At 38.3% G+C, this 143,821-nt stretch overlaps 12 protein-coding genes and 1 long non-coding RNA gene across 27 annotated transcripts in view; 2 read left to right on the plus strand and 11 right to left on the minus strand.

Moving 5' to 3' along the window:
• Positions 1-1,457: 1,457 nt before the first annotated feature.
• On the minus strand, positions 1,458-26,918 carry gosr1 (golgi SNAP receptor complex member 1). Of its 3 annotated transcripts, none has more exons than XM_027147978.2 (9): positions 26,762-26,918; positions 23,820-23,931; positions 23,630-23,717; positions 22,729-22,836; positions 21,092-21,183; positions 16,676-16,750; positions 6,315-6,344; positions 3,258-3,340; positions 1,458-2,071 (listed from the first exon to the last, which is right to left on the minus strand). In XM_027147978.2, exons 1-9 carry the CDS (start codon positions 26,790-26,792, stop codon positions 1,947-1,949), a joined length of 744 nt encoding a protein of 247 aa, XP_027003779.1. In that variant the 5' UTR covers positions 26,793-26,918; the 3' UTR covers positions 1,458-1,946. The 3 variants fall into 3 exon arrangements, with proteins under 3 accessions (XP_027003779.1, XP_047676858.1, XP_047676857.1); XM_047820902.1 differs by lacking the exon at positions 26,762-26,918 and adding an exon at positions 26,726-26,760; XM_047820901.1 differs by lacking the exon at positions 6,315-6,344 and having other exon boundaries at positions 26,762-26,905.
• Positions 26,919-28,672: 1,754 nt separating this feature from the next.
• Positions 28,673-47,431, minus strand: cpda (carboxypeptidase D, a). The gene is made up of 21 exons (XM_027147977.2): positions 46,663-47,431; positions 45,497-45,744; positions 40,602-40,744; positions 40,325-40,494; positions 39,204-39,613; positions 38,925-39,116; positions 38,572-38,739; positions 38,371-38,480; positions 38,187-38,295; positions 37,435-37,577; positions 36,802-36,971; positions 35,720-36,007; positions 34,745-34,940; positions 34,293-34,428; positions 33,391-33,537; positions 33,200-33,298; positions 32,938-33,002; positions 32,264-32,395; positions 31,904-32,089; positions 30,936-31,038; positions 28,673-30,853 (listed from the first exon to the last, which is right to left on the minus strand). Exons 1-21 carry the CDS (start codon positions 47,292-47,294, stop codon positions 30,627-30,629), a joined length of 4,074 nt encoding a protein of 1,357 aa, XP_027003778.2. The 5' UTR covers positions 47,295-47,431; the 3' UTR covers positions 28,673-30,626.
• Positions 47,432-49,017: 1,586 nt separating this feature from the next.
• Positions 49,018-55,632, minus strand: ywhae1 (tyrosine 3-monooxygenase/tryptophan 5-monooxygenase activation protein, epsilon polypeptide 1). 2 transcript variants are annotated; one of them, XM_047820700.1, is made up of 7 exons: positions 55,413-55,632; positions 53,454-53,653; positions 53,260-53,366; positions 52,826-53,032; positions 52,374-52,510; positions 51,613-51,654; positions 49,018-50,129 (listed from the first exon to the last, which is right to left on the minus strand). In XM_047820700.1, exons 1-6 carry the CDS (start codon positions 55,474-55,476, stop codon positions 51,647-51,649), a joined length of 723 nt encoding a protein of 240 aa, XP_047676656.1. In that variant the 5' UTR covers positions 55,477-55,632; the 3' UTR covers positions 49,018-50,129; positions 51,613-51,646. The 2 variants fall into 2 exon arrangements, with proteins under 2 accessions (XP_047676656.1, XP_027003707.1); XM_027147906.2 differs by lacking the exon at positions 51,613-51,654 and having other exon boundaries at positions 55,413-55,628.
• A 1,679-nt stretch (positions 55,633-57,311) lies between these two features.
• On the minus strand, positions 57,312-61,435 carry crk (v-crk avian sarcoma virus CT10 oncogene homolog). The gene is made up of 3 exons (XM_027147782.2): positions 60,967-61,435; positions 59,560-60,131; positions 57,312-59,481 (listed from the first exon to the last, which is right to left on the minus strand). Exons 1-3 carry the CDS (start codon positions 61,184-61,186, stop codon positions 59,344-59,346), a joined length of 930 nt encoding a protein of 309 aa, XP_027003583.1. The 5' UTR covers positions 61,187-61,435; the 3' UTR covers positions 57,312-59,343.
• A 2,026-nt stretch (positions 61,436-63,461) lies between these two features.
• lrrc75a (leucine rich repeat containing 75A) lies at positions 63,462-82,475 on the minus strand. Its single transcript, XM_027147781.2, has 4 exons — positions 81,029-82,475; positions 77,054-77,182; positions 74,478-74,590; positions 63,462-65,017 (listed from the first exon to the last, which is right to left on the minus strand). Exons 1-4 carry the CDS (start codon positions 81,281-81,283, stop codon positions 64,183-64,185), a joined length of 1,332 nt encoding a protein of 443 aa, XP_027003582.1. The 5' UTR covers positions 81,284-82,475; the 3' UTR covers positions 63,462-64,182.
• Positions 82,476-85,218: 2,743 nt separating this feature from the next.
• On the plus strand, positions 85,219-87,211 carry tmem199 (transmembrane protein 199). 4 transcript variants are annotated; one of them, XM_027147911.2, is made up of 8 exons: positions 85,219-85,367; positions 85,465-85,533; positions 85,623-85,820; positions 85,980-86,053; positions 86,135-86,224; positions 86,321-86,430; positions 86,853-86,965; positions 87,098-87,211. In XM_027147911.2, the coding sequence occupies exons 3-7, from the start codon at positions 85,640-85,642 to the stop codon at positions 86,935-86,937; spliced, it is 540 nt and encodes a 179-aa protein (XP_027003712.1). In that variant the 5' UTR covers positions 85,219-85,367; positions 85,465-85,533; positions 85,623-85,639; the 3' UTR covers positions 86,938-86,965; positions 87,098-87,211. The 4 variants fall into 4 exon arrangements, with proteins under 4 accessions (XP_027003712.1, XP_027003709.1, XP_027003710.1 ...); XM_027147908.2 differs by having other exon boundaries at positions 85,226-85,367; positions 86,321-86,363; XM_027147909.2 differs by having other exon boundaries at positions 85,281-85,371; positions 86,321-86,363.
• A 733-nt stretch (positions 87,212-87,944) lies between these two features.
• Positions 87,945-105,784, minus strand: smtnl (smoothelin, like). The gene is made up of 10 exons (XM_027147907.2): positions 105,624-105,784; positions 104,832-105,452; positions 94,597-94,678; positions 94,255-94,509; positions 94,100-94,162; positions 93,731-93,809; positions 93,445-93,585; positions 93,229-93,352; positions 90,294-90,445; positions 87,945-88,933 (listed from the first exon to the last, which is right to left on the minus strand). Exons 2-10 carry the CDS (start codon positions 105,294-105,296, stop codon positions 88,807-88,809), a joined length of 1,488 nt encoding a protein of 495 aa, XP_027003708.2. The 5' UTR covers positions 105,297-105,452; positions 105,624-105,784; the 3' UTR covers positions 87,945-88,806.
• A 5,509-nt stretch (positions 105,785-111,293) lies between these two features.
• On the minus strand, positions 111,294-114,220 carry LOC113643642. Its single transcript, XR_007144314.1, has 3 exons — positions 113,070-114,220; positions 112,518-112,569; positions 111,294-111,862 (listed from the first exon to the last, which is right to left on the minus strand). It is a non-coding gene; the product is annotated as an uncharacterized LOC113643642 (long non-coding RNA).
• A 6,170-nt stretch (positions 114,221-120,390) lies between these two features.
• Positions 120,391-127,180, minus strand: dhrs13b.2 (dehydrogenase/reductase (SDR family) member 13b.2). The gene is made up of 8 exons (XM_027147319.2): positions 126,899-127,180; positions 125,724-125,909; positions 125,370-125,624; positions 124,927-125,256; positions 123,497-123,826; positions 123,191-123,283; positions 122,038-122,054; positions 120,391-121,428 (listed from the first exon to the last, which is right to left on the minus strand). Exons 1-8 carry the CDS (start codon positions 127,023-127,025, stop codon positions 121,420-121,422), a joined length of 1,347 nt encoding a protein of 448 aa, XP_027003120.2. The 5' UTR covers positions 127,026-127,180; the 3' UTR covers positions 120,391-121,419.
• Positions 127,181-127,282: 102 nt separating this feature from the next.
• gemin4 (gem (nuclear organelle) associated protein 4) lies at positions 127,283-131,559 on the plus strand. Its single transcript, XM_027147301.2, has 2 exons — positions 127,283-127,448; positions 128,282-131,559. The coding sequence occupies exons 1-2, from the start codon at positions 127,439-127,441 to the stop codon at positions 131,464-131,466; spliced, it is 3,195 nt and encodes a 1,064-aa protein (XP_027003102.2). The 5' UTR covers positions 127,283-127,438; the 3' UTR covers positions 131,467-131,559.
• Positions 131,560-134,226: 2,667 nt separating this feature from the next.
• LOC113643218 (dehydrogenase/reductase SDR family member 13-like) lies at positions 134,227-137,978 on the minus strand. Its single transcript, XM_047820294.1, has 5 exons — positions 137,639-137,978; positions 136,374-136,492; positions 136,053-136,176; positions 135,285-135,611; positions 134,227-135,163 (listed from the first exon to the last, which is right to left on the minus strand). Exons 1-5 carry the CDS (start codon positions 137,760-137,762, stop codon positions 134,904-134,906), a joined length of 954 nt encoding a protein of 317 aa, XP_047676250.1. The 5' UTR covers positions 137,763-137,978; the 3' UTR covers positions 134,227-134,903.
• Positions 137,979-139,666: 1,688 nt separating this feature from the next.
• LOC113643526 (dehydrogenase/reductase SDR family member 13-like) lies at positions 139,667-142,322 on the minus strand. The gene is made up of 5 exons (XM_027147821.2): positions 141,946-142,322; positions 141,266-141,384; positions 140,945-141,068; positions 140,218-140,544; positions 139,667-140,099 (listed from the first exon to the last, which is right to left on the minus strand). The coding sequence occupies exons 1-5, from the start codon at positions 142,067-142,069 to the stop codon at positions 139,840-139,842; spliced, it is 954 nt and encodes a 317-aa protein (XP_027003622.2). The 5' UTR covers positions 142,070-142,322; the 3' UTR covers positions 139,667-139,839.
• A 980-nt stretch (positions 142,323-143,302) lies between these two features.
• sez6b (seizure related 6 homolog b) overlaps positions 143,303-143,821 on the minus strand; it is a 154,054-nt gene continuing 153,535 nt past the window's right edge. For 3 of the 9 annotated variants that reach the window (XM_027147813.2, XM_027147814.2, XM_027147810.2), the window contains one exon: positions 143,303-143,821. This exon is cut by the window's right edge and continues 1,956 nt beyond it. The gene's annotated coding sequence lies outside the window, so the exon portion shown is untranslated. The other 6 variants (XM_027147812.2, XM_027147815.2, XM_027147811.2 and 3 more) reach the window with 3 other exon arrangements.

Below are 143,821 nucleotides of genomic sequence, written 5' to 3' on the forward strand. Positions count from 1 at the left end.
ATACAGTCTGTTAAAGAACACTTTGCTATGCTACAAGGACTTCAATATGAAACCCACTGATCCAATGTGTCCAAAGAGAGTTAAAGTTTTAAAGAGTCAAAATTACACCATCAGGAGACAGTGTGCCTCGTCAGGTTCTTCTTTCTAGAGGGATGGGTGAACCTCACAGTCCAACTGGAACACAACTGTTACACCTGTGTTTTTTGTGAAGTCAACTGCGATGAGTGGAACAAAGGTTGCCATTTAATACTAACAGCTTTTTCTACATATTCATTCCATCTGTAAAGATGATGAAATAATGAATAAAGGCATCCCCGGTCATTATACACAATGTGCATCCTTATAGTTTTACTCCCTGTGTAGAAACAATATGATTGTTATTTTCAGTCTTCCATTACCGCTAATTCTTTTACAGGCAATATAAAACCTGCAACTCAAGACACTGACAAATTACAGACCTACAGGGTTTAGTAAAATGGCAAAAGAAATTATGTCAGAAAAGTTGCAAAAGAAACCAGGTTCAGGGAGGAAGCAGTCCAATTTCTCATTACAGCAACCTGGAAACTGGAACGATTATAGCAACTGTATTATAACAACTAGAGGTGTGGGGGGGACAGATTGAAATTCTGTTCCTGCCCATTCCTTAAAGAATTCTCACAAATCAAAATGCACTGTTTAAACCAGTGACCCTGACTAGGATATAACTGATTGTTTCATACAAGTGTCATGCAGCACTGCACAAGCACCATATATGTTCTTGTGTTAATATGAGTGACTTTTCTTTATTCCACAAATTTGTGCAGCAGTTACTAGCTGCGTAACAAGAAAAAAAAAATTTCATACTCCAGAAAGTGTTGATGCATGCCTATACCATAATTAAAAGCATTGCTTTCTTGTCTGAGCAGCAGTTAAAAAGATTTTATTGGCAACAGCAAAATTGCTAATAAAAATATTCCACTAGTGCTGATTTTTTTTATGAAGCCAAAAATCATAAAAAAAACAAACTTGGGCCTTTGGTACAAGTCTGGTGGTTTTCTAGTGCCAAAAGTTCCAGTACATTTGAATTCAGTGGAAAAAAGGCTTTAAACAAATCATTGCCAATATTAAATGTTTTACCCAAAGAATCGTGGTGTTGTGTATTAAAGCCCATCTTGATTTCCTGAGTCTTTCTTCTGGAGATGTTCTTTTCAGCACATCAAAACACAGGATTAGTTGCCTCTCGGTCTTCTCCTGGCTCTGGTGATGTTCATCTACATGAAATGCCGGCTCACAGGAAGAAACAAATGATGCTGCATCTCGTTATCTTTCTAACATCTCTTCACCAACAGCAAACACATGAAGAGGTTTAGGTTAATCACATCTCTATGCACTACGATGCAGTTTCCTTCATCAGAAAACTGGCCATAAGCCCAACCAATCTTTAAACCTGTCTGCAGAATAAAAACTTTACAAATACAGACTGTTTGACTTTTTTAATATTGTGTATATGAATAATTTATTAAATGACATGGTACATAACATCATGAACATCCTCTTCACTAAAAGGACCATCACATTAAAATTCTCTTTACCCCAGTAATCAACGGTGACAGCACAATTTCATGGTGCTGTGTCACAGAGAAACTTCTTTTAAAGCCAGTATTAGTATTACAGACTGCTCTTTTAAAACCAAAACGTTCTGGTTTCATTTAGTATTTGGTCTCCATTTCATTGTCATCAGAAGAGCATGTTTGTATTAAAGAAAACAAAAATGCTGTAAGAGCCACATCCAACCCAGTGCTAGATACAAGTAAGGTAGTCCATGCTGGCCACAATCAATCCTGTTATTTGATTAGGCCAAGTGGGAGTCTGCTTAGCAGCCTCCAGGGTCCCATTTACTGAGCTTATTCTCCAAGCCCTGCCACTGCTTGCAGAATAGCTCAAAATGCCATCAGATCCTCTGTCAGTCAGTGAAATGCGTAAAGCAACAGAAGAATGGTGCAGATGCCGATAACTCCACCCAGAATTAATGAGTCCCGTCTCTTCCTTAAGTTGATTCGCTGGATGAGGCTATTGATGGCAGGAAATCGATCTGGCAGGAAAGGTTAAGGACCCAGACAAAGTCAAGCATTTCCAAATATAATTACAATGAAATAATTATCTTAAAGAAACGATTCATTCTGAGGACAGACAATATATTTCTGATAAACCATGTTAATTTGCCTTTCTTCTGAGAATATGCTAAATGCTCAAACTCTTGCCATCATTAAAGGTGATATGGTTCCAAGTACAAGGATTAAACAACAAGTACAATCAGCTTTCTTTCTAACTAGCACTCTGCCCATTTTCTGTTTGTTGTATTGAATCAAGACACCCACTGCCACTTTGCTTTATGGCGTTGTGGCTGAACATGATGCCTCATTTATGTTCGAGACTGATGGCCTTTTCCATCATTGTTGGAGAACTGCAGAAAACATAAACCAGGCTTTAAGTTGTCATAACACCAAGGGTCAAGTACTGCTACAAGGAAAATTTTACAGGGGGAAAAAAATCCTGTCTTTGTGGTTTTGTTACATTGCAGCAGAAAGTGTTTTTATTTACTTCCTTCCTTCTGCTGGTTTAGTGTTTTCTCAGTGTCAGTGTTTTCTCCCAGTGGCTATAGTGCCCAGCACTAATTACATGTGCTAATAAGTTGTGCACACCAATAATCTGTGCTCGAGTGATGTGTCTGTTCTGGCAGTCATGCATTTATCTCCAGTTTGAATGGTGAATTTGTGCAACTCTCACCATAGACATGTTTCTGCCTCCTCCACTGTAAGGCAGGTAAAAACCTACCGCATTTTCACTTAGCTTCCCCCCTATTGTCAAAACACGTCACCCTACAAAACAACATGCACTACATCATAAAATAAGGGCTTTTTTGTGTTTATCACTATAGAGAAAAAAAAATGGTGCCAAGGAAACACTGGTCATATCCGTGAACAGACGCCTCCAAACCACCCTGGCCAACCTTTGAGTGCTCTATAATGTTATTAAATGTTAATGAGAGACTGTCTATTTGGTTACAGGGACATGCAAAAGACATGTAATACAGTGTATGAACATGTTAAAACACAAACAAAAAAAAACATTTTAAAGTTAACCAAACAATAAAACAATTACTTTCCCACATACCAGTGTTCTCAGGACAATTCGCTAAACTAGATCTATACCAATTTCTATAGCAGGCTTTGCTTGATGCTTCCGACTCAGTTTCTTCTTGAGAAATAAAAGGATACTGGCCAGAGTGTTGACCCTGCTCTGTATAGATTTTAATATGCCTCGCTGGGAGGTCATGTTTTCCTTCGTTGCCATGGCAATACTGGAAAAAAAACAGGAGAATGTTTTCACATGAGTTAAACATGAGATTAACAACTACAGCCTTTATTTATTATGCTGTAATGCATTTATAATACAGAAGACTTGAATGAATTTGCTGTCACTCTTGAAATGCTTGACCCGGTTATGCACGCTTCTAATTTTTTTTAAATTGTCAGGCAAATTCAGAGCCAGCACAAATTTGTCTTCTTTAGCTGAGTCTTGCTTTCCTGTAACTAGTAGAAAGGATTAAATTGCAGTGTGACACTATAGCTCACTCAGGATTGGGCTCAGCAGCTTTTTGGAGTGTAAATGATAGCCTGGCACCTTAAGCGCATGCTGCAGGCTTCAGCTATTTACTTTAGGGAGTAGGACAAAAAGATGTTACACAAAAATCATCCCAAGCCAAAAGCTAAATGCAGGGTGATGTGTTATATTCTCTATATGTCTTTGTTCAACATAAATCCCACTGTAGAGCAAAATGAAAATACATAATGTTCAAGGCTTTAACAGCACACATGCATTCTCACTTTAACATGCTTCAAATTGACGTTTTCAGACATACAGGTTGAAGTCATCTAGATAAATGCTGTAATTGTAAATACATAATCCTGTGTACAGAAGGGTGACATAAACCTGTCCTAGAGCACCACAACCCCACAGAGGCTTTCCCTTGGGAATAAGCTGCAGAGTTGCATTGCATGTGTTACATGACACCAAAATGTGTTACATGACACCAAAATGTGATCTGATCCTCCTGTAATTTTTCTGTTGACATCAATGTTGAGTTGATTCAACGTTACAAAGAAACGCAACATTACAAATTACATGTCTGTAGTTTTAGATTTGCCTCTTAATTCTTAATAATACAGCACATAACTATTTATATATGTGAATGGTATTGTATTTTGCCTTGATTTAATGCTGTGTGTAAATCAAACTGTATAACAAAAGACAACTCCTTTTTGGTGGCTTCTCCCTTGATGCCATTAGACACAAACAATGAGGCTCCAGAGACATTCATCACCTCTGAGAGCTCTGCTGATGGACCTCTCTCTGAGGACTGGGAGAGTGGAACCATACAGGGAGTATTTCCATTGGACCCGTTTTTGTGTCTAAAGCTTGACGCTTTCTCACTCTTACAACATGTATTTCTGTATGCAGTAGCTCCACAGCTCTGGGGTAAAAAGAGCACAGCTGTCTTTATAGAGTAAAATCCCATGAGCTGGCCCGACAACAGGAAAAGAGGAATGATGTATTTAACCACAGACTGGGAGTGGAGAAAATATGTAGTAAACAGTATAATCATAACAATAAATCTTTGATAAAATCCTGTCTAATCTTTTTATTAGTCTCTTTTCTTACCTAATTTGTACTAGTTTCTACATATTTCTGGTCTGGTGAATATTTTTACTAGTTACTAAATATACAGCATCTGCTTACTGACATTGAGTAGAGAAAAACAGTGTTGTTAGTGAGTTTCTAATTATCATTACATTTAAAAATTATTTCTGAGAGTGGTAGTGAAGGCATACTCCTTCTCCCCAGTGAGCTCTGGTATGAGGGCAGATAGTGCTGCACGAGCAGTAGTTCAAAAAGATGTCACTGGCTGGCTTCACAAGTCTTTGGAGGAAGCACTTGTTAGACTTTACTCTCCCCAGTTGGTCGCTGTTGTATAATAACGGAGAGCTGGCTGGTGGGCTTCAAAAAGGTTAGATATAAAGATTAATTCTAGGAATATTTCATCTTTTAAATCATTTAATCTGAATAGTTTTTGTTCGTTTCCAGAAAAACTTTCAGTTAACTATATATTTGTTTAATGCTGAATAAACTAATACTATATAGACTAAAACATAGTTATAATTAAGAAAGATTTGAGACTATGACAAATGCTCACTATGAATCATCAATTGCAATTGATCTACAGCAGTAAGGACTATTAAGTGTTAATTAAATATACTGACATTTGGAAGTTATAAAATGTTGTCCAGGAACGTTATAGGAGGTGGGATCTTGTTTACGAGACCTTCCTGTGAGTCAGTAAAACACAATCAGAAGCACCCCAGCACCCCAGTGACCACAGCAATGAGGAGTCCCAAACTCATTTTAGTGTATTGTTGTGATCCCAGTGCAGAAAGCGTAACGATCACAGGCAGTAGATTTTGAGCAATTTTGTGCATGAATAACGCCAAGGGAGATTAGAAGAGGAGCTGCATGGACCATGAACCAGCTTAATTAAGCACCTGGGCCACCTGGCTCCTGTGGGCTTCCCCCAGATAAGGTAAACTGCTGTGCTGGGAGAAGATGAAGAGAATATGCTCACACATGCACCAGTCACGCCATGGGAGAGCAGACAACCCACGCTCAATCAGGCTTTACATCACCTACCAGGTGTAAGTATGAGCTCAGTTCAAGGGCAGGACCTGCACCCAGGGCTTCAGTTGCACCTTCAGATGTGTTAATTGTTATTTATTGAACCAGGACTCAACTCACAGAAGGAGGTATTTGATTAAAAAACACACACACAGCAATGTTCCTTTGCAATATGTTAAGATTTGCATCCATTAGTTGTGCTTGCCATAGTGGACACAGGATGTATGCTTGAACAAAGTGGAATATGTGGTTTCAAACAAAGCAACCATTAAATGTTTGCCAAGAAAGCTTTTCTGACAGCTTCACTTAAGAGAGAGGATCTGCTTTCAGCCTAATCTCAAGCAATAATCTAATGGTATCAGAGAATGGACAAGTAATGGGTTAGTGGCTTGATGTTTAGCATTGATTGAGGTCTCTAATGGAAATGGGTGCAAAAACACACTACTGGTTTAGCAGAGATTTGAGTTTTGAGAAGACAAGTCACACTTCAGTTAAGAAACATACACATTTAAAAGTATGTAGAACATAAACAGTTATTACAGTAACAAAAGTCTGAGAGCATAGTATCATTAAATACCGAGCAATCTCTGTTGGATCTGGCTTACCTTATTGTATCTTCAATAAGTCGATCTGAGCTGTAAGAGGGAAAATTAAAATGAGTAGGAATTAATAAATAGATGTAAGTTTATTTTTACAGTTGGTGAGACTCAAATTTATTGACAAGAAGCTCTCTCTTTTGTAAAGAAAAATATTTTAACACTTACTACACAAACAACACAACTTATTAATTATAATTAAAGGAGAATTTAAAATGCATCCAAATGTCAGGGAGTTGTAGATATAGATATAGTTATAGTAGTTTGAGGCTCAGTGTTGACTCCTTCTGCTTAAAATGCAAATTTTCTTCTAGACCTTAAACACAAAGTGTCCTGCATGCTTCAATTTCAAAATGGTTTATCACTTTATATGACAATGACCAGGAACTTCAAGAGTTCAGTGCAAAGAAATATCGTCCAGCTTGGGACACCAATACAGGACCTGCACTAAAACAGGATTACAAATTCTACCCCTGCTTCCATGTCTCCCTGACTACAGCGGTACTGCAGAATGTTGGCAGTGAAAAGGACTGCAGTGGGTTAATGGTCCACATTATTCATTTCAGCAACTGTAACGTGACAGTGAGGACACATTCACAAACAAACATGACGTAGGATTTTGTGGTGAGTAAAGGAATACTGTCGATCAGTTAAAAGGTTTTACCAAAGTCCCTACAAATAATGAGGCATGCTTTTGCAGCGAGACTGATTATTATAAATTGCCTAATATGGTTGTGCTGATGCAGTCTGTTTCTGACTCTCCGGTTTAATTCCCCACAATGGTGCAAGTAATCCTAATATGCCCTCCCTCTTTTGTTGTCCTCTTTTGACAAAACTTTGTCAAAGGCATAGCCAATAATTAGCAAAAACTGTATGAAAGAAAAAAAAAACGTGTGTATTAAACACCAAAAATTAAACAGAGCAGAAAAAACAAGCGCCAGCAGTTAATGAGAGAAACCAATCGGTCAAGTACACTGGAAGTAGTGTCATGGCTCGGGCTTGCATGGCTGCTTCAGGAACAGGTTCACTAAACTTTATTGATGATGTAACTCATGATGATAACAGCAGAAACATTCTGAAGGTGCCAAGGGTGTATGGCCAAACGTTTAACCCATCTATATATAAATATCATGAAAAGAAAGCTGAAATGCTGATCTACTGTCTCATTAATCTTTTGTTCTAAATTCCAAATGTCTTCATGTATAGCAAAAGGAACGGCTTAGGCCATACGGTTCCAATCCTTTAAGAGGTGACAATGTAGTGTAATAACCGTGCTCTCCCTTTGAAAGAGTCGCTGTGTGTTAGACACACACATCTGTATGATAGTTCCAGAGACTTCAAAACTTTTCATTTATCTAATGTACTTCACAGTAGAAAGACCACATTGAATTAATTTATTTCCCCCATTTGCTCCCCAATTTTCTCATCTGTCAATTCCCCATTAACCAGGTCTTCCCATCATATGACATCTGCTAACAAGTTGGTGAAGACTAACAGATTTTCAGACTGCTGTTCATGCTGCATCACAGAGCAGCACAACACACGGTGAGGAAAGTGATACGTGAGCTCTTCTGCATAAGTGAGCTCAAAGATTGGATGACTGATCATTGTGACTGACAGATGGTAGAGCGTACACCATGCTGTCTATGCCATGAGCCTAGTTCAAGAGTGTAAAATTAACACGTCAAATCTTTAGTATTCATTTGTATCCAACTACACTTAATCTTCCTGGATAAAAACTACAAAAATCCACTACTACAGGATGATGATGATACGCTACAGAGGCATGTAATGGCGTGTTAATTAAGACAATTGTTTAAACTGCTAAAAAGCTGGTTTCCTGCAGCAATGTGTTGCTAATAGCTATAATAGATGTCTGAGAAAATAATGACTGATCCACTACAATGCCTCGGCTATCACTCTCCAGATCTTTCCCACGGCTGCTGTGAAATATACTGGGACAATATGAACCGCATATGAAATGTATATGAGGCGTGTAAGAAGTAGAAACATGGCTTTTTATGCTCCCTTACAGAACCAAGAAACTAAACCACACCCTCTAAAATCACCCTAGCTCCATGACATCATCCTTCTGAGACCTTGGTACTGCACAAACAATGCACTTAGCGTTTTACTACGCAATTAGAACTGATCATATTCAGTGAAGCATCCTTTTAATAGTACAGCAAAAAAAACATATTTGCAACTTTATGAAGACCAAAGGAATATATATTAATTACTGTATAATAAAGTGCTATATATCGCTTTGATATCAGGATAGTTACAGCTGTAACAGACAGATGCATATCTGTTAAAGCAGGGAGAATGCTTTACTCTGATTCACTTAGTTCTTTACCGGCCCAGATGAGACAAGGCTGTAAGATTTACTGGGCTCTTCTATCAGCGCAGAACAGACAGAATGTCACACTCCAGTGCTACATGAGTGGATGTGTGTGCAAAGATATTCTCAAGCAGTAAAAAGCGGCCCTCAAACAGCCGGCATGAGCTGCCACAGGCATTAAGTCAGTCATTATCCCGAGGCACAAATTCAACTCTCAGAGCCTCTTGTCCTTCTGCCTTCTTCCTGTCCCAGCTTTAACCACTCGAGCAGGACAATTCAGTTTGTCTTATAACTCCCATAATACCATCCAAGTGTACTTAATACATTTATACAGTGATTACTTCACTGATGCATGAAAAGCGCTCATTATTCCCTTCCTCAAATTGAATACAGTCTTTCATATAGCTTCGTCATTTTGAAGCAGAACTCTGTCTTGAAAGATTATGATGTGTTTGAATTGGTTTCTCACTGTATATAGAGGTATAGAAGAATTGATGTGTGTTTGTTTGCAAACAATGATGCCATGGTTTCAGCGGTTCTTATATTATGCTTTCCTATTCCATACTTTAAAAAAATCTAATCAACTATACTCCCAGGCAGGCTTAGAACGCTCAAGAGTATTGATCTTCTGTATACACCTAATAAATGAATGGCAGAAAACTGCAGTCCAATCTCCAGACACTGTTTTCAATAAAGACTTTGTTGAAATGGCACCACAGGTCTGGCAGGGACACAGAGCTACCCCAAATCCTTGTATCAGCTTGTGAAACCCCACAGATGCTGTGCTTACACACTGAAAAGCTCTACAGCAGCATAAAGGTGCTAAAGCTAGTAAATGGACATTATGCTAAGTAATATGACCGAAGCATAATCCATCTGTCTTATTATACCCACTCAGCCCGACACACACATTACAGGAACTCCAGAATGATAAAAACCACTAACAAACTGTGATATGCTCCATTAGACCTGTAGACTCCAACCTGAGGCAAATATTGAAAGAGTTAACGGTCTACACCATGACCTCATGAATCAAATATCAAGATCAAGTTAAACGAGACATATTATGTAACTTTAAGCATCACAACAGCTTTATCAGGTCTTTCCTAACTTCTAGCTCTTTCTGCAGTTTGAGTACCCATCCATCCTTGAGCTTCGCAGAAAGAAGCAGCATGGGAGCTAATCAGAAAAGCCACTGTCTGTGACAGGCAGGGAGAGATTTATTTCACAGCTGAACAGGAGTTGACAGAAAAAGGGGAGTGCGCATCTGGATCTAGGCTGCTGAGCTCCATCTGCTGCTTTTTTAGCACACGACTCCACTGTAAGTCCTCACCCAGTGTCTCTCTGTATATTCTATTCTGTCACTCATATACTCAAACATAATATGGCTTAATATGTAATACATCTGTAAGATATTAGAATAACGAATACTAAAATTAACTTGGTGTTGTACCACTGGACTGGCGAGGTCTTTTTTTTACGTTACTAGCAGGACATTCTTCCATTTCCTCTGCTGGTCACTGTGGTTTTTCACCACCACAGGGAGTTGGTGAAAGGAAACTGAGCTAGATAATGGAATAAGAGGCATGACTGGCAGAGGTTGCCACATTGGCTCAACGATGTCTTTTCCACATACATAAGACATTACTGTCACTCTGATCTCAATAGGAAATAGCAAATAAATTGTTTTATTAATGGCAAGCTTCTCTATGCACAATGATAAGAAAACAAATCGTTTACTCTTGAGCTCAGTGTCACAGGCCTGCACTGGTTCTGAACACACGCGATAAAGAAAGCTTAATGTCATGTCAGTTAGTGAGAATGTCAGGTTCTCTGACTTGTAAGAACAAAGTCAGTAACTAATATATATATATATATATATATATATATCACTTGGAAAAGTGTGAAATGTCTTGGAAAACACTCTAGTTGTTCTTTCAAACAAGGTTCATCAGCCTATGCCATGCAACTGTCACACAAAAATCAGGTTAAGAAGCCAGATGAATAAACACAGTGGTAAAAAAAAAAACAGTTTCTGCAGAAGACTAAAGCTTAAATGTGATTTCCTTATGCACTGAAGGTCAGTTATGTGCTGTAGCAACACTGACAAAAGCCCCTTCAATTCTAGTTGGAATCAAGATTCTTGCCATCAAACATTGGCCATGCACCTGTGTCACAGTCAGGGTGGAAACTTTTCACTTTTGAGGTAAGCGGATTTTAAGATGCTAGACTTGAGTATGAGATGCATGCAAAACAGTAACATATGCCAGCTCAGGACAGTCTATATACAGTATAGTCGAATGTGAAAGATCCACCTCATGACTTTCTCTTTCCCCACACATATAAGTCAAAAGAACTGCACTGATGCCTGCTAAATCTTGGAATCTATTTACAATCAGATTTATGTTTATAATCAAGAGATCTGAATTTTCTGAATGGCCAGATGAAGTTACATTTTCTGGGTTGTTCTGTGGCCTTTTTAAAAAAACAAACAAGCAAACAAAACAAACAAATAAATAGGAAAAGGAGCTGGATGTAGTGGAAGCATACATTTTCATCCATTCTCTCAAAAAGCAATTAAGCTAATACACAATACCTTTTTTTTACCTCTGTGCTTCTACCAAGTTCTCTAATACTGAATATGAACTTTCAAAACTTAACTCAAGTATCAGAGATAGGCCAACACATGGACAAGCACAAACTGGACTCCCTGCACCTCTTTAACAGTGAATAAAAACCAAACCTTTCCTTTCTGTCTGTGGGCTGAGACATGAACATGAGCCAAAGAAATACAGTCAGCACTCTGGAATTCGTGCTAAGCAAAGAGAAACTGAACCCTTGGGGAGGTGCCTGTCAGCAAATATTAAAATGCGAAACAAAAAAAAATCTTAAAGATCACAGATAACTGGTAACTAATAGTACAATGCTGATATTTCCATGGAAATGAATATATGTTCTGGCCATGGTAGAATAAAAAGCCGGATAAAGGCGACTGGATCAACATGTACAAGACTGCAGTATGCAGCCAGTTCCATCAAACACACTTTCATCATAATCTTTACAGGAAGATTCAAGAGGAAGTCTGTGGCATGTTCAAATTTTATATTTAAGTATAATGTATTTATTATAGGAAAAGCACAATGATGTATTTGCCACAAAATAATCTGTCTCAGCAAAGCACCAAGCTCGTTTCCATTCTGCAGTAAGTTCAGTAAGCCATTAACGCAACTCGAGAAAATTGTCTAATGGACTCTGTGGCTGTTATATATTAAGATCCAGCATGAGAACACACTTACGGTCCTCTGCAATGGACACAGTGTGGAACAGAATTCTACACTCTACACATGGATGGTCTGAGTCCAGTACAGAACTGTGATTTTAAAGAGCCATACATGGCTTTTTTCATCAGATAATATTACCCATAACCCTGCAAATTCCTGTGCTGAGTTTTATTACCCATCTTGCCCAGGTGCCATGCAAGCTGAGCTGCGATATATGAGTGGAGCTCATATAGTGCAGATGATAAAGACTGGTCAAGCACAAGTAGAACATCGATCCTGATTAAAGTTTCTAGCTGACCTCTCATCATCACCTGCAAAAAACCTTCAGCAGAAGGTAAACAGTGATTGTCTGTCAATTTTCTTTTAATGTTTACTGTGCTCCAGTCATCAAACAAGGGTTAGATCAGGGGTGTCAAACTCAATTTCACAGTGGGCCAAAATATAAAGCTGAGATAAAGTCACGGGCCAAACTAAATATTTATTGAAAAATTAACTGCAACTGATTTGTAATGTTCAACCTTTTTCATATGGAAACAAACTTTAGTTTTGCTTAAACACAGGATCTGGAACAACCAGAGCTTGATATTACAAACACATGAGAAATTAAATTCGAAATAAAAGACACATCAGTGGTGTTCATTTCGCAAACTTTGACCATAGACTTTTTGACAAAGTCTCCCTCATTAAAGGGCCGGGCAGATTTAGCAATCTCTGCTGCCACAATAAAACTCGCCTTTACAGCAGCTTCACTTTTTGATTTTGCTTTCATGAACATAGTCTGCCGGGAAACTAGACTTAATTTCACCTCCTCCGCCTTCTGGAGCTTCTGCGTTACGTCCAGGTCCTTATACTTCTCATAATGCTTCGTTACATAGTGTCTTCTTATGTTATATTCTTTCGTTACAGACAAGTTAGCACCGTTAGCACACAAGACAAACAGGTCTGTCCTTTATATTCGTGAACAGATAATCTGCCTCCCACCTGTCTTGAAAGCTCCTATTGTCCATCTTTCGTTTGGCCATTTTTGTGGGGGGTGAAATTAACTTGCCCGATGTGACTGTAACATGGTTGTTAACGACTGTCAACAGAGAAAGAGGGGCGCTTGCTGTTTGTGACTACGCGTCAATACAGTAGCAAGGCATTCTGGGATTTGTACTATTAGCGGAGCATGCGGCTAGCCAGCTGTAATGCACATCTGATATGAACTAGCGGGCCAAATTTAATTACACCGCGGGCCAAATTTGGTCCGCAGGCCAGAGTTTGACAAAGCTGGGTTAGAACATTCACATAGTTCATATCAAATGCAAAAGCTAAAACAAATTAAGTCAGAAATCATAATTCAATTACTATATTTCATATAAAATAATTCATATTTTAAACCGATATGTAAACAGGCTTGCACTGTTTTTTGCCCTATTCAAAACACCTTGCTACCGATTCTGAATAATGTTGGTCATATACGGATCAGTAGGTACTAAACTGAATCGTATTGCAATATATTTTAGCAGAATAAGTACCGCAGCCAAATATCAGATTGTTGCCTTATACCTTAAACTCTTATGTGGAAACTGGGGTATGACAGAAATGATCAATGGCCAAATAGTGTTCAGCTCCAGCCCTCCCTGACACGATCTGGGCAAACCTCTGCAGCAATAATGCATGAATAAAGAGAACAAAAGCTGTAGATCTTTCAAATGAAATGTTTTACCAGATAGCTAAAGTATTTCCACTTTAATTAAAGTGTTATCTTGGCTACTACCTCTTAATGAAGTAAAGGTGGTGTGTGTGTTGGTTGGGGGGGGGGGGGGTATTCTGAATTCAAATGTGAATCAGTCATAAATCCATGTGCTACACTTTTGGATGCTACACCTAATCAAAGTTCTTGAAAAAGCAAATGTTGAATACATAGGTCTGTTTAATGAAAATTATTATATTCTTTTTTTAAGCAGATAAGTATACGTCACTATGTAAACAATATGCTTAAATTGCTTTTTTTAAATTGCTCGGACTACTCATCGGACAGTTATCCCAGGATCACCAGGGTGCCACTGCTGGGCTCCGGAGCCAGACCATTAACTATTGCCCCTTTTCCACCGGAAAGAACCGGGTGCTGTTTCAGAGCTAGTGCTGGTTCAAAGTTGCTTCCACTGGCGAACCTTCTAAGAACCGGTTTGCCTTTCCACCGGCTAGAGAGCCATCACAGCGCCGAGTGTGACGTCACTGTATACGTGTCACGTGTCCCAGCAACTTTAGCGCAGCAGCGGCATACACAACAATGGCGGATGCTGCTTTACTGTTAATGCTCATGGCTTTATGAACCTACATTGGCATCCAAACGCGGCGAATAAAACGTGTATGTGCAGCTCCATGTAATCTGTGTAAACAGAGGTTGTAATCGATAAAGTACATAACGTTATTTTATCATTAACACAGAAAAAAGTTAGCCTTAGCATGTATCTAACTACTATCATGTGTGCTGATAATGTATCATATCACGGTAAAGTAAAAGTGTATTAAACATTAGTATACATAAGGTACATTATCAACTGCGCTAACAGTAGCCCCGCCCACAAGCGGTTATTAAGTCTAGACCAGCAACGTTTTGGTGCTACTTAAGAACCACTTTTCCTGGTTCAGAGCCGGTGCTTTGGCGGTCGAAACAGGAAGAACTGGTTCTAAATTAGGCTCCGAACCAGCATTCAAACTGCCTCGGTGGAAAAGGGGCATATGTTAAATAAATGTAAACCTAAACATCTAAACACAAAAGAGGACTATATAGTGAGACTCGTCTCCTGCAGGGAGTTAGGACTGATCACTTTAATGGCTTTTTTGCTAAAACCGATGAATCAGCAAAAGAAAAGGCGCATTAGAACAACTGCTGGAAATAGATGGTCTATTACTCTAAGGCACCCTAAACTTTTACCATTCAGATATTGTTTCTAGGTGTTCCACCAGGCATACTGCTTGAGACATTTGAGGACAAGAGGAAGCAGGGAATTACACATTCCCTACAGAGGACTCCATAGTCCGTTGATCAAGGTGACAAAGCACTTTGAGAGAGTCTAAGCTCCTCTAATGAGTTTATCAGTTTTTCTCCTCCATTGGAGTCTTCCCCTATTTAACTGAGTAATTGTCTGTAATGTGTTCTTCTGCAGCCCTGCTCACATCATATTTCTGCCTTTCCTCTCTCAACGTGCCCAAAGCTGTCAGTAAGTGGATAGATCTCAGAAGTGAAGTTTAAAAGGTGTTACAGATGACCTCATGTTCAAGTACAGTTATAAGATCTGTTACTAATGACTGATTTCCTTTCCAAGAGAATGAGAATGAAAAAGTGGATAAATAATAAGAAAGCAGATAAATAGCTGATTTCACCATTATACAACATTGACAACTTTGAAATTTTACTGATACCCTTCACATCATTGATAACAGGACTGTGTGTCAGCTAAAATCCATTAATGATAAATGTCGCAGGGTTGACGGCAACATTTTACAAAATTACTGGCTACAAATCAAATGCCATCATCTCTACTTTATCACTGCTGTGGATCAAGGGCATATCAATGGAAAACTGAATACATGGTAAGGAAGGAATACACCCTAGATGGTTTTATTTAAATTTTTAATCATCCAATAGTTTAGGTGCAATAAGCAGTGTGCGCCCCCGCCTGCATCACTGTTTAAAATAGTGCAGCAATATGCTGACTAGGCTGATGTTTAAAGCACCCACAGTTCCTTTAATAGCTGTTTATAACAAATTCATCTCAGTAAACATAGCTGTATATCTTAAGCTTAGATTATAGCTCAAGCACACCTAAGCGGAGTCATTGATGAAAGTCCACTAAGTGTTAAAATAGAGCCAATAAAAATCAGCAGGGCTGCGCTATATCTCTAAAATAATTATTATAGAACTTTGAGATATTGACAATTATATAAATATATTTTGATAATATATTTATTGAGAAAAGGTATATAGATAAAGAATGTTCACGTCATCATATATTTTCTCATGAATAAGTTTTAACATTAAACTATTTGAAACGGACTTGTACAACTGACATCTGCCTAATTATTTGTGTCCTATCACTTTAATAATTCGGTGCAGTTTTTAATACAGTTGTTATTTTTCTCAGTTGTTAATTTAATGTAATGTGAGCCTCTACGACAAGTTCCTGTTTTGTTTTGTTTTTTCCTTTGCCAATGAGAGTAAACATTATCAGACACTGATATGATATCAGATTACATCATCTTATTGATCAGCCCTATAAATCAGGTGACTGGGGGAAAATGTGGAGACACACTGCAGTGCTGTAAAGGCTGTAAATGCCACCACATATTGCTGTAAAGGGCAAATGACTAATGTCTCGAATTCAATGCCAGCGAATCAGATTACACACAATTAGACAGTGAGATGTAAAGTCACAAAGTATACCTTGACAAAGAACATAAGAATAGAGTTTCATTTAAGTTCACTTCATTTAATCCATTTAGAGTGTGCTGGGAATGCTGCTACACTTCTCCAGACTGCATTATGTGTCACATATTGATAGATTTTGTATGGAAATTGTGTGAGGGACCTGAATCCTATACTGATGTCCTAATTCCTTTAACCTATAATGACAATTGCTTGATTTTATTTACATCAAAATGAGCTCTAAATTCTCTGTGTGTATATATAGACAGATACAACCACGTGAAGTGAGAGAAGTTAATATAATAGCACATGGAGATTACGAAAATTTACTTACTTTCTTAGGTGCTCATGTTCTTTAAGAAAAAGTTCTGTCCGTCTGTTGTTCACCCCTGAGCCACTCTTGTACGTCCTGGTAGAGAAAGAAATAATTATTCATATTAGAATAAATCTTAGCACCTCTTGGATTTCATGATCGCAGAAAAAAAAAAACACAAAATCGATCCATCTCCACAATACAATTTTACCACAGATTTGGACCAAGACACATCATGTGACATCGACATATAAGTACAGCCATCTTAGAAAAAAAATTACATGTGTGTATTCCCTAAAAATAAAATAAATAAATTTAAAAAATAAAAGCACAAACTCTTCAAAAAGATGCAGCAAAATGACAGATGAATATAATAAGAACATTTTTTAAACTAGACAGTGGAAATCCAGCTATAATTACTATAGGACATTCTCTCACACGCCTGAACTTATAAATAATGAATACTGAATAATACAAACACAGCTTATCATGTTACAGCAAAACTCTTAACTCCTAAAACTTACTGGTTGATACAAAGTGCTGCAATTCAAGACTCCGTCCATTAATGTTAAATAAACATTTCCTCAGAGAATAATTCAACATACAAGTATGTTTAAAAATGTTTAAATCTTTATTATTAGGCTTTAATGATTTATCATTAATCTAATCAATCAGAAATGTTATATTAAAATAATAATAACAACACATGACTACACAATATAAGCCACAAGAAATATCTCCAGGTTTCAATGGCCTACACCTACAGTTCTGTAAGGTTTTGGACAATAAACAGTTGACTTGTCATCAGAATAAAAAGGTAGGCTTGATTCAATTCAAAAGTGTAACTTATAGAGGGCATGACATTTTAATCCTATTAATCAAACTTGCCCCCTCGAGCTTAGGCTAGCGAGTCCAAGCTAATTTAACACCTTCTTCTTCCGGCTGTCTAGATGGAGAATCTAGCCAGTGCTTCCACAGAAAGCATTTAGTGTGAATAATGAATGAGTGCAGTGCTGGGAAGACCAACCCTTTCCAAGGAGTTAATCAGGGCAGTGGCAACCAGAGATACATCTTCCTATGGTCTGCAAACCTGGCGGCTAAACCCCTCGCTCTACTGCCCACAGAAATTAAAATCCAACCTACATTTCAGAACTTGAAGGCAGGTAATGGACAAGATGTGTGATACACAGCTAATCAAATGACAAAACCAACAAACATAAAGCATACACCACCCATTGGTATGCATTAGGGTGGGTTTACTGCAGCTTCACAGATATGGACATTGCTCTGCTCAATGGGAAAATGCATTCACATACCAACCCGATCAACACACAGCACTGGCAGTCGATTTAATCATTCCAACGACGCTATTAAAGGCCTGGGCTATATTACACAAGCGTGCACACACACACATGCACACACACACACAGAGTGACTATCATTTGTGCATGCTGGCATTTCTACAGTACAGTGGTGCAATGCAGATCAGGCGAGGGGGGGTGGGGGCACACAATGAACACAGCGACAGGAAAAACCTCCACAGTAATCACTGGTGTCCTCATCCTGAAAGAGGGACTCCGCAGTCACAAACACACAGGGAAAACGACTGGGTAAGGAAAGCTATGACCATACAGATGTATTTTCCTGAAGAGCACTTGCTGACACCTGGTGGTCAGTTAAGCTAATGCATAGTATTTTTTACACTGAAGTATATATACTGTATCCTCTAAACCAGGGGTGTCAAACTCAAATTTACAGTGGGCCAAAATATAAAGCTGGGATAAAGTCACGGGCCAAACTGAATATTTATTGAAAAATTAACTGCAACTGATTTGTAATGTTAAACCTTTTTCATATGGAAACAAACTTTAGTTTTGCTTAAACACAGGATCTGGAACAACCAGAGCTTGATATTACAAACACATAAATTAAATTCGAAATAAAAGACACATCAGTGGTGTTCATTTAGCAAACTTTGACCATAGACTTTTTGACAAACTCTCCCTCATTAAAGGGCCGGGCAGATTTAGCAATCTCTGCTGCCACAATAAAACTCGCCTTTACAGCAGCTTCACTTTTTGATTTTGCTTTCATGAACATAGTCTGCCGGGAAACTAGACTTAATTTCATCTCCTCCTTTCACTTCAAGCTCCTTTCTGGAGCTTCTGCGTTATGTCCAGGTCCTTGTACTTCTCATAATGCTTCGTTACATAGTGTCTTCTTATGTTATATTCTTTCGTTACAGACACGTTAGCACCGTTAGCACACAAGACAAACAGGTCTGTCCTTTATATTCGTGAACAGATAATCTGCCTCCCACCTGTCTTGAAAGCTCCTATTGTCCATCTTTCGTTTGGCCATTTTTGTGGAGGGTGGAATTAACTTGCCCGATGTGACTGTAACATGGTTGTTAACGACTGTCAACAGAGGATGAGGGGCGCTTGCTGTTCGTGACTACGCGTCAATACAGTGGCAAGGCATTCTGGGATTTGTAGTATTAGCGGAGCATGCGGCTAGCCAGCTGCAATGCACATCTGATATGAACTAGCGGGCCAAATATAATTACACTAAATTTGTCCCGTGGGCCAGAGTTTGACACCCCTGCTCTAAACCAAGAATAAAGGATGAAACTTTGATGTCTAGCCAAAAAAAAAACCCCTAACTAACTGAGCCTGTTAACAGCATCAGGATTATATATGAGGGGCTGTTTTCCACAAAAAAATATAATGTGTAACTGCACATTCACAACAGATTTAAATCTAACCATTTAAACTACTGTCAGTCAAGAACATGACTACACCTGTGCACAAGCTGACCAAAAGTGGACAGTTAAAGCTTGGAAGAAAGTTCTTAGCACACATTGTACTTCTTCATATCAATCAAGCAAGTGAATGCCACAGAAAATAAGAGTACTGTTGTTGACTATGTACATGCTTAATGGTCTCAATTTACTAATTCTGATAATGTCAGGCTTTTCAACTTTCAGTCTGCAGGCAGAACACCGGCCCAGAATTGAATTTGTTTCGGCCCTTCAAGTAGCCTAGTGTGAACAAGATATCACAGTGGGATAACGGACCCTACAGTTATGAAGTGATGTGCAGTTGTTCCACAAAGCAGGAGTCATGTGATATTAGGCGAGTGGTGCGAGCAGCCTCTCCTGTGAGACTCGGTGACTAACAAGAGAATGACAGCTGAGAACTTTTCATTAGTATCGTTTCTTCTGTTCTTTTCTTCCTTCCATCATTTTTTTTTTTTTTTTTTTTTTCAAAAACGGGAAATTGGGTGTAACAAAACGAACCCAACTCTACTACCCTAGCTCTACTTACATGGGTGAATAGTCACTCACACATGTATGTCAATAATATATATTAATATGTATTTATATTTATATGTAACATTGTAATATAATTTATACCTAATATAAAATATATTTATATGTACCATTGTGCTGACAACAATTCACCAAGCCAAATCTAAAAAATGTCATTTCTCTTATTAGAAGGCAGCATAAATGAAGGCAGTTGCAAATGACTGAGATGGCTGATATATATAAAAAAAAAAAATAAAAAAAAAACAATGAAATATTATTTTCCATATTGTGAACTTTTCAGTCTCAGTTAACGGAGTTAAATTCTAAAAGTGTGCGGTATGGCTGACTGATTTACCCATTTGAATGTAGAAAAAGCCTACTTGGGCTTTGTCTTACAATGCACAGATGTTATGCAGTTTCAAAATACAACATATGAACATGTTTGAATGTAGAAAAAGCATACTTGGACATTGTTGTGGCGTCATCACTCATATTGCAAGCGATAAATCTCTGGCCCCTCATTTAAGATGCTTTTCATGAACTGGCCCCAATGACAAACTAATTGAATAACCCTGCTCTAATGGCTACTTCCAGCATAAAACTGCACCATGTTATAAAGCCCAAGTTATCTCCAACTGGTTCCAGGTACCTGACAATATGCCTGCGTTCAGTGTTTTTCTATGGTCTACCCAGTCACCAGGTCTCAATATTCCAAATCTAGAAAGAATCTTAAACACCACAAGACACCACGTGGTTTCAGTGCCATGATTAATCGAGTCTGTTCTGACCATATCTACCCAGTATCAGTATAGTGTTCTTAATCAAGCGTATATATACATTAAGTTAAAAATGTTGGAGAATAAAAGCAGAACAAAAAGAACAAGTCGGTGAGCAATACAGAGAACACATTTTCCTGAACATCTGAACAGCCTCTGGGGAGAGGAACTGCTTTTTTGGCCTGAATTCACACTTGGAGTATGCTTAAAAAAAATAAGGCACTGTTACTACAACTAAAAAAAAAAAAAAAAAAAAAAAAAAACCACAATTCTCAGTGATGTGACACTAAGTATGGATGCATACATTCAGATACTAACCACATCTGAGGGCTTAAAAAATGTCTCACTCACTCAATGTCTTTCCTAACAGATCCAAGAAGATCCTCTCGTTCTCTGACGGCTAAGAAGTTGGTTTTGGTTTTGTGAAACTCGTGTGTGTAGTCCTGTGGACACAGAAAGGGAAACATTACAGAGATGGAAAACAGTGTGAAGTTTAGTATGTTTGAGTTTGAAGTACAGGCAGGAACCTAATTCTATGTACATTTGGGCATTTGGAATTCGTTTCAAATTTAATGAATTGTTATCAGAATGATTTTTTTTACTTAGTATCTGAAGACTATTCATAAGATATTCATTCTGATATTAAATAATAAATATGAGATTTGATATCCCTACAGACAGACTACATATTAGTAACAGTACTAAAATATGCACATCCATGGAGGATTGTTATTACTCCCCCCTCCTCCCCCCAAGTTAAAAACTGTCCTGTTTTTCTTAGGCTTAGTTTGTTTTGGTTTTTAGCCTCTAAGGGTGCTTTCACACCTATAGTTTGGTTCATTTGGTCCGGACCAAAAGCAAAAAATGATACATTGTAGCTTTTTAGTAGTTTTGGTTCCTTTTCACACCACACTGATCGTTCTGTTCGGCACCAGTTGAAACGAACCAAAATGCAGTCATGTGATAACATCCACATCACTCATTGGCCACATGTCTTTGAGTGTATTTCCTAAACTGCTTCTCGATTGGTCAGAATAAACGTGCGGGAAATTTCAGCGAAACTCCGGAAGTAAACAAAAAGAGGAAAATACAGGAAAATACAGCATACAGTACACCATGGAGAGACGACTGCGTGCTGTAATTATGTTCGTGGTTGTAATCTACTACATCGCTTGTATACAGCATTCTATGCAAAGTCTTAATTTTCAGAATGAAGCGCGGATGCGGCTTGAAAATATAATTTTAATGCACTGCAAACGACGAAGACGCATCGCAAGACACTTCAGGAGGCGGCGAGCATTACTTTTGCGAAACTGTGACATGCTCATCTTCCGAAAATATTGCCAACGACCTACTACGGCAGCTGGTTTAGTCCAAAATGCGCAATACTTTTTGCAGTTAGTTCTATTCGATCTCGGATCGTGTTCTCACCACAAACGAACCGTACCAGAGTTCATTTGAAAGCGTACCGAGACCACGTCTTCAAGGAGAGTTCGATAGCTGCATTCTCACTTGCCCAAACGAACCGCACCAAATGAGCAATCGAACTCTGGTACGATTCAAACGAACTAAACAAGGCAGGTGTGAAAGCACCCTAAGTCTACAACATGATAAAATCCTAAGCAGGTTTATTCGCTCTATATGAGGTACAACATGATGCCGATCTAGGAGAGTACACTATACGCCCAACAGATCAGCATTTGCAATTCGGCCAAAGAACAACAATAAGCGTCTGATGGAAAATGTTATCTACATTTCAGTATACACACTTCTTTCCTTTCTAAATAATTAGCTAGAAAACCGATTGATAACTTAGCCACAACTAAAACCTAACTGACACCTTTGAATATATTTATGTCTGTGTAAATATTGTGAAAATTTGAAAATGTCTAAAGAAAGAAAAATGACCTGCTTTGGGGTGAAACTTTCAGAAGCGATCACAGTAAGTGGGTAAGATGAGGAAGGAATAGGTGTAGGACATGTCTCACCTGCAGGATGTCTCTGTGCCTTTGCAGAGTGTGCATTAGTGCAGCATTAAGAGACGTCACTCCCGGCGTGCTAGTGTACTCTGCCATCTTATCGTTTATTCCTGTAAGCTAGAAGTAAATACAGAACTGAAACTTAATATCTTGTTGAAGCAAAATCTGGAACAGACTGTGTTTAAACTGGTAAAACTGAGCTTTGGTTATAGAGACTTACACTCCATCCCAACACACCAACACTGTAGATACATTCTGTAATGAAATCCAGTACCAGCTGTGCAAGAAAAATGCTTGTTTACCTACAGCATATGAAGCTGTTTACAACCTCTTCATCTGTTAATGATGACAATGCAGTTTTCTGGATTTTTAGCCAAGGTATATTTGGTATCCAGAATTGCTATGAGGTTAACAGGTGCACATTTTGTGTAACTAAAAATAAAAATGTGCTACTCTAGGACATACAAAACAGTGTGATAAGACACAGCACAAGGTAAATCAAGTGAGTAAACTCAATTTTCTGGGATTTGTTGCACTTAAAATCTGACTGGTCAATTACAAAAGCTTACAGTCTTGTCTTAAAGAGAAGTTCTAATGTTTCTTTGCATTATTTTCTAACATGCGTTATTTGCAATTTGCTGTAGATGGACATAAATGCGTCTACCGATCATTTGAGAGGTTGAAGCAAAATTTTCAGGGCTTTTGTGTAATCTTTGGCATAAAAGTATTTAATGGGTTTTATACAAATCAAATAAATAAAATCTTTGTTGTGTAAAGGCCTTATAGAAGCAAACTCCAGAAACAAAACTCACGGCTGATCATCTACACAACACAGAAACACTGTTCCTTACCATTTTAATATTTTGCAATTCATTTGTTTTTGTCAGATTAACAAACTCGGCTTACTAACCTTTGCAAGAAGCTGCTCAATCTCGACTGACATGGTTTCAAACATTCTGTCTTGGGTGGAGTTATTAAGGAGTGGTGTTGTGTCAGAACTGCAAATAACAAAGCAAAACATATGAATAGATGGTAATAATGTACAATACAAAGATGCATTGTATTAATATAACATGTTTCACATCCTTGTGTAAAGTTACCTGTCTCCTCTCCGGCCATCACGAGAACTGCTGTAGCTGGTACACAGTTTACTGAAGGACACCAGTTTCAGGTCGAGCTCATTCTCCAACTGTCTGGCTTGTTTTCTCAAATCTGCGCATACAAACAAACAAATACATCAGTGCTCTTCCTATAAAATTAGGTTACTTTTAAACAACTGCAACAATTTGCTTTTATTTTGCTGATATTAGACTAATTTTACAACACGAAGTCTCCTCACATCTAAAGCGTCCATTTCCAACTAATTCTTTATGACACTCTAGCAGTATATTGCGTTACATTGTGCATTAGTGAACTGGTCTAAATGTCTCAGCTATTTTTGTCATGACAATCTCTACACTCACTTTATTAAGATCACCTCTACACCTACTCATTTAGACAATTATATAATCAACCAATCATAAGACAGCAAATAAAACCATGCAGGTATGGATCAGGAGCTTCAGGGAATGTTCACATCAACCATTATGAGGTGGGGGCTCTCAAATGATTTTGTTCATGGCATGATTGTTGGTGCCAAATGACCTGGTTTGAGTATTTCTGTAACTCTTCTGGGATCTCCTGCAATTTTCACACACAACAGTCTCTAGAGTTTATACAGAAAGAAAAAACATCCATTGAGTGGCAGTTCTGCAGACAAAACACCTTGTTGATGAGAGTGTGAGAATGGTCAGACTGGTTCAAGCTGACAGAAAGGCTACGGTAACTCAGATAACTGTTGATGCAGTTCTACACTGCAGTTATTCAATCTGTCTTGTTCACATTCATCACAATCTGGCTTGAAGCAGCAAAAAACAGGACAAGAACAGACTGCCACTCAGTAAAAACAGCAGAAAAAATAACTGGTGCCCCCCTGCTGACTTCCCAGGACTTGTACCATACATGAACCAGAAACCGGGCAAGAAAAATCACTACTGATCCTTCACACTCTGGACACAACCTCTTCCAGCTCCTCCCTTCTCTAAGGTGCTACAGAACTTTGCTTACCAAAACTGACCAAAACTGATGGACACAGACAATCACCCTGATTAACAACTCACCATAATTATATTTCTGCTTCATATCTACAACTACTGCATTATCAGAACTGTCAGTCATAACATCATTCATATATGTTGCACACACTACTGCTGCTGTATATTGTACAAAAAGCAAAAGATTGCACAATTTGATTATTTGCACTACCATGCCCTTCTCAAACTTTATGTACACAACTGATCGGTGATATATTCGGTAATCATATTTAATACTTGTACGGTATATATTGCATCTCATCATCTGTATTGTCTTTTATATAGTCTGTATTAACTTGTATAGTATAGTATGTTATCTGTCTGTACTTTTGAGAGTCACAAACCGCTGGAACCAAATTCCTTGCATGTGTCAACACACTTGGCCAATAAACCTGATTCTGATTCAGATAAATCACTCTTTACATCTGTAGTGAGCTGAAAACCATCTCAGAATGTGCAACATGTCAAACCTTAAGGTGGATGGTGTACAACAGCACAAAACTATGTTGAGTTCCACTTCACAAATTCCCAGTATGTAAGTGAACCTGAAAAATCTGCAGGAAATGTGTGATGTGATCATGTCAACATGGACTAGCATCTCAAAATTCTGCTTTCATATGGTGGAATCCATGTCATGGAGATCTGAGGCTGTTTTGAGAGCAAAGGGAAGCCCTACCCAGTGTTAGTATAGTATTCCTAATAAAGTGCACTCTCAGTGAGTGTAGAATACCCAAGCTGCATCGTCTAACATTACTTTTAAATATTGTCAGATGATTTAAAGCAGTACACAAAGCTAATAACGGATATATTTAACACCATTTGATATAGTGTACTGTTAAATTGTTCAAGCAGTTGGTTATTAGTCTTACATTATGTGGAACAATTACAAATCAAGTCCTTGTGTGTATGAGCTGTTACTAATGGAAACAAGAAGGTATTTCGACTCATGCATTAACATTAACCTATAGTTCATGTTACAACTGATACTTACGTCCACATCACCATGTTATACAATAATAATTCACACCTACTGACCAATGTACATGCAGTTCATTTGGCACTAAACTCTACTTTTACTCTACAATTACAAGATGGTTTGATTCCACTGAAAGCAGGTGGACACTTTGGAAGCTGAAGATTGCTGTTCTAGTGGAGGTGAAATAACCAGATGAAGGCTACTTCCGGGAGACACAACAAAATACCAGGAAGTGTGAAAACAGCCCATGACACAAACAGTAAACATTTCGATGTGCTTCTAGACAGCCTACAGCTGAAACCAGTCACATGTAGCATTACACTGAATCTCCCCTTTAAAAGCAGGGCTGCTGACAATTTCATGTTTGTTAGCTATTTTACTTTCACTAGCTATTTTTTTTTAAAAACCAGCTGCGGTCAATCCAACGACACCCAAAGATGAGAGATGAGATTTTTTTTATTTATTAATGTCAGAAGCATTTCTACTGTATACTCAAACACCTGTCTGATGACTTGTTGACAAAACCATATTACCCTCACTTTGCTAACGAAGTAGCTTGCTAGTCAACTAGCTGGCTAACTAGCTATTCCTAGCGTCAACGAATCAGTACCTTAGACACAGCAGAGTGACAACATAGTATGTGACGTGTCAGTCTACATGAATCACGATAATTAATTACACAAGCGAAGCTAAACAGAAAATCTGGGTTATGTGACTGACGTCACGCCGAAGGCTAGACTAAGCTAGCTTCAAAGCTAAAGCTAGTTAGCCAGCTAATGCTAACGCTATGCACTAGAGGGAGGTTTTGGTGCCAGTTAGCCGATTTCATTCTTAGTAATCCTCCAAAAGCGACAGCTCACAGAACATGAAGTCATAACAATTCATTTGGATATATTACCACCGAGTCGTTAATTACGCCACTTTGCCACCTCACCTTCCCAGTAGTTGCTGTTTGCCGCCGCCATCTTTGTTATCCGACGTCATCTGCGTCTCGCTGGCAGAGGCGTGGAAAAGCCTGACGTACGTCTCAAAGAACAATAACCGTTCGCGCTACAAAGCACCGCTACAGCGCCCCCTCCTGGTACAGAAAATAATGCACCCATCGTGACTCATTTTCTTCTAAATCATTTTTGTTATTCTAAAAATGTATGCATCATAAACTATAGAATTATTCATAGAAATAAAACTATCAAAACATCTATGATTAAACTCAAGGATTTATTCATTTATTCTCAGTAAATTGCTTATCCTGGCCTGTATCCGGAGCTATACCAGGAACACAGGAAGGTGCAAGACAGGGATACACCCTCGATCTGATCTGATCTGAGTTTATTGAAGGGATGCAATCACACCCATTCACACTCGGTCACATCTGTAAGCAAATCAGCACAGGCAATCCCTCTCCAGGCAACCATACGACCAGCATTTAATGTATTTATTGTCTGATATCTACACTCCCTGACTAAAGTCTTGTCGCCTATACAAGTTGTAGGAACAACAAATAACTTGACTTCTAGGAATCAGGAGTGGCTTATAGGCAAAGGCCTATAGATTATGCTTATTTTACCAAAATAAAATCTTATCATGCTTTGATTTTTTGATATTTGATTAGGACAGAAATGCCAGACTTTGCTTAGACAAAGGTCTTGTAACATCTTTAAAGGATTCAACCAATCACAGATTATAGCATCACCTGTGAGAAATACTGTAATTAACACATTCCCAGGTGTGTAGAAGAACCCCAGCACACAAGACCTTCATTTGAAATGCATCCTCACCTCTGACAGCATGCCAAAGATTCAACCACAGACCAAAGTGCTGATCATCAAGTCTCCTGTCTCCTGCTACATCTGTAATGTATCTAAATGTCAAGTGGAGAGGATAAGAAAAAGATTTGCAGTAACCGGTGAAGTTCATGACAGGCCCAGGTCAGGCAAACCCCGTAACACAACTGTTCAAGAGGACCGTTTGTTGGTTCGACAGTCCGGGGTCAGACCTTTTTCACCTGCAGCAGAGGTACATAACAACTGGTCACCAGAAACCCCTGTATCTACAAGAACAGTTTGTCATATTCTCTCACAAAATGGTCTCAATGGTCAAATTAGTGCTCAGAATCCAGCATTAAACAGAAGACAACTAAAAAATCTTGTTGCATTTGCCAAGGCCCACAGCTTGCAGGAAGGATGGACTGTGGAAAAGTGGCAGAAGTATTGAATTATCTATTGAACTGCATCCCAATCATCGCAAATACTGCAGAAGACCTATTGGAACCCGCATGGACCTAAGATTCACACAGAAAACAGTCAAGTTCGGTGGAGATAAAATCATGGTTTGGGGTTACATTCAGTATGGGGTGTGCGAGAGATCTGCAGAGTGGATGGCAACATCAACATCATACTTCAGCCTCCACAAATGACACAATCTCCATCTCACATTTATTCTAAATTACGCAATCTCCATCTCCCATTTATTCTAAATTACGCAATCTCCATCTCACATTTATTCTAAATTAAGCAATCTCCATCTCACATTTATTCCAGGCGTAATCCATTTTATTTGATATGTCTGTCATTCAAACAGCAAATATATAGTCAGGTTTTACTCTGAACCATCATGTGTCATTGCTCAGTTAGGTTGCTCTTCATTTACACACAAGTGACTTCAATTATCTACAATCACTTTTGTATCAAAATGGAAAAATATACAACTGCACGACCAATACATCCAAAAGCTATACATGTTTGTTCAAACGCACAAGTCATTTACACTCAAGGGTCAGCATCAAGCCATCAAATTAGACTTTACAGTTCATGAAAAAAATGAAAATATAAGTGGACTAAAGAAAACAAATGAACCTCATTTTTAATGTGAAATGTGGATATCAAAGAGAGAAAGAGAGACATTTCTTAGACATTTCCTTATAGTATATCATTTAAATTACAAGAATAGAGACAGTTCAAGAAAAAAGGTTTCCCTGATTGCTTAAACTATTAAAACACTGACATACAGTACATGGCTAATATCCATTATTTTGCCTGTGCTTTGTTTTTATCCAAATCGGCAAAAGTCAGTAAAAATGTGAAATTTTAAGGGCATTTAAAAGTCACTGGATGTTAACTGGCAGTAAGTGAGAGAGCAAAGTCACTTTTAGGTAGAAAAATGTCCAAGTGACCATTTGGTTTAGAGAAAACCGTAGATTATTGTTACTAAATTTAAATAATGTATCTTTTGAGTGATTTAAAATATTGAATTTACACAGAAGCACCAGTGAAAAAAAAAACAGATCGGAACAGAATTCCTGTGAGAACAATCGGAACAAGAAATGTAAAAATGATTGTAGCCTGATTTGGTCTCAAACATCTGGAATATTTGAGAACTAAAATGTTTTCAACACATTACTTTGCTGTGGCTTGATAAACCGCTCAGATGTGGTTAAATATATTAACGATGTCCACAAATTTACAAAGATCCGTCGCATTCTATGATCTACGTAAGAAAAATAATTACTTGGCAATTCAAATATCCGTAACACTGTATATTATGCTACAATATGAAATGTTTGACAAACCGATAACTGACAGTGTTTTCCCAATGGACAGTGTGGTTAGTAATCCACACAACAGTACACATGGATACTGCTATAATAAAATGCTAACAAGAACAATTTTGGATACCTTGTGTAGTGTATGTTCAGCAATTAATGGAACATTAATGGGTGGTGGGGGGTGGTGGAAGAAACACATGAAGTAAATTCATTTTTCCATTCCTTTCACACGGTGCACTAAATACAATACTTCACGATGTCATTACCATGAGTGCATGACCCAAATAAAATCACTCTAAAACTAAAATACATCCAAGATTAAACTGTAACTGGCACCTGAATATTTTGAAGGTTTTTTGAATAGAGTGACATTTCAGTTTGACCAAGTGTCAGTCTGGACGACTTTAAACTTTACCCACGTGTCAGCTGGATTCACCAGTGAGTCTGGAAAGAGGGGTAAGTATTTCATTACAGTACAGCTAACTTGGATACAAAAACCATGACAAAATGTAGTGTCACAGCATAGTTACCAAACTGCACTGTCCAGGGAGAAAAGCACTATAAAAAGTATAGATGCTGAAATATAAAAAAAAATTCTAAAAGGTTTCTAAAGATTCTCAGCATTGAGGTTTTGAGGCACACATTTACCCAGAATTGATCTCAGTATTAGAAATCATAAGCAGCATTTCTGCTCCAAGACAGTTTATGTACATAATTTGTCACTTTCTGTGTGGGACAATGTGAATTAAAAAAAAAAGAAATAATAATTAGACTCTTGATTATGACCCAAACACAGAGAGCTTCCAAGAGGATATTTCAGCTTACACACATTACATTGATCTATACATCCTAGTGATATCCAACAGGCAGCGATGGCTCAGGCTAATCAAACAAGGCACTGTGTTTAGTAATCCTGCTGAGTTTTGATTCGTGTGGGCAACTTCTTTAGTGATGTACTGACTGGAAGAGACGTGCAGAATATTTCCACACTATAAAATATAATTTAGCCTCAAATAAATAGCATGTTGGTTGAGAGCAGATTGTAAGGTTGCATACATTAACATGTGAAACAGTCAATCGATCTCACTAGGCCAGTAAAGTGCATCCTAGGATAGATTTCATGGCAGTCTGGGCAGACGAGCCTGTGAGCTGAGCACCCCCTGCTGGTGTGGACAGACACCTGATAAAACTTGATCTTCTGTCTCTCTCAGTAGGGTGGCAATGTAGGATGTGATCATTGCAAGAGAGTTAAATATCAGAGTTTGTTGGCGTACAGAGTGTCTTCATCGCTTTCGCTCTCGTCCTGGAACTCGTGGCTCAGCAGGGACTTCTTGGAGCCCATGGACGTGAGCCGGATCTCATCTTCATATTCTTCCCGGTGCTGGCGCAGACGGTGAAAGCCGTCCTTCTGCCTGTTGGACTTGACAGAGCACACGCACCAGATGATGCAGGCAGTGATGGCCAGAGCTGTCATAGCCGCAGCTGAAGCAGAAAAACACAAATCATTCAAAAATATAAAACAACACATTATCTAATCAATAATCCTTCATCATTTGCATCTTACCTGCAGATGCCACCACTAACTCTCGCGGTAAACCGAAGATGCGGTTGTCCATGTCAAACTCAATAACAATGAAGATCGCTGCCTCATATGATGAGACAATCACCTGGAGAAGGCAACAGCAAAACAATGAGGGAAGCAAATTAAATAAATTCAATTAATATAGATAGACATTTTTCTGTGGATACTTCATTTGTTTTCATTATGATAATGCATTAGTGTTAATGATGCATCTGGACGAGCAGCTGATTAAATTCAGCTCACCAGTCAAAATGTTTACTGGATTCCAGTTCCAGTGTACTTTCCAGCAGTAATTCAATATCTCCATTAGATATGGAAGCAGCATTTAAACCCAGGCATCAGACACAAAATGCATGATGTGCAACAGGAGCGTTTGACACACATATGCGACGCATTTTTCTATTTATATTTCTGCTGAATGCCTCACATGGCTATAAGCACGGCATAAACAGTATTCCTACATTGTTTTTCAGCGTATGCAAATAATTTACACAACATGAGCTAAATTTTAGCCTGTAATTTACTACTTAATGGAATCAGGCAAAAAGTAATGGTCATAAAACTTGATGAGTGGCATTGAGCATGACAATAAAACGTACACGTGCGCACACACAAAAGGTATTTATTTTTGTTTAGGAATACACTGTTTCAGGGTTTGGTTGAACTTTTCTCATCCTTGCTTGATATTGATTTGATCCGATCTGACTTCTTTTTCAACACATCTTTACATCTTTGCTGAGTTGACACAGCACAGTCATGATTCGCATGCAACATTTGTCTCGTCAATCAACATCCCACGAATTCTCAGTGGAAAATAGAGCAAAATATGTCTATCCATATCCTATACTCATTCAATTTACTTGTATAGTGCTGAATAAAGTCATATCAGAGTCACACTGATGTACAATATTAGATCAATGCACTCCTAGTTTTTATGAGAATTCTCAAACCTTTTGCCTCTGCTGTTGGTATCCCTCTGCTACTGCTTCAATGCTGTGTGACCCTGGAGCCAGCAAAGCATGGAAGTAACCTCCCTCACTGGTGAACATTCGCACACCACCATTCAGCACAATCATTGCTCCCACTATGGGCTTGCCACTCTTGTCCTTTACAATTCCACGAACTCCTTTGTGCACCTACAAAAAAAGAATGAAATTTAAGCCACAAAGGCTTACAGTCTTAACAAAGAATGCCATGTTTTTTGATACCATCCTTCCCATATAGAGGACAGGGAGTTCTTAAGACTATAAGCAGGAACAATGTACATTACAGACAGAGCAATGGCTTATGGAAGGAAAATTCTGACTGACCTCGACCAGCATGCTGAGTAATGACTTCCTGTTCTCAGTCCAAAGGGTGGGCAGTTGATCAGCTTGGGGGAATAGGCAACAACTGGTGTATACCGTAATCTCAGGACAGTGCCCAAAGTCCACACTGAAGTCCTGTAATGTAACCAAATAACAATTGAACACAAGTTAAATGGAAACAAACTGAACAGAATTGTTCTATACATTTCAGGAAAGTCAGAAGTATTTCTGCCAGTTCACTGGGAAGTATGCATGGAGCATTTCATGGATTATTAAGAAGCATGGACTTTTTCAGTCAGTACACATTTTTTGGAACTCCTCCATAACTTATTAGATATGGCTTCCCTGTGAGCATTACCCTCAATCATGTCCAGGTGTTGACTATCAGCAAGTGAGGAAGCAAAGCTTTATGAAATTAAAGGCAGTAGTGTGTTGTGTGTCACACTGCCATTGTTCTGGTTGTGAGTGCACCAATCAGGAACAACACACAACCAGGAAACACTGATAAGCGGTTTCCTGGCTGTAGCCTGGAAATGTATCATAGAACGTGCCCCACCCTCCCAGCTGGACTCACTGTTAACATAAGTCTCAAGATTTTAACAGCCAAACATCCTTACATTAAAAAAGTAAATTAAAATTTATCATTCACACAGACACACACACAGAGACACACACACCTTCATGCTGCCCATGTGACTGTGTTTCTCAGCTGCCCGCAACACTCCATCAGGGATGTTTCCCACTGAAATTAAATGAGTCATTGAGAGAATGTTTATATATTTAAATAGAAAACTAGATAACTTTAGTGTCAGCTCTCAACCATATGACGCTGATCATTATTAAAATGAATTTGATTCGACTTGATTCGAGTATTACACAATAACAATTCAAGCTAAATTTATTTACAGTGTAAAAAGCAGTATAAAGCACTTCACATACTCTGGGAATTGTTTGGGCATCCAGTGTCTCCTAAATGCATTGTGGGATGGTTGTTGGCATACACCGTAGCCAAATACCTCAAGGTGCTCTCGTTTTCAACTGAAAACACACAGCAAAATTTAAAACCCTTGCCAAAGCATGTCAATAAGCTGCCACCATTAAGCTGCCATCTGAGAAAAGAAATGGGAGACCTGGTTGAACTGGTTTGTCATAGGGGTAGGTAACCAATACTGAGCCTCCATCCAGTGTTACTGACAGAGTAAAGCCCTTCTCCTGTATCAGATCCATCACTGCGCGAGTCTCAGGCTGAGCTTCTGTGGAGCGCTGCGATGCATTACCTACAAAAACACCAAATCCACATAATTCTGTACACAATTCACAACATTACTATTCCAGTGTACAGAGTACTGTACACAGATGTTCTCTAAAGACTTATAACAATAGCTGGTGGACACAGTGGATTAGTGTTTAGCACGTTTACCTCACAGCTCCAGTATGTTTGCATGTTCTGCTTCAGGGGTTTGCTCTGTGTACTCCAGTTTCCTCCCCCAGTTTAAAGACATGAGTGATAGGCAGACCTTCATCTCTTAATTTGCACTAGTATGTGAATAGGTTTGTGTGCGAGTTCTTTAGGATAAACTCTAGGTGCCCTGTGACCCTGTTCAGAGAATGGGTGGATCGACCCAATACCGGAGAATTATGGACTATTAAGTGTACAAACGGCAAGAAATCTTCACACTGCTGTAACCTGATTTGTGTCCCAGTGGAACCAGAACCTATTTCAGGAACAATGGACATGCAGCAAGAATACTGGCTAGATAGGACACCAGTCCATCACAGGGCACCAAATACGCATGGCCGTTCTCATACTCACACCTAGTGGTGATCCAGCATAACCAATCAACACTCATGTACTTGGTAGGAGGTGGGAGGAAACTGGAGAATCCAGAGAAAGCCCACAAGCATGTCCACACAATAAACTTAGCAGTTAGTAGTAGTTTTGCAATGTCGACAGTAAAAGCTGGTCTTGCTGGTTGTTTGCTCACAATTTAAGTGTGCAAGATTATTATTATTTTTTTTAACAAATTCTTACCAAAGAAATCAGTGTCGAGGTCTTTGCCATTTGTATTGGTCATACCCACAGAGGAGGAGCACTCTCTTTCTTTAGCAAGCTCACGACCATCCGGGTTAATGGAAGGAAGGATGACAATTCTTGTCTCGTTGATTAACTAAAAGGAGAAAGAGAATGAGAGGTTAAGAAATGTGAAAAGTAGTCAATGTGATTAGATCACAATTTTATACTGTACAATATAAATATGATAAATTTAGGGAAAAAACTGTGTAATCGCATTTTATTGTTTAATTTTGTATTCAGGTTTATTGCCATAACAACTTCAATGGCTATTTTACTTCAAATCCAGGTATAATATTTTCCTAAAAATAAGAGTCTGTCCTGCTAGAAGGTCTCATGACTCATGATATTAAAATGATGGTAAACATAAAAACAAAATGGAAAAAAAAAAATACAAGATGACACAGTCTCACCCTTGTAATAGCAGCATTTTTGCCATAGTTGATACACAGGTAAGTAGCAAACTCCAGCAGAAGCTCTGTGCCCACTGGAGCATTGCCATGGATGCCAGCCACAAATCGGATCTTGGGCTTGGATGGCGCTGGCACCACAGGAGTGTTGTAGATCTCCAGGGCCCAAATGGTTCTGAACTCCACACTCTGACCAAGACTAGACAAGATTAAAACAAGGTTACGGCTCTGAATCTGCACCTATGACAAAGAAGCTGAAATGCTGTTGGAAAAATCGGCCTGTACTCTGACTGAAAAATTTGTAAGCTTTGTAGTCTTGTTTAGTTTTAGTTTCCACAATTATGTCTTGTAGCCCAATTTCCCCATCTCTCCCTGAATGCTGGTCTAATCATAGCAGGCAGGTCATTTTGTTTGCAGTATGAAACCAGACTGTACAGTTATGTGGATTCCTCTTTTCTCTTTTATTTGTGTTCTGCATTGTACACACGGACGTAAACCTGTTAAATCTGAGTGTATAAATAGAAACACTCAAGCAGGTCTTTACCGGCAAGTTATTTTGCAACTCACTTGCAAAATATGTTGTCTTTAGTGCAATCTGTAACGGCTGTAAATATCCCGTTTGCTTTTCTTAACACATATTCAGAATCTTCTCTGAGGTTATGTCGTCCTACGTTTTTAAGCACAAAGCTTAAGACATTAATCACCAGCTACAGTGCAGACATAATTTTCATCCTCCTAAAAGAGTGTGTTGACAGAGGATGCGCGTGTTTTTTTTTTTTTAAACAAACAGGCTTTTAGGCTTTAGTACTGGCTTGTCTCCACAAGTTGGATCCACTGACTTATGACTCATCATATGTTCATTTTAGCATTTAATCCAAGACTGAATGCACAGGACAGTTGCAGAAATATGAATTTTTGATTCTTTATATAATTTTCTGATGCACTCAGCTGTTATAAGTGCATTTAAGAGACCAGTACCTGCGTAGAGAGGTGATATTTGGGAAGTTAAGGTTGAGGCTGCGCAGAAACTCAGATGCCTCTTCATAGCCACGATAGCGAAAGCTGCTGGTGGTGGCTGTGTTCTGGATGAGCTGGTCCAGACCAGGTCCCACTGAGAGCTGCTTGATGAAGCTCTGGAACTCCTCATCACTGGAGTATCGATGGCTGGTGGGGCTGCCGGTGTCATGCCGTATCCGGGTCAGCTTAAAGTCCACGACCTCTGCAACACCATCAGGCACGGTGGCGTATGTGACAACAGACTTGTAGCTGGAGAAAATGTGAATAGAAAGAGAGGTTTAAATTTACAATCAAATTCTTTCTATCTATTATATTCTCAGGAAAACAGACATAGCACTGAAAAACATTTGCCAAATATAAGTGTATCTCCATACTTAAGAAAGAAACTCAAGGAAACCAGTCATATCCTTTTAGACTGTTTATATGTTAAAATACTTTCTTACTCTATTATTACTTATATTATTCTTATTCTTAATTTAAAAGATAATAAAGGATAACAAACACAACACTGTGGCTTGTCCCGTTACAGGAAAACCAACAATAGAGTGATGTCATGCAATGCAGAGCAGTCAATGGTACAACCAAGAAGTTGACTGTTTATTCATTGTATTTATTTCCTTACCACAGCAATAGATGGCAGTAAATTATAAGTTTTAGTTTAACAATGATAATTAAGAGCACATCATACTTTTATCTATTAGTTCCTATTATTTATGATGATAGGTGATAGTTATTGTCTCGAAAAAAAAAAGGAAAGCAGTAAAAATTCCTTATTGTCTTTTATGTAGTATCAACTCTTCCCATAAATGTTAAATAGCATTATTACATCTATCCATAAACATTTTTCTCATTTAAAAGTTACAAAATAAAATACATCTATTTATTACTTGTCTTAGATTACTATGGAGCATCTGCTCTAAGTCCTATAAGAGTAAATGCATTTGATTTGCCTTACACACTGTTGCTAATCAACACCTTTTGACCAGTCAGATTCAAGTGCATTGAGTTGCAAGTCTCTTTTCATTTGCAGTGAGGTAGCTTACCCTTGAGCCGAGGCAGTTAGGTGATATGTTCCAGGTACAAGCAGACGCCAGTAATCTCCAGCTTTGTTAGTGGTGATGGGGTGGTCGATACCTTCTACAGTAATGGTGGCATTGGGTATACCAGTGCCATCCTTACTATCAGTCACCATCCCCTTCACTCCTCTGTGGACCTAGAGATCATGAAGATAAATACAAGAAATAGAGTGATGCATGCACTCTGGGTACAAGTAGAACACCCCCAATACCTCCCTGTACCTGCCAAGGCCACTATGGCTGTAAAGGACTGAGACTTATTTAGCTCCAGTGGTTTTATATTAACCTACAATATGTACTTTTCAGTAATCAAGTGCAATATGTGTGCAATGTTTGTACATATTTCACAGTATGTCTTTTTATTTATTGTCCCAAGCCTGGATAAAATGAGAGGTTTGGGTTCGGAAATTGAATTATAAAAAAAACAGTAAAACCGGTAAACCAGTATTCACTATTTTTAAACTTAAGACTAATGTCAATCAAAGTATTTTTCTGTCTGTCTGTCTCTCTCTTTCTTTATTTAGAAAAGTATAAGAGAGACCAAAAAGAAAGATTCATAGGAACAATGAGAAAGAAACAGACAGATAAACAGCAATGAACCTGGTGAATAAACTGCAGCAGAGATCTCCGGTTGTGCTCCCAGTACTGCGGCAGCTCCCGTTCTGGAGGATACTTCACACAGCCCAGCTCTACAGTCACCTCAAAGCAGTTAGTGTTAAGATAGTTCCAGTCCTGCATACCACCTAGAAGAGTCACGTACAACACAAAGCTCACTCACAGAGAACACGCATAAACAAATAACCAAATTCGATACTCGTTACATTTGAGCATGTTGTTTTCAAACAAGAGGGTTAAAAATAGGCCCAGGGTTGAACATATTATTACTCGTTATTATTGTGGAAGAAAAATTAGCTTATCATTTAAGGCTACATGCATCTATGTTTGTGTTTCATTTTAATATGTCTTGTATTTGTACATTGATGGGGTTTTGTTCAGGAATATAACATTCTGGTACAGGACTACAGGCTGCACATTACTAAAATACTTAAAGTATATATTGTGGTGTCCCTGTGTGGAAAAAAAATGTAGTGTGTTTTGACTACTAGATTTCTAGATTTCTCCAAATGTTCATGGTAAAATAAAATATTTGAACTCTGAAAATAAATTCCTGGATTCCTGAGAAGAAAATGCACCTATAAAGTTACAGTTAAGTCATCTTCCAAAAAAAAGTATGTGTGTTCCTATTAAAGTAGCCTGTATTGTTATATAATGATTGCAAACCAACATGTTCAGGAACTGCTCAGTATCTTAAAAGTTTCTGATGCGTATTTTGTCTCTGTTCAGCCACTTACCAGGCACATTGTACCAAGCAGCTCCATTAGTAATACCCTCGTTAAAGTACTCATCAGGGTATTCTTTTAGATCTTTACAAGGGTGTCCTTTATACATAAGCGGATTTTCCTAAAACACAAGAAAAGTCTTTAATGAGTGTCCTTGTGAAAATGGGGAACAAGTCCAAGAATAGCTCACACTCACCTGCGAGTACGCAAGAGCGACCATTTTAAACACAGCGTCGTCCGGAGACCCGCTATATCTATTGACGCCCTCCGGATCATCGTCATAAGGATAATTTACCACCAGAGAGCCTAAAAATTCAAAAAACCCAGCAATGTACATGTGTACAGATTGCCATATCGTAGACCAGGAACATGATAAACTTAAGATATTGATATCTACCTCCGTGCAGGTTAGCAGACAGCACAAATGGGTAGCTTTTAGCCCAGTTCATCACTGCTATAGTCTCTGGCTGCCTGGGATCAACAATGGTTTGGAACTGGTCAGGAAAATTGCGATTTAGGTCGTAATTGTTGCTGTTATTACGCCCGCGGTAGCCATTGACATCTCCTGTGGAAGATCACACTTGTTTATTACTGGCAAATTTACGGAGCAATGCTACAATGCTAGAACTAAACAGTGCTAAGCAACAAATTACTGTTCATGTATATAAATATTAATAAAAGAACCACATATAAATATAGGGTTCAATTGAAATTTTTAGGTTAAGGAGTGTGTTTTAAGCTATTCCTTACCCTCTTGTGCAATTTCATAGCCATCTGGGTTCATGGAGGGCATGATGTGTATGCGAGTGTTGTTGACAAGCTGCGTCACCTCAGGGTTGCTGCCATAGTTACGGCACAGGTACTCGATCAGATTTAGAAGCAGCTCTCGTCCCACCACCTCATTGCCATGCATGTTAGCAATATACTTAAACTCTGGTTCACCTAAAGGAGGTATTGAATCGTTTCAATATACAATATACGCAAATGGATGACAAACACGTTATGAAGAGTATTCATATTTTACAGCACCTTCCTCGTGTTTTCCCGGGTTATCAGAGATCTCCATGACCCAAAGCAAACGGCTCTGAGCGGATTTGCCGATGGAGTAGAGACGTGTGATGGAGGGGTATTTGGTGCTGAATCTCTGCATGAAGAGCTCCATGTCACTGTTACGGTGATGACGAAACTCCTGAGGCTGCTGAGGCTGTGGTGTTGGGGCAGAGCTGCTTAAAGACACGTCTGTAACCCCATTACCATCACTGGGCATGCTGGAGCCGGTACGAATGTTGCTGCTATTGGTTACAGCTATGGTAGAGGGTGTAGTAGTGGTTACAGTTGTGTGGTTGACAATCTCCTTACTTAGAGGTGCTAGTGTGAAGTTGAGTTCTGTAGCTTTGCCCTCGGTTACTTGAACGCCAGGCACAGTCATTGGCACAAAACTAAAAACACACAAAGAAAGGAAGTAGTGTGTACAGTGTATGACAAACACAGAAACAAAATTTCAAGGGAAGAATTTCAACAGATCTATACTACGCATTTGCATTTCATGAATTCATAAGAAGAGTTTTTAATCTATTTAGCTATTCAATGTTTTTGCCACTGATCATAAAGGATCTTGCTAAATATGTTGAATGACCCATTAACACAATAAAGGCAAATCTTCCTTTTCGTTGTTCTATATTTAATCTATATGACAATGTCACATTACAAGCATGTATTATATACCTGTTTATTATATATCTATAGAATTAAAACACGAGTAATTTAATAAGCAATTTCAATTCAATTTATTTGAATAGTGCTTTTAACAATTCACATTGTTTTAAAGCAGCTTTACAGAAGTATAGAAACAGAATAAAAAAAATGTTAAGGTTTAAAATTAAGTTACTATTTACATACTGTATCTCTAACATTTATCCCTAAGGGCAAGGAAAAACTCCCTGAAATGAGGATATGAGCAAGAAAACCATGAGAGAAAGCAGACTAGGTTCAAGCAATAGACAATATGATCTTAAAAAAGCGCATACTTTGTATATGTAGTCAGAACTTAGAACTTAGATGAAAGAACTTAGATGAAAGCTCAAAAAGAGAAGATGCATGTCTAGTCTTGTGACAGTCTGATGCCACATCATGTCTGGTCAGACGCTTACCCAACTGACACAGCTGTGATACTGTAGGTTCCTGGCAGCAGCAGTCTGTAATAGTCACCAACGTGACCAGTGGTTATGTTGTGGTTAATTCCTACTACAAAAATTACTGCATCAGAAATAGGAGCACCGGTTCCGGCTTCTCGGACAAAACCTCGCACACCGATGTGAACCTGAAACGATATTGAGGTCAGAGAATATCACATACTAATACAAATGATATCTTTTGACTAATCCAAATGCAGGATAAATGAAACTTAATGCTTAAATGATGTTGAACCTGCTCCATATAAGCCAGCAGAGACTCTCGGTTGTTCTCCCACTCTTTTGGTAACTCCGAAGCCATCGGATACTTGCAGCAACTCAGCTCCATGGTGATTTCCAAGCAGTTCCCTTTTAAATAATTGTAGTCCTGCATTCCTCCTGTTCAGAAATACAAGATATATATAAATGACCGATGTCACCGCATGCAGTAATACGAGTTCAAGACCACCTAACCCACTTTCGAATGATTCATGGCAAAATCGCCCTCAGCCACAAAGTGTTAAGTGAGTAAACCTCATTAAGTAAACACAGGAAACCCAACTTCTTGCATTCAGATATTTTTTTACTCTTCCCTCTCACTAACCCTGCAAGTGTAAGTTATAAAGTATTTAGAATTTTGGTCCAACAACTGAAATATATGAAAAAACTAAAAGATACATCAAGGTCTAGGGAACTGTCCCAAAAATAGGCACAGAGTCTCAGAAATCTCTAAATCTTATTTGTGTTAATGGTGTTTATTAGAAAAGGTTTCCTTAACAAAAATCCATCAATCTATTTTCTGAACACGAGGAAGGGAACACCTTGGACAGCCTGTCATGCATTATTCCTTAATGTACAATTTATGCATTCATTGAATTCTGATTAAATGTTAATGACATGCAGCAGCACTGACTGTTTATTCAGTCCATGATTAAAATAAGAGTCGACTCAAATAAGTCAGATAAACTTCAGCATGATCCTGAATGCTGATTTTCAGATGTAAATATTCCATCTTGAACTTCAAGACACATAAAATCCACAATGATATTCCCACTGATTATTTAGTGTCTTTTTAGGTTTGTTATTATTATTTTTTCCAATACGTTAACAAAAGTGTTAGTTGCTTCGTTAATATTTGTTTACGTGTTTATTGATGCTGACATCTGTGGTTTGTTCACGCCAACCAACATGCTAAATAATGCCATTTAAAGAAGCCTTAATGTAAAGTGTTACTTAAATTTATCCTTCAACAACAGAACATATGCAGAACAAGTGCATGACCAACAGAATAACTGAGCACAAATTAAGCATCATTCATCCTGGCCTAAAAATCTACAAGGGCTCAGAGCTGGGAAGGACAAACAAAAAACCTCATGAGCTAAAAAATATATATAGAAGTGACGCAGAGCAAAAAGCAAATTCCTCTATGCAGCTTTACTCCATTGAACTAATATGTTTACATCTTAATTAACTGTGACAGAAGAAATAATACTTATTATATGTTAAATATAATTGTGATCAATTCTAAGCTTTGACAGTGGGCTTAAACAAGATGATTACTCTTAGTGCCAGGAATTAAGCAGCCATTTATTTTCATTTATATGAATTTATGTTTAAGGGCTTAATATCCCGTCCTCAATACTGTATTATATCAGTGTGTAGGGAAAAACTGTCGTCTTTCAGTCCAATGCACTTGACCAGTGGATTAATTTATATCAAGGCTGCAAGTAAATGAGCCTGTTAATAAAGAAAGAAAGAAAGAAGCAAACAAACATAAATCCACCACTTCCTGGTCAGTTTTTCCAAGTTCCTCTCAGCTGACCCTGCAAACTAAACTCACTCTCAGACCTGCTTTACATATCTTAAGAGAACATGGGAGACGGTTGACTGAACTGTTCATCCATTACCTAGTAAAACACACACACACACACCTCGGAATTAATCAGCCACAAAATAAATTAAACTCTACTACATTCTTGTCTGCTACTTAAAAAAATTATTTTAATATTTAAAATCTTAACGTGAACACGTCACTGTTATTGTTAACCACAAAGGGTTAGGGTTGATTCTTCTTTTGTAGGTCAACGATCCAAGCAGAAACATAAAATGAGCTGGCATATTTTATGATTAACTTTATTCTATCGTCTTAGAGCATATCCAGTTAATGATAAGCTAAATGGCATTATGTTTTCCAGATGAAAAACTCATACACCTGAAAGTCCCTGGGTACAAGAAGTATACACAAGAACGGTCAGCGTGATCTTTATAGGACTGTGCACATGAGAATGAAGTGTAAAGGAGTTTACTAGGTGTGTTAAACATTGATCTGCTTGAGAGATTGCAGAGAAACAGAACAAACATTTAAAAGTCAATATGCGTGCGTAGAAGACACATCTTGAGTCACCTGATGTTTGCATTTGATCATCACACAGAATCCTTGTGTGACAAGGATACAAATAGTGCTTGGTGTTAGTCTTCTACTCCTTCAATCAAATCAAGTTGGACTCAGCCTGCAGCAGCACTTTACGTCATATCCATGTTCGTTATGCTATGCATTTAGGCTTGTGAAAACTCACACAAAATGTGTAATGCGATTCTCTATACCTGGGTCATTGTAATGAACATTCTAGATGCGCTTTGTAAGCAACATTCTTTACAACCGATTATTGTACTGAGTGCCTCCCAGAACGAGCCTGTTCAACTGTCAAATGTAAAAAATTAAGGACTAACTATTTAGTGAAAGACAGACAACTCAACCTGTATATCACCAAGTACAGTATCAAAAGTGAAGACAATTGTGTCTATTAGAAGAAGAAGAAGGAAAAAGCCTTTTATTTTTGTCACATGTACATTACAGCACAGTGACATTCTTTCTTCACATATCCCAACTTTGGAGGTTGGAGTCAGAGCGCAGGATCAGCCACGATACAGCGGCTCTGGAGCAGTGCTGGGGCTTGAACCCTGATTCACCAATCAACAACCCAGAGCCATAATCGATTGAGCCACCACTGCCACCATATACATACACATTTGTATGTGTATTATAGCAAAGACCATGTAGCTTTAGCATTTCGGAAAGCTGAGGCTGCACAGGCTTGCCAAAAATGGACAGCTGAGGACTGGAAAATGTAGCCTGGTCTGATGAATCTCCATTTCTGCTGAGTCACACACATTGTATGGTCAGTATTTGGCACCAGCAGTATGAGTCTATGGTGCCAACCTGCCTTGTGGAGGTGGAGTAATGGTGTGGGGAATGTTTTCTTGGCACACTTTGGGCAATAGTAATACCAATCAAATATTAATAATAGTAATACCAATATAAAAATTTGAATGCCACAACATTTATGAGTATTGATGCTAAACATGTAAATTCCCTCATGGCAACAATTTACCATGTTCTAATGGCTATTTCCAGTATGATCAGGTCACAAAGCGAAAGTCTCAAACTGGTTTCATGAATATGAATATGAACTGAGTTCAGTCTTCTTCAGAGAACTTCCCAATCAAGGAATCAGAATCCAGTGGAACACCTTCGGAAAAAGCACCTGAAAAGACAGAATCTCCAAGAAATGTTTCATCTTGTGAAATTCACGCCACGAAGAACTGGTGCTATTTTGTGAGCAAAGGGAAGCTCTACCCTCTGTCATTATAGTGTTTGAACAAAATGCACAGAGGATTCTGACTAAGCCATACATCCGTTATGACGTATGAGCTTCCTTTTGAGATATTTGTTCTGAATATGTCTCACAGCATATTGCATCATAACTAGGCTCTGCGTCTTAATTTGAGCAATTGCAAAGCCAGGCAGACCTGAACATGTCGTGCCAGGTTTTAGACTGCACACCTGGCATCATTTTTACACCCCATCAGCTCCGGAAGAACAACATCCTGGTGCCAGAAACATTTAAAGAAATCTTTCTTCAGGTGCAAGGTGGCCACTGGTTCAGATTTCAGGACACAATGCAGCTCAGGTTGCAGTGCTGAGAGTGGTGTGATGTGTCGGTCTGAGCACTGGCTTATAAAGAAATGTATCAGAACAAAGCAGGACACAACTATGCCAGAAATACGGGTTTTTAAATTAGCAGCCACAAATCAGTTCCTCTCACAGGTTTTGGTTTTTGAGTATGGTTAGTGACACATTATGCAAAAACAGACATTGTCTTATAAAGTGCTAAGAGCAAAGAAGGTTTAAAAAAAATAAAGAAGGTCGGTAATGCTTGAGAAAAAAAAACTAAAATGATTTCTCCACTAGCTAAATAAATATTCAGTGTTTCAGTTCCTGTTTCAAAATGTCTGTAAACACAGTTAAGGATAAGTATAAAGGATCATCGCAAACACCAGTGAGACCAAGACTTGCCTGGTTTAGGGTACAGCAGCTAATTTAAAAGGACTTAAAGGTGAGACTGCTCAGTGCTTTCATAATAACCAGATAAGCCCTCTGTGCCATATAGCTCTTGGCTATGACATTATTTGCCCTAAATCTTATTCTACCAGCTTTGGAGGAAAGTGCAGAAGAAGAATGGTGAAAGAACTGTGCCAAAGGTTTACAAGGAAATGCCAGTGTACTGATAAAATAAAGGTTATTCAGTTTACTGATGTTTGGTTTTTTTTGTTTTTTTTTAATCAGGTCATTTAAAAATTGTAAAACTGCTGTCATCTTTACGGAATGTTTATGTGCTCTTCTCGGTTTTGATGAGTGCAGGAACATCACACATGTAACTGATTACAAACTTTTTTGTCTATATTTATGTTCTGCTTCTTTGTGGAAAGATATTTCGGGAAAAAAAAGGAACTAGGAAGGTTTTAGATATTTTATTCAGACTGACCACATTTCTGCTGCATTTGTCAAACCAGCTCCTCCACTACATAATCTTTACAGGCTGACACCAAGTCAAGGTTAGACAGCAGCCAAAACAAAACACTGTTTTGGTAAAATACATTTAGGTTTTTGTTACAATATGGATGACAATATATACTACTGGTAGAAAATTCATTCTGCTCTTTCATTTTCAGTCAAGAGTAAGGAAATGGGCTACAATTATACCCGAGGGCTTTATTTTTTGGGGAAAACAAACTTCTTTGAGACGTGCTGTTGAACCCAAGTAATATTTTTTAAACAAGCTGAACAATGAGATAAATTATATCAGTTACCTGGGACGTCGTACCACTGTGCACCATTAGTGATGCCGTCCTTGAATGTCTCATCAGGTTCTCCATCACACTTGGGCTCCCCTGTTTTCATGATGGGGTGATTCTTGGCATAAACATGTGCTAGATAGCGGAAGAGTGCGTCGTCAGGTGAGCTGCTGTAGACACCAGTGATGGTGTGCCAGGCTGAGTCATCAAATGGGAAACTGGCCACTACGGTTCCTCCATGCAAATTTCCAGACAAGACAAACCTGAAACAAGGAAAACCGACTTTTAAATTGACCATCAACAAAAGGTCAGTATACACGAGAAGCTGACTTGAAAATTCGATTGAAAGCTAGACAATTTGACAGGGACATGTGATTTGCAACATGACAGACTAAAAAGCCTATGATTCACACTTGGACTTGGAGAGTGTTTACGGGAAAAATATCAGTGTACTGTGTATAAGAATATAAAAAGGTTCTCATAAAAAAAAAATTAATCAATCTGATTTCACTGATAGAACCAAAACATAAATTTATAGGACTAAAACGGGGTGGTTAATATCACAAGATGGAATAGTTAGGAGTTTTAGACTTGTTTCAGACTACGGGTTGAGAATCTGAACTTGGCTCAGTCTCTACAAGTTGGGAACTCAGTGTCTTGAAAAGTAACACATAGATAATTATGGTGTATGCAGTACATATTTTGGCTAAGTATGGCCGACACTGTGCATCTGTTTATACCCTGTTTATGTAGTGCAGCTATAAAGGAAGATGGAAAACATTCGATAATTAACAATTATGACTGATAATTTATGCTGCAAGCACTCAGAAAAAATGCATAAGAAAGATTAAAAACTGAATTCTCCTCAAATGTGCAGAAACTGATACATTATATACACAGCAAGTATGTATTATATACTAACTTTGTGAGTTGTCCTACACTTTAGACACGTAGACTTTATTTACTCAATATGAGTTTCTATTTACATTTCCAACATTTAGCAGACGCCCTTATCCAGAGCGACTCTTCTTATTTTATACATCTGTACAACTGAGCGTCAAGGGGCCCTTGGTGGACGTGGGAATCGAACTCACAACCTTCCGATTGTTAGTTCAGCACCCTAACCACTAGGCTACAACAGATTTGGTCGCTGAAAGCAACAGCTGGCTGAGTTTGCTTACTTGTTGTTAAGAATCCACTTCATCATGGCTGTGTTTTCTGGGATATCAGCTTCGTTCACGTTTATCTCTATGAACTGGTCCGGAAATTTCCTGTTCAGGTCGAGGTCCTTTGCGTTATTTCTGCCCCCTGCCTGGCCAACACAGTCCCCCTCCACCGACCTCTCAAAGCCGTCTGGGTTCATGCTCGGCATGATATAAATATCCGTGTTGTTGACGAGCTCCGTGACCCGCTGGTCGTCTCCGTAGCGCTCCAGAAGATACTCGATCAGATAGATCAACACCTGACGTGACACCGTCTCGTCCCCGTGCATGTTGCCCACGTATTTAAATTTGGGTTTCACCGGCACGTCGGCTAGAGGCTCGCTGGTGATCCGCATCACCCACAACTCTCTTCCTTCAACCGAGCGTCCGATGCTGCTTAAATTGGCGATGTGTGGATATCTCTGAGCCAGAGATCCCAGACGCCGGGTGAGCTCTACATAATTATAGTAAGTGCTATAGGTCTCCGGTTCCTCTACTGCTCTGGTCCGAGGCGCCTTCACAAGGCGACAGCTGACAGACGAGACAACAACAACAAAGACGAGAGCGAAGATTGAAGCTGAACACACTTTTTGTCCGTTCCTGTCCGACATGTCTCTGTTATTTTGCTCCCTGTAGTCATTAAACCTTTAAAAAAAACGGCTGTGCCATAACACAACAGCAGACCTTCTTCCCCAAGCTCTGGTGTAGATGCTTAATGTGCAGCTTCCTGCAAACCTCAGAGGTGGGCGGAGCTTCGTGGGGTGGACAGGAAGCGACTGTTACACCACTACTTCCGGTTTGTGTGGTTTGGAATTCACGTGAAATTCATTTGCTACAATGATTTTAAAACAAATAGATAAACAAACAAATGTCGGAGAACGGTGTAATGATTAAAGCTTCGGTTCAATTGCAATGATTGCTTATAATTTGAGGATCTAATTAACTATAACTAAACTAGTACTAAAAATAGCTAAGAAAATGAAAACATTACTATACATTTTCGACATAAAATAATGAGCTGACTAACTGAATTTTTGCGGCTAACGATATATGTATTTAAAAAGAATTAAAAGACGAGACCTAAATTCCCCTTGCTGAATATTGTCATGGGGTGTTTTTACATACATTATTATTATTATTATTATTGATATAATTATTAATTTTATTATATTAATTCATTTATTTTTGCACTGTTACCTGTCACTTACCAAACCCCCACTAGAACTGTATAGCTCTGTGTCACCTCTTATTGTGCCTATTGTCCTCTTTTAGTAAATATTGGAGTGACTAATTTGCACACATGCACTTTATGTAATCCAACGTGACTTGAATACTATGAGCTCAATGCATTTTCTAAGAAATATGACTTTGCCGATGTCTAGATTCTTAGATATTTATGCATTTTTATGAAGGTTATTTAGATTGTTCTCACTGGCACTGATGATTAATCTGGTGTTCATTACACCACAATTACTCCTGTAACAGTGTCTTTCATGTAGTTAAAAAGTTGGTACATAAGGTAGTTGTAGTATTCAGATTAATAGACTTCGATACTTTGTTTTTGTGAAAAGAAAAAAAAAACAGCAAATTAGAGGCAATATAACTAAGTTTGTGTTTACTCAAGTTTTATAATAATGATGTACTTATCCTAGTTCATTTAAAAGTAAATAAATTTACTTGCCAGCTAATCTCAAATTAGATTTACACATGCAAGTGTAATGAAAGTAAACTATAAATATAGATCTATATACTTGAATAAATGTTGAATTAGAAATGATATAATAATGCCACCTAATAATTCACACTAATAAAGGCCCTTTACAGTATTGGCAAAGACGTGAAACATGACGTTTTGGACCTAATGGCTCGAGCATTTGCTTCTCAAATATAGTAGCTGGTTTTGATTCTACTTCTGCCCATAGATATCAAAGCTTAATTCTCAGTGCTTTTCTAATTATTTTTTATTTTCATGCACTTGGTTTAAAAATGTACATGCCAAAATGCAGAACAAAGAACAGTGAAACTGGCAAACTGATTACCATTTAATTATAATGAAGTTGCATACGTTTGATAACCGTCCTGTCCAAGAAGCTTTTACAGTGCCATGAAATGGTCAATAATTAATAGTTAATAATAAATGCTTATCATTCAGAAGGTTCCACCATAAACCCACACTAAACTCTGTAAATTGCAGTTAACAACTTGTTCACATTTTTGTGCCCAATTTTAGACAAAACATAAAAGCATTTTTTTTTCAGTAAACCTGTTCTACCTTTTACTAGAGTTTCCCATTTAATCAGCATGGAAAATAGATATATTACAAAACATGCAAAATTAAATGACAAAAGTTTTTATTAGAGGCAGTTTTATTTTAACTCATGTTATTTCCATGCTGTTTCTCTATAAGAACACTAATACAGATTCTTTTTCTGTGGCTCCAGTCAAATTTCCAGTAGTAGTACAAATTAGCATCAAATTAAATATAAACAAAAAATACAGATGAAATTGTAGGCAATATATAAATTTTGGGGAAGAAGGGAGAAGATTATTTCATATACTTAGAGCTTAAAATCAACTTTATTAGTGCTTTTTAATATTTTCAAACAGCCAATGGAGACCTGCATTTTAAGTTCTAAAAGCAACAAGGCTCCTTCAATTTTTAGAGCGGCAACTATCCATCCACCATCAGCCTATGTGCATAATACAGTATTTTAGCACAAATTACAGTCCGCACCACTGCTAAGTATCACTACATAACTCCTACTTTGTGATGTTAAGCAATTGCTCCACATGGATAAAGAAAATTGCAAACTTGCTCTGAAAATCTAAATTGACAAAAAGAGCACTTTATTTTGGACATGCCCTTTCCAAGGTTTAATCATTTAACTGCATTTGATAATTGCACTAACACAAATATTACAGCTCCAACAACTAATAGCCTAATAGTAGACATATCAGTAATAGTAATAAAAGTTAATTTTGCAATTACATTAAGAAAAACTCAAATATATCCAGCAACTGATAAAATGTTGAGGAACAAAGCAAATAAACTTAAAAAAAAAAAAAAAAAAGGAACATTGTACCAGGACACACACAAAAAAAAGAAAAATTCAAAAATTCTCTAAGCTCTGCCCATCAGAAATTACAGTTGATGTCTGTTTCAGAAGTGGTTTCTTGTTTCAATTAAAGGGATAATAAAAAATAAAAAAACATTAAAAATAAAACTAGGACAAAAAACCAACAAAATAATAAAATAAAAACAGGAAAAAAAAAACACAACAGAGGCATCAAGCTGTTGCATGTCATTCTTGAGGTTGGGCTTTGTGGCCACTTTTATGAGTGGACTTTGGGAAGGGGGCGAGTGGGCTGGAGTCTGATATTGGCGGTGATGTTTCACTGGTTCTCATCCTCCGCATCTTGCAGCGCCTCTTTATTCTGTTCCTCACCTGCATATTGAAACAATACATCAACATATCAGAATTCATCATCCACATGTTCAGCATTGTACAATTTGAAAACTCCTGACAGCCTTAAAACATTATGCACCAATAATCTGAGTGTGTTCAACCAAGACCACATGCAGCAAAGGAAAATAAATCATTAACAAAACAGATAAGAGAATAGTAACTCAAGTGATCGATTCTCACACATTTTCCAGGCGATTTGAATAACCAAGTGCCAAAAATGTCATCGATATCAATTTTATCACAGAATCATATCCAAGCATGTATTGCATTTAGATTACAAATGCAGAAAGCAGAGTGTTCAATTCCATTCTCCATCTGAATCAAAGGTTGGCTGTTGACACTTTCTTGTACAGATTGTTGACTGTACACATTTTGCACTGTAACAGAAACACAGCATGGCAGCTGTGGGCGTAAATCCTGAACTACATCTCACATCGCCTTATTTATGAGACACCAACACCCAAGCACTGAGCCCTTCATGTATGAAATTAAAAAAAAATTAATAAATAACCAGCTGATCTTAAATGCAGAACCATATTTGTGCTGTATTTGTTTTACCAACAGAGCTATTATACTGCAAATGATTAACAACAAACTCCTTAATTTAGGTTTTTTGTTTATACTGAATCTAGAAAGTACAAGATGCCTGATCTTACTTTAGATTAATTAACCGACACAGACATCCTCTTAGTCACCAAATTAGCTTTCTACATTTTTCTGCTGCCAGGGTATGGGAAACATCAGTGGCACAATAGCAGTGTGCTTTAAGAGTTCACATGCAAGATCTGAGTCATGTGAGGCATAGCAACATGCATTCAGTGATAATAGTCTGGTGCTAATTAATGTAATATCTTAACCTGTGCCTGATAAATAATGCCATCATTTATGAGATGAGCAAAATAGTGCCACGAGTCTTCAGCTTAAAAGGTACTTAACATTTGGAGCTGTAACAGCATCATCATGACATTCGTAAGTCCAGATTGGAAAATTGTTAAACCATTACTTAGATTTAAAAATTGAACTTAAACTTTACAAACAAATAAATAAATATTTTTTTCATTCTTTGAAAAAAAAAAAAGCAGTTAAGAAAACCATTTATTGTATTTATTTTAAAGCCTCTTTTCTTAATCTAACTGTTAAACTGCTTATATGTGACTAAAGCCAGAAAGTCAAACTAGAAAAAGTCTGAGAATATGAACCTCCAAGAATATGTACAATTCCAAAAGTCACATTATCAGATGCCCTCTGGTGAGCAGTTACAATTATATTTTTCTCTTTCTGAAATAAATTCTCCACATCTGCAGACCTTTCTCCTGTTTTAATCTCCATTAACCTGTTAATGTCAAGACATGCTCGAGACATACAAGTAGATTTCTAGATTCCAAACCTTAGCTCAAAGGTTAAGGTGAGTGAGTGGCAATACTGTTAGCAACATAGCAGAGCAAAAAATTGGCTCACTTACAAATACAGTTTGTGGGCAATTAACTTAATACCCTTTAGGAATCTAAACAGTAAGAATAGAGGGGAAAAGCAAAAGGTTAAACAAATGAAACATAATAATAAGATCATACAGAAATGCAGAGATTTTTGTTTGATAATGAGCTTAAATTTCTCCTATTCGTAACCAATGCATTTAAAAAAAAAATCTAAGTGAAAATCTAAGTGAGTACACTGGATACTATTTACAATGCCTTAATTAACATGCACAAGGGCTTCCTATAGTTATTTACCCAAGTACCACACAGTGCCCCATCTCTGAACATAATGTACTGTGAGCCACCAGTAGTACTTTACTTACTCTTTACAAAGAGAACAGCAACACACATTATTCAGAATTCAAGAGCTGCAAGTGCTCCTGGTATCCAGGCAAATTTGAATAAAACAATCAATAAAAATAGAAGAAACATTCCTAATATGACTGTGTTAGTCAGTAAAAATTATATTTTATTTTTACTCTAGTACCCACAGCCAGGCTTCAATACCTAGTGAACCTCCTCCCCAAAAGAATTAAGACTGTTATAGCAGAAAAGATGGGACTAACTGCAACAGGATCAGTACTTTTCAGGATCAGTTCAATCAGCACTTTTAGATGTGATAATCAGATGTCCACATAGATTAGGTCATATAGAGTATATTATACTTATAGTCCAGGAATCTTCGCTAATTTCTCATGGGTATCCCCCCTTTTGAAATCGGTTGTGTGATTCATGCGAAGTGCCTTACCATCTCCCTGCATATCTGAAGTCCATAGTGTCAGATTATCACGTAACAACTGCATGATGAGTGTGGAGTCCTTGTAGCTTTCTTCACTCAACGTGTCAAGCTCAGCAATAGCATCGTCAAATGCTGCCTTTGCCAACCTAAAACCAATAATCATCACATTACTTTGTTTTAGTGTGTTCCTAATTAAACAAAAAGTCAAAACACTAGAGTGTGTCTACATTTCAGCCCGAAACATTCTCTGATATGCCTGATACATTAGTCACTGCCAATTTTTCAACTACCAACGTGTGAACTTAAGAAAGTAAGAACCAAAATGGGCTTCCTCTGTAATTAGCCTTTAACGTGAGTGCTGTTCACCTGCCTGTTCTGACATATACATATACAGTGAGAACTGGGGAAACTGTGGGGGTATTTCTGTAGTTAAATATCACATCACAGAGAAAAAAACAAACCTGCATGCACGGTCAGGAGAATTGAGGATTTCATAGTAGAATACGGAGAAGTTCAAAGCGAGACCCAAGCGAATGGGGTGTGTAGGTTGAAGGTCTGTCATTGCAATATCACTAGCAGCTTTGTAAGCAACCAAACTGTTTTCTGCAGCCTCCTTCCTGTCGTTTCCTGTGGCAAACTCAGCGAGATACCTGTGGTAGTCACCCTTCCTGTGAAATCAAAGATACAAGCAAACTGTGTGGTTTATCATTCATACAAACAGCAATTCACCACTTTCATTTGAGGAACTTCTGCAAACTTTCCCACCATTACATGTGGGTTTAAAAAACTGCAATATTTCTTGTCCAGTATAAAAATTTATAATTTTTTTGGCTTTGCCAAATAAAATTTTTTTCCAATGAAAGTTTATTTAAATAAACAAACAAAAATGACATACATTTTGTAGTAGAACACCTTGGACTCTCCTGAATTAGCAGCCGGAATTAGGTGCTTGTCCAGCACATCAAGGATGTCATTGCAAATTGTTTTCAGCTCCGTTTCAACCTAAAAACAGAAAAACATCGATTCTTAAATATAGAATAAAACTGGCAGTTTCTTTGTGATCGCATTAACTGGATCAGAACTACTTACTGTTTGCCTGTACTCCCGGATCATCTTCAATTTGTCCTCCCCACCCTTGGTTTCTTCTTTCTGCTCAATGCTGCTAATTATCCTCCAGGATGCTCTTCTGGCTCCAATGACATTCTTGTAGGCCACTGACAGCAGGTTTCTCTCCTCAACTGTAAGCTCCACATCCATTCCAGCCACCTTCTTCATTGACTCAACCATTTCTGTGAAAGTAAACAGTAAATTAAAAGAGCAATCCTTGCACAGTGGTGTTTATTTCACTGCATCAATAAATGTCTCATCCATTTATCTGTTACTGAGACACACATGTCATGCCATGATTAGTGATTTCATATTCCCAATACATACTGAGACACAGACACAAATAATTTACTTAAATACATCATAAATCACAGAATGTGTAAAGAATTAAAATTAACAGGCAGTGTGCTTAAATCTATGTTAAAATGGCTTTTTTTGGGCAGTAGTTATACTACTAGTATTTTAGCATCTCTGCTTGGTTCTACTGCGGTGGTTTGTTCCCATATATTTGGACATCTTTTCTTTAAAACAGCAGGCTATAGTGATGTGTTTAGTTTGAATAATTTACCCAACATTGTTCAAGTTAGCCACATCCACACTGAGTTTAAACATAGTCCTGTGCTACATTAAACACTTAGCAAAACCGTAAAAACGAGTGATTGTTTAATAAGAGTTTTTTCTTTTTTAAACTGTGGCGCACTTCTCTGTATACGCACTTTAACACAGACAAAATCCTACACAATTAGATGCTGTTGCTGAATTTGTCCGTAAGAGACGCTAATGGTGATGGAGAGTCAGACACACACCAAGGGATAAATCATGCCTCCAAAATGCTCATCTCATAACTGGATTTGCACAGATTTCCCCCTATTGCACAACAATTAGTTAATTCCTAACTAAAAGGATAAATTATAATAGTAATAATATTAATAATAAACACAAAAACAAACCATGCTTGTAAAAGAAACTTCACAGGGGGAGGGACATATACATTAAAGAGAGGACTTCATTGGATAAACTCAAGACTAGTGCAGGATGAGTCATCAAAAAAAAAAATGAATAATTTTCCTTTCAGTCACCATTTATATGAAAATATATAAACACACACAATTTCTTAACAGATTTAAAGTCCTTTTGGTGTCCATAACAATTAATGTGACAGGTACCAAATACGACCATACTTACAATGTATTTTGTGCCTGTGAATACATTGGCCACTAAAACAATTTGGAGAAAATAGTGTTTTTTGTTTGTTTGTTTTTTCTCTCTAACTGATAGCTCAGCCGATACATTAGAAATAAATAAAATGTCAGTCAAAATGTTTTTTGTATTATACGAGCTTGTCAATGAGGTTTTTGCCACCAGTCTGAGGAGAAATCCTCGTCGACATGCAGCAGAGCCGCTCTGGTGGTGTTGCTACTTCACTTTAACGCGACTTAACAAGTTGGAAATAACATTATCGCTGTATTGACAACCGAGATTTATTTAAATAGTAAAACAACACATTTGTCTAATGGCGATTACTGCAACCTATAATTAAATCTGTCGATGTCAGGTGGGGTGTAGAGGTCTGTGACTCCCCCCCCACCGCCTTGGCTAGCAACAGCTCGCCTCGCCCAATAACTATCCGCCATTTTGTCTGCTCCACTAACGTCTCCATCTTCATTCCATCCCTCATCGAATTATGATGACCCACGTAGTTTGTTCACCCCAAACGAATTCTCGTTACGCGATTAAGACAGCAGCAGGTTCACTAACACGTCTCAACACACCCCATTAACTAGTTTAACTGGCTGCTTGAGATTACTGCATTAGCTAAGTCGCTAATATTAGCTAACACGCTAACCAGTTAGCTAGGAAACACTACGCCCGACAGCTAGCGTGAGTGTAAGGTAACGGACCAGCGCTCAGATAACAGCGCTTCTTCAAAAATCATCTTACCGTCATATCTCTCTGCTTGTTCAGCAAGCTTAGCTTGATATACTAAATCCTCCCGGTTAGCCATAGTGAATAATGTGCGACGAGTGGACTACGGATTTGAAGAAAAGGAGTGTGAGTGAAGCAGCAGGCCCTCGCACAAGCCAGCAGCTGCAGCCTGAATGGTACTGAAGCGCGTCCGCCGGTGAAACTGGAGGAAAAATGGCGGAGGCTTTCATCCGGGAACTTCGGACAACAGCAGGGACCAACCATAGTCCTTATTTTATCCTTCAGACTTTCCCAAACGGCTTTATTTATTAAAATCCACATTATTATTATTATTATTATTATTATTATTATTATTATTATTATTATTATTAGAGTTTATGGGAGTTTGAATTTCTCTTTTAAAAAATAAAGCTGTGTTGTTTTGTGCCACACTTTACATTTTGAATGATTGATTGTCCCTTTTGTTACCGTTAATAGATGGGAAAATAGATCCCATTTTGTGAATCATTGTGAGGTTTGTGGACAGGAATCAGAACACACTTCTGTCTACAGACATGTTATTCTGTGGATTAGCTTTGTTTAATTTCCCCTAGGTGTGAATGGGTATCTCGAGTGTCCTAGCTCTACTGTCCAATCTTTACTGTTCCATCTCTGCTGTACAATCTCTACTGTCCCAGCTCTGCTGTCCAATCTCGACTGTCCCATCTCTGCTGTCCCATCTGTACTGTTCCAGCTCAGTCCCAGTGCTCCCAGGATAGGCTCTGGACATGTCAAGACACTGACAGGATTAAGCTGCTGAGAGTATTAAAGTAAACAAAATTGAAAATGAGTGAGTGAATAAATTACTTCTATAAAACATTTTCAATTTTATATTAAAATTATTATAAAAATATTTAAAAGATACAAATTATTTTTCTGATGCATATAAAAGATGTCCATAGATCCTGCATTCTGTATATGGATGAAGGTGTAGAGATGTTTCTAGGCTCTGGTTTTCTAGTCGTTTCTGGGGATTTAAATATACCCCAACTTCTTTCCAACATAAATTATTTAAATTGACACCAGCAATGGTATTAATAATGAATACTGGTATTTTTTTTTATATTAATAACTGAAGTTAGGTGGCAATATAATTCCCTTCGGTTTTGATATATTTTATTTAAAAAAAAAAATGCTAGTTTAAGATGAGACGAGAAAACTGCTGATATTGCACGGGGTCTGTGTGGTTGCACTGACTATGCTTTGTATACTAGTTTTTACTGCTGTTCATACCAGACCATCTTGTTACTTGCCAATAAAAATAATAATGAATCCATGGACCTAACATGTCCATGAAATGTTAAGTAATGTTAGATAATGTTTTCTTGGCACACTTTAGGGAAATTGATTGTTACAGCCTGTTTGAGTATTGTTGCTGACCATGTGTTCCCATCATGGCCAAAATGTACCCATCTTCCAATGGCTACTTCCAACATGATAAAGCACCATGTCACAAAGAAAAAGGCATCCCAAACTGGTTTTAAGAACATGACAATTATTTCAGAGATCTTTATAAAAGAAACTGGAGGATAAAAGGAAGACCCTATTCAGTATTAGTGTAGTGGTCCTAATGAAGTACTCAGTCAGTCTCCCTAAATACTTTTAGTACCAGACATGAGATCCTCTAATTAATGTCCACAACGGCCAGGCATTTAAACAGTTCTTTTGTTCACATTAAATTACCCCAGTTATGAATGTGTGATTTTGGTGCCATATGACAGACTAACAGCCAACACATGACCCTTACCAGAATCAAATGATTTCTGAAGATTAGTAAATGAATACATATATCAAATGTCTTTAAGCAAATGTGCATTTGAGAGGAAAAAATTCAGCCATGTATGCTGCTCAAAATTACTGACACAGTCAAAAGAATGGAGTTTAAATAGTTTACTATTGGGGGTTATCTTCATTTCATGTACAGGCTGATCCAAAAAAAGAAAAAACACATTTAGATGTTTTATGAGGCAGTAGACATAGATAGATTAATGTCAAGTAAATATGTAAATTTTACCCAAGACAAAAAACAAAAACAAAAATAATACTTTAAGTTCGAAACCGTGTGGCACTGTCACTTCGCAGCCGATTTGGATGTAGCACACTGGTTCTTTCTTTATTTAGGTGCATTAATCATAATTACTAGGAATGAAAGAATGATTAAACAATCTCATCAGACATGAGACTCATAATAAGTGTCTATGAATCTTCATTTTATACAGCTTATGACACAAAAATCAAGTAAGGATGTCATCTCTTACATTAAAAAAAAAAAAAAAAAAAGGCCTGGAAAATTTTGGTGCAGTCTAAGTTGCAGTTGGATGCTTCCACCTGATGCTTTATGGCTTATTTAATGTTTGGAATTCAGTTTTGGCTTAGAAAAACAGGGCCATACTTCAAATGAGATTTTATGCTCCACAGATGAATAGTCTTAATTGCATTTAGGATTAAAGCATAAAGAAAATCCTTCATTAATGTGACACATTTGACGTTTATTATTTCTTCATATCCAACCTTCACATTTCAGATATAATGGAGGGAGCAATTTCTCAGGTGATTGTCCATATTGAAATGACTAAGCATGATGGTATTTTTGATCATTCAAAGGACTGCCTACAATAATCATGCCCCTGTTTTTTTCTGATGGTCATTCATTCAGTGCTATACATTTGATCATTAAGTCAATTTCATCAGATCCTTATTTTCTTCTTTTCAAAAAACTGGGAAGCAGCTACAGTAAGTGGAATACATCATTTAAATACAAGAGGGCTTGTTATGAACCTTGTACACTATTTGTAACCATTGTTTATGAGGCTATACTAAAGAGGACTTGCTTTATTTATTTGGTGCTTTTGCAGTAAAGGCAAACAGCTGGTTAAAGGAACGATTATTGTTATATATAATAAGTGATAAACATTGCCACTATGAAGCAGTGATGTGTGATTGCAAATATTGCTGTATGGTTACTTGTACACGGCTGGCTTACAGATACATAAAACAATCATAGATGAAGACTACTGTAGTGTCTATACACTTCTAGAGAGACATGTTTGAGGCATGTACATTTTACACACAGTGACTCAGTAAATCTCACTGTGTATAACAAAGTGGTAAAATTGGTTGCATCTTCATTTGATAGTTTAGTGGGGTAGTGTTAATACCGTTTAGTACTACTTATAACTACTTTTAAGAGACACACAAGTTGAATCAAGTGACATTGTACTTCCCCCCACCAACCAAAACTACTTTGGAACTGCTAAATAAATTGTCCATGGTCCAAAAACACTCTCCTGTAGTGATCAATAAGAAACAAAAGGGACTGTTTAACTAACAAGACAACACAAAAATACTTGTGTGTGCACAAAAATGCTTAAAGGAATACAAATTAAGCATGTAATAGTAAACAATATGTGTATGATCAGCATTTTCTCTCAGGCATCTTGTACATAATCACATGGTAGATTATTTGTAGTGTGATAGAAGGCTCCAAACGAATCCCCTTCAATGCAGCCGGATTTTAGCAAATCAGTAAGAGTAGTGTAGGCTACTCAAACACAGAGCAACAGTCCCTTATAGCAACACCAAACTGCTTAAATTTTGAGTCCAAGCAGACTTGTCCAGACACCCCTTTTTTTAAATGCACAATAAATCACACCAACATTCCATCTATGGTAAACTATAGAAATGTCCATGGTGTTTAGTGTCTACTGAACGATTACCTTCAATCGTTGCATAAGATCTAATCAGGAAATGGCTGTATATATTGGCATGAATGACATGATGGCACAGAATGAACGGACATACAGGAAGTATCTAGTAGAAGAGGCTACTGCTGGGCACATCAGTTATGAGGTGTGAGAGGAGAGGGCGTGTGCATTTAAGGGCTGTAGAGGAATACTATTCTCAAATCTCAGCTCGGGTCATCATCGGGGTTGTGCTGGTCCAGTAAGCGCACATGCGTGAATGGAAAATGGCCTCTCTTTCCCTTGCACTCTCCCTCCCATTGCCCGTTTACGTTGATCTTTGTCACCATTACCAAGTCGCCAACCTGAAACAGGGAACAGAATGTTAACCGGTGCAAAAAGACCAAACAAATTCAACGGTATATTCTTCAATGATAATTTACCTCTAAAGCAAGAGCTGTCTTATCATAAGCATTGGGAACTCTTTTCTGAACCGCTCTGGCATACACAGGCCCATTTTGCAGGTTGGGTAAAGATGTTGGCTGGGCATAGGGGCCTGGTTCACCGAGCAGAGGAGGGGCTTGGGAATTGTGGCCATCGGAATTACCTACAGAGCCTGGTCCTCCACCACACAGGGTCCCTGATGTGGGAGAAGCTGGCCGGAATTTCTCCACGTACGGCACAGGAATCATACCCACACGGCCCTCTGAATTCTGTGCGTTCCACCACTGCTCTTCAGGCTTCTCCAAAACCCGCAGGACATCGCCCTTTCGAAAGGGCAGGTCCTCGTCGTCATTGCCAGGGAAGTCGAACAGCGCACGGACATATTCCTCCTCAAGCCTCTGGGGAACTCCTCCTGGCCCCATGCTAGCAACACCAATCCCAGCGTATTTGGCTTTGTTGATGGGCTCGATCAGAGTGGTGGTGTCCAGGTAGTGTATCTTATAAAACTCCAGCAGGGCAGGTAGTGCATCAAATTCCTGGTCTCCAATACGAAAGCGAGAAGTAGCCAAACCTGAAGTGGTAAGAGAAAAGAGATTATACAATGCCTTTTTAAAATAAATGGTAAGTTCATATAAATTACTATATAATATTACAGTGCATGGCATTTATATTTAACACCATGTACAAACTTGGTGGACCAATAACCTGTCTCACCATTTTTATATCTGAATCTTCAATGGACTTGAGAGATCTTTAATAAAAACCCAAAGCATTAAGGCTTCTCAGAAATCACTGATTTTTTCCCCCTAACTTGTCAATGTCAAAGGCTTAAATATTTAGTTGCAACACAAATCCTTGTTTATATATATATATATATATATATACACACACACACACACACACACTAAATGCAAAACTCAAGAACATGCCCTGTGTAAACAATTAAACTATGTGTAACATGTTCGTGGAATCTGACTAGTTAGCTCTTCTGCAAAACTAGCAAAGCTAATGCTAACTCCTTGTGGTTAAGTGGTTTCTAACAAATAAGGGTTCAGTCAGATACTTCAGTATTATTCTAGAAGTCAAAGTGTCTTCCATGACTCCACCCGCCTCACGTATAAAGCTATTAAAAAAAGGTCTGCAGTACGTCAAGTGATGCTAGTCGTTAGCATGCAGCTAACTAACGTTGGCTTGCTAGCCAATGAACAAAATCAAAATATTAAGATTAGATACCTAAAGAAGACACATTTTTCTCATCTTTGGAAGCTATTTCGTGAAGTTGATGAACAAAGGACAACGTTTAAAGGCTTAAACGTGCGTTGTGTAGAGACGTGTTAGTGCTACAGTCGGCGTGCTAGTCGGTGTGAACGCTAGTTAACCAGGTCCATGCATTAGCGCAGTCTTACCCGGAGCGGACTGCCGGCTGTTGCTGATGCTGTTTATGATATAATGAGAGACTTTTGAGTTCTCTGACACGGACAGCACATAGTCTCCAGGGCTGGTAATAGAGTCCCGCACTAAAAACACGCCATGTCTCTGTCCCTGCAGCAGGGACACGGCCTCCTGTCGGCTAAGTCTTCCCCAGTACCAGCTGCCCCGGTCCTCCGCGTCGAAGTGTCCGGCCATGGCTTCCACCCAACAACCGAGGCTTCACCCGGGGCCTGTTGTGTGTCCGGATCCGCCAGCCGCGCTCAGCTCAGCTCATACAAAAACTTTAGCTCCTTTCCGCCGTTAAACTCGTCCCGAGCAGCCACAGCATTCGCCTTTACTCACAAAGCGCCACAGCTCCAGCGCACATGTGCACAACCAACCGGCGGCCCCCTTTCCCCCAGATTAGCAGAGAAATCACGGCGCCCCGTCTTGCACTAGAAGTTGTCACTGGGGAAGTTCAAATATTTGAAATGGCGGACTGGTGAAACAATCTTTGCCCTTATTTCCCGGATGTGACGTCACGGACCCTCCACAATCACCATGCCGACACCTTCCAGAAATAGAAATAAGCATCTCGATTATAGGAGAAATATCGAGGGAAAGTGACTACGATTAATGTCGTGTCACTAAAAAAACTCTCATTAATGTCCAGTGTTTTGTTTTAAATCCCCACACAAGTGTTTAACATTCGGCCGTATTTTATTTGAAAATGCCGAGTCATGCTGATGCTCACTGTATATTGTAGAAATATTAAACACCAAGCGATTATCTGGTCAGTATATTAGAAATATTTATTGCATAGAGTTTTACACTGATTCTTAAAAAATTCCAGTGCAACAAATGTAGTGGTTTGAATGACCGCTGAATGTCGCCATTGCCTGTAGTGAGATGTACATTTAACGTTTCCTTGATAATAATAATAATAATAATAATAATAATAATAATAATAATAATAATAATAATAATTTAATATGATAGTAATATTAACAATAATACAATAGTAATAATAATAATAATAATAATAATAATAATAATAATAATAATAATAATCATATAAAATAACGATAACAATTTAATATAATAATAATAATAATATAATGGACAAGATTGAATGAATTGAAATTCATAAGGCATCGTCAGTCCCAGTTTAAACTATTAACAAACACCTGACTAAAAATGAATTACAAAAAACCCCATACACGAGTTTTAGACGTCACTAAATGTTTGACCGAGACACAATTAAAAAGGTTTAATTTTTATTTTAAAAAGACCAGTGTTCGAAAAGATCAGATAACAGAGGTGTTAAAGTTTGTTTGTTGTTTGAGTTTTTGTGTATTTGGTATTAAATCAGAAGTCCACCTTTCTCCTGGATATGTTGATAAGGAAATATTTGCAAAATGCTTAGTAATACTCGTGCTAATTTATTGGTCGGTGCTGTATTTTTATTATTTCTTATAATTTTCTTAATTCTTTTGAGTTAGGAATCTAAGTTGTACGGTTAAACTGGATGCAATGACACGTAAAATCTCAAACATAAGAAATGTCAGCCAGATTTTGTTGTTACTACAAACGCATTGTCACGCTGACCATAAAAAAGGAAAAGAAACAGCTTTACAAGAAATCCTATGTATTTGGCATGATCACATTGACGGCAGTATAAGAATTTTAAGGCTAATCTCTTTGAGCAGAGTGTACAGATAAAGAGTCGAGAGAGATGGTCAGACTCGTACCATCACCATTATTCAGCATGCATTTGAATAGTGTTGCAAGTAATTTAGGAAACCAAAATTTAGAATTGCAGTAAAAATAAAAAAAGCTCGAATACTATTGAGGATAACATGTTAAAGAAAGATTGATATATAAATTGTTCTGGGGTATTATTTTCATTAAGATGTTAATGTGCCTGTTAGAACTAAGGGCCTTAGGTTAATACAAGAGATCTTAATATTACGTTTATATTTCTAATATTTTCTTCTTGCTTGAGGCTTCCCAAATAATTAAATACTGAAGAAATCTTATCTGGGTATGTGGTAACAATGAATTTTAAATCACATCACTAAGATAATCAGAATAGGTTACATCAACCAGTCTACAACATGAATATTGTCCTTACAAAATAAGATATTTATTACAGAAACTCTGTAAAAGAGCAGAACAACAGACTAATACTTGAAAATGGCTCATTCACCGACGTATGTATTACGTTGAGGGATAATATGAGCCTTGTCATAAACTGTAATCAAGATGCTTAATATACTAAAGATTGGACCTACTGGTGCATGAGTATGTGCTGGTGATGAAATACTCATCAATTGGAGCTACAAATGGATCATAACTGTTAAATTGATATTTCAAACAAATACAATGGCTGGGTTATTATATTAAAAATATACTAAATAAATTGCAATTAATTATATAGCAGATTAGAATGTCTGTATAAAAGGAAGAGCAAAGCTTTGATGCATTTCAATACATTGAAATAATCGGTACATTTATGTTATTCTGTCTTCCAGTCTTTGGTACCAGTCCATCATAAAGCACAACAAATATTCTGAAGTTGAACTGCGGGAATTGTTGAAGTATTTGGTTTCCTCTTGCTTTTTTCTTCAGGAGTACAGGCTGTTCTGACTCTTGGGACATGCATTTCAAAGACACATTTTCTTGCTTGGGATGTAGAAACAGATGCAAAGGTGGAGAAGGATATGTCCAAGCTAGACGATCATGTCAGGCTGGTGAGTTTGTCTCCATCTCTATCAACGGGGTGCATTGGAAAAACATGCGCTCCCACTCAGAGACAGACCATTACACATCTGCACACACTCCGCTTTAACAAGGTCAGACAGGCACATAGGTAAAAGTCTTTAGATAGGACTATATAACCAAGGGGTATTACCTGAAAGAGAAGCATATAAACTGCAAAGGGTATCTTACCTTACTCTATATTATATGATTGTTGTACCTCATAAGTGGTATGGGCTTTAATTTTATGCTTAATATACACAAAATATATTTTTTTCCCACATAATCCTTTATTTTTAAATGATTCATCCCCTGCAATCTTTCAACACCTTAATATTCAGATACTATGATGCTATGACCTGTAAACGTCCTGACCTGTAACGCAGGGTCTGTCCTGACTCTTTGAACAAGACGGGTTTAAAGGCTACAATTTCTAAATGGAGCAAAGCTGCTCAGGTCAGGTTTCCTGAAGAACAAGGCACCGGATCCACACCAGTATCCTTTTTTCCATCCCTGAACGCTTCTGAAGAGTCCTGTGACTGACTAGAACATGACAGCTGTGAGCTCCGGCTGTGTGTGTCCTCTTCACCTTCAGCCTTAGTTGCTTTTTTCACACTGCTTTGTATTACATATGGCCTTCTTGCAGCCCTCAGCTCCTCCATGGTCCACACACTGTCCTCATCATCTGGACCTCTGACCTCTCTATCAAAGTCAAGCAGCTCCTCCATCATCTCTTCGATCTCCATCTCTCCATCTATCTCACAATCCACCTCAGATCTGAGCTCGCCCAAGCTCAGTGTCTTGTTTGTATCGTCGGTGTTATCTGTGTCATCCTCATCTGGCCGGGCGTCTGGTTCACTTGCCTGGCTTTCTCCAAATTCCATGATGGTAGGCAGGTTGCCCTGCTTGGGGCAGCGCTTACGCAGGCTTACTAGGAAAGACTGTGGCAACGAGAAGATGTCTACGTTGTTTCCAAGGTCTATCCATGTGATGCTTGGAAATCGATCAGGTTCCTTCAGTGTGTCTGTCAACTCCTTGAGCACGGCACGTGTCAGCCTGTTGCCATTGAGTGCCAGTGTTTCAAGCCGAGGCAGTGAGGCCAGCGTGGGCAGGAGTAAAAGAAAGGCCTCGTCTGTGAGCTCCGTGAATCCTAGCTCAAGGCTGGAAACACGAGAAGCATACCGCTGCAGGTGCGAGCACAGCCGCTCCATATCCTTCACTCCCAGAGGAATACTGGAGAGGTCTAATGCTCCATTGACCGGTGGATTAGAAAGAACAGCTTTTAGGCTGAGAAAAGGACAGAGAAAGGGTCAAACACTAGAGAACAAATTTAAACAAAGAAATGAATTGGATGTCATTTTAACCTTCATGAGGTAGATATAGAAAATATACTTAAGTTATGTTATGTCATGTTCAGATCTGGAGATTTCTGTCATACCGTAATCACCCTGTCAGCTAAGTACCAAACCTGCTATTAGCTGATTTAACTGTAATTTCATATAACTAAAGGTTGTATGAAAATAGCCCTTCGTAAAAATAGCCCTTCACATGAAAAGCACTGGTTAACCTTACCAAGCATCAGTGGAACTATAATTAGAAAGATTTAGATGGCCATGGATAATATCAGCATGTTTGATGAAAAAGGGGATTGAATTTTAACTATAAAAACTTTTGTGGTTATAGTGAAGTGGTTATTGTGAAGAGCTAATTCCATTATGAATTCTGTTAGACACTAGGATATTTTGGTTGCCTCTGGTGGAAGATTTCTACTTGAGCATTATCCAGAGATGAAGTGGGCTCTTTTCCAAGGAGATGCTTGTCCATCTGCTTGGTGCACATTGTTTCAGGGATAGGATCCAAATGTATGACCCTGACCAGGATAAAGCAGTTATAAAAATGCAGTGTTCAAATTAATTTACTGATTAATCCCAAAATTTTTATGATTTAATGCATTTTTTGGTCATATATTTATTTTATCATCTGTTCTAGTAATTCTGTAGTTGCGTAGTTAAAAATAAATGTAACCAAATTACACTAAACTGTTACTATATTATTGTCTGCATTGTCTTAAGTCTGGTTTGAGCGTATTGTGCTATTTTAATGTCATATCACCAAAGAGACTCACCGACAGCAACAGATGTTAATCTGCAGACAGAGTGTTAAAACAGAGCCAGCAAATGGCGCATGACACTCACTGCACACGTTCAGAGCTAAAAATAAGCAAAACCGAGAGCACTGACATTCCAGTAACTGAGATCAGACATAGAGAGAAAGAGGAGTGAGAAAACTCTTGCACCATTAGTTGCCATAAAAAGGAAATCCAGAGTTAGGCTTAATCCTTCCATTGGCACCAGTGAACACAATAAACAGACGGTATAGTCATGCAGGGCGGAGAAGAGCTGATTTCAATTATGACCCAAGCTCTAAAATATGCTGCTGTATTCAGAATCTACGCTGTGGTAGAAAGCATAGAGGTTTCGGTTTCAAAGTGAAATAAAATATTGAATAGATTTGTAAAGTTAATGTGCCTAAATAAATGATTACACTTTGTTTCTAAAAAAAAAATCTCAGTTTTGAAAACCAGCAACAATCAGGTACTCAAAATGTTAGCAGACCCTATTTTCATAGTGTAATCTGAAATGTTTCAAAGATGAACAGCAAAAACTGCCAGCGTTTAATCTTTGAATGCAGCATTTGGATTAATCACAGCCAGCTCAGTAGTTCTTTGTCAGCAATGAAAACTTTGAAGTAAAGGAGTACTTCACATATACAGTATAATGCTCACCATAAGAGGCTGAAGAAGAGCAATGATCAGTCTCATGGCTCAACAAGGATGACATAATAGAAGGATTCTGTCATCCTGGTAAGGATTTTCCAGCCTTACAAATCCTTTAGCTCTGTCTGACAGCGAAACTGGAAACAAATATCTGTCTTGATAAAATCTTTTTTCGTTTCTTTTCTAAAAACACCCTATTTTCATGTCGGATCATATTCATATTTCAAGATTTTAGGTGAGCAGCTCATGTAGCCTTAATCACATCATAACCCATCCGTCTTGCAGAACAGATTATACAGTGAAATTTTGTAAAATACAATGCAACATGTTTACAAATGTATGTTTATTTGCACTATGTACACTTTATGTAATTCAAACGTATTAAATACGCTATAATCTACAATTGTGATTCAGAATATTTCTATATAGTACACAATATTATTTCAAAATTTATTAGTTTAGAAAACGATAACTATAGTAATGATAGAAGAAAAGAATGTGACTAACAACCACAAATTTCCTTTTAACTAAACAGATAAGGGAATGATTTTTTTCCTACTGACTACATGTTGCTGTATTTTTCATTTCAAAAGGTTTTATAAAATATGTTAAAGACTACAGAGCTTTATATTCTACAGTACAAGCATCCACATAGCTTACTATAGTACTATTTATTACTTAAACAGACCAAATGCTAACCCAAACATATTTAATAACCCCTAATTATATTTATAATCCATCCATCCATCAATCCATAACCATAATCACATGGCACAAGGCAGGGGACACCCTAGACATTCTGGATGCAGGGCACTTCACACACTCATACACCACTAAAAATCTAGAGATGAGCATACAGCACATGTCTTTGGATCGGGGAGGACCGGGAGTACCTGGAGAAAACCCTGAAGCATGAGGAGAACATGTACTACTCCACATACACAGAACAGGGAAGGGAACTGAACCAACTAACCACCATACAACCCCCTCAACTCTTTAATGATTTATATCACTTATATAATATAACCCTAATTATAATAAAGTGCTTATTCTGGATACTGAGATGTGATATTCTGGATATTGAAAGCTAAAGTGAATTTAAATACCAGCAACGCCACACTGAAACTGATACCATATACCGTAAAATATAGATATGAAAATGTAGCCGATTTATCGTTTACCATATACACTCGGTTGATTTATCCACATAAACACAACATATGTAACACACATGAAAACTCTCAGATCCTTCTATATGAAAAGCAGCAATCATCTATATATTGCAAAAATATATTTCTAACATCTTGTTAACAAATTCTACATATACAATACCATTATATTAGACATGAGAATATTCTCCTATATTTTATTTATATGTAAAAAACCACATAAAGAAATGCCACTGTGATAAAGGCAGGGTTTTACTTTAGGCTTAACAAACCACAACATCAAGTATGACTACACGATTCTTAAAATAAAATGCAAGACAATACCTGGTATGTGTGTGTGTATCAGAGAGCTGATAGGTCTGTAAGATCATCCCCAGCAGACAGGAAGACAAAGAGCACTTGCTTAATCAGCTGCTTATTCTGCTATAATTTATACAGCACTGGGCTTTGCTCGCAGTGTATTTTATTTCTCTTAAGCATGATTATCCCGAGGCAGCAAACTTGGAGACCTACACAGCGAATGCTTCCTCTTTCCCGTGTGAGGAAAATGCACAGGTGGTGACAGCACTGTTTCCCCATTATGTGCACAGCACGAAAGACTGAGTTGGAACAACACTCCTTTTCTACAATCTGATAAACAATAAAGGTGTGAGGATGGGTCTCGAGTAAACAGCCCTGATTGTCTGTGTGGTAAATAAGAGATATTGGGAAATGGGTAGGTGGGAGACACAATGTGATCATATTTTATAGATCTAGCTTGCAGAACAATTTAGTGATTCTTATTCCACTACAGATCTTTCCTTCTGGTTAGTATCACCGCAGAAACACAGCCATCGTGGGTTTCACTAGGTGCAAGGCAGGAATATACCCTAGTCCATCACTGGGTATCACAAGTACATTCACAACAGTATGTGTGTGGGAGATGGAAAGAAACCAGGGCAACCAGAGGATGCCCGCGCAGACATGGGTACAAGATATGAAGTAAAATGAGCTCAGGACAAAACACTGGACAGTAAAAATATCTGTTCGCAGGGCTTCCAACCATGCCAGCTTCAATCTGTAATAATCTTAATTACAGGACATGGTTGGAAAAAATTGTAATCTATGAAAGATTAAGTAGCAAAATTACTTAAATATCACATCCTGAAGTGTTCTATTGCTCTTATATTACTGCAATTTTCCAGCAATTCCATTTTTATTCACTAAAAACACCACAGTCTGCTTGTTAATGTCCATTATACTAACTTCTTGGAAAATCACTGAAACAAGTTTGTTAATGATCACTTGTGTCATAGAAGCTATGAATAGATTCCTCTCAAACACCATTTTTTATCTCTCTCTTGAAGTTGCTAAGACAAAATAATGCAGCTGTTTGTGTTACCAAGCCTTGGATTATGTACACTGTTCGCCATGAACTCTCACCAGTTTGCCTACCGCAGCAATAGGAGCCCAGAAGTTGCAGTTTCCATGGCACTGCACTCTGTGCTCACACACTTGGACAATAAGAACACTTATGCTGCACGTATGCTGTTTGTTGACTTCAGCTCAGCATTTCATCTAAGTTAATAACCATATTAGTAGATCTGGGCATTAACACCTCCACTTGCAACTGGATTATGGACTTTCTGTCCAACAGACCCCAGCAGGTTTGATCAAGCTCCATCTGCTCCAACACCATCACACTCAACGCTGGTGTACCACAGGGCTGTGTGCTGAGCCCCTTCCTCTACTCCCTCTTTACCTGCGAATGCAGGCCTGTTAATGGATCGAACTCCATCATCAAGTTTGCAGATGACACTACCGTTATCGGTCTCATCACCAACAATGAGGGAGGAGATACAGCACCTAGCCACATGGTGCAATGACAATAACTTGCTCCTTAACACCTCCAAGACAAAGGAGCCCATTGTGGACTTCAGGAAAGAGACAAGAGGTACACATGACATCACCTACATCAATGGGATGGCTGTTGAGCGCGTCTCCAGCTTCAAGTTCCTGGGGATCCACATCTCGACGGACGTGTCCTGGACTACCAACACCTCCAGCCTGGTCAAGAAGGCTCACCAAGGACACTAAGGAAAAATCAGCTTTCCTCGGATATCCTGGTGAACTTCTACCGCTGCGTAATAAAAGTGTCAGAGTCTGGTATGGGAGCTGCTCTGTAGCAGAGTGCAGAGCATTACAGCGGGTGGTGAAAACCACCCAGTGCATCACAGGGAATCCACTTCCAGCCATGGAGGACATCCAGAAGAAACGCTGTCTGCGCCAAGCTTGCAGCATTCTTAAGGACTCCTCTCAGCCCGCCCATAGACTGTTTTCTCATCTGCCCTCCGGCAGGCGTTTCAGGTGCCTCCAGACCAGGACCAGCCGACTAAAGAACAGCTTTTTTCCTAGAGCTGACTCTTTATTGAACTCTGCCCCTCGATAATACTACTGCCCTTCATACACTGTTACTCCCCACCACCACCACCACCTCACACTCCGTTATTGTGCTAATGGACTGTCTACACAAAAACTTATGCCCTCTTGTATATTTGCTCATTTCTCACCCCATACTTCGTTGTTGCACTAATGGACTGTTACACAAAAACTATGCTCATTTGCACACTTACTCTTTTTTTGCATTGCTGCTCACCATTGCCTAACTTACCATTGTATATATCCACCCGATTTCTGTTTATAGTAACAGCTATATATTAGGTTCATAGTACATATCCTTCTGTATATTTCTGTTTATAGTAATAGCCATATATTTTGTTTAAAGCACATACCCATTTTTTATTATGTTCATAGTACATACACATCTGTAAATGACTTCTATATTACTATTTTTTTTAACTTATTTAATGTAAACACTGTATATCCTGCACTTGTTGTTATTGCACTCTGGTTAGACCTAAACTGCATTTCGTTGCCTTGTACTTGTACATGTGTAATGACAATAAAGTAACAATAGCAAAACAGAATAAAAAAAGCTTTTGATTTGCTTTATTGGCACCGAGGATGCTGTTATAGAAAATCTGACCAATCTGATTCAAGAGTTTAACAGTACTGTGGAATGACTGCAAACGACTACAATGCAAATTAGGTTTGGTAATTCTGTTTAGGCTGCTTAGCACCTAGCATGAAATATTGACAAAAATGATTCTATTGCTGCTGCTGGTGTGTGTGTGTGTGTGTGTGTGTGTGTGTGTGTGTGTGTGTGTGTGTGTGTGTGTGTGTGTGTGTGTGTGGTGTGTGTGTGTGTGTGTGTTGGGGCATTTCTGATTCTGATATGTAGATTGATCACTGTAAATGCACTGAAGCAATGATTATGTTAAATCTGCTAGCAGCTAAAGGGCATAAACGTCAAGCAGAATGGCTGATTATGTTTTGGTTCAAAATGGATGGACAGTGCTGCTGGATGTGTGGGAGAGAAAGTGTGAGAAAGCAACACACAGAAAACCAGGAATGAATACTAATGCAGCAAGTTCATTTACATATCATACGCTGACCCCTGTGCCAATCCTACATAGAAGTACGCTGAGGAGAAGTAAAAAACATAGATGGATGTTATTAAAAATTGGAATTTAGACCCAAGTAGATGGTGTTTAAAAATGCATGAAGCCAAGCGTATCGGAAAGATGAGTATGGATAGGAATATAGTATAAGAAGAAGGAGCATTGGATTTGACTAATGGAAGAAAATATGTATGGAGGTGGGGAGAATGAGGGAATGTTGGATGAGAGAACAAGAAAAAGACATGGCTGAGAAATGACGTGATCCTTTCTCAAAAGAAAGAGCCAGATGCACTTCCTTAAACATCTATAGACATAGATTAAAGCCTCAACATGACATAAATGTAGGTGACATATACAGTAAGTGTACATAAGATATGCACAGAATCAGTTTATGACAAATGAAATGTAGTTCACAAAAAAAGTAATTCTTCAAGCCGGAGTAAACCGGAAAATCTCACCCAGAAGTTCCCGAGTGTTTTGTGTGTGTGAATGTCAGAGACAAAAATATTTCATCTGTTGACAGCACAATGCTGGTTATTAGGAGTTGTTATAAAGTACAGACAGCAGTGCAGACAGACCAGACAGCTGCCATGTCTCAAACAATTCAGTTCATCCAAAACACTCTGCACTGCCTGCACACATCAGCTGCTGCAATTTTCCTTCTATTGTGCCAGTCGTTACTCTGTTACCTCCCAACGGATAAATCTCTTCTGACTAGTAATTTATTCATTTCACATTTATTTTTTTATAATTCCAAATTGAACACTAAATAAAATCAGAGCGAAAAAACTTCTAGTTTTCTTCTGTAAAACTACTTATGTAATTACAGAAATAAGACGACGTGTACAATAACCGTGATCAGTGATCATTATTAATTCTTCTGCAAGTACAGACAGATAATATCTTATGAATCATTACTCATGTGCAGTGTAGCCTTTACAACTCTCATAATTAGGCTTAATGTCTGTCATTATCCCTTATGAGCCATTCGGAAGTAAAAATGGAGTTTATCTCTGCATCATGTCCTTAGCCCTGGTAGGAGACAAGAGTCATGTTTCCATGAAGTTGACGGGAGAGGAGCCCGGGAGAGGAGTGGATCATTAGCTCATGCTAATGTCCCCTTGTACTAAAACGCTTGCAGGAGGGACAGTGAGTTGAGTTAGGGAGTCAGAGTCATAGCTGTTGAAGCAAGTGTTGTAGCTAATCAGAACTTTTAATATAATCAAAGATCACAGAATGAATTCATAAAGATTATAAGAATGATCTCAGAGAGCTCCTAACTTCCTAACTTAGCTTAAAAATTACTAACTAGAAATCTTAGCTTTAGAGTGACTCAGGACCTCTGAGCCATATATATATATATATATATATATATATATATATATATATATATATATATATATATATATATATATATATATATATATATCCCTATCATTATTAAGTATACAATACATTTCTTATCCTTTTTCACCTTTTGGCCTCTGCTAAAGAAACTCAAGCATCTTAAATGACATTCCCACTACTCCTAAAAACCTTTTGACATTATGAGCCCTTTTAAGGGTTAAGATGCTTTATGAATAACTTTTACCTTTTCTGGGATCTTCTCTTTAATTTTAAGGGAAAACGGCCACATTTATAAGAATTTTCTTAGAATTACGTCATTAGGAGCAGCTCTTTACACTAAGAATTTTCATGCAGACTGGCCTTGGCATTAAAGAAGAGTTTTGGCAAAATTGTAGGACACCCTGCCAAATACATTGATGACACTAACCTTATTTAGTTACTCTTCAGAAACCCAAACTGCTCTTTAAAAAAATCAGCAAGACTATTAACATCCCTGGAGATCTCTCTAATTGCACCATTTATGAATGTATGCAAACTTACTGAAGTTCTATTTGAGGAAAGGTTCATCTCCTCTAATACCACTAGCATTATTCAGTGATGTAAGATTCAATGTTTTGATTCTGATTACATTTTGTTGTAAGGTCCTTTCCTGACATTGCCAGTCCAAGATTGCAAAATTACTCATGCTCTCTGGGTAGGATGCATGATGTTTTACTCTCTCTGATCAATAAAGATGGTACATCAACAAGCAAACTGTACACAGAGCAGATGCAGGAACTGAACCCCAGCCCGAAGATGTGAGGCAAACATGCTAACCTCTAGTAGTCCATCAAAAAAAGTAAACCTAAATATTTTTGGCACCTAAAATGTCTAAAAGGAGGCAAATGATCACTTCTTTTATTGATTTATAAAGCTCCTGCTCTTTTTGTTTTTACATACAGTAGATGTAGGCAGTGATGAAAGGAGGAAGGGGCAAACAAAAATAAGAACAAAAAGTTTAAGCCAATAAATTATTCTGCCGTAAATATAAAATATCACATGTGACCTAATATCTATGGCTACAAATCTGTTGCAAATGTATTATTAGCCATATTTATGTAAGTATGAGTGAGTTATTAGCTGCCTTATGTTAATATTTGCTCACATTCATTGGGTTCTCAGAATAATTACTGTCAATTTACAAAATTAGTAAGGAATCTGAGGCATATAATTTGTCTTGTACTTTAATTTTCATCCTGGTTAGTGAATGTAATATAAGTAATTAAGTGTACTGTGCATCTACAGAATAAATTGTGTGTATTTATGCTACCTTTGCTTGTGTTAAACTTGTATTTTGTAAATGTGTTAAGGCAGCGTGAAGGCAGGTTGACACAGCAGTCAGGGTGAGACAAGCTTTGGCTCATGCCCATGTCGGCTCTGCTAACAGAATGTCACACGCTGTCTCTTGAGCTCCACTGGATCTCTCAGTTCAGTGTGGTTCGGTGCCTGAAGGACAGTTTGAGATTTCATATATTGCTGTGGTTTTTTAATTTGTTTACTCTCACAGTGCTGACAAATCAGGGCTTAAAGAAAGAGCTGGCACCATGATGACTAGCTGACTGTTACAAGGAAGCAGAGTGTATTTTATTTTCATAATTTATCTAATGAATAAGGACTTGCATTTGGCTCTTGTGCGCGGATTTGAACATTGGTTGGCCCTTTCAATCTTCTGCACTTGAATTAAAATGGAAATTCATTAAAAAGAGAGCAGCAGGCCTTGGCGACCAACAACTGTTGATGGTAGAGGACGTTATGACTGATGAACTAATGGAGAGAAATATAGTAAATCATAAAGAGAGAGAGAGAGAGAGAGAGAGAGAGAGAGAGAGAGAGAGAGAGAGAGAGAGAGAACTTTTCGCTTCTATTTGTCAACTCTGACCTCCTGGTTCTTCAGCCCATGTATCCTGTGTGCTTACCATGACTGAGGTTTCCTCTTCAGCAGGCCCTGGCGTCTCCACTGTGAGTGTGGACTCAGATGGTAGGTCAGCTGACGGCACACCTTCTCCATTGCTCCCAGAGAATCACCTTCCTGAACAGGCAAAGATTGAAGTAAACAGAGAAAGAAAATATCAGTCATGCAATAGACAGGACAGCTTCTTGTGAACTACAGTGAGAGTGGGAATCTAAAATCATCTAAAATCTTTATCTAACAAAAAAGATAGTTTCCCCAATTCTGTGTGTGTGCTCATGTTAGGATACATGAATACATAATGTATTTCCAGACTGTGGTGCTGCATAATGATTTATGAATTTCCAAAAAAACAAAACTTTCCAAGCATTTCATTTTAACCTATTAACTGAGTTGCCATAGAGTACAAGCAGAAAAAAAACTGCTGGAGAATACATACAGATCAAACAACAGCTTAGAAACATTCTTAGGAGAAACACACTAGCTGACTGAATTAACAATCTTAAATGAAATCATATATTTAACAATTAATATAAGTGTAAGTGTATATCATCACTAGATGCAAGGTCACTTCCTAGATAGGTACCATTACAATAATAGCACTAATACAATACAATAATAGCATGGATAAAACTTCTGCATGGTTCACTTGACATGGATGTATGGTTGTTGTTTTTTTGTTTGTTTTTATACATCATTGACAAAACCAGTATGCTGAAATGCAGTGTGTAATATAAATTGTAATTTATTAAAAACATTTACAGTAAACAATTCTCATGCCACAGTCTGTTATGAATAAGCTTTGGTTGCTAAGCAACATAAAAGGAAAAGATTAGGATATACTATGGATAGAACAATGTGAATAAGTGTAATGATGTTACTGCTCTAAAGGTTGGTACATTAATACAGAACTCAATTACTATGTTCCGGTCACTGGGGTGTGTATATTGAGGATTTTATGACAGCTTTTAAAGCAGAAACTATCCATTTAATAATACAGAACTAAGATTTGGATCAATGCCTATTGCTCCCTGACCATACTATACTGTGCATCCTGCAGTCTTGTATCTTCATCAGTCTTATATTTGATCAGTCTTATTTCAATAATATTGTTCTTGTTCTAGTTTGTGCTGAGAACTACTGTGTTTTATTAGAAAACAGCTGTTAGCGAGGCTTTGGCCCAGAGCTGTGCTGGTTGTTTGTTCCGTGCTGTTGGGTTTAATTTGCACCATTAAGTGCAGCAGCATTAACAGAAGGCTCCCAATGTAAACTCACTCATCTTCACAATATGACTCATCCATGAGCAAGAGTCTAGTGCTGTCAATCACACAGCCCGGCTCATCATTTCCCCTCTATATGAACTGAAATTGCTTTCCTCTTTATGCTGTTCACAACATTCACTAATGTTTCTGAATCTTGTGACAAATGGAAAATATTCAATATGTACTTCACATAAATGACATCTCATGTAGCTTGCTGTGATAGACACACCATTAAATCCTACACACTACAGACAAAAAGGGATATTTGTTGTATGTGCTCATGAACATCGCTAAGACCTTTGATATTTGCGGTTTGATAAAAACACATCATATGCCTTGTGTTGTCCTGATATTCAATATCAAGGCTTTTTGTCATAAATAACATTTATTTCCTGATGCACCCCAGCTAACAACTGCAAATGTACACACACACACACACACACACACACACACACACACACACGCATACACTCAAACACACACACACACACACACACACACACACACACACACACACGCACACACACTCACACAAACACACAATCTCTTGAAAACCAATTTCTTCAGCCTTCAGAATACAGACAAGAAAACCCTAAACTGACTACGCAGATGCAACTAGATATGATTATAGTTCAGCTAAGAGGAAAGAGTAAAGAAGCCGTTAAAGATTTCTTTTCCATTTTTAGAAGAGTAAAATCAACACATTACAAATCAATTTATAATGATTTACACCAAATTAGAGATGGCATCGTTTATTACTGTAGTTCTCAAGCAGAGCCAGCAACCTGTTCAGTCATTATAAACCCATCCAGATCCCTTATGTTCATGCCTTGAGCTGAAGATAATGGCTAGTATTTGTCAATACTGCATTCATCACTCAGAGAAAAATCAGGGCACACTGTTCACACAGAGCAGTGGTGCTACATGAAACCACAACCATGAAGGTGAGAGAAAAACATGCTAACCACTAACCACTGTGCTGCCAATAATTTCATCACAGAGTAAAACTCTCTAAAATTAATTTGAAGCTACTTAATGCATGCATAGTTTAAACATTTAACACCATTGGCTGATAACCAAACCTCCAATTCAGAGGTATTTTTGCAGTGCTGGATGTAGACTTTATTAGAAATCTACTAAAGTAAATGTTTCTCAGTGATATTCTGATAATTACTTTTTAATTTCTAAGCACAGAAATTAAATTCTGCATTGTTTTTTTCTTTTGGTTTGTGACATCAGGTTTTAGCACAGTGTCCTGAATGTACTTTTTCAGCCAAGAAGTTGAATTTTATTACATCAGTAAAGAAACTAATCACTTTACCGTCTTCGGGCAATGAATGTATCTGGCCAAACTGATAATGAGGTCGTGTGTAATAGGATCCACCAGGTTCCGGAAACTGGCGTAGCGATAAAGGACATCATCCAAGGAGGTTGACTCCATTCCCAGGTCCTACAGCAAAAAAAGAGCGAAAACCGAGCTTTTAATGATTTCAGCAGCAGATCACAAAGATTAACAGCAATCATTTAGTTTATTTAAACATATATGTTGAATGTATTTTCCATTTTAGATTTATTACAATATACATTTTTGCTTGATAGAAAACTGATGTATAAGATTATACAGTATCTACGAATATATTTAGCCTATGTCTAGAAATTGAACTAATTAGATTGTTTAAAATACATTAGATGAAATTGTATTGCTTAAAGAAATTTTTATTTTCATAATTTTTTTCTTACAGAAATAGCATAAAATTATTATTTGTTACATTTTGTACAATAGATTTTTAACAGACTTATTTTTTTTGTATTAAAAAACCTGAAAAACATCAAATCCAATGTTCAAACACATCACTTGATGATGCCTTGTATACATCCAATAAAATGTAAAAATAAGACTAATTAACGTCAGCTAAAATTTTGACCATATCTGATCCACTCTGCTAAAGCTTATATTAATTTCACTCTCAATAGAAAATAGCAACATATTTCATGGAGGTTACAGCACGAAAGCTCACTGTCACTATGTGAGGAAAAAACAAAACAATTTCATAATACACTTCTGCAAATAAACAAACCTGATTGTGAATTTAATCTACTCTACCCCAGGGCCTTGTTATCTACACAATAACAAGAAAGGTAGAAGAATCAGCTCAACACATTGTTTTGGGTTGGTGTTCAAGCAAAGCAGAATTATAAAGTGAAAGACATTTTTTAAATCCAGTGACATGAAATATAAATGCACAAATCATACTCAAGGACACAGAAGACATATTCTAAAGTAATTTTAGAAAGAAGGTTAAAGATTCTTTTCCCTAAGAATCCTCCTCGCAGGGAAATACAGAACAGCAATGCACAATACTCGTCTATGGGGCTACATTATTAATGATCTTCCTTTCAAACAAAGATTCCTACATTTTCACAGCTCCTTGGGTTCACCTAGCAACCAAAGGCATCTCACCTTCTTTCCCATTCTCATTAACTGCCCTTTCAATTTACATGAGCTGAAATACCATTCATTTCATCATCTAAACTGTGCAACTGAAATGATGCATAGATTGAAATCCCCCACTGAAAATCAGGAGTTTGTGCTGTTAATACATACAGAGGATTTAAAAAGCATTCGGACCCTGGCCTTGATCCTTGTTCTTCATAAAAGACCTGATAATCAAGTCTCACCCTTTTATATAGGATTATTAGGATCTTTTATAATCTATGCTGCTTAAAGGAATATCCCAGCATTTTCATTTTTAGCTTTATTCACCCCATCATATGTGTAACATATGGGGAATTGCCATAATAATTAATTTAGAAATAGATTAAAAGAAGAGAAACCTGTTAATTGGAAACATAATGGAAGTCCAAGGGTCAGCACAAGACAACACAATATGACACAAATTCAGCACAAATAAACCATCTAAATCTTCCTTCAGATGTAATAATATTTCATTCAGATTTATTTTTATTCTTCATTCAGTCATTTGTCTTCAGTAATTAATAGATTTTGACCCATGGCCTATCAGGAACAGGAATATACCATGAAAGGAACTCCAAAGGCAATTCAATGCAACCATTGCACCCTCTAGCATGACTTGAGTCGATAGGAAGAAACCTGAGAATCAAGTAGAAATCCACATGAACATGGAGAAAACATATAAAACTACACAGACAGTAAACAGAGAGAGCCTGGCACTACCTCAATGCTACTTGCAGAGCCACTATATCTACAAAGTCTTCCCTCTTATTGTTGTCCTTTCCTGCTCCCTGTTTGGAGTCACCACATACAAAGTGGTAAAAAAAAAAAAAAAGTCCTCCGATCTGCATATTTGATATTGGCAGTAGATATGCGAGTGTGGCTAAGAGAGAAAATTTTATTTGTAAACAGAAACCACAGACACAGTGATCAGCAGAATACTAAGCATCGATTTTCTCAGACTCGCACTTCTGTTGAGCTTGTTTGATTATCTATGCTTTTACTTATGACTGTGAGCAGCAATAGGGCCTTCTTTCCATCCTTGACCTCCCTACAGGCCATTCTCTTACTCCTACACTCTCTTCCTGATCCCTCCATCAAAGACTGCAAGATCTAGAGAGTGAAAGTGTCTGCACAGCACAGTAATAAATTACACAGCCATTCTAATTGCATCGGCAGTACAGGACAGTCCAGCCGCTACGCACGCATTTCAGCAGCTGTGATGGGGTGAGGTATACGGCCACTAGTGCATAGTGCAGGCACATTTGGTATGTAGATTGACTTGAAGGAGAAGCCCCATTATGCCTGTGGGATTTTACAGAGGAGTCTTAATGCTTGCCTCCACTGTAATTTACCTGTTCTTGATAGAGGGCTTTTGCTTGCTATGCTCTCTACTCCCCCGTTGTCTTATACAGATATCTACTCAGTCTGACCTTGCTGATTAAAGACATGCAATCGATTAGATTTCAGTGTCTTATACCAGTTCCATCTGCAGAATGCTTGGTGGTTAAGGGCAGTATGATACATGATACTAATTTAAATATAAATAAATAGCACATATATGGCATTGTGTTGTGATGTGTTACATTAGAAGGAGCTGTTTAACTACCATCACTTTACCACTGGCATTGTTTGTTGTGAGGGCCATGTGGAAAGGGTTACCTTATACTTGCAAATGCATTTTAGTCATGCATTAGTCAGTTTTTGCAGCTGGATTAACAGCCTCTTGCTGTAATCAAAGTGCACTAATTTTCATTTGCAAGTAGTCTCAGCTGACCAAATAAACAGCACTAATGGTCTAAACACAAAACTGATCGATTGAAATAGTTCATAGCCTACAGTATATTGCATAAATTCCCAAATACATTGTAGATAATTGTACTGAAACAAGGGATTTATTGCTGTTTATTGCTTTTACAAATAAACCAATTATTCATTCATCTTGAGTAGTTGCATTATCCTAGGCAGGCTAATGGTGGATCCTAAGCCAATCCTGAGAACAGAGGGGGGCAAAAGGAGGACAACTCACACTGAACAAGCTGCTAGCACATCCCAACGCACAAAGCAAACACACATTCACACCTATGGGCAATTTAGTTCAACCAATCTGCCTATATGCATGAATTGTTCAGTGGGAGGAAACCTGAAAACCCAGAGGAAACTCATATGAATTCCACACAGACAACAACCAGGAGCCATGGAGCCCAGGCAGCAACACCCTTATTAAAAAAAAAAAAAGAATATACACATGATAAGATATATTGAAAAGTTTTAGGGAAAAGAATTATAATGACATCCATTCTAATATATTTAATTTCCTCTGTATGATATAAATATTCTCTACTGATTTATATATCCAGTTTGCCTGTAAGTGTGTACAGTCTCAGAACAGCATTCTGAGATTTCTCTAGTGTTGACCTCTGCTCTGCTGACTTTGCTGTTTCCAAATGCAGTCACCCAAATGAACCCTTAAAGCCCTGACAGGCATGATTACTAAGTCCCTGACAGCATTGTGTTTAATGCTCTAGATGCAGTAAGTTTTCTTGCAGTATTTATCTGTGCAACACTCATTTGTTTTAATTACATCCAGTATATTGCAGACCATCCACTTCTTTTCCTGGCAAACGTGTGGTCTACCTATGTTGTCTCTGATCTGCTGTGTTTTTTTTAACTTGTAAGACCTAATAATAATAATAATAATAATAATAATAATAATAATAATAATAATAATAATAATAAAATCTTCTATATTATAGTGTACATAAGGCACGATTGTGATGATGGAATGTGAGAATGAGTTCTGCCTTTCAGGCCACTTCGTACCTGTCGTAGGGTTCTGAGCATCTCTGTGGCCTCGTCGTGTTTTCCCTGCTTGGCCATGTGCATCATGTCCTGAATCATGCCCACACGGCGCTGGTACGGAGGCGGAGGTCCGGTGCGCGCGAGTCTCTCCCCAGCGCGCAACACGAGCGAGGCGCGCACGTCATTACTGCGCTCGCGTGTCGGTGTCCTCCTGCAGCGCGCGCTTAGAGGACTGGCGCCCGCCTCATCCGGGCTCTTCGCCTGCTTCGCTCCCATGACCGAGTCCGAACACAGACACTCAGATGCAGTCAGTGCAGATTCAGTCCCACACTAGCGACATAGCGTTTGTGTAAAGAACTTGAACGTATGCGACTAGGAAGCAGGAGTTTACAGTCGCGTTTGTCACTGGTTGTTTACATCACACCTGTCCTGGAGAGAGTGCTCACGGTTATACGCTCGAATCTATCAAAACAAAACAAACAAAACAAAAAGAACTAAAGATGTGCACGAGATTTGCATCTCCTGAGTTGCATCTCCCATCATCACAAACTTCAGCAATTCGTTCCACTTGTGTTTGCCTTAGCAAATAAACAACAGCGCGTGTCTGAAACCTTACATCCAGCTGAAGCAACCCTCCTCCTTCCTTAGCTCTAATACCTTAGGAACTACCTTGAACGAATAAACCCATCATCCGATTAAAGCCATTGCGACAAAATATAGGTTAGAGGACTAGAAGGCTGTATCCTTTCGTGTCCCTCAGGTAGGGAACAGATCGGATGAAGATGCCTGGAGCATGGCCGCAGACTGGAAGAGGAAAATAATGCTCAAACTCCCATTCTGCACAGTAATCTCATGCGCTGAACAGAACCTTCCGTGTATCTGTTTCTCCAGGTCCGCCTTCACCTCGGAGCAAAGTAAAGCGAGGTCAGAATGGAAGAAGAGAAGTGCTCGCGTCGTTAGGGTGCGTTATTCCTCCTCGCCAAAGTCATCCCAGGGCTTTCCATCACGTGCACTTACTGTACTTAGCTTATATTTCCGGGACGTTTTCAGGTCTAGTTATGTTTTGCATCAATGCTTTCAGATGTCCGATGCTTCATTGTTTACGGGTTGTGTCTTTCTCTGAGACTAATGCAGGCTGTACCAGTGGATCATGGTGCAGAGAGACTCCCCCCGTTCCCCCTCCATCATCTGGGAGGGGTCGGGCAGTGTGCACATCATGCATCCTCCAGCAACTCGCCAAACATTGAAGTCAGTCACAATATTGGAGTGCTGTACAAAGAGTAGCTGTTTACCTTATTGACCCAGGGTTAAACACAAATGAATTATGCGACCTTGCTGTATTAACGACTTAAACCTGCGAAATGGAAAAACCAACAACAACAACACACAAAAGTGTATTAGATTTAGGTAACATTGTAAGAACATAAGGCATGCATTATAAACTGGGCATTTATATTTGCTCGGACAGTGTAATTGCGACAAAGAAGCTCATCCACCGCATCTGTTTCTAATTTAGACAGTAAAAATCGTTGCAGACTCGTACTGAGTGCCACTACACTGCATGCATTTCACTCTACTGACACCTGGTGCTTAAGGAATTGAATTTATAAAGCACATCTAAAACGCTGCAAGTTTCATATAATTCTTAAGAGATTTCTTAGTTTCTTAAATGTGCTCTAGTTTGGTGCCCCTTCAGATCAGGAAACATTATTGTCCGCAGAGGTCCAGTGTATATGCAGATTTGTATTCCGAACCTTATTCAGGTATGATCGCAATGAAGGAATTACACCCTGGATGGAAAGCACACATGCAATTCAATTCAGTTTCATTTGTATAGGACTTGTATAGGACTTGGCCATTGTCACAGCAAAGCACTATTTTAATTCAGAACATAATTTTTAAATGGAGAAACCAGAAAGGCCAGTAGAAACCCACATGGACAATAAGAGTTTATGTATAGTATATTGACAAAGACAGTAAACCAAGCAGGAGATATGAGGTGTTAGTCACACCTGACAAACCATGCAACAGCCATACCTTATTCAATATGTCTAATCAGTTGGTCTTTAGTTCACTGTGAGGTGTGGTTCTGAAAATAAACACAGTTGCTTGCTGTCCCATTAATACCGTATTATTTTGGAGTCTCCTTCACACATCAATACTTTCTCTTCTGGCTAGTAACAAAACAATATGAAGGCAAATATATAAATTTATTGTAGACCTACAGGATGCACAGTATGTTATGTAAGCTTGAAATTCCAAAAAGCAATCTGGAAAATTGGATGCAGACCAGACTGAATCCCCTAATGTCCCTTGCTGACAGACATAGCTGACAATGAACAGCTGATCACTATCCCTGTCCCCAAAAGTTAAGCTGTGTCCTGCAGTCCAGAGACTGAACTCTACAGTTACACACAATGACCAGGAGTTTGACTGGCATATAAACATATAAACATTGCACCAGATTGCTTCATAATTTCTGTTTGGTCAATGTACTTCAAAATTCTTCAACATTTAACTTCAGCATACAGTAGTAAAGAATGAAACTAATAGTGATAATAGTGCTAAGTGACATGCACATTCAAATAGACTACATTGTGAAAAAGGCCCAGCAGAGGTTGTACTTCCTTTGCCAGCTGAGGAAGTTCAACCTGCCACAGGAGCTGCTGAAACAGTTCTACACTGCCATCATTTAATCCATCCTCTGCACCTCAATTACTGTTTGGTTCAGCAAACCATTGGCACAACTCTCCCCACTCTCAAAGACCTGTAATTCTCCAAAGTGAGCAAAAGGGCAAAGACAATCACTCTGGACCCCTCACATCCAGCACACTCCCTCTTTGAACTGTTGCCATCTGGTCGCTACAGAGCCATCTGGTCGCTAACATAAGCGGAACACACACTATTCTCACACACTGTTTACTTAAAACAAATACTATGTATATTTCAATTGAACGTTTCACACTTGTACATTTGTACATACAAATTCCCCATATTGTATATTTCAATTGCTCATTTCACACTTGTACATTTGTACATACAAATTCCCCATATTGTATATTTCAATTGCTCATTTCACACCTGTACATTTGTACATACATTTGTCTATTTTGTATATGTAATTCTGCTACACTGTGGAGCTTCTCTCACTATAACAAATTCCTTGCATGTGAAAACATGCTGATGTTTCTGATTCTGAATGCATTAAAATCAGGTTTCATTGATGGCATAATAAAAATGATGTGTGGCAAATTACTACACATACACACTTGAATGAATTTTCTAATTTTCTTATACCTGCTGAAAGTATGTAACGTCCTATTAAGTTCACAATGTTTCCAATGAATAAAACATAATATTGTAAAAAGAAAAGTTATAACCTGTATATAGGAAAAACAATGATATGGTAAATAATTCATCTGCTAGCTCATCGACTTCTCAATCACTGCTACTGAATTAAGGATGTGTTAGTGTCATTGATTAAAAAGAGCAGCCCAAAATGGTATTCACTCATACCACATAATGTTTGTTGTTTTCTTTCAGTTGCTACCGGATCATCTGAGATATTTGGCACAGTTTTGAAGCCAGATACCTGATGCAATCCTCTATTTTTATCATGGGATCAGCACTGAGAGGTTACTGCGCTTGTGCAGCTCCCAGTGGCTGGGTTGGTTCTTTGTCCTCAAATTGAATTGAACTTGACCACCATGGATCCATCATACCACATGGTTTTAAATTCTGTGTAATTCACCGAAATGGGCTATGTGCCAAATATGCCAAAATCATATATCATATATGCTCAAAATGTCATGAGGCTTTTTGGAAACTTGACCATGACTGATACTAATTGCCTTCTGGCTGCTTAACTCAATACTATAGGCTAGAAAGAAATCAGCCCCAGCATTGTTTCAACATTCTGTTTTTTTTGTGTGTTTTTTTTTTGTATATTTTTCTTACAGGTATTGTTATAGTCATAGATTAATACACTGAACAAGGCTTTATATTAATGTTTTATCTTTCAATAATAAATAATAGCTTAGTAGTCCTGCAGCTTTTATACTTTCTGTCCTGGCTCAATAATAATGTTGAAACTTTATGTGATTTAACTACATTTATCAGTGGGGAGACTCATGAACCTCACAAAAGGAAAGGAAAAGCTCGAATATTACTTATGGAAATGCATTAACATACTGAAAAACACTTCTATATCAAAAAGCAAAGGAAATATATCAGTTTTCACAACCCGCTGTGTTTACATTCGTCATGTTCACGAGGAAACGTCATCATTAAGCGACACGTCAGCTGATGGGGTTCCCTAAACGACTGGATGTAGTTGGCTATAGTATATGTATATATACATGTCGGTAACTTTAATGTACATATCATATACAAGATATAACTTATACTTATTTTAAGGGTACGATGTCATTTTAATTTACCAATTCACTTCTTTTTAGGTTTGAGTATACGGAGTACATCTCCCTCAGCTAACTGCTAACAGCTAACAGCTAGCATTCACTGTTGTGGTAAGTATTCTGTTCTTCAGAAAAATCATTTTTTTCCGACTCGTTCAGTCTATGATGTGTCAGTTTGATGTTGATTCATTCACACACAGACTCTCCATATATAACCATGAACGTCACGGCGAATTCGTTTACACTTGGGGACAAATTTCACGAGAAGTTAGAAGAGTTATTGCAGAAAAAACACAGTATTTCCCTGGATCTCCTTCAGGAATTAGAAGCTCTTAAAAAACAAACCATCATCTCATTCAAGACTGTCAGGAAACTGCAGAAACTTCTTCAGCAAAATGGTAGGAAATGCTAGGAGTCATCTACTCTTTTTTTTGTACATATATTTGTTGTTTAGTATTATCTTCTTATGCAGTATGTGATCTGTTTAAGTATACAAAAATATCTAAGTATAATAAACACGTATCTGGATTTATACAGCTCATCTTATTTCTCTGCAGGATATCCAGTGTACCTTCATGAGTTGCTCGAAGATAGCATGCTTTATCTTCCAAAGGTGGAACCGCCTCCAAGAGTAAGTAAATAAATTGCTGGAATTTTATGAATTGATGGCTGAATTCGTTTGAAATCTAATTAAACGATGTACCGTGAGCAGAACCCTCAGTTAGTGGCACGTCTGGAGAAAATCAAAGCAAAACTTGCAAATGAAGAATATAGGAGAATCACACGGAATGTGAATCCTCACGTAAGTGCTGATTTTCCTTCTTCACTTTTGTGTTGTCATTTACATAAATTCCTTATGCTCTTTTAAGTCTACAATCATATCTTTTTGCATTGACAGGAAAGTAATAATGTTGGAACCCTAGCAGACTTTGGAAGAGAAGGTCAGCAGAATCTTTTTTTTGGTCAGGAAATTTGTCAGACTAAAAAAAAAAATCCTCGCCAGAGTTGGTATATAAGACATTAACACCACTAATTGTGTACATTTTGAGTTGTACATCTTTACATGAATGTTGGTTCGGATTCTAATTATAAGCATGTAACCATGAAATAGCAGTGAACACAAAGACACCAACCTTGAACAACCTTGAACTGGAATCTGATATGTTGTCCTTCGAACACAAAACTGTTTACTGTTATGTAGTGCACACAATATGTTGTGTATTTTTCATTAATATAAACATCAAAAGGATTTTGAGTATATAGGTGTAGCATTCCACCTATAATTCATAAACGCTGTGACAGATTTTCACAAAACATAACAGGTTCATGTGGCAGAATATTTTGTTGTTTGAAATCAATTTAATTTTAATATTGTTGATATTCGAACTCATGTTCAAGACCGAACTCATCATTTGTGTTTTGTTTCACAGTTCGGTCTGTCAAAGCAGTCGTGGTTACTGTGTTCAATTTCTTGGTAACGGTGGTTGCAGCCTTTGCTTGTGCTTATATTGGTAGTCAGTACATCTTCACAGAAACAACAGCGGTAAGAGGCATGCAGTCAGGAGTGCTGGCTCAGAATAATCGAGGAGCCACACACTTTATTTTAATCAAATTGTTAGTTAAATATACAGAAACATCTGTACTGATAAACTACTGTTTTTGTTTTCTTTTTCAGAGGGTTATATCTGCAGTGATTGCAGCATCTGTAGTTGGTCTAGCAGAGCTTTATGTACTAGTTCGCACTATGGAGGGTGACTTGGGAGAGCCATAACCCCAGCCATCACTGGGGGAAAAAAAAGTTGTCTACAAAAGCTTAGTAGATTGTATTTAATTCTACATCTGTAAGGGAATGGAGATCTTCAAAGTAAAGAGGAATGGAGGGAGCTCTCTAAAAATAAAATGACTTCAGAGAACAAGTGAGCAGCTGGAAACTTTTGTGTTTCACCTAAGAGTTCTAATATTGATGTAATGGATGTGATTGAGGATGGGAATTAAGTTGTATACATGTTACTGACGATGATGACAGATCTATATCTGGAGTGTCCCATCTTGTGTAGGTGCACACACCCCCCAAACCCCCCCCCCCCCCCCCATGGTTGATGGGAGTAAACCCTGCACGCACACCGACCCTTTCTGTATAAATCTATACCCAGCAAATCTTATTAATCTGACTGTCGGAGATAAACTGAACTCCGACAGTCAGATTAATAAGATTTGCTGGGTATAGCAGTACTCGCCTATTATTTTGCATTAGAAGACAGAAGTCTTAGGTACAGCATTCATTTGGTCCTGTTTAACCAGATATATAATCAGAATGAACAAAAATCAGGTTCATCTTTACGTAGGTGGAATTTTATCCCAGAAAAATCCCGCAAACTGTAAATCCTACCTGATCCACTGAGCATTGTTTTCATGTATACCAAGAAATGTTTAAATGTTGTATGATGTCTAAGTAAACTTAAATCTCTTAAAAAGCCTTTTTGTACTTTGCATTACATTAAATCTTTCACGGTGACAGAACATCTATTTTCGTCTGTTTATTTCTGTCTCACATACAGTACATCAGAAGTTCAATTACTGTCTAGATTTTCATTGCAGTTTTGCATACAGTAAACATCACATGAAAACAAATTCAATCTGAGCATTCTTTAATATAAACCAAACTCCACAAAGTGTGGACTTGTTTGCACCTGAAAATAAAAACATACGGCAGAAAGAAAAGTGATGAAAAGATGAAAAGTGTAACATATACTAAGTAATATCCACTGCTGCGAATCCAGCTTTATTCTCACCAAAACCTACAGCATGTAACAGGTGGCAGTTGTGTTGGAAGCAGAAACACACATGGATGTTCTTAGTGTAAAGACTTTGGCAAGAATTGTGAAGTTTTCCGACATGTATACTGGACAAAAATACGGAAAACCTACCTTTGAAACCACGCTTTTATTAAAGATAAATAAAACGCAAATAAAAAAGTGGTCTAAATTCTTAGTATATATTGTATGCTTTTCTGTACATGTCTATCTCTGAGTTTGTCTTTGCAGTCTGGCATCATTGCATTGTCAAGTTCAATTCCTTCAAATTCTTTGCCTTGTGTATGAATACATTGACGCATTATACCGCCATCCACGTTCCTTGTACTGAAATATCACTAGCAGATACACAAAATAAATAGGCTTTCTGGGCCTTTCCTGGTAAAAGCATAACCACAAAACATGAGGCATATTAAATGAGAGCATGTCACACAGGCATCCCTCCTCGTCCTCTCATTTTTCATCTTTTACTGATGCTGAAGTGGAGTCACATCCAGTCCAACAGGGGGCAGTGTAGCACTTCTGGCCGTTAGGTTCAGGGCACAAAGTCTCAAACATGATAAAAGATGGCTCACTCAAACTTGCGCAGGTGGTTATAGAGAGACTGGACGTAGGTGAAGACACACATGGGGTCAGGTTTTCTGCCCATCACCATCATGTCCTCCACTTCAATGAGTCGGTCACAACCAGCCTTCTTCCTGCAAGAGAAAGTTTCATCCAGAAAGAGTTGATACATAATGGAGGGACGGTACACATTTTATGTGGAGTTGTTTACAAGTACAAGCATTACAAATACAATTAATACACTTACACTACAGTATTAGTGGCGTTAGTACATGGTACGGTATCATCTCTGTGCTTTTGAGTGTGTTAGTGTGACTGAAAAGCATTGAAGAAAAACATTTGTTCTCTTACTCTTAACTGGATTTTCGGTAAAAGCGTTCAGTTTTTTCAAATCTAGTCTTACAAATCTCAAACGTCATGATTGCAATGGATAATTTAGTCAATCAATAACATCATTTACATTTGAAACGCAATAAAATCATCAAATCAGAAACTAAAAAACCATTTGAAGACTTTGACTCAAACTCATAGCAATTTGCACTGAAGCCATACAGTAAAAAGCATCTCTGCTCAAGCACTGCTTTGATACATTTCATTCAGAAACCACTCATCTACATGAAACAAGGGTAAGTGTTGTCGATTCTGTTCATACTAGTGGAAAAGCAAACCCTAGGGCTTTGTAACTAACTGAATTTGAAGAGAAACTACAGTAACAAACTAGCTGAGTTTTAATTTTAAAGTGAATACAGTAGTTTATTAATAGTAGTAGTAACAACAACAATAACAATAATATTTTCTTGATTATAAATACATTAAATAATTCATAACTGAGAGATCTTGGCAAGAAAAACAAAGATATAATGTAATATTATATCTTACAATATAATACAATACTGGTTTGCTTACTTTGTAGTTAAGAAAGACTTTCACATATGACCCATACTGAATATAAATATATTTTTTCTGTATTTTTTCTATGGCTGTACATAACTGATATAAACATGTGCACCAACACGGAGGAAGTTATTGGGTTCATTAATGTCTGGCTCCAGTAACGGAAAAATTGAAGCTGTGGGCATTAAAAGGCCTGGGGTTAGTTGCCTTGGCTTTGCGGTTTACAGAGTGGGATACGTTACAGACATGCAGTTCTTAGATGCATCGGAAAGTCAGTAACAGTATCTCTATTGCCAAACTGAGGAGTGACGTGATGCAGTTCAACCAGAAGATCAGTTCATTTTAAAGCATCCTACTAAGGTCAGAGTCCTCATCAGTCAATCTTCACTTCATTTTGCTTTTTAACACAGTGTAAAGACATGTATATCTCGTAACTGATAACAGAGGGTTATGTGTAGCTTTCATTATATGTATACACCCATTGCTGAGTGTGAAGATAGAGGAGGTACACTAATACATTGCAGATGACTGTGGAGATGATGGAACCAGGAAAATATTCACACATCAAAGCTAAAGAGTGTGAACGATGCAAGCACTTACTCTGCGGTGCTGAAAGCCAGCTCGAAGTTGTGTTTGCGTTCTGTAGGGGAGAGGCCGTTGTAGTCGAACTCGGTGGGGAAGAACGAGTGCACTAAGGCACAGAAAGCCATGCCATCACTCCAGCTAGCGGAGAAGTTCTGGATGTCGATGTTCTAAATGAGGATGAAAGAAAGAATTGATTATAAAAGAACAAAAGGGGTGCAAAAGAAATGGTACCCATCAAATTGCTGATGTGGTAGACTAGTTATGTTATTGGGCTGCCATTCAGAAGGTCGCGAGTTTGAATCCCTGGTCCACCAAGCTGCCACTGCTGGACCCCTGAGCAAGGCCTTTAACCCTCAATTGCTCAGTTGTATAAAATGAGATGAAAATGTAAGTAGCTTTGGATAAATTATGCCAAATTATGTAAATTGTTCCCATTTATGTTTCCAGTATTGAGAAGATACCCTTTATACAGAGTGACTTACAGAAGTAGCTAATACTAAACGGGTCAATAGTCAAGGATGAAATGGCTGTTTTACAGCATGAAAATATGGGAAACATTTCAAATGTAAACTGAAGATCTTGGAATTATGATGCTACTCCTGCCGTATATAGGAAGTAATCAAACAGATCATCATGTTGCAGCAGCACAATGCATAAAATCCTGCAGCTACCGATCAGAAACGGCTGTTAAAGTTTACACCAAATATCGAAATGAGGGAAAATGTCATCACAGTGAATTTGACAGAGACATGGTTGAATATAACAGGCATGCTGGTTTGTGTATTTCGGATCTCTGATCTCTGGGGAATTTCACACAAAAGTGTCAGTATAGATTTTGCTGTGGAAAACAAAAATCATCCAGAGAACAGCAAATCCTATTAGCAGTCAAATATTTGATGTTTGATTTAAATCATAGAATTGTCATATATATTCCATGCATTGTCATGACTTTTTTTGTCCCATACTATATACTATAATTAAATCACAATTTCAACCACAAGAACAACTCAAAACAACATCAGTAGCAAATCAACATCAAAGTTTTTTTTAAATTATTGTTGTTTGTCCTACTATATTATATTGGAAATTACAAAAGTCAGTTACACTGACTATTCTTTATAACATACTAGATTAATCACTGTCATTAGAATTAGAATATTATAACTATATTTATTTTATTTTAAATTTTCATTTCAAGTAGAAATTCAGTTAACTCTTTTTCTCATCTCAATAAATGTATTACAGTTCATTATTTCTAGATTCCTTTTTTCCTCCAGGTTTTTTCCAAGCATTTGTTGTTCCTTCAGTTTTTTCCAAGCCTCTAGTTTACATAGCATATGTAGTATAAATAATTTGTTGTGTGGAAACGTTGATTTGCAGGGTTTACATGGTGGCTATAATCCAAAGCACATTTGAACAACATCTGAGATTTAGGTCAAGTGTTTGTTGATGTTATCTGCCAAACATTATTTCTGCCCATGATGGTCTCAGGATGAAGTCACCAAAAATGAACAGCCGGTTTTGTAACTGTTATGAATGTAGTAATATATTACATCTACCCCTCCAGCGTTAAATCTGTCTTTCAAACCCTGTTCTTTAATTTCTATGGCCTCAACCCCGTTTGGTAAATTCAACCTCATTGGTCAATGTAAAACATCCATCATAGTTGTCATGAATCCAAAGTTCAAGTGTTCTGGATTTTATATATTGTTCTGTTTTTGTGCTAAATGTGTCTGGACCATGACGGCATTTTTAACTGGGGCCATATGGAAAGACGAGCTCAGCTGTGAAGAAGAACAGCAGTGCATACTCCACATCTGACGTACAGAAAAATCTTTTTCTATGTTTTTTTTTTTTAGCCCACACAGTAATTCTTTACAGCAACTGCTCCAGAAATCTGTGAGGTAAGGGTCACTATCAAGAACAAAGGATTCAAGTTTCAGATGATGAAGGAAATGTAGCCAGCAAGTAATGGTATAGTATTTTAGTATTTAACAGATGTTCTTATTCAGAGCAACTTACATAAGTGCTTCATGGTCTCCTTAAAAAAGATAAAGAAAAACACTAGCATCTCCAAAAACAAACAAAAAAACCCCCCAAAAAATAAAATGAAACAAGATTGTTGTCTGAAGATACCACTAAGCTGCCCCATTAGTGAGGATTTAGTATAAAAGGTTTCTCTCTCTCTCTCTCTCGCTCTCTCTTTCTCTCTCTTTCTTTATGGATTTCATGTGTTTGTTAAATGCTCTGTGCAAGTAAGTCTTAAGTCTTCAGTTCTCTAAATCCCTACTTAAGAATTGCCATACATTGCACATTTCTTTGAAAACTGTTTGCATCTTTGCTGAAGGGTCTAATCACCATGTATGATTTGTCTGTCTAACAGACAAAGCAAAGCTCAGAGTTGGCAAACACAAAGCACTTGAATCAAGAAACGGACAAAAGTCCAAAAACCAGAATAGCAATCACAGAAAAACAAGGCTTGGTTAGGTCAGATGCACAGGACAAACTGAGCTTAATTTTGCAAAATTAATTTGAGTGAAAATCTCTTTTAAAGTGTGTGTGTGTTACATGGTTGGTGAGGGTTAGCAGTGTTGGATTCTGGGATGTTTGTAGGCTGTGGTGTGTCCTGTGAAGTGTTTTACATTACTTTGTGATTTATTAAAACTTTACTAAATCTTTTTTTTTTCACCTTAAGTAAATAGTGAAAGTAGTTATAGTAAAGCCAGAGCCTATTCTGGGAATAATGGGTATGCACCTTGGTTTAGTTAATAGTTAATATCAACTAGCTAGTTTGTTTTGCACTGCAGTCAGTTTACTGGCTTGTGATTTAGTTTTCAGAAGTGTTACACGTCTCTGTCTTTTGTGTTTGATTCAACTGATAAAAAAGTTATACATATACTCAATCTTTTTTGCTTCTTCTATTAAAAGTAATATGTATGAAAAGTCTTACCTGATATCCAATAGTTTTTGAGCGACACCACTCTAAAAGAATCTGTTTGATGCTGCTTGCACTGGACACACCAAAGCTCTGAGAGCGCTTCAGCTTGGGCTTAGAGTCCACAGGTTTGGGTTGACTGAAATAAATAAGAAGCAAAGATGAAGAATGTAAAAGTTTAAAAGACGGAAATATGAGCATGAGAAAAAGAGATTGAGGAAATCCTTTTACCTGTTCTCAGGATCCAGCCGCTCAAAAATTGACCTGCGTGCCTGGGCTCCGATGCTGCGGGGGAGAGTTTGAGACCTCACGAGCTCACGCTTGCGCTCCATGCCCCTACCAAAGGACAGCTCTCCTGCAATATCTGCATTCCTGATACACACGATATCCCTATTATATGCCTCGCTTATTCAGAGGGTCTTTACAGCATGTCTCTGAATTTGAGCCATTAAACTATTGTACATGTGTTCTTTTGCCAAGGGAATAAAACGTTAATGTATTCTTTGATTTAACCAACCTTTCTGTGAGGTGCTGGTTGAGAGGAGAGTAACCTGAATAAACCACCGATTTAGAGGGCGCAGAAGAAGACATTTTCTCTGCAAATTACAGAATATGTATATACATACATTTAGGTTAGGCAAGAAATCAAGTCTGTGTTTTTTTCCCTTTGTTCCATATATCTTTCTTTCCTCTATGTTTACTTGTTTAGTACTACCAATGAGTCTATCAGTGAACCCACTGATCCGAAATTTCTTTCCATGTGATGTCTAAACATAGCTACAAATAAAAAAAGAACAAATTCTGAGATTTGCATACATTCTTATATATGTATATAATAAACTGGGAATCAATATCAAAAACAAGAACACAGTAGTATTAACTTTACCGTTGATACTTGAATAGCCCATTGTCCTTACTGGACCCGGAGTCCATGTTTTTACAGAGGACACTAGACAAACAATTGAGACACACAAGAGTTAGACAGAAGCGGAGAAAAGGGACAAAAAGTGTCAGGTCGTGATGACTGGTAATCATGTGTACCTGCATGAACTGGAGATTCAAGTTGTGGCTCGCTGTTACTGGAACTTGGGTTGCTATTGGGCTGTGTATCTGTTACAGATGGCAGTGTCTGCATTGGGCTGCTTGGTAATTCAGGGCTTTTCAAGCCAGAAGAGTCAGCTATCTTGGTAGTGGCAGTGATTGGCAAATGCGGCATTGCCATAGATAGAGGTGAAGAGTTTTGTTGTGACACACCAGTGATTGGAGAAATCTCTCTTGTAGGCACAGTGGAGTTTTCTGATAAAAAAACAGACGCAGCTGAACTATAAACATTTCTGATTAATGATAACTATTATATCTGATTGAGAAGCAGTGGACCATTACCTGCTGTGGATGAGTGTCCATTTGCCAATTTAAAGGGGGCTGGAGCTGGATCCACCTCAATGGGCTCTTCCCGCTCAATACTCTGGAGGACATAAGCACACCATTCATTCATTCATTCATTCATTCATTCATTCATTTTCAGAAGCTGCTATATGCTGCTCAAATATGAGTTGGATCCAGAGCCTATGCTGGAAACATCAAGCTTCAGGTGGGAATACACACTGGATATGTTTCAGTCTATCTCAGGACACCAATTTCGCATGCCAAATTACTGGCATGTTTTTTGGAGATGAGAAAAAGTCAGAGAACCTGGAGGGAGCACAGATGGACAAATGGAAAACGGGAGTCTGAGAGTAACCTGAGCCCAGGATCAAACCAGGGAGTCTGGGAGGAGATTACTAACTATCTCCTAAAACACTGGACCACCAACAAATAATTTATAGTAAATTCCTACTATTTAAACTCCCAGTCTACAATGGCTAAGAGATAAACTATGCTTGAACAATATAAGAACGCACATAAGATGTATGAATCATTAATAAAGCACCATAGAATTTCCCTGTCCCTGTTTTGTTTGCCAGGTTATTTTTGTGCTAGGACATTTGGATAGGTAAATACTGAGTCCTTTGGGTTATCTTCTGTTGCGCTGTCAATAACAAACCTAAACAGCTGACCATGTCTGTGATGAGTGCCTGTTTGGCAGCACTGTGTTGAGAATACCAGCCTGCTACTGATATACATTGTTTCTGAAGAAAGCCGTCAGGTCATGGAGACCAACAAAATATATGCTACCGCGATGACACGAGCCACATTCTTTGAATAGATTTTTTTTGTATAATTATAGAAACCCATTATTGTAAATTGTTTTGTGGTAATGTATAATAGATAAAAGATCTCTGCAATATAAATTACACACATCTTTTCACAGCTGTATGTAAACCGAGTTGTTAGAAGAACAACCCCAAAAGATTAGCATGAGATCTGATGTAATTATCCAATAAAACCTAATCAGTGAGATCAAACAGTCTCACATTCCTCTGAGGTTCCAGATTCTCCACAAGAACAAGATCCCGTCTCCTGGAGCACTCAACGGATGGCTGAACAATTTAATCTAATCACTCTTTTCTGACAGACAGATTTATGCATTTCCTATCAGAAGCTGCTTTCTCTGCCTGCTTCTATCACCTCCAGTCTCCTTTAGCCTGAACTCGAAAACTAAACAAGGGCCCGAAATCAGATGCAAATCACAAGTAAAACCTCCAGTTATCTTGGTTCAGTTATCATGCACTGAAAAAATCCTCACTTTCCCAGAGTGACTGAAACCTGGAACAGCTTTTTTTCAGACTCTTTCTTCTTCATCCGGATCCTACGCTAGCAAATGCCTAACTGTCAAGAAAACCCACTTTCATTTTTGCTTGAAACTTGTTGCTTCTTGATGTCAGTTTCCACACAGGCACTGACACACACAAACCTACACATGCAATCATGCACTCAGAATATAAAAAATATGCTCTATATTGACACATGCACACACTTGCAGTAACTGAAAAGTAAATTCCTAAGAGCGATCTGCAGAGCGTAATTGAGTCTTAGGAGGAAAACAGAAGTGACATAAGTGTAGAGGAATGCTGAAGGGTTAGTATTTTGGAGGGTGAGGGGCTTGAACAGCTGTGAGGTAAAGGGGAGATAGAATTCTCCATTGAACCATGGAAACCATGCAGCTCCATTTCTTTGGCAGAACACACAGCCAGGTCCACTACAATGAGTTGTGCGTTATGTGGCATTATCCTCTGAGGCAGTGTTGCTGACAGGTCAGGCTCTCAGGCTAGCAAAGATAGAATGCCTGCAGTTGTAAGCCCATCATACAGTCCATGCACTTAACCCATAAAAAGTACAAGATAACTTCAAGCATCTTAAGCCTTTCTGATGTGTTTAGCTTCTGCACTGAACAGAACATAACACACACACACACACACACACACACACACACACACACAAACACACACACACACACACACACACACACACACACACACACACACACACACACACACACACACACACAAAATCACACACTCACACAGTCACAGACACCCACTCACACACATACACACACACACACACACACACACACACACACACACACACACACACACACACACACACACACACACAAAATCACACACTCACACAGTCACAGACACCCACTCACACACATACACACACACACACACACACACACACACACACACACACACACACACACACACATACACACACTCACAAACACACACACACACACACACACACACACACACACACACACACACACACACACACACACACACACACACACACACACACACACACACACACACTGACTTACAAGTCACACAAGATTTTTTCACATACAATACATCTCATTTGTTTAGTAGAATACATCAGTAGGGAGCAGTACTTGAAGCACAATACATGACCCTGCAAACCAGCCTGCATTTTAGTCCTTCCATGTTTTCAAGCCAGATCTAGAGCTAGCCTTTTTGGAAAACAGTGAACAAATGTATATTTCCTCCTTGAGATTGTGCTTTTCAATCCTGAGAACTTCCAGAAGCTGATGATGATGAGGATAACCTTATAGGCACAACTTCATCTGTATTTATTAGTAAGATGTTAACATTGATTCTGCTACTGACCTTGACAAACACTTTTTGCAAGGGCTTTTGTGTAAATGACCAGGAAAGAAGATTGTGTACTGCATGAGCAGCAGTCCAAAATAGATGTGGTTTGGTGGATTTACGTGGCACAGAGGATGTGTTAGCCTTCACCCTTCTCAGTTTATAGATGTTGTTTTATATAGAAGAGCAGGCAGGTGGATGGGAAATGGCAGAGGACTAACAAATCCCCAACCATATAAAGGCTTTTGGTCATTGGACCCAAAGATGAAACTCTCATTGAAGAGCAAATCACCACTTGATCCCTCAGCTTATTGTCACATTCCATGCAATGTCTCATTCATTGCATAGCAGGAAAACATAAAAAGGCTGCAAAAATAATCATATAATGAAAAGTCAAAATAGGTACGCTGTTTTTGAATTTGAAAACACTTGAATATGAGTTGAGAATTTGTGGTGTGTGCTCTGCCTATTTTATTCAAACATAGAATTCTCATTACACTCATTACGCTGTTCCTCATCACGTTTTTTTTTTTTTAAATTAAACATTGTTGTGCAAAATGGTCCATTTTCCATTATTCATGGAAAGACGAAGGCAGCATTGGTTCCCGTTCACAACCTGGTCAAAATTTGGAACGAGAGCCAACATGTGAGACAATGGCCTCCACTCAGAGAAAGGCTTTCATGTGAGTTTAAATGTCAAACTTGTCCCATGTGAACATGCTGTACTAAAATGAGAATTCCCCAATGCTGGCTGTCTGCATAAAAATTGTTGGGGTGCGATCAGGAGTATTATGTATGCATGATCATAAGCTCATATCTTGGATGTGCTCTCGCAGCAGACCTGGTGGTTAACATAATAAGAACCTCATAAAAATGGGGCACTTCACACTGTGGCTGAGCAGGCATGTAACTACCTGAGCTATTGTGCCAATGCTCCAAAGTCTGCAGGAGGAAAGTTGAATGCTTTGATAAGGAATATGGGGGGAGGTTGGGAAGTTAGATATATATGATGAATATTTTAGCTCTTGACATTTGAACAGTGTGGGTGAATGGAATGCTGAGCACAATGAAAGCATGTTGTGAGGAAACATTGAAGACTCTGAGGATTCTATGTAGTGACTTATTCCACAGATAGACACTAACACAGTAATGCCCACTAACTCTGCTTTTGGATGTATAATTGTTATGTTTCATCATCTACAGCACTGGACTTGCTCATGTAGCATAATACCTGATCTCAAAACAAACGGATTCTAAAGGTACAAATTCTTCAGTGGAAGGTGAATCATACATAGCATGCACAGAACAAGAATGAAATTTTCCCCTTGACAATAATTTGACATTTACTACTAATGGAAAGTCAGTGGGATGCAAACCTCATGAAGCAGCATGCAGAAACAGGCAGTGAGAGCACGGTCTTATCATATGTTTCTACAGGCTCTGTAATTTCCTTCTGGGACTTGCATCATAATAAGAAAAGAAACTCTAACACCTGTTTTTCCAAGGGCACAAAACCTGCAATTTCCACTTCAGCGTAAGCCCCCAACTTGATAAAGGCATAATCTAAAATAATGGCTTCCCACTGAGGTGAAAACACACAAAACAGAAATATTCTCATTCAATTCAGTGCCATATGCATAACTGTGCAAATAATACAATGTTTTTGTGCTAACGTGCATTAGACTTGCAAATAGCCATGGTAATGAGTACACGGGCCTCTTTCATATGCACTATTGTGTAATTCAATGCTAATTAATTGGGAAATGATCAAATGTTCACCGAAGACAGAAGACCCATGAAAGCTTTACATATGTGAAATTACTACAAGAGTACAGTATGTTAAATATATTGAGCTTGTATGTGATCAGACATCAAATCTTTTTTGATTTAACTTAACTTGAAACTGAACGAATAAGGGGAGGAAACATCTTAAATCAACTAAGAGGAGGAATAAGAAATTGCATCTGATAATTAAGATGAATGGCATGGTTAAAGCTGTGATATTTTCTGAGTAAATAACCAGCAAGCTCCACGAATGTGGGATAAGAATAGGAAAACAGGTGTAAATAAAAAAAAAGCCTTCATATCTGGAACTTGAATTCCACCAAATATGATGCCAACCACATCAGTGTGTGTAACTGTTTTCATATGAATGACAAGTATGCATGCATCCCAGTTGATTGACACAATTCACAAAAAAGTTCTGTAGATATTTTCCAGGTTTGGAGCATGAAAATCTTTTCTTTGTAAATCCACATGTGGGGAAGTAAGACAAGAACCAAGCCAATGGTCAGGCAAAGCACTCAGGTCGAGGAATGGTGGAAGAGAGGGAGGGAGGGATGGAGGGAGGGGTGGGTCAGGCCATCTTTCCATGACGACATAGCAGTTGGCACCCTGGACCTAAAAACCTTAGGCTGATTTAGGGTTTCAGATCACCAGCTGCAGAAGATCTCGACCCATTGGCAGACTCTACTGAGAACAAGAGCCATACTGAGAAAAGATGCTTTGTTGAGGAAGAGCTGAAGCCCGACTGTCACAGAAGGCCTTGTGTTTCTAAAAGTAATAAAAGTACAGCGTTTTGTATCAGGTTAATAGCAAATGTAGACAGACTGCTGTTGTGAGCGCTACATTCACACACCTTTATAGCAGGAACAATAAGTCTAGAGGCCCGTGAGGTCACTTTATATACTAGGAATTTTTAACCAGTAACCACAGGGATGAGAATACATATTGCCTGGAAATAATCAGGAGAGCCAGGGGGTAGCATGGGAGCGGTCAAATTCTTCAGCCCCCTCACCTACCTCCCACACACACATACACACACTGCTCTTCACGTCTCTATATTATTAGCTACCCTTCAGTTTTTGTTCTATTACCTCTACTCTAGAAGGAACCTGTGCTCAACATAGAGATCCAAGCAGCACAAGAGGAGATTATATACTCAGTTCCATTGTGAGAGTTATGGCGCTGGGCCAGGAGCCTCTGTACCCTGGCTTAAAATGTCATGCATATCACACACAGCGAGAGAAAGGGAGAGAGAGCGACACAGAAAGCGAGAGAGAGAGAGAGAGAGAGAGAGAGAGAGAGAGAGAGAGAGAGAGAGAGAGAGAGAGAGAGAGAGAGTGCATCAAGTAGCACATTCAAAATGGCTATAAAAATATATCTAACCAGGTGTTTTGTTTAAATATATGACTTCAAGTCACTAAATGCATATCAGCTTTTGATAATAGAGTCATGACATCTAGAGACATCACAGAGACATCTTTGCCAGAGTAATTTCAGAGCCTGTATAAAAATGGAGCTTCAAAAAAGTTCATAAGGCCATATATAGTTCTATGTGTATGAGATGAATAGATATTACTCTGAGATTAATTCAAGTGAAATAGTCAGGACTTAAAAAAAGCCTTGGATGTATTTAACGTATCGGCATAAAATCAGATGGCGCACTGAGGTAAATGAGGTAATAATATACACCAATCTGCCAAACCTCATCACACACACATGTGCTAACCATGTGAGGCAAAATCTCAGAGCCAAGAGTGCCGTGGAAGCATTTAGAAAACATTCATCTTAGACTATACCAAGGTCCACGATGACATCAGTGTGTATACGGTTCAGTGCTGATTGTAGCATGCAAGAGGAAAGGTGATAAGACTGGGCTTATGGACATGGATTGGTCCAGATGAAGGCTAATGAGCAAGTAATTTGTTGTACAACTCCCTCCTAAATGACACACTTTCCTCTGAGTTCGTTCTGGCTGTTCACTGTAGGACATATGTCATCACTTCTGACTTCATTAAATTGAACTTACATCACTGGTCAAGAATTTTAGACTTGCTTATTAGTCTGACAGAGGTTGGGTAAAATCCCAGTGTGGTATAAAAAAATATTAGTGTGTTCTTAACAATGCTAAAATATTTTGATATCAGGTGTGTCTGTGTTCTCTCACCGAGACACACACCGTCCTCTGGTGCAGTTTCCACAGATAACTTATCTCTCTCCACACCTCTCCCAATCACTCATACTGTATGCACATACACACATGCTCACACACAGTGCTCTTTCTCAAATAAACTTCCCATCAGAAGACACTGTGTGATCAATTTTCAGTGGCAGTGATATGCATTGGAACTGAACAATCTCAGATAACCCAGTGACCCAAGAGCAATTTGTTGATCATTACCAGGAAAAGACTGAACACTTTAAGATCCAGTCCAGTCCAGTTAACAATCAGAATCCAGAGCCATCTGTAGTGTGATAGATCTATATCTTTATAATTCTTTATTTCTTTATTACACAATATGTTGTACGACCTTGTGTGTTGTACACAATGTAGGTACTGTACGTACGTCCCTGTAAGTAAGGTGCAACTGTAAACACATGTAATTCCAATAAACCTGTTTATTCTCCTTCTTTTCTTTTCTCTATGCCCACCTTTTCAATGCACAATGGTCCTCATGAACGTTTTCCATTGTATACAAAGGGAAAGCTAACAGGCATCGTGTTTAAGTACAACTGAAATACCACCACTGAAAATGACTGTGCTGTTATGCCAAGTATAAATACCCCTAGCTAGCTATTTTTATTCTTTTAAAATAGAGGTTTATTGACATAAGAGATGCAGCACTGGCTTGTGACCATAGATTTTGCTGGGGCAAGATGACTACTGACACCTCATACGTTTAAGATTTAGTGCATTTTTAGTGCACTAAATCATATGCAGTTGAGATTTGACAACATACAGTAGATTCATCCAGCATCCATCTAACAGCTTGTTTTGAGTGGTCTTAGACGTACTTACATTCAATTGTGGTTGATACAGAAGGTGTGTCAGAATTTCCAGCTCAGCTATTCAAAAACAGACAAAATACCTGAAACTAGACAAAAAAGTGGAAAGAGGAGACACGTTCTTCTTCTGTCTCAGGCTTTTACATGGGAAATAAATTCGGGGTTTACACACATTTCTGCTATCAAAATATTATCCATTCCATAAACAACCTTTCCCTCTCCCAGTGTTTGCAATGTATCATATAATGGTCCTGTACATAGATTTTATTCAGATCTTGGGAGTCACAGGAGATTTTAGCCCAATTTTGGTCTTCATAGAGTGAGCATGGAGTGAGCATGGAGCAGCATTATTCCTGCCCCACCTGGCCTAATGAAGTGAAGCTAAATGGGGCAGTGAGAATGCTGTCATGATGTCAAGGGCACATGATTGCACAGCTTTTAGAAGCATGAGAAAATCGATGCAACATCATCGTATGTCTTTCAAATAACGTTTTAAAAAATTTCTGATCACAAAGTAGAGGTCAGTAGAATTTTAACGTAATTGAAAATATATGGAATTTGAATATGAATGAGGATCTTATGAAAATTAACATTTGTTATATGACTGATATATCTGCCCCACCTGCCCCAATGAACGAGCAGCTGAGAACTTATCACAGGTACAAACAGAAAGTAGTGAGTCAAGTCGAATGACAAGGAAATGTCAGAAAATATGTACCACAGAATCGGTAGAAGGAAATGTTCAAGCCAATCATTTGGATTTGTCACCTTATTGCATCAACCCTTGTTTGCAGAAAATTGTGAAAATCTCAATTCAAATGTTGTTTGTTGAACTGTAGCTTTTGCTTTGCCGTTTGTTGCTGTTGCTGAAATTGTGGCTCTGTGACAAACTGTGAAAATCTGTCACTTTGCTTGATAGTCTGAATGTAGGACACAAATATCCCTGACACATGATAATAAGTGAAAGGGAAAAAAGCCAAGTGGCACAGTGACATTTAGAATTGTGCAGAACCCAGTGGAAAAACAGGTGCAGGGTACAGAAGTTCTGTCCTGGGTGTTCATCTAATCCGTGCTCTCCCAATGTACTTCAAATGAGGCAGAATGTTGATACAATGGCCCATTGAAACCACAGAAATGCAGCAGTAATTGGCAACAGCGGCACAGGCAGCACAGAGCAAAAGCAGGGGGGTTGAAGAAGATATTATTTGTAGAACACTAAGGGCATTCCTCTAGAATATATTCCTGCTTTAGCTTGTTATTAAGAGACAAGAAACCAGAAGACCCCTGGCTTCACCAAAGAGATGGGGTCAATGCAGTCTGGGCTGTAAAGAGGTCACAAAGGCCATGTAGTGAGACAATGTAAGCATGTGTTTGGAAGATGACCTAAGCAATGAAGATTTGATGAATACATTGGCTACAGACCAGGATTGAGCACCGGATAAAAAGAGACATAAACATCATAGTTGGATGGAATAGATAGCCAGGTCTAAAGATATGGAGAGAGACAGTAGCGTGAGAGATAAAGTGTGATATTTGGTAGGTATGATGTCTGCAGATGTTCATAGCAGAGCTGCATAGATCACTGCTATGGGACAGGCTAGCACACATCCACACAGAGTCTGTTTCTCACCCTTTATCCAATACAGCATCATAGCCTGGAGCAGAGGGAGTTCTCCTCACACCTGCTGAAACACTCTGTGTGCTGTCCAAGGCCAGAATCATATCTCTCTCATTATAGAGCTTGCAGGTGTGCATGTGGCATAAAGTAAAAAGACATATGCTTACTCTCTGTCATAGCTAAAAGCGACAACACAACTGGTTTAAACCAGAAAAGGTTTAGCTGTTCCATTAACAGGAAGTTCATTTCAAAACCAATACTCTGATTTGCATGCACTGTACACGACAAACTCATTATGAAGTCATAGTCTATATGGAGTGAGGCTAACATGTTGAGCTTGAGAGATAGATGAGTGATGAATGTGTCTAGGTCTGAGAGGGTCTGTGAGTCAAGTATTGCTTTGAGTTATAGACTGCAGCTGCATGCTGAGCTCAGGAGGGAATGGGGTCACTTAATAGAATAAAAAAGTGCTTTTGTTTGTCTGCAATTGCTGCATTGAGAGCAATTTCATTTGCAGGCAACAGGATGACCTCTAAACCACAGCCTTAAGTAATCTTCCCAGAGGGGAGTCCACTTAAAGAAACTCAAACACCAACATAATTAAAGCTAATCCAATTATGGGGAAATGCCATCAGCTCTGGTTTGAATACAATCCAGGTTATTTTACTTTTCAAACATTTTCCTGGTTTCAGTCAGAGTGTGACTGTTAATAGCAGAAGATTAAATTTTAATGAAATATTGAAAGTTAGCAACTCTTGCCCAGGGCCAATTTATAGTAAATCTGTAAGACACATATTGAGACAACATTAAATAATTCCAAATGTTGCCATTGGTCAACTTCTTGTACCTTTCCTTTGGGACCACTTCTTAGTCCTTATATTTTGAAGATTAAACATTTGAAACCATCTTAGTTGTTTTACAAGAGGCATGGTGTGAAATTATATCTTGCCCAGTCACGCACAAACTTTTCAAACAGTTCTTTAGTATCTGCATGTCTAAATATTTCCAAGCTTCTCTTGTACTCATAAAATCTGACATCATTGCACTTCTTGGCTTAAGAAACACATGCTGGCTTTAACCCACTTCTCTTCTAGCCCATAAACCCCACCCTCTTGTAACTCATGCTCTTTGCTTTCTGAAGTTTGTGTACTCACGTTATTCTTGCTGCTGACAGAGAAGGTAGCTCTGCTGGAAAAGCGAGTGGCAATGGGGCTGGAGGCAGAGCCACTGGGGGTCGTTGCATTGCTGGGTGAAAGTGGTGACTGGGATACTGTTGTGATACTTTGGGGGTGGGTTGGCATCGATCCTGACCCCAGAAGAGCACTCCTGTCGCACACCGTGCCCGTCAGCATCTCCACCTGGCGGGTAAGGGCCTCCAGCTGGCTACGGAGCTGCCGGTTCTCCTGCTGCAACTGGGCCACGGCCCGGCCGAGCGGGCCACTCATGTGCAGCGCTTCTTCCAGGCGCCGCTCCACACCCAGCTTGAATGCACTGACATCCACGTGGATCTCACGCACAGCATCATGCAGTGTGGTCTCATAACGTGTCAAGGCTGCACATACAGTCTCACCTTCTGGAGGACCCTCACCTACCAGTGCCAATGCTGGGCCAGTGTCCATCTTGCCCAGTCCAATGCTCTGCTAGTGCTGCTGTCTTCACTTACTTTCTCAGATGTCTGGGGTTCTCAGTTGGTTGCACTTCACTGAGATGTTCTTATTTTAGAAGACAACTTCTAAAAATCCCAGGCAGGTCCACAAACAGCCACCAGCACCCTCCTGTTAAGTCAATATCAGCGTATTAATTTCCCATTCAATTAACAAAAACAACTTTCTTGTAAAACTACATAACACTTGCATATTACCAATTAGCATAGTGTGTAATAGCGTTAAAAACGTTTTTGGAACATGGTGAATATTGTGTGATTGTCTGTGTATATATCTACAGACCTGTGTTGCAGTTGTATCTTCTTAGTCTATGAGTTCTGCTTTCCCAGTTGGGTGTGAGTGAGTGCTCTGCCTGCTGTGCTGTTTTAAAGTACAACTCTCACAGTCAGGTTAATCTCCCCCTCCTCAGCCTGGGGGAGGGAACAGAGAGAGAGAGAGAGAGAGAGAGTGAGAGAGAGAGAGGGAGGGAGAGAGGGAAGAAGGGAGGAGATATGAAGTTGCACTCTATCCCAGCCCTCTGCTAGCTGTTAAAGACAGTCCCCTTTTGTTATTGTTGTCTGCCTCCTCTCACTCTCTCTCTTTCTCTCTCCTGTCCCTCTTCTCCTCTGTCCAGTGTACTCTGTTCTTCCACAATGCACTCTCTCTCTTTCTCTTTTCGTACATCAGAACAGAATTTTCTGTTTCTGTTACTTTTACCTAATCAGAATGATGAATGGCTTAAGACCATGCCAATGAGTGAATTAATTGGATTTTAGACAATTTTTCTTAAATTGATTTCAATCACCATGCTTGTTCAAGAAAGAGTTTTATACTGTATAATGTCCAATAAAATTTCAAAGGAAAACAGGGTTACCTACATGCAACAAGAAAAAAGGGGTATTTAAACCTTTCAGAAATCATGTAGGACTTTGTCTTTTCATTATAAGTGTGCGCATTAACCTGAATTATGAAGGATATTAGGACTATAATGTCACATAGTGAAATACAACACCAGGAAAGTAACAGATTTAGGGGTTTTCTGTGTGTGCATATGTGTGAGATACCAGATCCCAGGGAGAACAAACTCTCCTTATCAAAAGAATGGCACAGAGGAGGGGTGTGAGGGAGGGAGTAAGGAGACACAGTGCCAGTGGCCACGCAGACCCCAGAATGAAGCCAGGCACACAGCCTGAAACAACTTCACATTCCAACCCTCTGTTTACTGTAAACACTGATGGGCTGAGGGCTGAGGGACATGGGAGGTAATTTATAACTGCACAGTGTCAGCTTGGACAGTCAGAGCCCCCAGCTGACATTGCATTACAACTCTGTGTGCGAACACTATGCATATGACACTCACAGGAAGCATGCATGCTGAGCAGGAAAAGAGAATCCGTCAGTGTCAGAAGGAAGAAATCTCTGAGACCCTCATTTCAACAATAAAGGAGACTGTCCAGTTCAAAGATTGAGACTCTGAGTAGCTGTTATAAGATATCTATCTTGCATTGACGGCGAGTTTTCGTGTTAAGATCAGGCTGTAAACTGTCTCACAATAAGAGTTGGAGAAGCCAGGCAGGGGGGTCTTGACCTGCATAATGGAGTGCTTATCCTTCCAGGTTTGTTATTGTATCTAAAGCTGCAGGGCTTTCTTTCCCACCCTTACCGTGCTTCTTATCAGATGCAGTATAGAGGTAAGGAGGAACTGATCCCAGCTGCCTGTGTGGAGCCAAGTGAACTCAGAGAGGCCCCAGTGAAGAGCGTCATCACATAGACCTAGCAGGACCTCACAGGCCTGGACTAGAAAGAGCACGCTTATCAGATCAGATCACTTAGGAGCGATAACTCACTTGGGTATTGCTACATTATGGAATACTGCGAAACAAACATGGAGGAATTAACCGCAACAAAAAAAAACACGACATAACATTTCCTTGAGTAATGTAAACAACACTAAGATGGTTTGGTTTGTTAGTTCAGAGTCAAGTTACTGGACTCAACACCCCACATGGCTCTTAGAGACTCTTAATAAATATCTAGTATAACTGTTCTTGTATTGGATTTCCATATGATGGATCTAACATTTAACTGCCTGTATTTCTATTACATGTATTGGAACAGCACCATGTATTAATAACTGGACATTAGAAATTCGATGAATTCATGACTATTATTACTGTGCACTTAAGAATGGTTTCAGGGATTGACAAATTTTAATCATGTACTTGTCCAGACTTTTTTTTTTGATTTACCTTTTTTTTAAGGTGATTTACCTTAGTACGGTAAGCTATTTGGCTTGTTAAGTTTAATGTATACAGATAAGACACAGATAAGTATATAGATTTCTGTACAGGTTATTACTTAGTCATATCATTATTCTTTTCTAAGAAAGTCTGTGTGCTTGTGTCTATGTTTTTTCTGGCATATTTGTACACAAGCTGACTGTACTAGCTTATGCTGACAGTAAAGCTATATGACAGCGTACTGCTGCACTTTATTTCATCTCTGTTTCTACACACTTTGTTCCTGGTTCTGAAAAGGCAGTATTTTTTCATTCTAATTAATATAAATAAAGGCCATGGGTTTCAAAATGAATTGTTCAGGCTAAAGTTATGAATTAATAATAATTAATAATGATAATAATAATAATAATAATAATAATAATAATAATAATAATAATAATAATAATAATAATAATAATAATAATAATAATAGCCCTGACATGGAGTCTTCTTGTCCTATTCACATTTAAACCCTGGACAGCTACTGTACGAGGCCATGTATGTAAAGTTCTCAGTACCACTTGGGAAGAATATAAACTGGTTGATATGTGGTATAGCAATACGTTGTGAATGAAACATAGTAATAATATGACCCTTAAAAATTTACTACAGGTCACTAGTCTAGTTTCTGTAGGATACCTAGAGTTAGTTAGCACCCAACAGAATAGTAACATTAGCTGATGTCATGCACCCAATATAAACTGAATTTCTACATGTCTAAAATTTCACTGTGTTTTATTTTTAGGCACTTTTAGCCATATTATGTTCCATCCATCCATATATCTATTTTTACTGCTTATACTTTCACAGGGTTGCAGGGATCATGAGGTCTATATCCATGTGGACTCAGGGAACAAAGCGGGGGACACCATGTTGCCAACCTATCACAGGGTACAATCACTCATACACACTCGTTCACACACTACTGATGATTTAGATATTTACATGTCTTTGGATTTGGGAAGAAAGCAGAAGCACAGGGAAAGCATGCAGACGCTGCACTCAGGAAGGATGCTGTAATCCAATCCGCCAAAGCCGGCAAACATGCTAACCACTAAGCTGCTGTGACCTCAATATAGTAGTTTATAGTCATTTTTAAACATTTACATTTACAGGGGTTTATATATTATGGACCAAAATATATGTTTATGGCATGTTGCTTCTCCAAGACTGTTAATCAATTAAAATGTTTTTAGAGAATTCCTACTAATAATAATTATGTGTAGTATTTTTGGAAATACTGTAACTGTTAGCACAAACACTTCCATACTTTATAGACTGTGATTTAACTTTTCTTGAAATCCAGCCCTTCACTCCATCTGTAAGAGATCAAGTGAAGTATGGTGTGTATGGCGGTAGTAAACATTAATGAGTGCAGTTGAAAGTACACGTATTGCGTCATGCACTTTTACACGTATACACAGAAAAGCAGACAGTAAACTACTCTCCATAATCTACAGCTACACTATATACACACTCTGATAATAGCCTCTACACACTCCCAAAAACACATACAAACATACATTTTTGAGTAGTCCCTTGTCTACACTGAGAAAAATATTTATCACACCATTTGCCTGAGAGATGATCCTCTTTTTCTCATGGCTAATATAGAGGAGTAAAGTGAAGGAATGTGGTAAAAGATGTAATCCCTGGTGGCTTACATCCAGCGGAGTTGACGACAACCCACAGATCCTTTTAAAACACTACTCCGCTTATTTTCCTGCATGCTGATCAATGGCCGCTTTTAGCGTAGCAATTACATCAGCGTTTTCATGGTAACCTTAACATCCAAACATGTCCATAAGAATAACAACCGGTTGATGATGTCATTGTCACCTCATAGTCGTAACGTAATGAGGTACAGATGGTGCCAAGAGACAGAGAGGTGAGAGAGGGAGTGAGAGTGAGAGAGTGAGAGAAGGGTTTGGAGAGACGGACAAGACTATGATAAAAGTGATTTGGACATGTTTTTAAAATATTTCTGGCAGAATGCGTGATGTGTGACCACAGGCAGCCTTTGACAGGCAGAGGCAGGAGGTGATTTATGAATTAGAAGAGGCTCTGCTCATGCTGCAGGTCTGAAGTGCAGGGAGTTGTGTAAAAAAATCTTACACACACTATATGCACACAGTCAGCATTAGTCATTACACACTTGACTAGCGAAAGATAGACAGACCAGTGAACAGAACTTATATATCACATTAATCAGATGGCTGGTTTTCCCGACAGTCCCTTACTGGGGTAGCATGCAGGGGTCTGCTAGAAGAGGGAATAAGATAGAGAGAGAGAAAGAAAGAGACAGAGATCAGAGGAATGCATACCCTTAGCTGAGCTGACCTCTTGAAATGACTGGCTGCAAATAATTACACTCCTTCTCCTTTGCTTCCAAATGGGGCATGAGCAGAAACTACACTGTCCTACAAACACTGGACTACTAGTTTGACCTGATGAAACCAAACACACAATTACACATGAAATATATTTACACCACATTAGTGTACATCTTTACTATATTGCGTTTATATCTGTATATGTGACAGTTCCCATATTTACATTCACAGCATTTGGCAGACGCCCTTATCTAGAGTGACGTTCAACAGTGCGTTTAAATCTCTATCGATGAATAACATTAACACTGGGTAACTAGGTTACTGACTTAGGACACCATCAGCCTAAAACTCTGTTCAGGGTTTTTTTTAATATAGACATACAAGAAACAGGAAAAAGTGCATTTCATGAAGAAGTATGTCTTCACCCATCGTTGGAAGCTAGCCAGTGACTGTTCAAACATCTAGGGGAAGTTCATTCCACCACCCTGGGGCCAGAACAGAAAAGAGTCTTGCTCTTACCCTGAGAGATGGTAGAACCAGTTGAGCAGTGCTGGTAAATATGAGGGAGCGAGGTGCAGTGCGAGACAATGACGGCTGATTGTCCAGCTGGATATTGCAAGATCCTGACCTACTGTAGGAATAAATCACCTGGGATGATCAGCAGTTCAGTTTTGCTAGGATTGAGTTTCAACTGATAAGCTGTCATCCACAATGATATGTCCGACAAAATAATGAATTTGTTTACACTGATTGAAAATGTCTAATAAGCTTCATTTTATTTGGAAAGAAACACTAATGTAAAGATTAAAAGTGTTAAAACACTGCACCCCTGCTATGCACTAAATACAGAACGACACATTATTGGTATTGAATACCGTCTTTAGTCGCTTGTGAAAGTAAAAACCTCACATTCACCCAAATTTTGTTGTAACTCATGAGATTCCTGCCTTGACCTCAACTCTCATCCAGTTGCCATGTGAACCTTTCTGGGAAGCTTTCTAAAATTTCATATCTGTATTTGTTTAGAACCCGTTCTGCTCAACCTGAATAATTTATTTGTATTTGTTTAAATCCTCACTGTTCACATTAATAATTAATAGTGATAAGCATGTTTTCTCACATCCCCAGGGATGGGGAATTGATTCCTGCTTCCAAACTTGCTTTCATGTTCTCCCTGTGCTTTAATGGTTTCCTCTTGTTAGTTCCTCCGCCAGTCCAAAGACATGCATGGTAGGTTGGTTAGTATCTCCAAATTGTCTGTAATATGTGAATGTGTATGTGATTGTGCCATGTAATGAAATTTATTTGATCTACAGTTTTTATTTAGGTAACAAAACTGTTGAAAAGTATTCATTCATTCATTCATCAGGAACCGCTTTATTCTGGTTAGAGTTGTGGTGGGTCTTACAAGGTATTATGTGCTCTTACATTCATTCACACCTTGTGGCAGTTTACTCACATGTTTTTGGGAGATCATAGCAAATCGATATTTGCTGTACATTGATTGTTATTTTTTAAGTTTTGCACTGACCGTCATTCAGACTGCCTACAGGAAGGGGAAGAAACCGTCCTATAATCACATTAGGAAAAGCAAGCACACAAGCACCAGGAACCACATCTGTCTCTCTCACAAGGTTTCAAACAGAAGCTTAAGAAGTCAGCCTTTTCCTGAGAAGCAGGAACCATCAGTCATTTGGTAGTTTAGACTAATAGTGATATGTCGATGATGACACATTCTCAGGGAAGCGGTACATGCACTGATGTCATAGTCGCAGCTTAAGCCAAAAGATGTCTTTATCATATCTTTCAGTCATTCCCACAATCTGCCTGTCAAGTTCCGAAACCTGACTAAATCCCTCCAGCAATGAAAGTCTCACTCAGCATGACATCATCCTCTCCCTTAAGCCTGTGGTGGATGAGATTGACCAGCCTGTAGAAGAAACACACACAGACACACATATACACACATTTAATAAACCACCAGCGCTAATAACACAAACTGTGAAACCTCAGTAATGACTACAGCATCGATTCTTGCATGACTGAATTGAAATTTGTCAGCAAGTGACTTTGGCATGTACACATACATGACATCTAAACCCCTTTCATTCTTGGCTCAATTGTAAGCTTATACACTGCAAAAGAACCTGTTAGATATCTAGTAATGTTGAGGATTTTAGAAATCTTTGCAGAGTTTTCATCCAAGCACTGACTTCATAAAACTCCAAACTGGTGCTTTAGCATGATTCACTTTCTCCAAGTTGTTTTAGCAGGTGAAAATGTCCAATCTCTCACCAAGCTTAATAAACCTTTGCAGCCAAACAAAGGCTTGTATAAGAAAGCTGCCTGGTGTAAAAGTGTCATGCAGTGTGTGATATTTACTAGCATGAGGCCTGGTTTGGGAAACATAGGGATTTCTGCAGGTGAAACTAGCAGTGTGTGCAAGCACACAATCAAAATCACACACATACACTCACAACCATACACAATGCAGTGCAGTAAAATGCTTTTTATGACTGCCTGGAGACATAAAAACAGAATTTATATAAACCAGAATTTACTTCCAAGCATGCAAGTGCTCTCACCGCTGTGGCCTGGGCTCGATTCCTAGGCAGGGGTTAACTCTCAGTGCCAAGCCTGAATAAAATGGGAGTGCTGCATCAAAAAGGGCATACAGCGTAAAACCTGTGCCAAAATCAAAACATTCGGATCGGATGGTATGGGTTCGGTGACTCCAAAGGGAGCAGCCGAAGGTCAACAACAACAACTTACAAGCATACAAGCAGATATATATATATATATATATATATATATATATATATATATATATATATATATATATATATATATATATATATATAAAGATAGAAAAGACATGTCAGAATAATAGATGGACTATATGTAGAATAAAGTGTAGATGGGCAGTTGTATCTATGTGTGTCTGTAATATCAGAATTTGTACAGCTCACTGAGTAGGAGTGTTAGGAGTGACAAATAACAACGTTACTTCTTCCAGTTAGCATGTGTACATCAACACGTCTGACAGTGCACCTGTAGCAGAAGCGTTAGAGCTGCGATGAGTAATTGTAAACTGTCTCTGTACACACACCATTACTAACGGCTGTGCTTGTGCTCACCTGCTGAAGGGAACAGTGCCAGGTGTTGTTCATCACTCTGACACCTGTAGCTGAGTGAGAGTGCTCTCTTTTTTTCACCACTCAGATGAGCTCATCCACACCAGCTCTTAGATTCATCTCTGTTTGAAAAAACAACATTATTGCCAAATTTCTTAAAATAATTATATGTTTACAACAGGAAATGAAGTCATCCAGTCACCTGAGGTAAATGTCACTTGTATGCATTTAAACAGGAGCATGTTGTCTTTTCATTTGATTAAACGCTGTTCACTATAACACCAGTTATGAAATTACCGCTGAATAGGTCAGTCGGTTCTTATGGCTAAAAATCGATTTATTAGGCTATTTAAACATTTTAACACCTACGGTATCTGTCCAGAGTTCAATCTGAACTGATTACAGATTTCACTGCAGCGTGTAACAACTTGAAAAGCAAAAAAAAAGTTGAAAAGCACACTTACCTAAAGCAACAAGAATTTATACATTTTTATTCAGATTTGCTGCAGTTACCTCTGCAGATGTCAAACTCTTTAGAGAATTACTGGAATAAAATTATTTATAGATATTTTTTTTCCAGACTTACAGGGACATCCAGTAGAGATGTGGTAGCTTAGTGGTTAAATTGGTGGACTACTCATCAGAAGGTTTCGATTTCAAATCCCTGCCACCACTGGGTCCCTGAGCAAGGTCCTTAACCCTCAATCGTATAAAATGAGATTAAATGTAAGTCACTCTGGATAAGGGTGTCTGCCAAATGCACTGAATTCATAAGACTGAGATTATGCTTTTGTTTGTCACTTCTCCGAAAGGTTTCCATTGCACATTCTGTAACATCTTTGGAAAAGCAAAATCTTATGAATATTTACATGAATTTCAAAATCTTAAAGGTCCTCATGTCATAAAGTTTGCTTTAATGGGAGTGGGCAATAGAGCTGACACAGACTCCACAAAACGTGATCTTTCATGTTCTACCAATTCTATTGGTGTGTCATTTGAACATACATGGAATGACACATGGAAGGTATAAGCAAATCTGCAAATCTGACCTTTCATACAAATGATTAATATCACAAATTTGTTCAAATTTAAAAAGTGACCTAACAACAAATTGTGAAAACTGGGCAATGTTGCACATGACCCTTTTTTTGTTGTTGTTTTGTGTGTGTGTGTGTGTGTGTGTGTGTGTGTGTGTGTGTGTGTGTGTGTGTGTGTGTGTGTGTGTGTGCGTAAGGCATCATAATGTAGAACCAGATGTAGAATTTATTAGTATTCCTCTAAAAATGCATATTAACCATTATGTAGTTTAGCAACAGATGCGTGGCAGAAAAAGTCAGAATCAGTCTGAGACCAACAGTGATTTCATTCTAGGGTCTTTCCACCTGTGTATTGTTTTTGTACTCTGAGATACAACACCATCTGCCCAGCTTGCACACCAGGTATGATATCATTTCTGAAACAGCTACATGCTTGTTTAAACCAAGTTAATATAATTCATTTATTAATGTATAAACAGGGGCACATTCAGATTTTTTTTCAGTAAAGTGCCAATAACATTAGGAGCTGGTGTGATTTTTTTGCATCAGAGGATAAATAAGAAGGAACGCTTACAAAAAAATACATTAGTTTATTTACTAATTCTATGCTAAAAAATCAACCATGTAACTTTTACCCATGTTACACATTTAGACGCAAAATGTCTTTGGTCAGGTCAGTAAATAAACCTCCTAAAATTAAGATATAGTTGTTTGAGATAAGGTAAATATTTTGGAACGGTTTACTAAAATACACAGAGATATGGGAGCACAGTTATATACATTTTAATATTAAAATATTGCACAATAGTGTATACTATATTACTGACTGTATACTATATTAATAGACTTTATAAGAGCAGCAGAGTGTAAAGGATCTAATTTTTTCCACAATTATAAAAGCTAGTAGCAGGTACAGTGTTACATAAGTTAATCTTTATGTGTTAAATTTAAGTAAAATTTCATGATTTCTCACGTTTTCTCCTATATTCAGACCCAAAAGATTTGACACTTTAAAGACCTTGATTTGACAAGACCTATCTTGCATCTTGTACCTATTTGACAAGCACCTAATTTGTTAGCTATTTTAGCATGCTTTCATTCACTTACATTACTTTCCAAACACATACTAGTTAAAACTGACTGAATTTATGTTGCTCATGTTTCATGTTGTATCTAACACTTTCAGTTAGCAGCTAGCTAATTTCACCTGGTTGTGGTGCTAACTAACTCTGCTACTTAGGCTAGCTTGATAATATTTATTCCTGATAACTATAACTCCACTTGTAGCCATAGTCATTAAATGTAATTAGAACAGATATGTTAAGGGCACATCTGATTACCTCAAAGGTCTGCCATCTTCATTACCACATTCTTTACAAACTTGTATTTGTAAACAAAATGTCTTCTGCATACTGATGGTCCCCTTCCCCACATGTACCTCACAGGAGTCCATCCATTTCACCCTTTTGGCTTCATCACTACTTGTGGATGTCTGGGCTGCGCTCAGGAAGGCCTGGTAGGTGTCTGTCACTGTTGATGATAAGAGCAAAGGAAAAGGCAGTCAGACTGAGAGCATGCTATAGATTATCATTGTGGGGGAAGACACAAGCTATGAACAAAGTGTTGGTCAAAAGTTTCTTTCTGCCCAGCTTTGTTGTCACTCTTAATGGAATATGCTAATAATTTTAACCTTAAATGTCTATCTTTCAGATTTGTAGTGTAATATAAGCAAATATTTTTCCTTTGTTACTTTTAAATGTTAGTAACTGTTAGAAAGCCTAGATGTTTTGAAAGGGATCAATTGTACAGATTTAGATCATGAAAGCACTATGCAAGTCTATCTGTGTTAGTTTCATGACTGATCCAACAGCTGCAGTTTGTCATCCATTATAAGCAATTGGAATCAAATAAACATTTTTTCCCCCTCAGTTTAGGAAATAATGCCTAAATTTCTGTCTTCAGGTTACATGCATGCACATACTCTGGATTTGTGGTATATTGAGATTATCATGAAAAAAATGATGATGCCTTACGTTTATTGACGTAACTTTATCAGCAAAGCAGGAAATTACTTTAGGTGATTATGGTTTAGACAAATATAGCCAAAGGGAAACAACTCAGGGCACAGCAGGGAGACATTGTGTCTTAGCCAATTACCTCTGTGTCTACACCCTACACTCCCTCTGTAATGATTAGCAGTAGGTCTGAGATCCAGGGCAGGGTTGCTCTCACCCCAGGCCAAAGAACAGGAGGATCAATGGAAGCAGTGCACCACTGTGAAAAGAATGCATCCTGAGTGTATATAAACCAGTAGAGCATGTGAGATTTATGGACATAGGAGCAGAAGTAATGAGCAACTGGCCCTGCCTCTGGGCCTCTACACTGTGATTCTGTCCACAGTTCTGTGGATACTGATTTAAACCACTCCTTATTTTGAGCAAAAATGAAGAGTGAAAAACTCAGTGACGTCATTCTCACTTCAGAACAAAAACATCAGAGGATGAGAGCGAGAAAGAGAGGAATAAAAGGATAAAAGAGAGTGAGGAACAGACAGGAAAAAATAAATAAAGAATCAAATGTCAAGAAGTGTCTGAAATGGAAACCGAGTAAGAGTGTAAGAGAAAGGTGAAAAGGCAAAAAGTCATAGAAAAACTAATGCAGATTATGAGTGAGAGAAAGAGAGTGCTGGCCCCTCAGAGGCCTGATAAAACGTAGTGCGCATGACTTCACTTCCCAGCAGTGAGGCCTGAAGGCGTACAGGGGAGGGAGCAGGCCTGCACAATTTTCCATCCCAGTTCACTATTTTATCGGCTGGGAATTTTTTCCTGTGACCCTTCTTGAGGAATACAAAAAAAGGAGGGGCCTGATCTTGACCCTTGAATCCTCAGCTGGTTCTCTCTCTCACCCTCTCTTGCTCTCGCTCTCAAAAATAGCTAAAGACTTTACTATTTTTTCAGCACATCATATGGGTTAGATTACATGTCTAACTGATTCCTGATAAGCATGAGTCATGTTGTCTACTCATCTACTAAGAGGTCAAACATTGATCCCCATATGGATAAATCTCTATTTAAGGGATTTGCTTAAGCTGAATTAGAGTTGTGATAGAGGTTGGGTTAATTTCAAAGTTCCTAATTTGCAGCTTAATCTTCCATCAGAGCAATAACAGCTAAGTGTAAGACTGCTGCACTGAAATTACACTGCAGAGTAATAGGGACCCATGTGGAAGTCTTAGCAATCAACCAGTGCTCAGGCATTTAACTTACTCTAAACCTTACTTAACAGATTCACATTTCATTGCCATGCATCTGGAGTTTTTAAACATTTTTGAACATTCGAACCATTTTTGGCAGGCTTTATATGCCTGACTCATGCACAAACATAAACATATTCATGTCTTTCACTTGCCATTGTTTTTTAGTCACTTTTTTATAGGGTTGTTTTTTTGTTACTGCTATGTCTCGCATCTGTGCTGGATTTGAATAGGAAGGCTCATGATGCAGTGCATACATACAATACTGTATGTGTATTTAATGCAGATGAACCTGCTACAATTGAATATTGCCTGAAGCCATTCACACACATTTAGCTTTCTCCATAATCCTTCACACATCACCTGTAGAGAATTTGTTTAATTCATGCATTCATTCATTCATTCTTCTTCAGCACTCGCTTTATCATTTTCAAGTTTGTGGTAAATCCAAATCCTATGATGGGAATACTGGACCCTTATTGACACCTAGTGCTGTTTTAGCATAAATAGTCCAACTATTGGCATGATTTGGGTGGTGGGAGAGATACAGAGGAAACCATGAGAACATTGGGAGAACATGTGAAACTCCACCCAGACAGTAACCTGAGCTCGGAATCAAACTGGGAACTCTGGAACTGTGAGAATGTAAATGTTCCTAGTATACTTATTTGAATATAACCTAATTATATATGACTGACTTTTTAAAAAGCAACAACACTATCTAAAATTCAGAAATCTGGACCTGCATTGTCTTTTTTGAGCAATAAGCTAGATATCAAAAGATATCATTTATGCACTAATAGCACTTACTGACATACTGTAAATGTCATATGAATCAAATTTCATCCCATGAATTACACATTCAATGTGTTAACATAATACACTGTCCGTGAGAACATACTGGTTTCTTGTACCTATTTATACATTTTATTACCAGAATAGTTCACTCTTAAGTGGAACATTAATAAAATTGTGCTCAGAGGTCTGGCTGCTTTCAGACATATTTAGAAGTACATCCCATCTCCAAAATGTCCTCAGAGTTCCTGAAAGATACTGAGAGGAGACACTGTGTATCTGTGAGCTATTTCACAGGCCAAAAACAACCTTCCCATGGTAACAGCTGGTCTCTGCAGGGGCTGACCACAATAACAGTGAAAAGACACTGACATTGGGGGTGGAGTGTGTGTGTGTGTGTGTGTGTGTGTGTGTGTGTGTGTGTGTGTGTGTGTGTGTGTGTGTGTGTGTGTGTGTGTGTGTGTGTGAATTTTGTGAAAAACCATGGATGGATTACACAAAGAAACAGGCATTGAGTTCTTTCCATGCTCAGGAAATGATAGGTGATTAAGCTTAAGAGTGCAAGATGATCACATGGACACTGCTTTCACTCCAGTGACCAAGCAGGAGAGGAGATTGCATCTCAAACCCAAGCAGATATTACAAACAGCCTCACACACCCACAAAAGCATATGATGTGTTGAGGGCAGAGCAGTGAACAAGAGTTAATGAGGTTAGTGAGATCAAATTAGGTCTAAACCATTGAAAATATTTATGGGATACAATGGCTGGTAATTATAGAAATGGCCCACTAACTACAAATGGTGAACAAATGCTTTTAGCAAAGTATTAGGTCATCTGGTAAAGGCAAAGAAAACATAATTATTGTGCACACCCAACCGCAAGCCCAACTATTTGTGCCTGGATCCGACCAGCATCTCAGGTCTCTCCACCATAATGAAATGTGATCTAATACTTTAAGCATACTCTCATTTCCACAGTCAATATCCAATGCTAAATTTCCTGTTGGGCCCAAGAAAAGCTTTAGCTACCCATTACAAAACACTAATTCAGTCATTAGCAATTTTCCCAGAACTTAGATGCATGTCAGTGAGCTTACAGGTGCATGTGCTGGCAGTGCGCCCTAGACTGCCCGGCTTTGGAAACAAAACAATCTCTCCCTGGCTACACGTTGACTTTTATTACAGACTCCCTTCTGCTCCCAGTGTGAGCCAGGCCTGTTTGTTTTTCCTCCCCATCTGTAATTAAGTCAAAAGCCACATTCTCTCTCACTGAGAAAGAGATGAGCCGAAGACCACAGCCGTTTTAGTGAAGCCGGCTTCACGGACTCACTAACACCAGTCAAGGGGGTTGATTCCAGCGGAGCTGGCCTTTCCAGGGTCTTAACTCCAAACAAAACAGTCTATTATGGACTTGTTCTAAAAATGTCAATTGACTAAATGGAAACTGACGGACGCAATAGCAGGATGAGAGCCTTGCTGATGTAATGCAAACTTTTCAGTTTTCCATCCTTAAGCTGTATTTTAGGTGTTCCCAGATGAGCCGTTTCCACTTTACTCATTTTAGCACTGTGGTGTGTGGCCAAATACTGACCCATCGCTGTTCCTACTGCTGACCCCCCAGGCATGTTTGTTGCCACAGATCCTTTCGTCTGAGTCGGTCTTCTGCAGTTCCTTGTACATTTGTATTCCACACTCAAATGGCTACTCATCAATAACAAGTGTTAAAGTGCAATGGTAAGAATCCAGTATAAACTGGAGAGTATGATTTTCAGTATTAACAGAAAACAACTGACTTCACTAATGATAAGTGTGATAGCTAAGTGAGCAGATATCAGACATGTTGAGGTGGGGAAATGTACTGGGAGGCACTGAGGAACAGCTGTCATTCCTAACTGAAGTGTTTATAGTGTGGTACCTAACAGGGTATCGGGGGCGCAACACGACTACTTCATATGCAGAGATTTAACCAAGCATATGCCAGGATACCTTCAAAGGTCTTCAGGCAGGCCATCAGAGTCATGTTACAGCCAAAATTAAGAGAGAACAGCAGCATGTCCTAATCATCTATTGCACATAGCTGTTTCATCTAAAAGCTCATTTACTAATGTGGAAAATTATGTGATTCATATAGCAGCATACAATTTATAGCACCCGGTGGTTTGAAGATTCTGTGAGCCTTAACAAAGTCAAAGCAGATAAACAATTCAACAAGAAATGAACTCCGAGTAGACAATAACTTTACAGTTATTATTATTTTTTATTTATGAATCATTATTATCATCATTTATGAATATTATTAATAACAACAATTTAAGGTCCAACAGCTGAATAATTTGACTATCTTAAACAAAACTTGATTCATAAACTGTTTAATTATGCAGTATTTTTAACGATGGCCAGAGCCAGAGCCATCAGAAACAAAAACAAAGTATTCCCATTTTCTCTTCTAATTATCAGTATTTTATTATTTATCACTATGTGAATGTACTTACTTGCATCATCTTGCCAACTGTCATGCAATTTGCTTCAGAAGACTTTGTTATTCCACACAAATGGCTCCATTAGTACCCAAAATACTCAAAGTACATAAAGTACTTAAGGTACATAAGGTACTTTCAGTACTTAAAGCACTTTCGATACTTTGGGTACTTCCGGTACATTGGGTACTTCCGGTAATTTGGGTGCTTTTGGTGCCTAGGGTACTTTTGGTACTTCGGGTACTTCAGGTACTTTTTGGCACTTAAGGTACTTTCAGTACTTTGGGTGCTCAAGGTACTTTCGGTACTTTGGGCACTCAAGGCACTTTCGGTACTTAGGATGCTTTCAGTACTTTCAGTACTTAGAGTGCTCAAGGTACTTTAGGTACTTGGGTACTTTGGGTACTTAGGGCACTTAAAGTACTTGGTACTTTGGGCACTCAAGGTACTTTCAGTACTTTGGGTGCTTATGGTACTTTCAGTACTTTTTGGCACTTTGGGTGCTTTCGGTTCCTAAGGTACTTTCGGTACTTAAGGTACTTTGGGTATTTTAGGTACTTTACAGTAGGTACTTTGAAGTATTCAGGTAGTCAAAGCAATTTGAGTGTAAATAGCCTCATAAACCATAAGATCAGACACTGTAGTTCACAAGAGCCTCTTAGCTTTTCCAGCGATGCAGAAGGTACAGCAGGGGAGGTGGAAGGGGTGGGGAGGAGGAAGAGGTAGAGAGAGGGATATGGTGTCGTCTGTCTCCATGGAGTAGAGATATAATTCCTTTGGCATGGGCTCTCAGAACCTCTGCACACAGGAGACACTATGTAAACACACAATGTAAACAGACACATGGCAAACATCTGCACTTATATCTCCACACACACACACACACACACACACACACACACACACACACACACACACACACACACACACACACACATTTTGCTACTTGTGTGGTCTGCCCAGGAAAATCTTCATATGCGTTATTTTTTATTTGCACTGATTAATACAGTTTATGAGAATAAATAATTCTTAAAATCATGACCGTAATTTAGACTAATTTAGTAACTTAGAACCCTTAGAAAGCTTTCTGTTTTCAAATGTATTTTTGACAGCATTAGGCAAATATCCTCACGTTAGTGATTATTTTTACATATTCCTTTCACTACAGGAACATTGGATTCTTAGTATGCTTTAAACATGCACACCTGTGACTAGTTATTAATGCAGATAATTTGTGCTATGTCTGCACCTAAAAGTAACTCTGCAGTAACCAGAAGGAAGTCTTTCTATAGGAAGAATAAACAAACACAAAAAAAAACTTTCCTCATTTGAAACCATGCAAATTTGCTCTGCACTACGAAGCCCCACTCACATCAAGACAAACAACATTAAGATAGTTTCACTCACCTTCTTTCGTCTTCTTGCTGTGACAGAGAAAAATAAATCACATTTTCATATTGTATTCTCAATAAGTAGTACAATTATATTGGAATAATCACTTCTGATTCAGTTATTTGATTCTGTTTGAACAGTACATTGAACAATGCATTTGAATAAAATATAATACAATATTAAAACCTTTTTAATCACTAGAGATAAGTAAGACATTCAGAGTATACTCTAAATTTCAGAAATAATCTAGGATAAGGCTTTTTAAATTTATTCTTACACCCCCCACCCCCCACTAATTGTAAAAAAAAAAATTCATGGATCCTCATTAGTACAGATTTATTTCACTATTAAAAAAATTAAGCACAGAGGTGGAGACAAACCAAACTTAAGCGGCTTAAGCAGTGAGAGACATGCTCTAGACCTTATCCAGGTCTCAGTGATTTTTAGCTTGCTCATAGCCCTTCACGAGATTTATATATATTTGGGTTTATATGCATTCGTTTATGTAAGTATATGCAGTACATTTAGTGTGTACATGTAATTACTTTATATTTATATGTAATTCCAAGAAGCCTCTTTATAATTATTGTCTTTATTATTTTTTTTACCTTATCTCTAATTTTTGTCAGTACAACGGTTTGACAAAAAGTGAGTCTATTTAGTTATTTCCTGCTTTAACCATTGTTTGACACTGATACGCTGTGCTGTTTATTTTATTTTATATTATTCTTTACAATGTTTTAGCACATTCAGAATGAAAGCTTTTTAACTGCAAACAGTCCACATGAGTGGCTGGTGATGGGATCTGAAATCAGTGGGATGATCCACAGTTTTTCCTTCCTTTAAAGTGCAACTGTGGCCTTTTATTTGGATACTAGATGTGCTTTTTGCACTACATTTTTGGACATTACACAAACAATTTTTAATCTGTACAAACAATATTTATTGTGAGATAGTGCTAGTTAGTTTTTTCTCCATTATTAAATGTGCAATTGGAATCCATTTGACATTATATACAGCCATAATATCTGTGGCTATGATGTATTGGAATTTCCCCCTCTATGCCAAAATCATGTTGACCCAAATTCAAAACCACATTTATATATTAATATAAAAAAACAACAACAAATGATTAATGTAACATCATTTCAGAAAAAAAATCTCTTACCAGCAATAATCTGAGGCACCAGCCATATGAGAATTCCTATCATGACCATTATGAATACAAACACTGAGAGGTACCACAGTGTGGAGTCTTGCTCTAAACAGAGAGAAAAAGAGAAAATTACAGAAAGATATACAATATATCCAAATGTGACATTTAAGGATCTTACACCTTGTCTGCCATCTAGTGGTAGACATGTGGTAGTGGTACTTTAGGGGGTTTCCGACATGGTAAGTTTCATTTTGGTTTCCAGTTTAATAAATGCAGGTTAATTATCTGGAGAGTGTAATTGAGTCTGCTGTATTCTACCTGTGACAATGAGCGTGAAACTCTTGCGGATCGGTGTGCGCAGAGACTGATGTTGCACACGGCATGTGTACTTGTACCCAGAATCCTCAAGGTCAGGACTGAGCAGGAAGAAGGCTGAGAGCGAGTATGTACCATCCTGATTGTGGCGGTGGCTGGAGTACAGAACGTTTTTCATAACCTCAGGCAGGAGGCCAGATTCCACAGACTCTCGCAGCCAGTCAATGGTCACATCGAGTGGGTAGTAACCCTGAGTGTCACACACCACCTTCCTCTCCTCACCCAGGGTTAAAGACAAGGTTGATCCCACGTTCATTGTTACACGCGGTGGTTCTGGTGGGACGTAACAGACAGCAACAAAAGCAGACGGATACAATAAGAAGCAAGATTAAGTTGTTGATTAATGGATAAAAATTTTAGATAGCAGTAGTTACCCTTAGCAATTATAGTTGCTCATTTTGCTCATATTTCATATAAAGTAGTTTATATAATGATCATATTTTAAATTGTGAAGTAGCCTACAAAAATCTTTACATGGTGAAACTCTGAAATCCAGTAATATTTTGGACTGACTGATTATACCACACTGAATGTTTATAACTCCTAAATGGACTCCTAACATAACTTTACAGAAAGATAACAAGACAGGATAACAAAGCACAAGTCATTATATGTTATTTTGGTAAAAGTACCATGTATGGTCAAAAGTATTCAGGCACTTGACAATCACACCTGTATGTGCCTTTTCTTAAACCATGGGCATAAACAAGGTATTTAGAGCTATTTATGGGCATTAAGAGCTGGTGTATATAATAGCTGCTGCTCTTCTGGCAAGGCTTTCCACTAGATTTGGAGTGTGTTCATTAAGCCACAAGAGCAATAGTGAGGTCAGGCACAGAAGATGAGCGAGGAAGCCTGGGTTACAGTATGTGTTCCAGTTCACCCCAAAGGTCTTAAATAGGGTTGATGTCAGGGCTCAGGACACCTGAGTTCTTCCACACTGACCTTGGTAAAACATGACTTTCATGGAACTTGCTTTATGCACATGGGCACTGTTTTGATGCCATGACATTGTCCTTAGTTCCAGTGAAGGTCAGAATTACATACCTAGGGAAACTTTAAACAGCATACAAAGACATACAAAGACAATTATGTGATTCCAATTTTGTAGCAATAGATTGAGGAAGGCACACAGATTGAGGATGCGTGTGATTGTCAGGTGTCCCAATGAATTTGGCCATATACAGTACATAGTGTGTGTTAAAGTCTGTTTTGAAAATGTGGTCCAAATTAGTTTTTAAGCTCATAAGATTTGGCTCATAAACATTTGGTCATTAATACAGAGCCTTAGCTGCTGATCTATAATTATTCTTCCACATTTATAACCAATAATTTAACACTCTGCTTTGTAAAACCATCCTTGAGTGTCCCACCTTGAATGTTGAGAACAATTTCACTGTTGTAGTGGAGAGGTGGGATGAACACCGAACATGTGTATGTGCCCTCGCTTGTCTGCTTAGTGAGTGGTATTTTCAGAGAGGCATCTCCTGCTGCAAGAGTTTTCACAGACACTCCGCTGCCTTCATGCTTGCCTGTGCGGCTCGAGTAGCTGAAGAGTTTGGTGCGCTCACCACGCCGTTGTAGGATCCACTCCACTGTCACATTTGCCTGCCTGTGGTCCACAGCAAACTGACAGTGCAGGGTCTGCTCCTTCGTGAGGCCCACATGAATTACAGGTGTGCGTGTCAGGACAACCATCGTAGCTGTTTAAACAGTGAAGAAGGCAAAGCTAATAGGATGCAGTAGAGGAACATAATACCATACAACAAAAGCCCTGATAATCAATCTATTAGATTAATAGTGTGCTCATGATTACCTGTAGAGCTCAAAAGCTCTCTGTCTCCAATTTCAATCTTCTGAATGCCTTCCTGTGCAGGTGTGTGTCTGAGAAAGGTGGTGAGGTGAAACAAGCCCTGATCATGACGGAGAGTACATGTGAACCAGACATCATGTTCCTGTGCACCAAAACCAGGCCAACGCATTACAATCCCTTTAGTGTTATATCTCTGGATCTCACATTGCAGCGAGTCCTTGTCACCTTCCACATAATGCGTCATATCCACCTTTGATGCTACATAAAAAATACAATAACACATTTGTTAGTCCATCTATGACCCATTAAAATGGTTCTAAAAGTTGCTAATTAAAGGTCTGCTAATTATGTACTCACGTGTGACAAGGAAAGTGATAGCATTGGGGTTTATAGGACTGTCTCCTGAATTCCCAAACTGCAGTCCTGCACTTCGATGGTGAAACTTAATTTCTTTATGACCCTCATCATTTATTTGTTCTGTCTCATCCAGAAATAAACATGGCAGCCACTGGACATCATATAACCTCTGAGTTCCATATACACCTGCTCACACAGAAAATGTCTTTCAACAAAATGTCACTGTAGGTTCGAGCTGGAGATCAAAATAACATTACTTGAGTTTAACATAATTAAAACCAGAACAAACATTACTGCAGCTCATCAGCACACACACACACACACACACACACACACACACACACACACACACACACACACACACACACACACTCACTACAGATAATTAAGTGAGGCCAATCTGCCTACCACTAATGTCGTTGGACTGGATGGGGAAACCTCCAAGAGTGGGGAGAACATGCAAACACTAACTACTAAGCCACTCTGCCCCCTGCTACTCATAATGTATTAAACATTGGGATTAAAACACATTCAATTTCGAGACTAAAGGCAAGACCCTACAGACATAATTAAAAATTGTGTTTATGTCTAAAATAGAAATGCCAGCAGTAATATGTCTACTTCACAACCAATTTATTATCTTAATCAGCCTAGTGGTTATGGCATTGTTAAGGCTACTAATCGGAAGGTTGTGAGTTCAATCCCTGGTCCACCAAGCTGCCACTGTTGGGCCACTGAGCAAGGCCCCTAAGTCACTCTGAATAAGAGTGACTTAGGGTGACTAAATGTAAATGTGACTAAATGTAAATGTGACTAAATGTAAATGTAGCACTTTAATGCAAACAAGTACAAATATTTTTTTCTTTTATTGTTGAACTTGTTTTCCCCTCAGTTCAATATAGAATTTATTGAGGAATTTCTCAAAATGTTCATCATTCTTATTGTTATAATGATCGAATACAATGCAATTGTATTGTCTTGATGAAATGACAAATAAATAAATACCATTCCAACAATATTTTTTATTAGAATCGTCATAAATCGAAATGATCTCAGCTGTCAAACTGCTTACAAGAGGTGGACTAGAAATGAGTATTTCCTGGTTAGTGGTCCATTAGTTTTATTATCATATTAACTACAGACACAAACAACAACAAGACGTTAAACTAGCTCACCTGAAAACCAGAAAACAAGGAAAAATCCACCAACAGCAGTAATCATTATAGACCCAGTTTCAAAGATCTGCAGCCGGAGAGCCAACAAACCGCCATGAAAATAAACTGCTTTCACTTTCGTTTCCATATAAACGCATGTAGCACCTGATCCTCAGCAAGGCGCGCGCTGTGCACAACATCTCTTCTTCTGTCTTCCTCAAGACCTGAGCAACATACAGCCTTATTGCTCTTTATGACTTGCCCCAATCTGACTGGAGCACACTGTTTTATAAAACACGAGGAAGGAAAAAACGGCTAGAATTTAGCCAGGAATCCATGAAAGTCTCTGAACGCACGGTGACGCTGCTCACACACAGACGCACTTATGGGTTGCTTTGAGCTTCTCTTCTCTGCATCTCGTTGACGCGGAACCGCGTAGAAAAGTCTCTGCTTTCCAACGTTCACGCAGCATCACGTGTCTTACAGCGCGAACACGCACTTTAGTTGTGGTCTAAACTCATTTCTACACTATTAGACTTTTAGGCTCCAAGCTAAACAATTATGGACCAAGGTAATAAAGTATTAAGTTGTATTCATGCACATTCTCTTTACTTCTAACGCGCGAGTGTTTTTGATGTGTTCGTTTGATGATACACAATTTATCTTATTTTTGTATTTTAACTGTAATTTGTTGTATGGCATTTTTATGTGACTGTGACTAAGTTCATTCATTTAATTCATTCATAGTTAGCTATGGCAGGAGTCAGTGGATATGTAGTCTGTCCGTGATGTACAGTATATAAAAACTATAAAAACATAAGCATGTTTGTGTGTGTGATATATGTATATGTGTGTATATATATATATATATATATATATATATATATATATATATATATATATATAAATAAATATATATTTATATGTGTATATATGTGTGTGTGTATGTGTGTGTATGTGTGTGTATATATATATATATATATATATATATATATATATATATGTATATGTGTGTGTGTGTGTGTGTGTGTGTGTGTGTGTATACATACATATATATATATATATTGTGTATTTAAAATGACAGTGAAATAAAGACATTTATTTTCTAATTTAACTGAATAGGAATAAATCATTATATTTGATTTCTTATTACTGTTTGTATTCTTTATCATCACTAATATTCATAATGTTTCAGTCTTGGCTTGTTGTCCTATTTTGTAGCCAGTGTACAGTACCCGAAACATCTGTGAAATGATTATTCCAGAAAGTATTAATGATTAATCTGACTTGCATTGCAGCTGTAAAGCATAAAATTACCTTGATAGACAAAAACATGCATGCTAAAAAGTGGTGATGGAAACCATTTTAACAGCAATGTTACATTGTTGTCTGTTTTGCCTTCAGAGTCCTGGCTGACCTGTGAGAAGTCTGCAGTCTTGCAGGGGGGATTTCTTCTGGCAAATCAGTTGTGTCAGCCAGAGCCTCTGTCTGCTTTGAGAAAGGAGGACTGGAAGCACGTCGGATGCCCTATTGTTCAGGCAGTCACCGAAGTATGTGGACAGTTGTGTGTAACCAAGCATGATAGGCTTCACTGGAGAAAGAGGATTCTGTGTATTCTGTGGAGTAAAATTTTGGAAAATGAGAGAGGGGATGATCTTGATATCAGTTGGAAGGAAAATCCGTTATTTGCCTTTCAGAATAGCCTCCCAAATATTAACCATACTTTAATGTTTGAACTGATCAAATCCATGGGCTTCTTCAGGATTTATGTTGAATTGCTGCAGTGCTTTGAACCAGTTCATCAGCGCACAGAGCTGGAGAAATTGGTCAAACACGTTGCAAAGGACACTACAGAACCTGATGTAAAATTTTTGCTGGAAGTGTGGTGGGAGCTGTTGAAAGAAAGGCAAGAAACTGAGGACAACCATGACCAAATCTTTACAGCCTGGTATGTTCATTTCACACGGACCCTCTCTGACTGCTCACCACAAGCTTCAAAACGATTTAAACCTGACCCAGATGTGGAGGTGTCCAACACATGCATAATGTCCATCTTATTCCAAGTATTACAGGACATAAAGGATGCTGTAATGTCATCTGAAATATGTTATTTTGCTCTCTCCAACTGCCTAGATATGCTGTACACCTACTTTCTGTTGAACCATGCAACGGACATCCCAGCTGAAGTCAAACTCCAAAACATTGCCCACTCGGTAAGCCTGCAAAAGAGAAATAATCCTTTAGAAGATGTTGATCTTATTCGGGTCATCCGTGAGTCTCACAGAGATCTTCTTGCTATACTCACTCCTGCTCGGAGCAAACCGTCTGGAATTACACTGAGCCAAGCCATGGATACAATACTTGAATTAATGTGTGCATGGAAAAACAAAGGGTTATTGAAGATGCCCACTAATGACCCAAGTGCTTTAGCAATCCGTCTCAAGGATAGTCTGGACAGAGTTCTTAAAACTTTGGAAATCCATTCTGGAAACCTGGAGGGAAATGAACAGATGGTAAATAGTTTGAAAAGAACTTTGGAAGATTTGCTTGCATCCACATCTTTTAATGTACCTGAAAGTTCATCAAATGAGATAGAAAGTGTTGCCATAATGATCATTGACAGCAATTTGAAGGGTTTTGAGGATCTCCCTAAACTTTTTGCCTCCAAACTGAGCCAGAGTTTTGGTGATACAGAGTGGTTAAGCTGCCTTGAAAGAAACAAAGGTACATTTCAGAAAAAAGACCTGGTCATGGCCTTGGTCTCTTCTCTTATATACAAATGCCAAAACAATGATGTGAAACACTGCAAAAAGTTCAAAGATATTGTTGTGGAAATATTTTCCCAGCTGCCTTTGCCAGATAAGAATTCAGTTCTTTCTGAAATTCTTACCTTATCTAAGAAGGGTTTGCATGGCTGTCTTCCCAGTGCTGTAACCGTAGGCTATGATGAAGAGCTCAATCTTGCATTCAATTGTATTATTCAAGGTGACGCAAAAAACAACTTGAGCTCAGCTGTCAGTGCTGTGGCACGTGTGGCCTTCCAGAACCCTGAGGCCACGATGCACCGGTGCTGCCACATGGCTGTGGTGAACCTTGGTGCTCATACATTCCTTGCTCAGATTCTCCAACAGCTTTCTGGATTTATGAGCAAAAGGGACCCGAGTGGGACAAGAAGCAAAGAACACAACCTGTTATTCAGATGTCTGCAAGATACGATGTGGAACAAACTTTCTTCAAATCAAGAGGAAGAACAGTTTCTTTGTTTCCTGTCATCATTAATAGAGTCCAAAATAACTGGGCAAAGGGGAGAAGAACTAAGCTTTCTCCTGCCAGAGGATATTGTACATGCTTTTGTCTTGCCTTACCTTTCCTTTTCAAGCCCTCAACCATGCAGACTTGAAGTGTGCCTTCGACTTTTACAATCAGCATTGGCCCAAATATCCACAGATGATGACACTCACTGGATAATGAACTGCTCTCCATTTGCTCTCCTGTACTGTCTTGCTCAGCTTATGAATAATTGCAGTAAGTGCTGGGAACAACAATTAGAGGGCGATATTGTTATAACTCTTGAATCCAAAGAGTTGTTGATCTCAATTTTGACCACAATGGGCAAGGCAGTTGGCAAGGAAGTGGCTCTTACTCCTAGTACTTGGTCCAGAGCACTTTCTTGGCTTTATGCAAAAGTGGAAAAACTTGACTGGACTGTCCGCTTTCACCTAAAACAAGTGTGGGGAGAGCATTTCAAATATGAAGTGCCAAGCTCCCTTATGGCTGTATCTGTGCTTTCTGAGCAGGAGTGGTCTGGATTAGAATTGCCTCATTATGGTCAAGGCACTGGCCTTTTGGCCTGGATTGAATGTTGTTGTCTGTCAGATCACATTCAGGAAATAATGCTGGACACCCTATCTCTAAACATGCTGGACCCAGAGGAATTAAACATGTTCAGTAAAGGCCTGTTGGTTGCGGTGTCTCAGGTTCTCCCCTGGTGCACAGTTGGTGAATGGCAGAGGCTACTGAAAGTCTTGCATGAACTCCTCCAATCAAATAAGCTTCATGTACCATACTCCCTGGAATATGTGGACTTCCTCCCATTACTCAACCTTCGTTCATTTCCTAATGACTTGCAGGTGTCTGTATTTCTGCTTCGTATGTTTCAGCTGCTTTGTGGCTCCAGCTGTGCAGGATGGTTGCCTAAACAAGGCTGGGCGCATGTAGGCCTGCTATGTGCTTCTGCCATGAGGGGCATCATTGACTCTGTGAGGAACAAATTGCCACTCCAATCCACCACCTCTTCTAAAAGCCCCATAATGAGTATTGAAAATCTCAGTCAAGAGGTTCTGTTTGTGCTGACTCAGTTGTTCTGCCATGTTCTCCACATGCAGGTGATGATTCCTGGACAGCCAGAGCCTTTGTTTCTGTGTGCACTGGAAATTTTGTCTCACTATGAAGCTGTACTCTCTGCATACCCCAAAAGTAGCACTACCCTACAGGTAGCCAATACACGCCACTTCCTGACCACCATTACAGACAATCTGCAGTGCACAGACATGAAAGCTGTCCTACACCAGAAGATTGCTCAGCTGTGAGGATAATAATGCTTTTGCTTTACAAATAAACCTCTTGGTAAATTAAATACACTCTTTAATTTGCCCTCACAATAAAATACCATTAGCACAGCATTTCCTTGTTTCTAGTTAATTGACTTAGGAGATGAGGAAAAACAAAGACCTTTAAATTGTTTTGGTTAAATCCTGAAAGTTGGCACTTTGGTTACATTTTCAATTGTAAACAGGATAATATGTTAGATATTGACAGCAGTACCTCTATGCTCAGAACCCCAAACGATCATTCTAGACTTTTTTATTTTACGAAAGTACAAATGACAATTCTTAAATTTGAAATGAACTGAAATTTCCAAGGCCCAGTGGTTAAGACATTGACCTGCTGCTCAGAAGATTGTTCAAAGTTCAAATCCAAGAAACTCCAAGCTGCTACTGCTGTGCCCTTTAACAAGATAAAGGTGTCTGGTAAATGCTGTAAATGGGTACTCGAATGAATTACACAATAAAACGATGATGATTTCTGTTCTCGTAAACAAATGGTACAAAAAAGAATCAGGTTTTCCATGAAAGCTCTCTCTTCTACCCTGATTTGCGTTCTCACTCAGTAATATTCATCAATGGGTACTGGTAACACAGAATGTGCCTCTTATCTAATTAAATTAAATAAATGCTAATTAATTACATGCTAACTCAGGAAAGACTATGATAAAAACTTGGGTAGTTCTGAGTGGTCACTGGGTGTTCCTTGTGGACAATCTAGGTGAAAAACAGTATTTAGATCCAAATACAAGGAATTCCACATGTACATTTAATAGTTTTGAATGGAGACCATTTGAAATGTTTTAACTTGCATTGAAATGTTGTACCTCTTGCATTCACAATCAACTTTGCACACCAAAAGAGTAAAATTAGTAAACATGATCATTTTAAACATTATGCATCTTAGCAAGGGAGTTTCTTGAGGCAGAATTTAATTTGTGTGACATCAGATCACAAATCACTACTTTTCAGTCAAAGCTTAATTAACTTGTTTCTAACTTGTCAGTGCAGAGAGTGGTTTTTCCTTAATGTATGTTTTCATAGTCATTGAGTTCTGTCTATAAACACTATCCACTAATTACTTGTACAGTGCCTTGCAAAAGTATACATACCCATTGAACTTTTATACCTCAAGCTCAGTCATATTAAACTAATTCAAAATGTACCAAACTTTATAATTAAAGTCACACTTGACAAATACAACCTCTGCGATTGGACTGCAGACATGGAGTTAATCTGCTGCCTTATAAAGCTGGGAATTTCATCTGCCAGTTGTTCATTGTCATGTGTGGATATTATTAGAAGTAAAAGACAGTTTAATCATATACCATGATGTTTTTTAATAAGCTGAATTATTTTACTCCATACAAAACATTTAGATTACCCCTGAATAATTACAATTTGACCAAAAACAGTAGATTCAGCAGTTCTATATATTTCTCCACACAGAATTTATGAAAGTCTCTGAACCATTATATGAATATATATTGAATATTTGGTCCAGAGCTTATTTCATGCCAGGCCACATAACTTCTCGCTCACTTCCCAGAGCATTTCAAAGGGTGTTATTTGTCGACGCTATAAAGGAAAGTTGAGTGAACAAAAGAGGGCAGACCTACCGTTGGAAAGGATTACCCTGACCTACCATCTTTTACCAATGTAGGAGTGGATTTTTTTGGCCCCATTGAAGTAAAAAGAGGACGGAGTAAATTGAAGCGCTATGGGGTAATTTTCACTTATATGGCAAGTAGAGCAGTCCATTTGGAAATGGCATACTCTCTAGATACCGACTCATGCATTAATGCTATACGCATAATGCATTGGTGCGGAACGAGAGTTAAAGGAGGCTCTTATTGCATTGAACAATCAAAATATTCAAAAGGCTTTATTGCAGAAAGGAATTCAATAGAGCTTTAATTCTCCTACAGGTTCTCATTATGGAGGAGTATGGGAGCACTTAATTCGAATGGTCAGACAAATTCTTTGCGCTGTCCTTCGACAACAAACATTGGATGATGAATCACTGCAAACTGTTTTGTGTGAAGCAGAAGCAATTTTGAACGATCGACCTATTTCTAAATTATCCAGTGACCACAGTGATTTGGAAGCCCTCACACCAAATCACATCCTGCTTTTAAGAGGAAATCCTGTTCTGCCACCTGGATTATTTGAAAAGACTGATCTTTATTCCAAAAGAAGATGGAGACAGGTGCAGTATATTGCTGATTTATTCTGGAAAAGATGGGTACAAGAATATTTACCCTTGCTACAGAAGCACCAGAAATGGAACAAAGACCAAAGAAGCTTTGCGTTGGGAGACATTGTTATCATTGCTGACAATACTGCACCCCGTGGCTCCTGGTTACTTGGAAAAATCATAGATACTTATCCAGATAAAAAGGGCTGGTACGTCCAGTAAAAGTTCAGACCAAAAGCAGTATACTTGAACATCCAATTTCTAAGCTTTGCTTCCTTGTAGCAGCAGACTGAAGGGATTATGCAGTGTTTACATGGTGTTTAATCTTGTTGTCTCCTGTATATTTGTACACATTTCAAATTACTGTATGGCTCCATTCTATACGAGTTGTGTGATTGCCATAAGCAATTAAGGGGCTGGTGTGTAGGAGCCTTATATGAACATACCATGTTAAACCAGTAGGGGGCAATCTCTTTTAATGATTATAATGAGTGCACCTGGGATAGAGGAGTGTTTCTGTGTGTACGGGGGAAGCTCACAGTTTTTTGACCGTGAAATATGAGCGCGAATTGGATCTTTACCACGATATATGTGAGATGTATTGTGTTCGAGCATATACTTTCATCGTTTTGGAAATTTGTTAGTTGTTTAGCTACACATGTGATATGTTCAGGATTGGCGTGGACTATGAACTGTGGATGAATGAACAGTGGAACTATGGTGACTGTATGATATGCTTGTTCCAATAAAAGACACATAACAGCATATAAAGAACATTTGCCTTAATTGACAAAAAAGTATTCATACCCATTGAAGTTTTATTCCTCAAGCTCAATCATATTAAACTAATTCAAAACAGACAAAACTAATTCAAAATGTACCATACTTTATAATTAAAGTCACACTTGACAAATACAACCTCTGCGATTGGACTGCAGACATGGAGTTAATCTGCTGCCTTATAAAGCTGGGAATTTCATCTGCCAGTTGTTCATTGTCATGTGTGGATATTATTAGAAGTAAAAGACAGTTTAATCATATACCATGATGTTTTTTTAATAAGCTGAATTATTTTACCCCATAAAAAACATTTAGATTACCCCTGAATAATGACAATTTAACCAAAAACAGTAGATTCAGCAGTTCTATATATCTCTCCACACAGAATTTATGAAAGTCTCTGAACCATTATATGGCTTTTTGAATATTCGGTCCAGAGCTTATTTCATGGCAGGCCACACAACTTCTCGCTCACTTCCCAGAGCTTCTTAGCCACTGCATCATCCTTAGCCTTGGGCCAAACTTCCTTTAGTCCACAGTTGGAGAAATATCGACCACTCAGGCTTTCGATGCCTTCCTGGAGTGCACAGTACAAAGTTGTCTGGGTGCCTGACTCCACATCTTTGAAGAGCAGGGCTCCTACAAGTTTCATCAACATCTTTAACCATGGCTGAACATTGCGAGAAAACTCAGAATTGATAGCCCCTGCAAAACATAAGGTAGGACACTTAACTTAAGGAAATTTTTAAGCATAAAAGCAATAATAAAATGTCAGGCGATTTGTAAACACCGTCACCGATTCCTTAATGAACAGAACAATGCTGACCTGGGTGGAGGCTGTAGCATGTGACCTGAGTTCCTTGAAGCCTCTTTGCAAGCTCATGTGTGAACAGCACATTGCACAGCTTACTGTTGCTGTATATCTTGAAGGCATCAATCAAAGAGTTGCCTTTTCCAAATTCTTTGTGAGCAGTAAGTAGTTTAAAGTCAAGGTTCCCAAACTCATGGCACAATGAGGATACAGTAACAACTCTGCTTGGCCCACATTCTTTGAGTTTGTCCAGTAAGAGATTGGTCAGGAGGAAGTGACCGATATGATTGACTCCAAACATCAAACCAAGATCATCCTCTGTAGTGCCCTGCATAAAAACCCCTACAAGAAAACACATTTGCGCATTAAGAAAATGGGCTGTGGAGGAAATAATCAAGGCATATAATCAAACCCCAGGTGCGTGCTATTCATATCATGTCACTCCAATGTATTTGGCTGCTCAGCACATAATACAGATGTACTCCAACAGTCGTAGTAGTTCCCCCTTCTCACATTCAGTCAAATACAAGCTCCTGTAAGGCCTCACCACTTCCTATCTTTCAGACGTTCATACCCTTTGTCAGTATTTCAGGTCCAGTAATACTGATCTACTGGCGGTGCCTAAGATCAAACTGACAAACCTTTTACTACCTTGGCACCTAATCCACCCACTAAGGCCCTCATGACTGTTATGACTTCACCAAGAGTTATTTCAACCCTTTAACTTATGTGACCTTTCATAAACAGCACTGCTCAATGGCGTGGTACAGAACTCGACCAAACCTGCATTGTTGATAAGAATATCCAGTCTTTTTTCTGTTTTGAGGAACGTTTCAGCAAAGGAACGAATGGACTTCTGACTGGCCAGATCCAGCTGCATGAACACCACATTATTGCTTCGGCTCTCCTGAAAATAATATTATTCATGTAAAATCATCTAAGGGAGTACTACGGTTAAGCAAAAGAAACTTCCAGGGTAAATGTTCAGGAGTTAAAACACTGACAAACATTTTCCTAATTGCAACATGATTTTATTTGTCTTCATTTACATTGCCCCACTGTGCACGTAGGCATGGATGAAGGAGGAAATGTCAATTTTCTCACTCTTTTGACGATAGCCAGGGCTGCTTCAGCACGTACGACACTGCGGCAGGCCAGAATAACACGAGCTCCTCTCCGGGCCAAATCTACAGCTGCTTCCCTTCCAATCCCTGTGTTACTGCCTGCCAACAAAATTCAGGTAATGGTGACAAACACATTTATAAAGAACATGTTAGAAACATGTGAGAATTTAAAACAAGAAGAGTTATTATATGACTACATAGCAAGCCAAAAGTTATGGTATTATTTAAAATGGCAAAAGTGGACACCAAAATTTTATGCATGATGTAATGATGCCAGTCTCGAATTAAATGAGTTAATGTATGTATGCATTCTCTACGAACAGTGTGTCCAATGAATGCACTCATTAATAGAAAAAATATTCACAATACAAAGACCAAATCAATAAATGTTATTTTTATTTAATATTGAATGGATTGTTTGCATTAATATTTTGTTTGTTTTATCAACTCTGGTAATAAGATTAGTGAAATTTCACTGTTTTTGGTTGCTGTCTTTGCGGCTTTCCGCTGATTAACGTTATGCGCCTCCAGCTCTGACTGCGCGTGCGCCCGCTGCGCGTGCCGGTGTTTCTCGGTTCAGATAAAGCAGACAGCCGATGATGTACTTTTGAAAGACTACAACGCACGCGCCTAAAAGCAAAGTAAGAAAAATCGCTCTTGGATAAAACTGTTAAATAATTTGCTTTCCCATCGACGACATGATCTGCATTTTAACGTAATTTTTATTGTTTATTTTTTAAAGTAAAAATACTTTATAGTTTTAGGGTGGCTGAGACCACAGAACCGCCCCTGCCCGTGGCCGTATTTGCAAGGAATGTTTCTGTACATTGGAATGAAAGATTCTTCCTACCGGATGAAGTGCCTCTTATGCCTACCGAAAATCACTGAAATTTTACTTTTTACTTTTACTTCAAATACTTAAGTACATTAAATATCAGAAAATTACTTTTGATACTTGAGTACAGTATATATATATGTATGTGTGTGTGTGTATATGTATGTGTATATATATATATATATATATATATATATATATATATATATATATATATATACACACATACATATACACACACACACATATCTCAGACTTTTACTTGACTAATATTCTAAAAGGCAACCTGCACTTCTACCAAAGTCTTTTACTAGTGCGATACTTGTACATTTACTCAAGTATTGCTTTCTAGTACTTTATACAACACTGAACCCAGGCAGCACAACACCGACACAGACACAAACACTTGCCGGTAATGATCACTGTTTTGCCGTGAAGCTCTTTCTTGCTCTTGCATCTCTTTCCTGACACAAATTTCCGAATTAAAATAAAAGATCCTGCGAGAGCTCCGGCGAACAGAATAAGGGCAGACATGACTGGTTTACACACTTCCGGTGTGAGTCAGCTTTAAAAACACAACAAAACTGGACCAACGAGTTGAGCTTCTAAAGTCAGCAACAATTCTTTAACAGACCGACAACTTTTAATTAGTGTTTAGAGACAGAAATTATTTTACTTAATTAATTTTTATTTTATTTAATACTCCTGACAGAAGGTACAGCTGTGTGTGAAGTATTCGCAATAAATTAATAAATCAATTTGTTAATATTAAAAAGATATACACTCGGTGTCCACGTTTATGCAGCAATCTGATCAGCCAATCATGTGGCAGCAGTGCAATGATGTTTGTATAACACCTCAAGAGCTTCTGGTCATGTTCATATCAAAGATCAGTGGCTTTGTGATTATGGCACATGGAGGTCAGTTTGAAATTGCTTTTGATATATGATGTGTGGTCTGAGATGCCTTTCTGTTCAACACGGTTGTAAAGAGTGCAGATTTGAGTTACTATAGACTTCCTGGAATCTCCTTCCTGGATGGTTCCTGGACAGCCAGAGCCTTTGTTTCTGTGTGCACTGGAAATTTTGTCTCACTATGAAGCTGTACTCTCTGCATACCCCAAAAGTAGCACTACCCTACAGGTAGCCAATACACGCCACTTCCTGACCACCATTACAGACAATCTGCAGTGCACAGACGTGAAAGCTGTCCTACACCAGAAGATTGCTCAGCTGTGAGGATAAAATAGCAACTTCATGCTTTTGCTTTACAAATATACCTCTCTACACTCTTTAATTTGTCCTCACAATAAAATGCTACTAGCACAGCATTTCCTTGTTTCTAGTTAATTGGCTTAGGAGATGAGTAAAAACAAAGACCTTTAAATTGTTTTGGTTAAATCCTGAAAGTTGCCACTTTGGTTACATTTCCAATTGTAAACAGGATAACAGGATAATATGTTAGATATAGTTTGACAGCAGTACCTCTATGCTCAGAACCCCAAACGATCATTCTAGATCTTAGATCCAAATACAAGGAATTCCACATGTACAATTAATAGTTTTGAATGGAGACCATTTGAAATGTTTTAACTTGCATTGAAATGTTGTACCTCTTGCATTCACAATCAACTTTGCACACCGAAAGAGTAAAATTAGTAAACATGATCATTTTCAACATTATGCATCTTAGCAAGGGAGTTTCTTGAGGCAGAATTTAATTTGTGTGACATCAGATCACAAATCACTACTTTTCAGTCAAAGCTTAATTAACTTGTTTCTAACTTGTCAGTGCAGAGAGTGGTTTTTCCTTCATGTATGTTTTTTTCATAGTCATTCAGTTCTGTCTATAAACACTATCCACTAATTACTTGTACAGTGCCTTGCAAAAGTATACATACCCATTGAACTTTTTCACATTTTGACACGTTACAACCACAAACAAAAATGTGTTTTATTAGGATTTTATGTGATAGACCAACACAAATTGGCACATAATTGTGAAATGGAAGGAAAATTATAAATGGTGTCCAAATATTTTTTTACAAATAAATATCTGAAAAGTGGGGTGTGCATTTGTATTCAGCCCCACTGAGTCAATACTTTGTAGAACCACCTTTCGCTGCAATTACAGCTGCAAGTATTTTGGGGTACAGTATGTCTCTACCAGCTTTGAACATGTAGAGAGTGAAATTTTTGCCCATTCTTCTTTGCAAAATAGCTCAAGCTCAGTCATATTAAACTAATTCAAAACAGATAAAACTGATTCAAAATATACCAAACTTTATAATTAAAGTCACACTTGACAAATACAACCTCTGCGATGGAACTGCAGACATGGAGCTAATCTGCTGCCTTATAAGGCTGGGAATTTCATCTGCCAGTTGTTCATTGTCATGTGTGGATATTATTAGAAGTAAAAGACAGCTTAAGCATATACCATGATCACATCTATGTTTTTTAATAAGCTATTATTTTACCCAATACAAAAATTTAGATTACCCCTGAATAATGACAATTTGAACAGCAGTTTTACATATTTCTCCACACAGAATTTATGAAAGTCTCTGAACCATTATATGGCTCTTTGAATATTCGGTCCAGAGCTTATTTCATGGCAGGCCACACAACTTCTCACTCACTTCCCAGAGCTTCTTAGCCACTGCATCATCCTTAGCCTTGGCCCGAACCTCCTTTAGTCCACAGTTGGAGAAATATCGACCACTCAGGCTTTCGATGCCTTCCTGGAGTGCACAGTACAAAGTTGTCTGGGTGCCTGACTCCACATCTTTGAAGAACAGGGCTCCTATAAATTTCAACAACTTCTTGAACCCTGGCTGAACATTGCGAGACAACTCGGAATTGATAGCCCCTGCAAAACATAAGGTAGGACACTTAACTCAAGGAAAATTTTAAGCATAAGAACAATAAAATGTCAGGCGATTTGTAAACGCCGTCACCGATTCCTTAATGAACAGAACAATGCTGACCTGGGTGGAGGCTGTAGCATGTGACCCGAGTTCCTTGAAGCCTCTTTGCAAGCTCATGTGTGAACAGCACATTGCACAGCTTACTGTTGCTGTATATCCTGAAGACATCCTTAAAAGAGTTGCCTTTTCCAAATTCTTTGTGAGCAATAAGTAGGTTAAAGTCAAGGTTCCCAAAATCATGGCACATTGAGGATACAGTAACAACTCTGCTTGGCCCACATTCTTTGAGTTTGTCCAGTAAGAGATTGGTCAGGAGGAAGTGACCGATATGATTGACTCCAAACATCAAACCAAGATCATCCTCTGTAGTGCCCTGCATATAAACCCCTACAAGAAAACACATTTGCGCATTAAGAAAATGGGCTGTGGAGGAAATAATCAATATATATAATCAAACCCCAGGTGCTATTCATATCATGTCACTCCAATGTATTTGGCTGCTCAGCACATAATACAGATGTACTCCAACAGTCGTAGTAGTTCCCCTCACCACATCCTATCTTTCAGACGTTCATACCCTTTGTCAGTATTTCAGGTCCAGTAATACTGATCTACTGGCGGTGCCTAAGATCAAACTGACAAACCTTTTACTACCTTGGCACCTAATCCACCCATTAAGGTCCTCATTACTGTTATGACTTCACCTAAGAGTTATTTCAACCCTTTAACTTATGTGACCTTTCATAAACAGCACTGCTCAATGGTGTGGTACAGAACTCAACCGAACCTGCATTGTTGATAAGAATATCCAGTCTTTTTTCTGTTTTGAGGAACGTTTCAGCAAAGGAACGAATGGACTTCTGACTGGCCAGATCCAGCTGCATGAACACCACATTATTGCTTCGGCTCTCCTGAAAATAATATTTTTCATGTAAAATCATCTAAGGGAGTACTACGGTTAAGCAAAAGAAACATCCAGGGTAAATGTTCAGGAGTTAAAACACTGACAAACATTTTCCTAATTGCAACATGATTTTATTTGTCTTCATTTACATTGCCCCACTGTGCATGTATTCATGGATGAAGGAGGAAATGTCAATTTTCTCACTCTTTTGACGATAGCCAGGGCTGCTTCAGCACGTACGACACTGCGGCAGGCCAGAATAACACGAGCTCCTCTCCGGGCCAAATCTACAGCTGCTTCCCTTCCAATCCCTGTGTTACTGCCTGCCAACAAAATTCAGGTAATGGTGACATAAACACATTTATAAAGAACATGTTACATGAACCAGACAAGATTTACATCTCAGATGGTCAGATTACAGGTTATATTACAATCCAAAACATCTGATTCAACAGAATAAGTCATAAGAATAAGACAGAATAATAAAAATAGGAAAAGGAAGAACAAGAATAAAAAATACAGAGCAAAGAAAGCTGTGCAAATACACAGATATATAATATTGAAATCCATGCAGATATTAATACCATACTTTGTGTATATACAGTATTTCTATTACTATTAGTGCAGGAGTAATAGTTTTAATATAGAGTAATAAACTCTGTTTATTTTACATACAGCACTCTTCCTCTTTCTACTCTGTAGTTTCAGGTACAACATGTTAAACAAATAAATGGAGATCATAATTTCACCATACAGATCATTTTATCATGCAGTTTTGTTCTTTCTGTCACTTCTTATTTCCGGTTCACAGTAAAACATAAACATGGGTATAAACGGACATAACGATAGTGAGATTTCAGCACGACACCGACACAAACACTTACCGGTAATGATCACTGTTTTGCCGTGAAGCTCTTTCTTGCTCTTGCATCTCTTTCCTGACACAAATTTCCGAAGTAAAATAAAAACTCCTGCGATAACTCCGGCGAACAGAATAAGGGCAGACATGACTGGTTTACACACTTCCGGTTCGAGTCAGCTTTAAAAACACAACAAAACTGGACCAACGAGTTGAGCTTCTAAAGTCAGCAACAATTCTTTAACAGACCGACAACTTTTAATTAGTGTTTAGAGACAGAAATTATTTTTACTTAATTAATTTTTATTTTATTTAATACCCCTGACAGAAGGTACAACTGTGTGTGAAGTATTCGCAATAAATTAATAAATCAATTTGTTAATATTAAAAAGATATACACTCGGTGTCCACGTTTATGCAGCAATCTGATCAGCCAATCATGTGGCAGCAGTGCAATGATGTTTGTAAGTCACGCCTCAGTGATCTATTCAGCCAATCATGTGGCAGCAGTGCAATGATGTTTGTATAACACCTCAAGAGCTTCTGGTCATGTTCACATCAAAGATCAGTGGCTTTGTGATTATGGCACATGGAGGTCAGTTTGAAATTGCTTTTGATATATAATGTGTGGTCTGAGATGCCTTTCTGTTCAACACGGATGTAAAGAGTGCAGATTTGAGTTACTATAGACTTCCTGGAATCTCAGCTAGTTTATTCGTTATCATCAGCACAGTGTTTCAGCCTGCAGATTCTTAAACTCTCAGGATGTTTTGTACCATTCTGTGTAAACCCATTTGGCACCAGCAACCATGCAATAGTTATATTTACAGATATTACACTTTTCCCCATTCTGATGTTTGATTTGAACATTAACTTTTCTCTAAGCTCTTGAACTCAATGACTATGAAAAAAACATACATGAAGGAAAAACCACTCTCTGCACTGACAAGTTAGAAACAAGTTAATTAAATTAAAAGCTCTTGACCTGTATCTGTTCGATTCAATACATAATGCTGCTGCCACATAAGTGACTGTTTGAATAACTGCATAAATGAGCAGGCGTTCCTATCAAAGTTTTTATACATTTGCATCCAGATAGCAACCAAGTTTCAGCATACGCAACTTTCTTTTGGTTTATTTTCTTTGTTGATTGCATCATGTCATGGTCATAATTCTTGAATCTGCGATGACTATGTTGTGGCATGAAATATACATATATAACGTGAGGAAGTATAGCAGCTTAGATGTCATTGAGGTGGCCGGTATAATCATCCAGTAGTGTCATAGTCCTTGCTTTATTGACTTGTTTTCCTTTTACTGACCCAATAAAGACATAGGAGTTATCCAAAAAGTTATTTGTTTATTATTACATGTGGATATTTTTAACCTTCAGTTGGGTTTATACAGCAAATAAATAGCTAATATAGTTGTTATATATATGACACACAAGCTGAAAGAGTTGCTCCAACACATTAAACCAGTCTTAAAATAAAAACAATACCAATATAAGAGAAAGAATTATATTTTTCACATATACATTAGTGTACAGTATTTTTATCCCAGCTTAGGAGGTTTAAGAGCAGAGAGAGTTAAGAGCCTTTCTCAAGGGTCCAACAGTGGCAAGGTGGAGTTTTTGGGGCTTGAACCCAGACTTTCTGGTCAATAACTGAGATTTTATAAATTAACCAAATGATGATCTTCATATCTCTAGCCAACATTACAAAAGCTATGCTTCTTTCAAAGCTTTTAGAAAGAGACGAAGAGAAGGTATTGACCAGGCCATAGGATATTAATAGTTTCCTAAATACTGTTGCTTTCCATGTTTCCCCATTTCTGAACTGTCAGGTCAGGTTTTGTGAAGCTGCACACCAGCTGCACTTGTTCTAATGCTGAAGGTACTA

This window comes from Tachysurus fulvidraco, chromosome 11 (assembly GCF_022655615.1).
Source record: "Tachysurus fulvidraco isolate hzauxx_2018 chromosome 11, HZAU_PFXX_2.0, whole genome shotgun sequence".
Classification (NCBI taxonomy): domain Eukaryota; kingdom Metazoa; phylum Chordata; class Actinopteri; order Siluriformes; family Bagridae; genus Tachysurus; species Tachysurus fulvidraco.

Excerpts from the sequence above, each read along its gene's own strand:
- tmem199 (XM_027147908.2), top strand. The coding sequence starts at position 85,640 with ATGAACGTCACGGCGAATTCGTTTACACTTGGGGACAAATTTCACGAG. Across the intron at positions 85,821-85,979 it reads GAAACTTCTTCAGCAAAATG|GATATCCAGTGTACCTTCAT; the intron begins GTAGGAAATGCT and ends ATTTCTCTGCAG. Across the intron at positions 86,364-86,852 it reads AGCAGACTTTGGAAGAGAAG|TTCGGTCTGTCAAAGCAGTC; the intron begins GTCAGCAGAATC and ends TTTGTTTCACAG.
- gosr1 (XM_027147978.2), bottom strand. The coding sequence starts at position 26,792 with ATGGCGGCGGCAAACAGCAACTACTGGGAAG. Across the intron at positions 23,932-26,761 it reads AAACAGCAACTACTGGGAAG|ATTTGAGAAAACAAGCCAGA; the intron begins GTGAGGTGGCAA and ends TTGTATGCGCAG. Across the intron at positions 16,751-21,091 it reads TCTGTTAGGAAAGACATTGA|GACGTACAAGAGTGGCTCAG; the intron begins GTGAGTGAGACA and ends TTTCTCTACCAG.
- LOC113643526 (XM_027147821.2), bottom strand. The coding sequence starts at position 142,069 with ATGTCTGCCCTTATTCTGTTCGCCGGAGTTATCGCAGGAGTTTTTATT. Across the intron at positions 141,069-141,265 it reads CCCTGGCTATCGTCAAAAGA|GAGAGCCGAAGCAATAATGT; the intron begins GTGAGAAAATTG and ends TATTATTTTCAG. Across the intron at positions 140,545-140,944 it reads TATTCTTATCAACAATGCAG|GGGTTTATATGCAGGGCACT; the intron begins GTTCGGTTGAGT and ends GTTTTCTTGTAG.
- smtnl (XM_027147907.2), bottom strand. The coding sequence starts at position 105,296 with ATGGACACTGGCCCAGCATTGGCACTGGTAGGTGAGGGTCCTCCAGAA. Across the intron at positions 94,510-94,596 it reads TGGACACTCATCCACAGCAG|AAAACTCCACTGTGCCTACA; the intron begins GTAATGGTCCAC and ends TTTTTTTATCAG. Across the intron at positions 93,810-94,099 it reads GGGCTATTCAAGTATCAACG|AGAAAATGTCTTCTTCTGCG; the intron begins GTAAAGTTAATA and ends TGTAATTTGCAG.
- crk (XM_027147782.2), bottom strand. The coding sequence starts at position 61,186 with ATGGCCGGACACTTCGACGCGGAGGACCGGGGCAGCTGGTACTGGGGA. Across the intron at positions 60,132-60,966 it reads CAGCCGGCAGTCCGCTCCGG|GTTTGGCTACTTCTCGCTTT; the intron begins GTAAGACTGCGC and ends TTACCACTTCAG. Across the intron at positions 59,482-59,559 it reads AGACAGCTCTTGCTTTAGAG|GTTGGCGACTTGGTAATGGT; the intron begins GTAAATTATCAT and ends TCCCTGTTTCAG.
- LOC113643218 (XM_047820294.1), bottom strand. The coding sequence starts at position 137,762 with ATGTCTGCCCTTATTCTGTTCGCCGGAGCTCTCGCAGGATCTTTTATT. Across the intron at positions 135,612-136,052 it reads TATTCTTATCAACAATGCAG|GGGTTTTTATGCAGGGCACT; the intron begins GTTTGGTCGAGT and ends GTTTTCTTGTAG. Across the intron at positions 135,164-135,284 it reads ATGCTACAGCCTCCACCCAG|GGGCTATCAATTCTGAGTTT; the intron begins GTCAGCATTGTT and ends TATGTTTTGCAG.
- lrrc75a (XM_027147781.2), bottom strand. The coding sequence starts at position 81,283 with ATGGGAGCGAAGCAGGCGAAGAGCCCGGATGAGGCGGGCGCCAGTCCT. Across the intron at positions 77,183-81,028 it reads TGCTCAGAACCCTACGACAG|GACCTGGGAATGGAGTCAAC; the intron begins GTACGAAGTGGC and ends TTTTTGCTGTAG. Across the intron at positions 65,018-74,477 it reads AAGAGGAAACCTCAGTCATG|CCTAAAAGCTGTTCTTTCTA; the intron begins GTAAGCACACAG and ends TCCTTTTCTCAG.
- ywhae1 (XM_027147906.2), bottom strand. The coding sequence starts at position 55,476 with ATGGCTAACCGGGAGGATTTAGTATATCAAGCTAAGCTTGCTGAACAA. Across the intron at positions 53,367-53,453 it reads TCCGGGAGTACAGGCAAACA|GTTGAAACGGAGCTGAAAAC; the intron begins GTAAGTAGTTCT and ends TTCTGTTTTTAG. Across the intron at positions 50,130-52,373 it reads TTCAGATATGCAGGGAGATG|GTGAGGAACAGAATAAAGAG; the intron begins GTAAGGCACTTC and ends TTCAATATGCAG.
- cpda (XM_027147977.2), bottom strand. The coding sequence starts at position 47,294 with ATGTCGGACAGGAACGGACAAAAAGTGTGTTCAGCTTCAATCTTCGCT. Across the intron at positions 33,003-33,199 it reads ATGCCCAAACAATTCCCAGA|TGGGAAACATCCCTGATGGA; the intron begins GTATGTGAAGTG and ends ATTTAATTTCAG. Across the intron at positions 32,090-32,263 it reads TACTCAGCATGCTGGTCGAG|GTGCACAAAGGAGTTCGTGG; the intron begins GTCAGTCAGAAT and ends CTTTTTTTGTAG.
- dhrs13b.2 (XM_027147319.2), bottom strand. The coding sequence starts at position 127,025 with ATGGAAACGAAAGTGAAAGCAGTTTATTTTCATGGCGGTTTGTTGGCT. Across the intron at positions 125,257-125,369 it reads AGAGCTTTTGAGCTCTACAG|CTACGATGGTTGTCCTGACA; the intron begins GTAATCATGAGC and ends CTGTTTAAACAG. Across the intron at positions 123,827-124,926 it reads AATTGTTCTCAACATTCAAG|AACCACCGCGTGTAACAATG; the intron begins GTGGGACACTCA and ends ACGTCCCACCAG.